The sequence below is a fragment of the Nerophis ophidion genome, linkage group LG12 (genome assembly GCF_033978795.1).
Source record: "Nerophis ophidion isolate RoL-2023_Sa linkage group LG12, RoL_Noph_v1.0, whole genome shotgun sequence".
NCBI classification, from domain to species: domain Eukaryota; kingdom Metazoa; phylum Chordata; class Actinopteri; order Syngnathiformes; family Syngnathidae; genus Nerophis; species Nerophis ophidion.
Genome location: NC_084622.1, coordinates 25,595,451 through 25,739,629, shown reverse-complemented (window position 1 = coordinate 25,739,629; position 144,179 = coordinate 25,595,451). Strand labels below are relative to the sequence as shown.

At 40.9% G+C, this 144,179-nt stretch overlaps 3 protein-coding genes and 1 long non-coding RNA gene across 6 annotated transcripts; 1 reads left to right on the top strand and 3 right to left on the bottom strand.

The window, feature by feature from the left end:
• Positions 1 to 52,169: 52,169 nt before the first annotated feature.
• On the top strand, positions 52,170 to 53,137 carry LOC133563178 (uncharacterized). Its single transcript, XR_009809010.1, has 2 exons — positions 52,170 to 52,939; positions 53,001 to 53,137. It is a non-coding gene; the product is annotated as an uncharacterized LOC133563178 (long non-coding RNA).
• Positions 53,138 to 53,569: 432 nt separating this feature from the next.
• On the bottom strand, positions 53,570 to 69,840 carry morf4l1 (mortality factor 4 like 1). 2 transcript variants are annotated; one of them, XM_061917149.1, is made up of 12 exons: positions 69,696 to 69,840; positions 65,898 to 65,944; positions 65,756 to 65,823; positions 65,585 to 65,677; positions 65,337 to 65,414; positions 65,230 to 65,255; positions 62,724 to 62,818; positions 62,522 to 62,623; positions 62,347 to 62,435; positions 57,994 to 58,166; positions 53,929 to 54,013; positions 53,570 to 53,862 (listed from the first exon to the last, which is right to left on the bottom strand). In XM_061917149.1, exons 1-12 carry the CDS (start codon positions 69,733 to 69,735, stop codon positions 53,778 to 53,780), a joined length of 981 nt encoding a protein of 326 aa, XP_061773133.1. In that variant the 5' UTR covers positions 69,736 to 69,840; the 3' UTR covers positions 53,570 to 53,777. The 2 variants fall into 2 exon arrangements, with proteins under 2 accessions (XP_061773133.1, XP_061773134.1); XM_061917150.1 differs by having other exon boundaries at positions 65,591 to 65,677.
• A 6,355-nt stretch (positions 69,841 to 76,195) lies between these two features.
• Positions 76,196 to 116,460, bottom strand: pias1b (protein inhibitor of activated STAT, 1b). The gene is made up of 14 exons (XM_061917148.1): positions 116,366 to 116,460; positions 94,743 to 95,175; positions 94,545 to 94,629; positions 94,391 to 94,438; positions 85,292 to 85,382; positions 85,068 to 85,202; positions 84,850 to 84,955; positions 81,480 to 81,553; positions 81,240 to 81,400; positions 81,028 to 81,161; positions 80,730 to 80,907; positions 80,516 to 80,655; positions 77,984 to 78,021; positions 76,196 to 77,910 (listed from the first exon to the last, which is right to left on the bottom strand). Exons 1-14 carry the CDS (start codon positions 116,387 to 116,389, stop codon positions 77,578 to 77,580), a joined length of 1,980 nt encoding a protein of 659 aa, XP_061773132.1. The 5' UTR covers positions 116,390 to 116,460; the 3' UTR covers positions 76,196 to 77,577.
• A 329-nt stretch (positions 116,461 to 116,789) lies between these two features.
• skor1b (SKI family transcriptional corepressor 1b) lies at positions 116,790 to 125,621 on the bottom strand. Of its 2 annotated transcripts, none has more exons than XM_061918073.1 (7): positions 123,784 to 125,621; positions 123,624 to 123,708; positions 123,415 to 123,525; positions 123,274 to 123,330; positions 122,730 to 122,804; positions 117,473 to 117,547; positions 116,790 to 117,308 (listed from the first exon to the last, which is right to left on the bottom strand). In XM_061918073.1, exons 1-7 carry the CDS (start codon positions 125,470 to 125,472, stop codon positions 117,211 to 117,213), a joined length of 2,190 nt encoding a protein of 729 aa, XP_061774057.1. In that variant the 5' UTR covers positions 125,473 to 125,621; the 3' UTR covers positions 116,790 to 117,210. The 2 variants fall into 2 exon arrangements, with proteins under 2 accessions (XP_061774057.1, XP_061774058.1); XM_061918074.1 differs by having other exon boundaries at positions 116,790 to 117,305.
• Between the last annotated feature and the right edge of the window lie 18,558 nt (positions 125,622 to 144,179).

Sequence of the window (144,179 nt, the reverse complement as noted above, 5' to 3'; positions counted from 1 at the left end):
ACTCTGGAATGCCCTCCCGGTAACAGTTCGAGATGCCACCTCAGTAGAAGCATTTAAGTCTCACATTAAAACTCATTTGTATACTCTAGCCTTTAAATAGACTCCCTTTTTAGACCAGTTGATCTGCCGTTTCTTTTCTTTTTCTTCTATGTCCCACTCTCCCTTGTGGAGGGGGTCCGGTCCGATCCGGTGGCCATGTACTGCTTGCCTGTGTATCGACTGGGGACATCTCTGCGCTGCCGATCCACCTTCGCTTGGGATGGTTTCCTGCTGGCTCCGCTGTGAACGGGACTCTCGCTGCTGTGTTGAATCCGCTTTGGACTGGACTCTCGCGACTGTGTTGGATCCATTATGGATTTAACTTTCACAGTATCATGTTAGACCCGCTCGACATCCATTGCTTTCCTCCTCTCCAAGGTTCTCATAGTCATCATTGTCACCGACGTCCCACTGGGTCATTATTGTCACTGATGTCCCACTGGGTGTGAGTTTTCCTTGCCCTTATGTGGGCCTACCGAGGATGTCGTAGTGGTTTGTGCAGCCCTTTGAGACACTAGTGATTTAGGGCTATATAAGTAAACATTGATTGATTGATTGATTGAAAATAGATTGCCACACAATATACTTTCATTAGCAGAATATCAAGTATTGTTCTGACATCTTTAGAGCCATATTTTTATTTGTTTAAATGTTTATACTCTTACATATTAATTTGTAAACGTTTTAGAGTGTTTTTCAATGATAAATACAATGCATCACTCCCTTTTTATGTGACGTCACGCGAGTTCACTTCCTGTAGTCATTACTCTCCCTCAAGTATAGATCAATCACTCTGTACTGAGACAGCACAACTTGTATGTCCGATGTACACAATTAAAAAATGTAATTGCTCAGACAGCAATGTGTGAATAGAAAATAATATTTGGGTACGTTTTTTTAAAGTCTCTCGTATACATGTTAGCATTTTAGCTAGCTAATGAGTTGGCGCTAGCATGCTTCCCTAGTAAATAAGCAGTATCACAGGTTTGTAAGTATGTTCAACGTGTTATCAATCCCGGTTTTTACGATTAGTTTGATTTAAAACATTGATAGTAATATTGTGGTTTATTATAATACCATTTATCATTACATCTCTACTCTGTTCAGCGGTCCTTGAAGGCACTGTAAAGAAACACCTTGGTCTTGTATTCCTGCGTATAGAACAATCCCTCTGTTGTAAAAGAGCACAGCGTGTGGGTTAGTTGATCAGACAGTAATGTGTTTATACAATTTTAGACTGGGAAATGTTGTTTCTTCATGTGGAAATACATGAATGTCTCTTGTTTCCATGTTAGCATTTAAGCTAGAATAGGCTGACCATATTCTGAAATCCCAAAAAGAGGACGCATATATGCGTGCCAAGGCGGGCAGCACACCAAGGCCGGGAGTAGGTGAAAATTTGCCTATGATACTCGAACTTGCTTTATAAATAATATATTTATTTAAATAATGCATTTTTTGTCCTATTTTGACTGCTGTGTTAGGACCCCATCAAGTCGTAAAAACGGGGTCCCACAGTAAATTTTTGGGGTTTTGTAAGCGTTTTGAAAACAAATGATAAACATATGCATTGTCCTGTTATATCTCACATTCTATATTGTGTTTTGGAAAAAGGTTGTCATAAACGTTACTTAATTCATTAAAAAATAATAATAAAAAAAGAAAACAAATTTGTATACATATGTAAATGTATTCAGTTATAAACATTCATTCACTTTCTTCTTTCCTTCATGGATCTAAACTTTACCGCTGCCGGTAGTTTTTTCTATGTTTTTATTTAATAAGTTGTAGGTCTATTTATTTCAGTATGAAAGAGTAAAAAGTGTTTTGCTTGGGTCATGAAATGATGATAATGGTGTGCCAGGGCATACATACATTTTATAGTTAACGCTGAAATGTCTGGAGTCTACATCAACTTCACATCCATCCCTCATTTCAAAATGTTTTAGTTTTTGTATGTTGTTTTTTTGTTTGTTTGTTTTCCGCCCTTTTTTGTCAAACAAAACTATGTTTTTAATGGCAAACACACAAAATATGCAAAATCTTCCACCAAAAATATTTTTGTTAGTGGAATATTTGATGTGAAGTAATGGGAACCTTGGATAGGTCAGTAATTCATAATAACATTGATTTTGATTCAATATTATGTTTTGAGCAATGACAGTTTGAAAGAAAAAAAAGCAGCTCTGTTTCATTTGTCAACATTGCAACTTTTTCTAAATTACATTTCACCTTTAAGCTTTTTTATTTAACTTTTGTTATGTTTTAGTTTATTTTAATAGTATTTTTAGAATGTGCCGTGGGCCTTCAAAACATTAGCTGTGGGCCCCTTTGGCACACTTTTGACACCCCTGCTGTAGACAATAAAAAATTAAATCTGATAAATCTATCGCGTTTATCACAACACACAGTCACCCTCTCTGCTTCAGTAAACAATGACGGTGATGCCGTCACTGTCAGCGATGCTAACTTGTCAGCCACTACTTCAAAAGACTCCCTTTGAACACTCCTCGCACATTAACACTTCAAAAGGTAAACAACTGTCCCGTTTTTTGACCTGCAAAGTATGTTTTTCAGGTGAAGAAGTCTGCTCGGGTGCTGGTTAGCATGAAGCCAACAGCTAGCCTGTCTCCATCCTCGAACGATGTGGATCCAACGGGAGATAAAAGTGAAGTTTCCATGGACTCACAAATACAAAAAAAACCTCATTTTCTGGAGTTAAAAATGTTGACTTTACACTCACCTTGGTGTTTACCAAGAAGTCTATTTTCTTTTCCCGGCAAAACTCGAACCAACACTTCCTGTCAATAGCGTCACTTCCCTAACTTCCCCGGAAGTCCCGCCCCCCAGCCAAAGCCATTGGCTAACACCCCGTAGCCAGCCGCTACAATATTTACAGCTAGAATTCACCAACTTGAGTATTTCAAATATATATATATAGATATAAATATATATAGTAACTTAACCCTGGACCTACATTGAAAATACACGCAAACCTAATTAAAAATGCATTTAAAAAACCCGCCTGGACACCCCGGACACTCCCGCAAGAGAGGACATGTCCGGGGAAAAGAGGACATATGGTCAGCCTAAGCTAGAAAGCTTCGGCAAGTCAGTCCGTGAGCATATCAAAGCACAATTAGCAATCATAGTTTTTCGATCATTTTAATTCAAAACGGTTTTACCGCGGTTATCGTTGTTACCTTTTATGGTTACATCCCTATTTAAGTTAGCAACTGTGAGCAATTACAACTTTATTTAGCGTGTTAGCTTCTCATAACGAGTACAACAGTATTATAGGGTATAGGTATAGTAGATCAAACTAATTGATGTATAACATGCAGAATTCAATCTGTAAATACCCCACCTCACCTCCTTGACAGTCCTTCCCAGTCTCCTTCTCTCTAGATATGCACAAAATCGTGCAAAAGACCTGCACCTGCACTCACATAGGTTGTTGACAGTCTGATGTTGCATTAAAGGATCCCCTAGTTTGTATTTTGTTGCAGACTATCAGTATCACACGTAACCATGCAAAAGGATACACAGAAAATATAGGATATTGGAACATTATATTACCTGTCTTGAAGAAAAATAGCCTCCTGCACACCCAAAGTTAGTCCAAGACTGGCCCGCAATGCCCTCCATCTCGGATACGCCGGACCAATATTCAATCCAGTCTTGGCTCTTCTTTGGGTATTTAGACATACAGCGTCTTTTCTTTTCTTCCTATGATTTCCTTTTTGTGGGGTTATTTAAGCATTAAATTCTGCGACGTTAAGCACAGGTGCTGCGATCTTTCCAGGTGGGTGTTCGGCAGCCGTGTTTTACTGAAAAAAAGTTTGCACCGTGCATGTACTTCACTATATATTGTGTCCGCCAATGAGGAGGCTACACTGCAAAAACAGGAATATAAGTAAGATTAATTATCTCAAATAAGGGTGATATTTGCTTATTTTCTGTACAATAAGATAATTCTTCTCACTAAGCAGATTTTATGTTAGTGTTTTACTTGTTTTAAAGGATTTGGTCCGAAATGATCTCTGTAAGATATTACAGCTTCTTGCTGAGATGTTATGACCTATATTGAGTAAAACATGCTTGAAACTAGAACTCCAACTGTTGCAAAGCTGTGTCATCAACACTCACAAGTATAAAACTACTTTTTTAAAGTAATCATTTCTTACTTCAAGCATAAAAAAAATAAATCATGATGCCGAGCGCATATTATTATGTCAAGATAATGGCACTAGCGTTTATCAATCAATCAATCAATCAATGTTTACTTATATAGCCCTAAATCACTAGTGTCTCAAAGGGCTGCACAGACCACCACGACATCCTCGGTAGGCCCACATAAGGGCAAGGAAAACTCACACCCAGTGGGACATTGGTGACAATAATGACCCAGTGGGACGTCGGTGACAATGATGACTATGAGAACCTTAGAGAGGAGGAAAGCAATGGATGTCGAGCGGGTCTAACATGATACTGTGAAAGTTAAATCCACAATGGATACAACACAGTCGCGAGAGTCCAGTCCAAAGAGGATCCAAGACACAGCAGCGAGAGTCCCGTTCACAGCGGAGCCAGCAGGAAACCATCCCAAGCGGAGGCGGACCAGCAGCGCAGAGATGTCCCCAGCCGATACACAGGCGAGCAGTACATGGCCACCGGATCGGACCGGACCCCTTCCACACGGGAGAGTGGGACATAGAAGAAAAAGAAAAGAAGCGGCAGATCAACTGGTCTAAAAAGGGAGTCTATTTAAAAGCTAGAGTATACAAATGAGTTTTAAGGTGAGACTTAAATGCTTCTACTGAGGTGGCATCGCGAACTGTTACCGGGAGGGTATTCCAGAGTACTGGAGCCCGAACGGAAAATGCTCTATAGCCCGCAGACTTTTTTTGGGCTTTGGGAATCACTAATAAGCCGGAGTCCTTTGAACGCAGATTTCTTGCCGGGACATATGGTACAATACAATCGGCAAGATAAGATGGAGCTAGACCGTGTAGTATTTTATACGTAAGTAGTAAAACCTTAAAGTCACATCTTAAGTGCACAGGAAGCCAGTGCAGGTGAGCCAGTACAGGCGTAATGTGATCAAACTTTCTTGTTCTTGTCAAAAGTCTAGCAGCCGCATTTTGTACCAACTGTAATCTTTTAATGCTAGACATGGGGAGACCCGAAAATAATACGTTACAGTAGTCGCATGGATAATGATCTCAGCGTCTTTAGTGGACAGAATGGAGCGAATTTTAGCGATGTTACGGAGATGAAAGAAGGCCGTTTTAGTAACGCTTTTAATGTGTGCCTCAAAGGAGAGAGTTGGGTCGAAGATAATACCCAGATTCTTTACTGTGTCGCCTTGTATAATTGTTTGGTTGTCAAATGTTAGAGTTGTATTATTAAATAGAGTTCGGTGTCTAGCAGGACCGATAATCAGCATTTCCGTTTTTTTGGCGTTGCGTTGCAAAAAGTTAGCGGACATCCATTGTTTAATTTCATTAAGACACGCCTCCAGCTGACTACAATCCGGCTTGTTGGTCAGCTTTAGGGGCATGTAGAGTTGGGTGTCATCAGCATAACAGTGAAAGCTAATACCGTATTTGCGTATGATGTCACCTAGCTTACACCTAGTTTACTTATTTTAAGAAAATTTTTTAACATATTGAGCAAAAAGGTCTCATTTTCTTTTCTACCAAGAAAAGTACACTTGTTATTAGTGAGAATATACTTATTTTAAGATATTATTGGGTTCATTGAGGTTAGCTAATTTTATTTGTTTTGGAAAGTCTTGACAAGTTGAATTTTTTTGTTCTATTGGCAGATAATTTTGCTTAGTTCAAATAAAACACTCCTAATTTTTGTATTTTTTTTTCTTCTTGTTTTTGAACACTCACTTTTTGCAGTGTACTTTGTGGGCTCTGCTCATCCTTCCTTTCTATAAATCCTGTGGTTTGGATCTGTAGGGGTGACCACCACGAAGAAGACAAACAATTTTGTCCTCCGGGGTTTTATTTACTAAAATACATGATTATAAGGCACAGGCAGCAGGCAGACGTAGAACTTTTTCAGAAATGATTACTGTTATGATATACTGTATGATGCTAAAATAATTTTTTTAGTTAAATAATACAACTTAACGATCCGTGTTGCTGTCAGCTGAAAGATTTGTTTTGATCATCATGCAACGCAGCGGCCCGTCCGTGCAACACAGGCTTGCATCCAAACACAAGAACATCCATCCATCCATCCATCCGGAGTGGCGGGGGGTCGCTGGAGCCTATCTTAGCTACACACGGGCGGAAGGCGGGGTAAACCCTGGACAAGTCGGCACATCATCGCAGGGCCAACATCCCCAGGTGCATGTCTTTGGAGTTGGGAGGAAGCCGGAGTACCCGGAGGGAACCCACACACTCACGGGGAGGACATGCAAACTCCCTACAGAAAAAGATCCAGAGCCCGGCATTGAACGCCGGACTGCTCAGGACCTTCGTATTGTGAGGCAGATGCACTAACCCCTCTGCCACAGTGATGCCATGAACAACATTTTCATTGTCATAAAGAATATTATCCAGCTTTCACCTACTCAAGTCCAAACTGAAACATTTAAAACATTACATTCGCTCTGCAAGTGTGCGAATGTGAGTGTGAATGTTGTCTGTCTATCTGTGTTGGCCCTGCGATGAGGTAGCGACTTGTCTGGGGTGTACTCCGACTTCCGCCCAGTTGAGATAAGCATTAAAAAATGGATGAATGTGCACAACAGCTGAGAAGTTTCTTTTTGAACAACTTAAAGCACTTGTGGGTGTACATTTGTAAATGCTTTTTAACCTGTTCAGCTTCATGCTATCAGATGCTAATAATACTCCGAGGTACAAATTTGATATGTTGAGCATTTAAAGCACATTCTGTCTGCTTGCTTTAATAGTAATTTACGTGCTGGAATGTGCGCTGCGTGTACGGAACCACAAAGCTCAGAGTTCAGGGTCACAACAAGAACTAGTAAGATGAATCCATCTCTGCCAGACTGAGATATTCATCATCACTTTTGTTTTACTGGGGTTCCTCTCCCAATATTAGTGGGGGTTTTTTCCCTTTCTTTGTCTGTTTGTATTTTTTCTTTGTCATCATTCTGCCCAAACTGATTGTGGCCCTCCTGTCAGTGTCACGACACGAAAGATGCTTGGTTCCCATCCCCACCCCGTCCTACTATCCTTTTCTTTGTAAGGATTATTATCATTCTTCATCTAAATGGGAACATATGAACATCCCAGCAGTCAGCATCCTGATGACGGCAGACCTTATACAGTAAGTGATGTTTTATTATGTTTTTGGCTCTTTGAAGTCTGTGTTGAGTAATAATCGTGATGAAGAAAAAAAAAAAGCAAACGTGATGTGTTTCTGAAATGAATGCTTTAAATGATCAAAATATGTCAACATTAAATGTTATTATGAATGTGCCTGTTACTAAATTACATGTAGTGTACACTTACATCATGTACAAAACCGTTGGCACGTTGTGTGATTCATAACTTGCACTGGCAGATGTAGCGACGGACGGTAGTTACTGACAGTAGTTTTCTAAAGTTTTCTTAAACCTATGTGGTAATATCCTTTACACACTGATGCATTACCGCCTGAGGGATCGAAGGTCACGGGCATGCAATGTTGGTTTTCAGCCTTACTGCATACGCGCAGTGATTTCTACAAATTCTCTGAACCTTTTGATGATATTATGGGCCCTAGATGGTGAAATCCCTAAATTCCTTGCAACTACTGGTGGAGAAACGTTGCTCTTAAAGGCCTACTGAAATGAGATATTCTTATTTAAACGGGGATAGCATGTCCATTCTATGTGTCATACTTGATCATTTCGCGATATTGCCATATTTTTGCTGAAAGGATTTAGTAGAGAACATCCACGATAAAGTTCGCAACTTTTGGTCTTGCTTTTACCGGAAGTCGCAGACGATGACATCACCCGTTGATGGCTCCTCACATCCTCACATTGTTTTTAATGGGAGCCTCCAACAAAAAGAGCTATCCGGACCGAGAAAACGACAATTTCCCCATTAATTTGAGCGAGGATAAAATATTTGTGTTTGAGGATATTGATAGCGACGGAGTAGGAAAAAAAATAAATAATTCAAGTTAAAAAAAAAAATTTAAAAAACGCGATTGCATTGGGACGGATTCAGATGTTTTGAGACACATTTACTAGGATATTTCTGGGAAATCCCTTATCTTTCTATTGTGTTGCTAGTGTTTTAGTGAGTTAAACAGTACCTGACAGTCGGAAGGGTGTATCCACGGGTGTGTTGACGCAGTGTCTGATGGAAGTCGACTGCAGCTGTATGGACGACACAAGCTCAGCTGATCTCCGGTAAGTGGCGACTTTTTACCACAATTTTTTCACCGAAAAATGCTGGTTGACAAGTGGTCGTGATCCATGTTTGCTTGACCGCTCTGATCCATAGTAAAGCTTCACCTCCGGGAATTTTAAACAAGGAATCAGCGTGTGTTTGCGTGGCTAAAGGCTAAAGCTTCCCAACTCCATCTTTCTACTTTGACTTCTCCATTATTAATTGAACAAATTGCATAAGATTCAGCAACACAGATGTCCAAAATACTGTGTAATTATGCGGTTAAAGCAGACGACTTTTAGCAGTGTGTGTGCGCAGTAGAGATGTGCGGTTTGCGGTCTCATCCGCGGAGTCCGCGGATAAACCGCGGGACGGGCGGTTGACATGACGAAAAAATTTATTTTAATTAGATTCGGACGGGTGGCAGTTGAACCATCCGGAAATATTTGACATACATGGTTCTGGGATCGGTATCCTTTGCCATTCAAAGAGCAATTTAAGACCAGTGTCACAAAGCGAAGAAGACAAAAGGATACGCTAATATTCTCCAGAATGACTGCCGGCAGTCACCCAGATATTAAGTATTACGAGGTGCTATGAAGCCATTGACTTTGTCACCTTCTACAGCATGTATGATCTGCTTGTCAGTCCAGCAACATGTTGTGTGTCGCTTCTGCGGTCCCTCGCACACGACTGCAGGGCATACTGGGTGACACAGAGTACACTAATGGTTGTGATATAAACAATTTTAACACTCTTACTAATATGCGCCATGCTGTGAAGCCACACCAATTAAAAACGACAAACACATTTCGGGAGAACATCCTCACAGTAACACAACATAAACGCAACACAACAAATACCCATAATCCTTTGTATCCGTGACACATCCTGACTATTTTATACACCCCGCTAGCAGCAAACCCCCCTGCGTCGGTATGGTGGGCGGGGTTGGGGGTGCGGGGGTGTAAAATATATTCAGGAATAGTCACGGATACAAAGGATTGTGGGTATTTGTTGTGTTGCGTTTATGTTGTGTTACTGTGAGGATGTTCTCCCGAAATGTGTTTGTCAATCTTGTATTGTGTGGCTTCACAGCGTGGCGCATATTAGTAAGTGTTAAAGTTGTTTATATCACAACCATCAGTGTACTCTGTATCACCCAGTATGCCTTTCAATCATGTACGTGTAATTGCGGAAGCTGCACACACCATGTTGCCGGATCAAAAATAGGTTCGTACATGTTGTTGAAGGTGTCTAAGGCGATGGCTTCACAGCACGCTCATATTCTTGTCATCAGGATGAACGCCAATCGGATAGTCGCGAGAACATTAGCGGTTTCAAATGTCTTCATTACTCTGTGAAACAGGTTTAAATAGCTCTGTGAGTGGTAAAGGCGGCCAACCTCTGATGTATTTCAGCGGGCGGTTGGCGGACGGGTACAGTCCTGATAAAATGTTGGTTCGGGTGGACGTCGGGTGGATGAGGACTTTGGTGACGTGGTTGCGGATGATATGATTGCCTATCCGCACATCTCTAGTGCGCAGCGCTAATATTTCCTAACAGTCCGTGACGTCACGCGTACACGTCATCATTACGCGACGTTTTTAACAGTACACTTTGCGGGATATTTAAAATTGCAATTTAGTAAACTAAAAAGGCCGTATTGGCATGTGTTGCAATGTTAATATTTCATCATTTATATTCCAAAGACATGCACCTGGGGATAGGTTGATTGGCAACACTAAATCGGCCCTAGTGTGTGAATGTGAGTGTGAATGTTGTCTGTCTATCTGTGTTGGCCCTGTGATGAGGTGGCGACTTGTCCAGGGTGTACCCCGCCTTCCGCCCAATTGTAGCTGAGATAGGCGCCAGCGCCCCCGCGACCCCAAAATGGAATAAGCGGTAGAAAATGGATGGATGGATATAAACTATCAGACTGCGTGGTAGGTAGTAGTGTGTTTCAGTAGGCCTTTAAACTGGGCCTTTAAACTGGACTAGGCTAAGACCGATTTTTTAATTCTATTTTAATCTTCTATTTTTTTTCTTCCCCCCCCCCACCCCTCTTGTTTACCTGTATGTCATCTTTTTTGTAAGGGGCGCTGGAAATCGGCAGACCCGTCAGCGATCCTGTTCTGTCTCCCTGTAATGTTTGTCTGATCTTGAATGCGATTGTGCTGAAAATTGTAATTTTCCTGAAGGAACTCTCCTGACGGAATAAATAAAGTATTATCTAATCTAATCTAATCTAAAACAATTTACAATTAAATAACATCCTTACATGCTGCCGCTAGGTGACATCATACGCAAATACGGTGTTAGCTTTCACTGTTATGCTGATGACACCCAACTCTACATGCCCCTAAAGCTGACCAACACGCCGGATTGTAGTCAGCTGGAGGCGTGTCTTAATGAAATTAAACAATGGATGTCCGCTAACTTTTTGCAACTCAACGCCAAAAAAACAGAAATGCTGATTATCGGTCCTGCTAGACACCGAACTCTATTTAATAATACAACTCTAACATTTGACAACCAAACAATTAAACAAGGCGACACGGTAAAGAATCTGGGTATTATCTTCGACCCAACTCTCTCCTTTGAGGCACACATTAAAAGCGTTACTAAAACGGCCTTCTTTCATCTCCGTAATATCGCTAAAATTCGCTCCATTCTGTCCACTAAAGACGCTGAGATCATTATCCATGCGTTTGTTACGTCTCGCCTCGACTACTGTAACGTATTATTTTCGGGTCTCCCCATGTCTAGCATTAAAAGATTACAGTTGGTACAAAATGCGGCTGCTAGACTTTTGACAAGAACAAGAAAGTTTGATCACATTACGCCTGTACTGGCTCACCTGCACTGGCTTCCTGTGCACTTAAGATGTGACTTTAAGGTTTTACTACTTACGTATAAAATACTACACGGTCTAGCTCCATCCTATCTTGCCGATTGTATTGTACCATATGTCCCGGCAAGAAATCTGCGTTCAAAGGACTCCGGCTTATTAGTGATTCCCAAAGCCCAAAAAAAGTCTGCGGGCTATAGAGCGTTTTCCGTTCGGGCTCCAGTACTCCGGAATGCCCTCCCGGTAACAGTTCGAGATGCCACCTCAGTAGAAGCATTTAAGTCTCACCTTAAAACTCATTTGTATACTCTAGCCTTTAAATAGACTCCCTTTTTAGACCAGTTGATCTGCTGTTTCTTTTCTTTTTCTTCTATGTCCCACTCTCCCCTGTGGAGGGGGTCCGGTCCGATCCGGTGGCCATGTACTGCTTGCCTGTGTATCGGCTGGGGACATCTCTGTGCTGCTGATCCGCCTCCGCTTGGGATGGTTTCCTGCTGGCTCCGCTGTGAACGGGACTCTCGCTGCTGTGTTGGATCCGCTTTGGACTGGACTCTCGCGACTGTGTTGGATCCATTGTGGATTGAACTTTCACAGTATCATGTTAGACCCGCTCGACATCCATTGCTTTCCTCCTCTCTAAGGTTCTCATAGTCATTATTGTCACCGACGTCCCACTGGGTCATTATTGTCACCGATGTCCCACTGGGTGTGAGTTTTCCTTGCCCTTATGTGGGCCTACCGAGGATGTCGTGGTGGTTTGTGCAGCCCTTTGAGACACTAGTGATTTAGGGCTATATAAGTAAACATTGATTGATTGATTGATTGATCCTTTGTCATGTCTTTCATAATGATTGTGAACGATAGTCAAAATTCCTAAAAAGTGCAGTTCGCCTTTAAGTCAAATGCTTATCATCTGGTCATCTTACCTCATGACGGAAACCTATCATGATAAAGGGAGATCAGCTTTCTGCTGACCTTGATGTCTATGTGCCGTGCAGCAGTGTTTCACACATATCAACAAGTCCTGCACACACATCCACGAGTGGTTCAGCAACGTGATATCTGTCACAGTTTCATGACAATACTGGACGTATTGGTTGGCCGCTTCATTTTAGGTCTTGTCAAAGTATTATTTTCATCCGTGGGTTAAAAGGGTGTGCAGAGGACCAAAAGACACAAGACCCACTGTTGGAGAGCAGCCTCGTGATGACAGACCCACCAAGAATGTTGCCCCTGACCGCCATCTGTAATAGAGCACCAAGGTTCTCTTATTAAAGGGTGAAATAATTTCCAGCAAAGTGGTTGGCCGTGCTGACAGCTCAGATGGATGCTCTCAGTACAAGAGCCAGGATAACAACTGCTCCTGCATGCACGGTGAAGGCTGAGGGAGGCATGCCAGCTCGACACATTCATGCATATTTGGCTCTGTGAACATCTGCCAGTGCAAATAATTGATGCCGTTCTCTCCACTGAGGGGCAATGAATCCCCTCTGAAAAGTTCCCCCCCCCCCAACGTCTGCATAACTAGCACAACTCTGCTCCTAACCAACAAGGTCCCTAAGTCCCGTCGGTGGTGAGAAGTGTTGCAGACGCAGGCCGCGACCACAGACCACGCTGGATGACGAGCAGGAAAGTCCCAGGCAGCACTTGAGTGGGGAAAGAGTCGACCATTTCCTGTCCCTCCTCGGGCCTTGAGGTTAAGCGTGCTGTCAAGGCCACAGAGCCACAACATCCTCCTGAGCCTCAGGCCCTGCTGGAGCAGTGCGGTGGATGGGTGGGATGGACCCGGCGCTCCTCTAGACATACAGCACTGCACTGAATATCCAATGAGCGTAGTTGGAGGAGGATCAAAACATTTGAGCTCGCTGACACAACAGCAAGTCCAACACTTCTGTTGTGTTCCAACACAACAACGCTATCAGGTGATTAAACATCCGAGGAGAGTCGCGCCGCTTGTCAAACGCCGCCGCCAGCAGATGGCGTATTAATCATTCATTGACTTGATGCCATTTTCTATTTCTACACACCAACATGAAAATGGGGTAGCATTTATCTCAGTGAAGCTATGAACAAAAGTCTTGGGCCCACTGATCAAAGTATAATTATGCAAAATGGACTTTCTAATGTTATAACAGTGATAAATAAATAAAACATCAGGAATATATGTACATAACGATTGGTTTCATAAACCGTTTGGTTCGATTCAGAATTGATGGTTGTCGATTCGATAAATAAAAATAGAATTCAATGATTTGCAAAGCCTTTTCAACTTTTATTCAATTGAACAGACAGCAAAGAAAATATATTCAATGTTTGAACAGAGAAACATATTTTTTGCAAATAATCATTAACTTAGAATTAAATGGCAGCAACACATTGCAAAAAAGTTATCACAGGGGCATTTTTACCACTGTGTTACATGGCCTTAACAACACTCAGTAAACATTTGGGAACCGAGGAGATCAATTTTTGAAGCTTTTCAGGTGGAATTCTTTCTCATTCTTGTTTGATGTACAGCTTAAGCTGTTCAACAGTCCGGGGTCTCCAGTGTGGTATTTTAGGCTTCATATTATGCCACACATTTTTAATGGGAGACAGGTCTGGACTACAAGAATGCCAGTCTCATACCCACACTCTTTTAATACCAAGATACGCTGTTGTAACACGTGCAGAATGTGGCTTGGCATTGTCTTGCTGAAATAAGCAGCGGCGTCAATGAAAAAGACGCTGCTTGGATGGCCACATATGTTGCTCCAAAACCTGTATGTACCTTCCAGCATTAATGGTGCCTTCACAGATGTGTAAGTTACCCATGCCACTGAAGTGCAGGGATTTTTCCAGATTTTCTGAACCTTTTGATGATATTACGGTCCGTAGATGGTGAAATCCCTAAATGCCTTGCAATAGCTCAATGAGAAATGTTGTTCTTGAACTATCCACGCATTTGCCCCCCATTATTTTTGCCCAACACTTCATGTAAAGGCAGCTAAAAAAAAAAAAAAGAACTAGACTTCGCTACACATCTTGAAATAAATCCTGTAGTTCTGCCAACTATGGAGTCAGCTTCAAACCGCTGTAAGTTTCCTCATTTAATTTTCTTCAGCAACCAGGCTAACCTAACATAATGTACAGTACACGTAGATGTTAATGGTGCGATAAGCAGTCTTTGTCCACAGCGGCACGCACACAAAACAGTCTCCTTAGTATGGCTCACTAAAAGCAGTTTGACACTCTTTACATTCCAGCACCAAGGTCACATTTTGGCCAACGCACTTCCATTTCACTATTGTGGGACCTCTGAGACGTATCGAGTATAACATTGGACATCAAGACATTTTGAAGAATCGAATGCTTAGTGGGTAATCCATAAAGGGTTGTTTGTATGAACTTGGTGTGAAGGATTTTTTAGAGCTGTGACCTCAACCCCATCAAAGATGTTTGAGATGAATTAGAACAGAAATGTTCTTGACGGTTGGACAAAAGATAACATATCATGTTCCATTTTCACATTTTGGAATGAGCACTTGTCCCAATACTTTTGTGTTAGGGAAAATGTTCCCCCTCTAGTTTGTCTTTCTTAGCGCTTATAATAACAACATTGCTAATACTTGGCTAATATGCAGGTCATAATATGTATATAGAGTAGCGTTGGCAGGTTTTGGATGGTTATTTAGAGGGTTTTGTGGGCAAAATAGAGAGCCCCCATTGACTAAATTGTTAGCGGATTTTTTTATGTATTAATTTATTTACCACTTTACGACTCACACTCTTTTAATATGAAGTCATACTCTTGTAACATGTGCCTTGGCATTGTTTTGCAGAAATAAGCAGGGGCGTCCCTGATTATGATCCTTGAATGGCCACATATGTTGCTCCAAAACCTGTATGTAGCTTTCAGCATTAATGGTGCCTTCACAGATGTGTAAGTTACCCATGCCTTGGGCACTAATTCACTCCCATACCATCACAGATGCTGGCTTTTGAACTTTGCACTGAGAACAATCCGGATGGTTCTTTTCCTCTTTGTTCCGAAGAACACAGCATCCACAGTTTCCAAAACAATTTGAAATGTGCACTCGTCAGACCACAGAACAGTTTTACGCTTTGCATCAGTCCATCTTAGAAGAGCTTGGCCCAGCGAAGCCGTCAGCGTTTATGGGTGTTGTTGATAAATGGCTCTAGCTTTGCATAGTAGAGTGTTAACTTGCACTTATAGATGTAGCGACAAACTGTAGTTACTAACAGTGGTCTTATGAAGTGTTCCTGAGCCCATGTGGTGATATCCTTTACACAATATCTCCCTGCTTGGCACTCAGTATCAAGAGTTGCAATTGGGGGTTAAATCACCAAAATAATTCCAGGGCGCGGCCACCGCTGCTGCCCACTGCTGCCATCACCTCCCAGGGGGTGATCAAGGGTGATGGGTCAAATGCAAATAATAGTTTTGACACACCTCGTATGTGTGTGACAATCATTGGTACTTTAACTTAACTTTTTAACAATAATGTCGCTTTTTATGCAGTAGCGCAGTGGTTCTCAACCTTTTTTCAGTGATGTACCCCCGTGAACATTTTTTTAATTCAAGTACCCCTTAATCAGAGCAAAGCATTTTTGGTTGAAAAAAGACATGAAGAAGTGAAATACAGCACTATGTCATCAGTTTTTGATTTATTAAATTGTATAACAGTGCAAAATATTGCTCATTTTTAGTGGTCTTTCTTGAATTATTTGGAAAAAAAGATATAAAAATAACTAAAACACTTGTTTGAAAATAAACAAGTGATTCAATTATAAATAAAGATTTCTACACACAGAAGTAATCATCAACTTAAAGTGCCCTTCTTTGGGGATTGTAATAGATTTACATCTGGATTCATGAACTTAATTCTAAACATTTCTTCACAAAAAAAGAAATATTTAACATCAATATTTATGGAACATGTCCACCAAAAATCTAGCTGTCAACACTGAATATTGCATTTCTTTTCACAGTTTATGAACTTACATTCATATTTTGTTGAAATATTATTTAATAAATATATTTATAAAGTATTTTTGAATTGTTGCTATTTTTAGAATATTTAAAAAAAAATCTCACGTACCCTATGGCATACCTTCAAGTACCCCCAGGGGTACGCGTACCCCCATTTGAGAACCACTGCGCCTGAGGGATCAAAGGTCTGTAATATCATCGCTTATGTGGATTGATTTCTCCAGATTTTCTGAACCTTTTGATGATGCCTACTCAGTGACTTAGCGGTTAGAGTGTCCGCCCTGAGATCGGTAGGTTGTGAGTTCAAACCCGGCCGAGTCATACCGAAGACTATCAAATGGAACCCATTGCCTCCCTGCTTGGCACTCAGCATCAAGCTGCTGCCCACTGCTCCCCTCACCTCCCAGGGGGTGAACAAGGGGATGCATCAAATACAGAGGACAGATTTCAGCACACCTAATGTGTGTGTAAAACGATCGTCAGTACTTTAACTTTAACTTAACTACATTATGGACCGTAGACGGTGAAATCCCTAAATCCTTTGCACTAGCTCGTTGATAAATGTTGTCTTAACCTGTTGGAGATTTTTGCTCAGGCATTTGTTCACAAAGTGGTGACCCTCGCCCCATCCTTGTTTGTGAATGCGCCCCATCCTTGTTTGTGAATGGCTGAGCATTTCATGGAAGCTGCTTTTACACCCAATCCTGGCACCCACCTGTTCCCAATTATCCTGTTCACCTGTGGGATGTTCCAAATAATTGTTTGATGAGCATTCCTAAACTTTATCAGTCTTTTTTGCCACTTGTGCCAGCTTTTTTTAAACATGTTGCAGGCATCAAATTCCAAATTAGCTCATATTTGCATAAAATAACAACGTTTATGAGTTGAAGCATTAAGTATTTTGTCTTTGCAGTCTATTCAATTGAATATAGGTCGAAAAAGATTTGCAAATCATTGTATTCTGTTTTTATTTACCATTTACACAACGTGCCGTCTTCCCTGGTTTTGGGTTTGGTAGAGTATCATTAATTATTTTTAATAATGAACAATTAAAGGCAAACTGAGCAAATGTGTTATTGTCAAAAGAGCGTATCAAACTGGGAGCCCTTCCCATGACTCAGTTCCCATGAAGTAGCTCTCAGTTTCAAAAAGGTTGCGGACCCCTGATGGTTTAATGGAGACAATGAAACACAAATAATCTTGTTTTTCCCCACTCCACTGGTGCTCAAGAGTAGCAATACACTGAACACTTACACATGCAGCAGAAAACAGGAGGAATAAAAGTGTGAAAAGTCCTTATACAAACACAAAAACACACACAAACACACACACACGTTAAGTCTGCCAAACGTGCACACAAGTGAGTGTCAGGCGAGGCAAAGAGCTGTCGAGAATCTTTACTCGTTACTCTCCCCTGCCGCTCCCTGCAGACTGGCAGGGGGTCAGCGAGGGGCGACTTCTGGCCGCCCCAGAAGGGAGCTGCTGTCAACAAGCAACCAGAATAGTTTGAACACTGAGGGCAGTAGTGCGGGTCCACCAGGTCTCTGCCAAAGCCATGAGGTGACCAAGAGCACAGCTGGACAACATGTCAGGATTCAGACATCTTAATGAGGTGTCGCACCCACCCTCAAATCGACTGTACTGTACTGTACTGTCATATTACGTCATTTTACCCATATAGCATGTTTGGAATTATCATCTCGGATTTCACAGTTGAACAAAACTGAATGCCGATTGTCATGTTTGGGAGACATTAGTTACGTGTAAATTGTAAATGGGTTATTCTTCTATAGAGCTTCTCTACCTTCAAGGTACTCAAAGCGCTTTGACACTATTTCCACATTCACCCATTCACACACACATTCACACACTGAAGGCGGGAGCTGCCATGCAAGGCCCTAACCACGACCCATCAGGAGCAAGGGTGAAGTGTCTTGTTCAAGGAAACAACAGACGTGACGAGGTTGGTAGAAGGTGGGGATTGAACCAGGAACCCTCAGGTTGCTGGCACGGCCACTCTCCCAACCACGCCACGCCGTTCCCAACAGGAGGAGGAGAACACGAGGAGGGACGTTGTTTAAACTATATATATATATATATATATATATATATATATATATATATATATATATATATATATATATACATAATAAATGGAGTGTGCGTATCAATCCAAAATGTGTATGGTCTGCGACTATGTGTAGGAATTAATTGAGTGTTACCGGGAGTATTGAGCGAGAGGTCCGGAAGTACAAGGGGGGGGCAAGACAAACTCAGAGGTCCGTGAGCGGGCAGGAAGTCGGGGGCTATAGCAAGGCGTCAAAGGCCCGTGTCCAGGCGGGAGGTCGAGATCCAAGAGTTGTGAGCGGGCAGGAAGTCGGGGGCTATAGCAAAGCGTCGAAGGTACGTGTCCAGGCGGGAGGTCGAGATCCAAGAGGCAGTCAGGGAAGCCGCGGGAACAAGGGGGATTGAACCAGGAACCCTCAGGTTGCTGACATGGCCCCTCTCCCAACCGCGCCAAGCCGTCCCCAACAGGAGGAGGAGAAGACGGCACGGACAGGAGGGACGTCGTTTAAACTCTATTTATTCATATATATGCACAATATATATACAGTGGGGCAAAAAAGTATTTAGTCAGCCACCAATTGTGCAAGTTCTCCCACTTAAAATGATGACAGAGGTCTGTAATTTTCACCATAGGTACACTTCAACTGTGAGAGACGGAATGTGAAAAAAAAAATCCAGGAATTCACATTGTAGGAATTTTAAATATTTTTTTTTTTAATTATGGTGGAAAATAATTATTTAGTCAACCATTCAAAGCTCTCACTGATGGAAGGAGGTTTTGGCTCAAAATCTCACGATACATGGCCCCATTCATTCTTTCCTTAACACGGATCAATCGTCCTGTCCCCTTAGCAGAAAAACAGCCCCAAAGCATGATGTTTCCACCCCCATGCTTCACAGTAGGGATGGTGTTCTTGGGATGCAACTCAGTATTCTTCTTCCTCCAAACACGACGAGTTGAGTTTATACCAAAAAGTTCTATTTTGGTTTCATCTGACCACATGACATTCTCCCAATCCTCTGCTGTATCATCCATGTATCCATTTTGGTATAAACTCAACTGGTTGTGTTTGGAGGAAGAATAATACTGAGTTGCATTCCAAGAACACCACACAAGCTCAGAGGTCCGTGAGCAGGCAGGAAGTCAGAGGCTATAACAGGGCTTCGAAGGTCTGTGTCCGGACGGGAGGTGGAGATCCAAGAGCAGAGGGAACAAGGGGAGACGAGACACACAGCTTGTCACGCGGGAATGGAGGTCTCCTGTCGGAACAACAAGGAAGACACGAGGCAACAAACACGATGGGGGAGAAAACACAGAGAGAGCAGGTTTGCATAGAGTACGGTATACGGCTTACTGTACAGGACAGGTAGCAGATTGTGCAGGCTTATGAAGGCAGGACCTCTGATCAGTGACAGGTGCGCTGATTGCTGGCGATTGATTGCAGCTGCTTGCAGTCATACGTGGACTCCGACTTAAACAAGTTGAAAAACTTATTTGGGTGTCACCATTTAGTGGTCAGTTGTACGGAATATGTACTGAACTGTGCAATCTCCTAATAAAAAAGTTTCAATCAATCAATCAATCAATCAATCAATCGGAGGTGAGCTCTGCGCTCGGTCCGTGACAAAATTTCCAATTTAAGGAAGACCGTTTTGTAAAAAGCTGGCTTTGCTACACATCCTAAAATAAAGCCTGGAGTTCTGCAAACTATCTGTCGGTCATCTACGGACGTAGCTGTGAGTTTATGTCATTTGTTTTCAGCAAATGAGCTAGCATATAGCATCATGTTGAAATGTGAATGTAATATTAGCATTGTAGCTCACATAGCTCTGTTAGTGTTGCTAACATTTGCGTCCTCTTACCCCACTCCTTTATGTTGCGTTGCTGTATGTGATAGATCAGGGGTGTCAGACTTGTTTTCATTGAGGGCCACATGGCAGTTATGGCTCCCTTCAGAGGGCCGGTTGCAACAGTGAATGACATATAAATAATGTATAAATTAGCCTCTGGATTTCCTTATTAATTATATTAATTGTTTTAAGTAGACTGTTGATTTTATAGTGAAAATGTTACATTGACTACATTTTACTGTAAAAATACCTTTTTTTTTATTTTTCTTTTGTTTTTTACAATATTTTACAGTAAATGGAAAACCAGTACCATTGTTTTTTGTGGGGTGGGTTTACAAAAAAAGCTGGCAGTTTAGTTGCCAGACTTTTTGTGTTAACTGTACATAGTATTTTAAAAAAGTATATTGTTCATGGAAAATCAAAACAAGTTTTATTTTTTATTCTGGCAACTTAGCTGTCAGCATAAAAATTCTAGAGGGAACTCTCATTCAACCCTTTTTCGATTATGCTTGCACTTCCAGGTACCCCAGCACCTCCAAAACCCTCAAATCTAGACTCCAAACATCCCAGATCAAGCTAGTCAGGTTACTTCTAGACCTCCACCCCAGATCACACCTCACTCTTACCCACTTATCTAAAGTGGGCTGGCTTAGGGTGGAGGACAGAGATTCAATTGGTTGAATACACAATACGCACCCTGAACTCCATTATAAAAATCTGTGTTTTTAAATTTGTTTTGTTTGTTCTATTTTATTTTATGCTTAAATATACTATGTTCACATTGGTTAGGTTAATAGTTGTGTAACATTGACTTTGGCTATGGTGCCATTTTGATAACTTGTGTTTATTTTACAATTGTAATATTTGAATAAATGATATATGAATGTGTTGTGGCAGTTGCGGATTTCACCAGGGCAGCGGTTTGAGGAAACACTTGATTGCTTTTCCAAACGTTTTTAATGGTGAACTCTTACCCATTTCTCTAAAGTGGGCTGGCTTAGGGTGGAGGACAGAGATTCAATTGGTTGAATACGCACCCTGAACTCCATTACAAAAGTCTGTGTTTTTACATTTGTTTTGTTTGTTCTATTTTATTTTATGCTTAAATATACTGTGTTTACATTGGTTAGGTTTGTAGTTATGTTACCCTGACTTCGGTTATGGTGTCATTTTGATAATTGTTGTGTTTATTTTACAATTGTAATATTTGAATAAATGATATATGAATGTGTTGTGGCAGTTGCGGATTTCACCAGGGTGGCGGTTTGAGGAAACACTTGATTGCTTTTCCAAACGTTTTTAATGGTGAACTCTTACCCATTTCTCTAAAGTCGGCTGGCTTAGGGTGGAGGAGAGAGATTCAATTGGTTGAATGCACAATACGCACCCTGAACTCCATTATTAAAATCTGTGTTTTTACATTTATTTTGTTTCTTCTATTTTATTTTATGCTTAAATATACTATGTTTACATTGGTTAGGTTTGTAGTTATGTTACCTTGACTTCGGCTATGGTGTCAATTTGATAATTGTTGTGTTTATTTTACAATTGTAATATTTGAATAAATGATATATGAATGTGTTTTGGCAGTTGCGGATTTCACCAGGGCCGCGGTTTGAGGAAACACTTGATTGCTTTTCCAATCGTTTTTAATGGTGAACTGCCAACATGAGAACGCCAAACAGGAAGTGCTTGAAGTTTATTGGCTTTGTAAAAACACTGAGACAAAGTCTAAGTTATTTGTGTCTCTTGTGGTGCTTTTGAAACTGCACCAATTTTTTTCTTCAGAACTTCAACTGACTTGAAATGTTTTGCCAAGAGAATTATTTGTGATATGTACATTTTCAGAATGTGGTCAAAGTAAGACAAAAGAAAACAATCTGAAATTGTCTTTATTTTTATGTTATTATGCCATGATTTTAACAGTACGTACGGCCCAGAGCCAAAGTTAGTTTTTTGTTTTTTTTAAAGGGCATGTCAAATGTTAAATTCGTACTGTTTTGGGGGTCAAGCACCAATAACATTGATTTAAATGCATTTGAATGGCAGACATTGATTTGGAATACAATGGTTTTAAGTTAAGAGCCCCCTCGCAGAACCAATTAAGCGTTTACATTGAAGGACTACTGTGCAGGTGCATGAAAAGTGGATAAAGGACACCACAGTGCTTCTTGAATTCACACACACCGAAAAATGGACAAACACGCCTGATTAGCATTAATACAACACACACACAAAGCAGTGTGTGTAGGTTTACTAAAATAAAATACAAAACGTTTTAACAGTATGACTTCCAGCAATAAGATATAGTACTGTGGGAACCCTGGGAATTAGAATATTACATTTTAGAATTGTTATGCTTTTTTGTATGCTTACTTATCATTTTGTTGAAGGTATTGTTTCAAACAAGTGATTATGTGTGTAGTTGTGTCACATTCATACTTGCTAACCCTCCCGGATTTTCCGGGAGACTCCCGAAATTCAGCGCCTCTCCCGAAAACCTCCCGGGACAAAATGTCTCCCGAAAATCTCCTGAAATTCAGGCGGAGCAGGAGGCCACGCCCCCTCCAGCTCCATGCGGACCTGAGTGAGGACAGCCTGTTTTCACGTCCGCTTTCCCACAATATTAACAGTGTGTCTGCCCAATGACGTTATAACTGCAGAATGATCGAGGGCGAGTTCTTGGTTTCTTATGTGGATTTATTGTTAGGCAGTTTCCTTAACGTCTTCCCAGCGCGGTAACAACACACAACAGCAGTCACGTTTTCGTCTACCGTAAAGCAGTTTGTCTGCCGTAAACAGCAATGTTGTGACACTCTTAAACAGGACAATACTGCCATCTACTGTACATATGCCACAACACTTCCAGGCAACTTCAACCCTTTACTAATACCCTCCTCCATTCACATCCCATCTCCCCGGATGGTAAATAATCAAATGTATTTCTAATGTGTATACTTGTTCTTATGCTATATGTACTTACTATGTTCTCTGCTCGCTGTACATATCCTACTAAGTAAGACCTACACTGTTTCAATGTCCATTTCTCTGTTGATGCAATTGTTGATGACTGAATTACTGAGATCAACCAAAGCTTCTCATCCCACCCCCCGGATTGTAAATAATGTAAATAATTCAATATACATACTATGATGATTAACTTGTGTGATGACTGTATTATGCTGATAGTATATATTTGTACCATGAATTGATTAACATGGACCCCGACTTAAACAAGTTAAAAAACTTATTTGGGTGTTACCATTTAGTGTTCAGTTGTACGGAATATGTACTGAACTGTGCAATCTACTAATAAAAGTTTCAATCAATCAATCATATGTGACAATAACATCTCTAGCTTTTAGAAAGTGCAGTGCACAACTAAGCAATAAACAGCTGTAAATATACTCCTCCCCTCTTAACCACGCCCCGCCCCAAATCACAAACGACCACGCCCCCCACCCCCGAAATCGGAGGTCTCAAGGTTGGCAAGTATGGTCACATTGAAAGAGGTTGAACCAGGTGAACACAATTTGCTCTTGAGTTTATTCCCTACCATAAGTCTGCCTCCTGCTGGTCAAAAGGCAAAGTGCATGCTAAAAAGACAGACAAATATCTACGTCTGCTTATATACACATACATGTATAATAATACTTTAATGATGTCATTATTCGACGGATGCAGTGTGTTTATTTTAGTGGTTATGGTTTGCAGTGGTGTAGAAGTGCACGCCAACCTACTGACAGCCGTTTGTAATAAATGGGACTCGAGCAAAACCACACAAGATGAGAGTGGAACAAGACAAGGATGTCATGTCAGGACTGCTAACTGGCAGGTATCAAAATAGCCTTGAGAAGAGTGTGAACCAATATGACCGCTGACCCCAGATATCGTAATATTGTATTTCAAGTCTTAAGCAAGTCTGCAAGGTTTGACAAAGAGGAACAGTCTTTCCAGGAGAAGACGGAACCTGTATTTAGCTACCTTAAGTCGAATGTGCGTTTTAAAAGCAGACCTCAGCTCCCTTCCCATCCTGCGTGACATACAAAACCCAAAACCAGTGAAGTTGGCATGTTGTGTAAATCCTACATAAAAACAGAATACAATGATTTGCAAATCCTTTTCTACGTATACTTAATTGAATAGACTGCAAAGATAAGATACGTAACATTCGAACTGGAAAATGTAGTTATTTTTTGCAAATATTAGCTCATTTAGAATTGGATGCCTGCAATATGTTTTATAAAAGCTGGCACAAGTGGCAAAATAGACTGAGAAAGTTAAGGAATGCTCATCAAACACTTATTTGGAACATCCCACAGGTGAACAGGCTAATTGGGAACATGTGGGTGCCGTGATTGGGTATGAAAGCAGCTTCCATGAAATGCTCAGTCATTCACAAACAAATGCACAGGCAAATTGTCAGAATGGTTTGAAAAAAAAAATTCTCAATTGGCTATTGCAAGGAATTTAGGGATTTCGCCATCTACGGTCCGTGATATCATCAAAAGGCTCAGAAAATCTGGAGAAACCACTGCAAGTAACATTGAATGCCTGTGACCTTGGATCCCTTAGGCGGTACTGCATCCAAAAGCGACATCAGTGTGTAAAGGATATCACCACATGAATTCAGGAACGCGCGTGTCAGGAACAGATGTCTGCATAAAAGTGATAATATATCATATTGTATATGTTCATTACACTTTGCATTCGTATTTTGCTATTTGTTACATTTTTTGTTGTGTTTTGCTTGATATTAAAAGATACACAACGACGGAGGAGCTTGTCTGAGAAGTAAAAGAGGAGCGATGTTCATCCATCCATCCAATCATTTTTTACCGGAGCCTATCTCAGCTGCATTTGGACGGAAGGCGGTGTACACCCTGGACAAGTTGCCACCTCATCACAGGGCCAACACAGATAGACAGACAACATTCACACTCACATTCACACACTAGGGCCAATTTAGTGTTGCCAATCAACCTATCCCCAGGTGCATGTCTTTGGAAGTGGGAGGAAGTCGGAGTACCAGGAGGGAACCCACGCATTCACGGGGAGGACATGCAAACTCCACACAGAAAGATACCGAGCCCAGGATTGAACCCAGGACCTTTGTATTGTGAGGCACACGCACTAACCCCTGAGCCACCATACCACCCAGCGACGTTCATATGTGGTTAATATTCAGTGTTTTATTTTTTATAGTTAATATTGTAAATCACACTTTCTTTACTTTAATGTATATTTTGGGTGTCCCATTTAGTTAAAAAATATATAATTCCATTCTGTTTTTTTGAGGTGATATGTAATATATTTTTTTAGAATTTTATAGGACATTGTATTAGTGTTCCTGGAAAAAAGGGACCAAACACACATACTATACAGCATATTTGTTCACCTAAATATGGATGTACCATTTATACACACATACACTTTGCTCCTCCCCACCCCCGACACATTTGTTCTCTCAATGTGGCCCCGGAGTCAAAATATTTGCCCCGCTCTGCTCTAGATCAAATTCAGAGCAATCCATCGATATACAGTTTTTTTATTTCTTTTTATGCTCTATGCCTTTTTCTGTCAAGGAAAATCTGCTTTTTTATGGCAAAAACACAAACTATGCAATACCTGATATTTTTGTAGCCACATTAACATGACTCCTATGTCAATACCAACTCACCAACATGGTTTATATTACATTTATATTATATGTGTGAATGTTGTCTGTCAGTGTTGTCCAGGGTGGACCACGCCCCCTTTCTATGGTACTCTGGCGTCACCCAGTGGTTGAAAGGTACAGTTACATCTCTGATAGGATTTGCACGTATTTCAAAGGAAAATGCATGCATTCATTTGGTTTTCACGGAAAAAAAGTGATATAAAACAACAGGTTTACAGTACATCTAAAATGCCCATCATGAAATGGAGTCAGTGGGGGATAAAAAGGCTGCGAAGAAACTCCAAAGTATACTCAATCAACAGCTTGTGCTAAAAAATAACTTTTTAATAAATAACATTTTAAGATGACATCTTTTACAACTTCTGTGCCCATATTTCATCTAGCTAACTTTTAAAATGAACACTCAGTTGCATGACGTCATCTTCAAAGGCAATAAAAAAAAAACCCACAAAAGTCAGGTCTTCTCCAAGGTTTAAAAGCCTACTGAAACCCACTACTACACACCACACAGTCTGATAGTTTATATATCAATGATGAAATATCAACATTGCAACACATGCCAATACGGCCTTTTTAGTTTACTAAATTACAATTTTTTTAAATTTCCCGGAAGTTTCGTCTTGAAAACGTTGTGTAATGATGACGTGTACGCAAGACGTCACGGGTTTTTAGGAAGTATGAGCGCTGCACACACACATAGTTAAAAGTCGTCTGCTTTAACCGCATAATTACACAGTATTTAGGAGATCTGTGTTGCTGAATCTTTTGTAATTTGTTCAATTGATATTGGAGAAGTCACAGTAGAAAGATGGAGTTGGGAAGCTTTAGCCTTTAGCCTTTAGCCACACAAACACACGGTGATTCCTTGTTTAAAATTCCTGGAGGAGAAAATTTACTATGGATCAGAGCGCGGTCAAGCGAACATGGATCCCGACCACATGTCAACCAGCAGGTTTCGGTGAGAAAATTGTGGTTAAAAAGTCAGTTCTTACCGGGGAAAAGCTGAGCTTGTGCCGTCCATAGCTGCCGTCGACTTTCCTGAGACTCTGCGCGTCAAGACACCCGTGGACACACCCTTCTGACTATCAGGTACTATTAAACTCACTAAAACACTAGCAACACAATAGAAAGATAAGGGATTTCCCAGAATTAACCTAGTAAATGTGTCTAAAAACATCGGAATTCGTCCCAATGCAATCTTGTTTTTTTTTGTTTTTTTTTAGTCCGTCGCTATCAATATCCTCAAACACGAATCTTTCATCCTCGCTCAAATTAATAGGGAAATTGTCGTTTTCTCGGTCCGTATAGCACTTTTTGTTGGAGGCTCCCATTAAAAACAATGTGAATATGTGAGGAGCCATCAACATGAGACGTCATCGTCTGCGACTTCCGGTAGAGGCAGGGCTTTTCTCTTAGCACCTAAAGTTGCAAACTTTATCGTGGATGTACTCTACTAAATCCTTTCAGCAAAAATATGGCAATATCGCGAAATGATCAAGTATGACACATAGAATGGACCTGCTATCCCCGTTTAAATAAGAAAATCTAATTTCAGTCGACCTTTAAAGTCTTATCTTTGTTTTTTATTTTTTTATTGGTTGTCTTATTGTAGTCCGGGGAAATTAGGTTAAGATAACAATTATTAGTCATTAACACTGATATCAGCAAATATTTTGTTATATTATCATCCTATAAAGAGGACACTTTTAAATAATATATATTAGAGTTGTAGGGTATACCGATACAAATGAAGTACCACGGTAATAATAAACCAAAAACGGTACTACACTGCCTCTAAAAAATACCGGTTGCATTGTCACGTCGTGTCATTGTTGGTTTTACGAGCAGAAGAGCATGTTCGGCAACGCACACGCACACTTAAAAGCCGACACAGTGTGTAGACAGAAAAGGTAGTACGGACGGATATCAGCTTAAAAACTAACAATATAGGTAAAGCTATAACACTTAAAGGGGAACATTATCACCAGACCTATGTAAGCGTCAATATATACCTTGATGTTGCAGAAAAAACCATATGTTTTTTTAACTGATTTCCAAACTCTAAAAGGGTGAATTTGGCGATTAAACGCCTTTCAATTGATAGCCTGTCGAGCGATGATCTTTCACTAGTGACGTCACAACATGAAGCAATCCGCCATTTTCTCAATCTTATTACACGCACCAAGTCAAATCCGCTCTGTTATTGTTCTGATATAATGGTTGGATATCCTGCGACACTCAAAGCAGATGCATTTCCAACGATAAAGTCAACGAAATTTGCAATATTGGAAAATAAACAACCACTAAATCTGGCCGAGTACAAACTATTCAGGGACGACGGCGGTCTTTACCGCAGAAGAGCGAGGTAAACCCCCTGGATAAGATTCATGCCACTTCTGTTGCTGTCTCATTTTGTCCACCAAACTTATAACGTTGTGCATGAATGCACAAAGGTGAGTTTTGTTGATGTTATTGACTTATGTGGAGTGTGCTAATCAGACATATTTGGTCACGGCATGACTGCAAGCTAATCGATGCTAGCATGCTATTTAGGCTAGCTGTATGTACATATTGCATCATTATGCCTCATTTGTAGCTATATTTGCATCCAGGCTTTCCCTCCACCCACATTAAATGCCAAACAAACACATACCAATCGTTGGTTAGAAGGCGATCGCCAAATTTGTCCTCGCTTCCTCCCGTGCCGCTGTCTGTTGTGATATGGCTCAATAGCTTCAGTTTCTTCTTCAATTTCGTTTTGGCTACCTGCCCCCAAACTCCAACCATCCGTTTCAATACATGCGTAATCTGTTGAATCGCTTACAGCGCTGAAATCCGAGTCTGAATCCGAGCTAATATCGCTATACCTTTCTGTGCTATCCGCCATGTTTGTTTCTGTGTGGTCACGCTGTGACGTCACAGAAACAGGTGGAAATAACGACGGTTAAAATCAGGCACTTTGAAGCCGTTTTTCGGGATAATGCGTGATGGGTAACATTTGGAGAAAAACTTCGAAAAATAAAATAAGCCACTCGGAACTCATTTGTATTGGTTTTAACCCTTCTGAAATTGTGATAATGTTCCCCTTTAAAAGCCCTCAGGAAGAGGTGCTTTAAAACATGGCTTGCTAGCTAGCGGCTATACGTCCATCCGCAGTTGGTAGTGTTTTAGCCAAAGATGGGCAGTAACAAGCGACATGTAGCTTAATTACATTTTTCAGTAGCTTGGCTACTTTTAGACATAAAATAATAATAATGATAATAATAATAATAATGGATTAGATTTATATCGCGCTTTTCTATTATTAGATATTCAAAGCGCTCACAGAAGTGGGAACCCATCATTCATTCACACCTGGTGGTGGTAAGCTACATCTGTAGCCACAGCTGCCCTGGGATAGACTGACGGAAGTGTGGCTGCCAGTTTGCGCCTACGGCCCCTCCGACCACCACCTATCATTCATTCATCATTCATTCACCGATGTGAGCGGCACAGGGGGCAAGGGTGAAGTGTCCTGCCCAAGGACACAACGGCAGCAATTAGGATGTCAATAGGCAGGGAGCGAACCTGCAACACTCAGGTTTCTGACATGGAAGCTCTACCCACTACGGCATGGCGTAGTGGGTAGAGCGAGGTAGCTTACATAAAAGCTAAAAAGACAGAAAATCGAACGCGAATCCGGGCCCAAAAAATATATGGAGAAAATACAATGACCTGGATGAAAGAACATCCATACATATGGAGAAAATATATGCTGATTGGTTAGTGTTCGTATGATTGGCTAAAGTTAGGGCGAATAAAAATTACGGACTGGCCATTCAGAGGCAAGATAAGGCGGGTCATCGAAGCTAGTAAGCAAAATCATAACAGACGTGCACTCGTGTCACATGACCACAAGGGAGTCCGAGACAGAGGGACGCTTCAAGCTGATGACTCAAAAAGAAGAAAAAACATACTTGAAAATGGCAGAGGAATTCTCTCCTGCATATTAGATTTTTCCTTAAGTGATGAAGACAACGTGCAGGAAACCCACAATAATGTGTGTCCTTGGGAATATTTAGACAAATGTATGTGTCTACAGAAAAGAATGCCCAAAACCTTACTTTTTAGTCATTTACTCTGTAACCAAAAATCATAACTGCGCTCTTCATCAAAGACGTGGAACATAAATGTAGGAACATTAATTTGAGTTCATAAAAATGTTACTGCACATAACCATAACCAACTGTTCCCAAACATCACAAATGTCACTGTTTTTTTGTTTGTTTGTTTTTATTGTTAAGATACACACAGATGCTATTTTTTTACTGTAGGTAGAGAAAATTAATAACATTTTAGAGGTGGGCCAAAAAAAGGCAAAGTAAAATAAATACATAAAGTGGGGTGCGGGAACCCCTAAATGTGTAAATACTAGTAGTAATAAAACAAGTAGCTTGCCTATCACCGACTGTAATGATACCAAGTACAAGAGTGTATCTAGTCAATACTACTATGATTACATCAATATTTTTATCATCACAAAATCATTTTTTTCCTTATTTATTTTTATTTATTTATACGTCCCTGGACAAATGAGAACTTAAATTATAACAATGTAAGATTTCGTAACTATTTGGTATCGGATCGATATCTAAATGTGTGTAATCATCCAAAACTAATGTAAAGTATCAAACAACAGAAGAGTAAGTGATTATTACATCTTAACAGAAGTGTAGATAGAATATTTAACAGAAAATAAGCAGATATTAACAATAAATGAACAAGTAGATTAATAATCAGTTTTCTACCGGTTGTCCTTAATAATGTTGACAAAATAATAAAATGATAAATGACAAAATGTTACTGCATATTTCAGCTGCCAAATTAGGAGTTTTTCTTTGCTTACTTACAAGACAAGTTGTCTCGTATGTTCACTATTTTATTTAAGGCAAAAAAAAATATTTAATTGCAATAAGAAACAGATGTTTAATGTACCGTTAGAGTTTTTGTTTGAATAAAGCCTATAATTTCATTTTTGTGGTCCCCTTGATTTAGAAAAGTATTGAAAAGTACCAAAATATTGATATCAGGGCAACCCTAATACATACAGTACGGGCCAAACGTTTGGACACAGCTTCTTATTCACAACACAACTGATGGTCCCAACCCCATTGATAAAGCAAGAAATTCCACGAATCAACCCTGATAAGGCACAACTGTGAAGTGAAAACCATTTCAGGTGACTTCCCCTTGAAGCTTGTTGAGCGAATGCCAAAAGTGTGCGAAAAAGTATTCAGAGCAAAGGGTGGCTATTTTGAAGAAACTAGAATATAAAACATGTTTTCAGTTATTTCACATTTTCTTGTTAAGTACATAACTCCACGTGTTCATTCATGGTTTTGATGCCTTCAGTGACGATCTACGATGTAAACAGTCAAGAAGCTAAATAAAACGCATTGAATGAGAAGGTGTGTCCAAATTTTTGGTCTGTGATATATATATATATATAGATAGATAGATAGATAGATAGATAGATAGATAGATAGATAGATAGATAGATAGATAGATAGATAGATAGATAGATAGATAGATAGATAGATAGATAGATAGATAGATAGATGGATAGATGGATAGATAGTCGAGGTTTCTGTGGTTTATCGGTTACACAGTGCTCAATACAGGGATAGAGCGGAAAATACGTTAGGTCAGAAAAAAACACAGAGGCTATTTCATCCTTACAAGGATATTTCCCTGCCGTTCATGGGATTTTCATGGGACAAATCCCATGAAGAGCAGGCAAATTCCCACTTGGGCCTGCAGTGATGCCTGACTTCAAAGATTACCTCTCAAAATAGCATCATTTATGTCACCACATGACCATTGCTGGAGAAATTTATGACCTACTGTGCATTGAACAACATCAACAGTGTATAAAATGGGTTATTTTCTGGAACATTTACTGTCAAAATTAAAACTGCAAAAAAACATTAAAAATCCCCTGAAGAGAAGGCAAACCTGCTTTACAGGCTTGTAGGGATGAAATAGTCTGTGTTTTTTTTTCCTATACATCTATCTATCCATCTTCTTCCGCTTATCCGAGGTTGGGTCGGGCAGCAGCCTTAGCAAGGAAGCCCAGACTTCCCTCTCCCCAGCCACTTCGTCCAGCTCCTCCCGAGGGATCCCGAGGCGTTCCTATGCCAGCCGGGACAACACAGTCTTCCCAACGTGTCCTGGATCTTCCCCGTGACCTCCTACCGGTCGGACTTGCCCAAAACACCTCCCTAAGGAGGCGTTCAGGTGGCATCCTGACCAGATTCCCGAACCACCACCATCCGGCGGAGGAAGCTCATTTCGGCTGCTTGTACCCGTGATCTTGTCCTTTCGGTCATAACCCAAAGCTCATGACCATAGGTGAGGATGGGAACGTAGATCGACCGGTAAATTGAGAGCTTTGCTTTCCGGCTCAGCTCCTTCTTCACCACAACGGATCGATACAGTGTCCGCATTACTGAAGACGCCGCGTAGAGCCGCCTGTCGACCTCACGATCCACTATTCCCTCCCTCGTGAACAAGACTCCGAGGTACTTCAAGTCCTTCAATTGGGGCAAGATCTCCTGCCCAACCCGGAGAAGGCACTCCACCCTTTTCCGGGCGAGAACCATGGACTCGGACTTGGAGGGGCCGATTCTCATCCTAGTCGCTTCACACTCGGCAGCGAACCGATCCAGTAAGAGCTGAAGATCCTGGCCAAATGAAGCCATCAGGACCACATGATCTGCAAAAAGCAGAGACCTAATCCTGCAGCCACCTCACCAGATCCCCTCAATGCCCTGACTGCGCCTAGTAATTCTGTCCATAAAAGTTATGAACAGAATCAGTAACAAAGGGCGGCCTTGGCGAAGTCCAACCCTCACTGGAAACGTGTCCGACTTACTGCCGGCAATGCGGAGCAAGCTCTGACACTGATCATACAGGGAGCGGACCGCCACAATCAGACAGTCCTTTGTCCCATACTCTCTGAGCACCCCCCACAGGACTTCCCGGGGTACACGGTCGATTGTCTTCTCCAAGTCCACAAAGCACAAGTAGACTGGTTGGGCAAACTGCTGAGGGATGTGCTAAAGAAGGTAACATTAGATCTGATGGCGTGCAAACGACAATCACAATAATATTATAGATGCAACATACTGTTAAACATCCGACAGCGTCAATCAAGCATGTGTGTTGGATATCATTAGTGTGAATACCCTTGTATATATTCTGACAACATTTCCATAACACGTGTTAACACATCTGTGGAAATAATATCTAGTTAGAGACAAGCAGCAGCCACGTACTCGTTAAACAGGAGATGTCAAAGCTAATTAAGAACAAGGCCCCAGCGTGTTCTGAAGCCTTTCATGAATTACCCTCCCACCGAGCCAGATCCTACGCTGCAAACCGCACAAGTTGCATTGAAACCAGATGGATTCAACAGCCCCCTTCCTTCTATTTGGACGGCTCTGTTGTTGGAAGGACTCGCGGCGAATGTTGCCAAAGCTGGCGGCTGCTCAGCAAAACAAATAGACACAGATGTACTTTTCCATTTTACAGGCTGTTTATGTTGTGCAAATTCCTTCCCCAAAAGAGTTGGATATGTTCTTTCATGTTTTAGTGGCTCCGGGTGACCGCGGCCCTTTTGTGGAGAGAGCACTTTTCCGATACTAATGACATGCAGTCACACAAAGCTCTGGCAGCCGTCCGCCACTTGGATTTGGTGCCCAATCTCTAATTAGTCTGCCGCTAACTCTTAGTCCGGGGAAACATTCGCCACCACATGAAAGGCTGACACTTTTTCACCTCAAATGTGCCAAGGCAGATGTATTTGCTGTTGAGGAACTATATTGTCAATCAATCATTTAATCAAAGTTTACTTGATATAGCCTTAAATCAAGAGTGTCTCAAAGGGCTGTACAAGCCACAACAACATCCTCGGCTCGGATCCCATATCAGGGCAAGAAAAAACCCAACCCAATGGGATGACAATGACAAATCTTGGAAGGGACGACAGATGTGGCGACCGGGGCAATGGATTTCGAGTGGATCTAGTTTATATTGTGAGAGTCCAGTCCATAGTGGATCTAACATAATAGTGTGAGAGTCCAGTCCATAGTGGATCTAACATAATATTGTGAGAGTCCCGTCCATAGTGGATCTAACATAATAGTGTGAGAGTCCGGTCCATAGTGGATCCAACATAATAGTGTGAGAATCCGGTCCTTGGTGGATCCAAAATAATAGTGTGAGAGTTCGGTCCATAATGGATCTAACATAATATTGTGAGAGTCCCGTCGATACTGGATCTGACATAATATTGTTACAATCCGGTCCATAGTAGATCTAACATAATAGTGTGAGAGTCCGGTCAATAGTGGATCCAACATAATAGTGTGAGAGTCCCGTCCATAGTGGACTAACATACTAGTGCGAGAGTCCGGTCCATAGTGGATCCAACATAATAGTGTGAGAATCCGGTCCTTGGTGGATCCAACATAATAGTGTGAGAGTCCGGTCCATAGTGGATCTAACATAATATTGTGAAAATCCGGTCCATAGTAGATCTAACACAATAGTGTGAGAATCCAGTCCATAGTGGATCTAATATAATAGTGTGAGAGTCCCGTCCAGAGTGGATCCAACATAATAGTGTGAGAGTCCGGTCCATAGTGGATCCAACATAATAGTGTTAGAGTCCGGTCCATAGTGGATCTAACATAATAGTGTGAGATTCCGGTCCATAATGGATCTAACATAATAGTGTGAAAGTTCGGTCAATTGTGGATCTCACATAATAGTGTGAGTCCCATCCATAGTGGACTAACATAATATTGTGAGAGTCCAGTCCATAGTGGATCTAACATAATAGTGTGAAAGTCCGGTCCATAGTGGATCTAACATAATAGTGTGAAAGTTCGGTCCATAGTGGATCTAACATAATAGTGTGAGAGTCCGGTCCATCGTGGATCTAACATAATAGTGTGAGAGTCCGGTCCATAGTGGATCTAACATAATAGTGTGAGAGTCCGGTCCATCGTGGATCACACATAATAGTGTGAGAGTCAGGTCCATAGTGGATCTAACATAATAGTGTGAGAGTCAGGTCCATAGTGGATCTAACATAATAGTGTGAGAGTCAGGTCCATAGTGGATCCAACATAATAGTGTGACAGTCCGGTCGTTTACAACGCAATTAGCTACCTGCTTCCACCTACTGATATGGAAGAGTATTACATGGTTACTCTGCCGAGCGCTACACAGCACCCACACTCAATAACGGCACATTATTCGCAGATTATAATTAACGGTTTGCATAAAATAGTTTAGACCTGTAGCATTACTCATTGCTGCAGCAGTCTAACGTTTTGACAGTCACCAATATGGTTGGCTAGCACTATATATTCACGGGAGGAAATAAACAAACCGCCATTCTTTCTTTGGTCCAGGAACTTACTGCACCGTTTATTCTGCGCATGCTCATAATACCATTTCAGTGCACGCAGGCACATGACGTCACTACGTAAGATATCCAACATGGCTTTGCCATTTATATTATTAAATGTGCTCAACACTCCCACTCAAAGACATGTTTATAGCTCTATATAATGGTAAACAAAAACGATATACATAACTCCAAAATAAAACATTTTGGCATACTGGCAGTGTTAAAACGTCAAACTTATTTTCATTTGCCAGTTCACATCACTCTCCAAACAAATACCCCTTGAACTTCTCAAACTTAGCATTTGTCACTGGCTTGGTAAAAACATCAGCTACCATGTTTGCAGTAGGGCAGTATTCTATAGAAATGTCCCCTTCTGTGTGTGCAGATCGTATAAAGTGGTACTTTATATCTACGTGTTTGCTCCTCTGTCTGCATTCTGGGTTCTTAGATAAAGCTATTGCCCCCTGGTTGTCTTCATATATCTTGATTGGTAGATGCTGGTGATTGCCATCTATTCCTTTAAGTAGTTGCACAAGGTACATACTCTCTTGAGTAGTGGCTGCTAATGCCATATACTCAGCTTCACAGGTGGAGAGTGCCACCGTTGGCTGTTTCCTGCTCTTCCATGATATAACTGGACCATTCTCAGTCAAGCTGAAACAATATCCAGTTGTGCTCCTCCTATCATTTGTATCAGCTGCCCAATCAGCATCACTATATCCCTCAAGCTTAAGTTCTTTTTCACATTTTTGGAAGTGTAGTTGTTGATCTATAGTACCCTTTAAGTACCTCAGTAGATGCTTTGCTGTAGCCCAATGCTGCTGCTTTTGTTCTGCTAGGTGTTGTGATAGTTTACTAACAACCCAGCTCAAGTCAGGTCTAGTACATGTCATAATGTAGATCAAACTACCTACTATTTCTCTATATCCAGTTGAATCAATAACTTCACCTTCATTGTCAAAGTTGAACTTTTGCTCGCATGGGGTGGATCTCGGCTTGCAGTCTGACATTTCAAATTTTGCTAACATCTTCTCTATGTGTTTCTTTTGAGTCATTTTGAGCTCTCCTTCACTCTGTCTGAAATCAATACCCAGGAAGTGTTTAAGTGCACCCATATCTTTCATCTTAAACCTTCTCTTCAGCATTTCCTTTACATCATTGAGTAAGGTGTTGTTACTTGCCGCTATGATTAAGTCATCCACCCATACTAACAGAATCACTTTCTCATTCTTAGATTGCCTGCTGTAGACACAATGATCAGCATCATTTTGGACAAAACCATTCTCTGTAAGGTGATAATACACGTTACATGTTCCAGTTACGCCCGGATTGTTTTAAACCATACAATGACTTATTGAGTTTACACACTAAGTGTTCTACTGTTTTTGATTTGACCTCAAAACCTTCCGGTTGTTCCATATATACCTCACAGTCCATCGAAGAATGTAAGTAAGCAGTCTTTACATCCATTTGGTGTAGGGTAAGGTCCTCCTGTACAGCCACCTGCGTCAATGCTCGGACAGATGTCATGTTGGCTGTTGGTGAAAAAGTCTCTTTATAGTCAATCCCTTCCACTTGACCATAAGCCTTTGCGACATATCTTGCTTTACAAGTCTGTATTCCATCTGGGCTCTCTTTCACTGCATATACCCAGCGACCTCCCACTGCTTGTTTGCCTCTTGGCAGTGGAGTCAGAGTGAAAGTTTCATTCTCTGTCAAAGAGTTCACCTCCTCTTTCATTGCATCAACCCACATTTTTGACTTCTTAGAGTCCATAACCTCTGTAAATGTTTTAGGTACATCATATGTCACTCTGTAGAAATAATCTACATTCTCACTTTCGTCATTATTACACTCAGCTTTACACTGGTACTCTTTTAAGTATTCTGGAGGCTTTCTCTCTCTTATAGAATACCTCCTTTCTCCCGGTTCTCTCTGAGTACCACCTATTTTAGGCATCTTGTCCTCAACAGTCTCCTCAAAACTAGACTCCTTACTCTGATCTTGTTTGACTACCTTTGTTCGTGCATCTTCATTATTTTCAATCTCACTCCCGATATCACAATATGTCTGAGTGTGGCTATCTACACTACCTTTGGTGATGAATTTTACCAGCCTATGTTTTAGGACTTTTTCAGTGTCAGGATAATACACGTTATATGCTGGACTATACTTAGACTATACTTATCGTAGCCTACAAAGATTCCCTTTTCGCACCTAGAATCCAGCTTCTTTTTATCCTGCTTGTATACGTAGCAATCGGATCCAAATATCTCCATGTTAGATATGTTAGGTGTTTTTCCTGTGAAAACTCGATAAGGTGTCTGCTCTAGACGCTTACTGTAACACCTGTTGCGGATTTGAGCTGCTGTCTGTACAGCATATGTCCATAATTGCTTTGGGAGGTTACTTTCCAATAGCATGCATCGTGCCATTTCAAATAAAGTTCTCCAGCCTCTTTCGGCGGTTCCATTCTGATGAGGTGAGTAGGGTGCACTCGTCTCATGCCTTATCCCATTACCCCTCAGTAATGATTGGAACTCCTGCCCGGTAAATTCTGCACCGTTATCAGACCTTATGCACTTTATCTTTCCATAAGGAACTACATCTGCTATGAATTTCTCTGTAGCTTTTGTTGTGTCACTCTTTGCCTTTATAAAGTATGGAAAAATCATCCCGCTGTAATCATCAGTAAATGCTATTGCATATCTGTATCCATCTTTATCTGCTGGCTCTATAGGACCGCATAAGTCTGTGTGTACTAGTTCTAGTACAGCTGTAGCTTTAGCGTTTGCTTGTCTGTTTCTACTTTGGGTAAACTTTCCCTGTGTGCATATTTCACAGTTTTGATTGGACTTGTCATGTTTCCCTTTAATCGACATCCCTATAACTACCTTTTCTAATCTTGCAACATCATCAAAGTTACAATGACCAAGTATCTTATGCCATGTTTGAATGTCATGACATCCATAAACTGCATCAACATTATCCTCTACTGTGATAAGGTAATACAGCCTACCATACACATCCATTTTGAATTTGGTACCATCCTTGTGGACCAGCCAGTTATCACTGTCCTTGAAGCGTAGCTCGGCTCCATTAGCCGTTGCTGATTTCACTGAAAAGATGTTTTGTGGAAACGATGGGATGTAAAGTGCTTGTTTGAGCCTTGTTTTGACTCGTCGTCCCTCGCTGTCCAGCAAGTAGACTTCCGCGTTGCCTCTCATCTTTGCCATCCCGCTCACCTTGGTTCCATCGGCGAGCTCAATCATGTGATCCTCAGACCTGAAGCTTTTGTCGACTGTCTTGAACTTTGTGGCGTCGTTGATCAGGTGGGTTGTGGTGCCACAGTCGACCATGAGACCTTTCTTGTTTCCTATTTGTGGAGGACAGTCACTCAATTTGAGGAAACAGAAAGATGTAGGTTCTGCCTCCCCATCAGCTTTCTTTATATGGTCACGGTCTCGTCCTCGACTGCGTCCCCTTCCCCGATGTGGTGTATCCCATTTTCGATACTCTCTTTTCGCCTGGGATTCGTCAGGGCATGTCCTGGCCATGTGTCCCTTTTTCCCACATGTGAAACACTCGACATCAGCTAGATCCATTTTCTTTCCTCTCCCTCTTCCGTGTGATCTTGTTGCCCCGCTAGCCTTCATCACATTATCTTCTTCTGCATTCACGTCGTTCTTCCCATATTTTTCTGTACTCTCATAACTTCGCAGTTTCGTTTTAAACTCGCCAAAAGTTACAGTGTCATTTGTTTGGGTAATGTGCACGACGAATGGCTTATATGAGTCAGGTAGCCCCTTTACTACCATGGCTATTTCAAACCCATCACTCATCTGTTCGTCTGCTCTTCTTAATGACGTGAAAATAGTCTCTGCTCTAATAATATAGTCAGTGATTGTTTCATTGCTAGCCTTGTGGAGCGAGGAAAGTTCACAATACAAACTCACAACACGGGGTTTGTCCTTTCCCGCGTAAAGCTGGCGAAGAATCTCCAGTGCTGCTCTTCCATCACGTTTCGCGTCCCTCATTATCAGCGAAAAACTCTTATTGTCTAGACACTGCACCTGCTCCGCATATGCCTCACCGTTCTTTGCTTTATCTTCCACGAGGTCTTCTTCGTCTTCCTCATTTATGTGCGAGTATTCCAGGATAACTCCTCCAAGACCACGTAACTCCATGTGCGCGAGGAACCTCGTTTTCCAGAGTTCATAATTTTTCTCGTCACCGTCGTATAAAAGTCTAAACCATCTTTGGCCTGAATGACTGGGCCCATAACCTGTAGCATTACTCATTGCTGCAGCAGTCTAACGTTTTGACAGTCACCAATATGGTTAGCTAGCACTTAATATTCAAGGGAGGAAATAAATAAACCGCCATTCTTTATTTGGTCCAGGAACTTTTTGCACCGTTTATTGTGCGCATGCTCACAATACCATTTCAGTGCACGCAGGCACATGACGTCACTACGTAAGATATCCAACATGACTTTGCTATTTATATTATTAAATGTGCTCAACAAGACCCAAATAGGTGAAATGACATAATCTCCCCCTGGCCCACCAGACCTTGGTTGAAAAACACGGCTCTAAGCATAATGGTCATGTTTAGAGTGAAATGCTGACATCTAGTGGCTGCTTTAAATCACAAAATCAACCCTCGCCACATCGCGCTTTAAATTTTGGATTGGAAATATTGGATTTTTTTTGCAAATATATTTAATTAAATTTTACGGTTAAAATCACATTTGCCAGTCATTCTTTGCTGGCGCAGACCCTTCATACATGCACACATCCACTCATACACACTCACATGCACACTTGAGGAGAGAAGCACCCATATATTGTTCATATCCATCCATCCTGCACTGATCAGGATCAACAGACGATCCAGACCATAGCAAGATGGATGAATATTCCTCAGCATCAAAGATCCTCAGGAAGTGATCACTAGATCACCTGCCGGAAACCTCTCCACCGTTCACACTTAAAAAATAAGAAGAAGATCACATGCAAAAAAGTAAAAATAAAAAGTCACAAAAAAAGCAAGTAAACCATGACAAACCATATCAAAAGTGACATGAAATGGTAATGTGGGAACAATACAAAAAATAATAGCAATGATAAAAAAGGAATAAAACTACAAAAAAGATACAACAATTATTTTTCTTTGTTTTTTTTCCTTGCTTCCCTCTTTTTTTTACCCTTCTTCTTTCTTTTATTCCCCTCCCTTACCAGAGAGGGGGGGGGGGGGGGAGTATACATTTTCATTCAATATATGTCAATAAAGGCTTCCAGGTTAGTTATTTCTTATTTATTCATATCTGTAGAGTTTATAAATCTTATTTTTTCCAAGAGTCGATACGTTCACAAGTTCAGTTAACCAGTACCTGAAATTTGGTGCAGATGGGCTTTTCCACTTGTTGAGAATGAGTCTTTTGGCCAAAATATTGAATTTTATAACGCATATTTTACAAAATGTTTTCCCTCAATTAGGTATTTCTAAGCATGAAAATGGCTTAATGACGTAAACATATCAATACTACAGTAGTATTGGCCACTAGATGAGACTATTAGTATTGTCAGTATTATATTGGACTAAAAGAGTGTAAAGGTGACTAAATGGTGTTATTTAGAATAGAATAGAATACAATAGAATAGAGTAGAGTAGAAATTACTTTATTGATCCCTGGGGGAAATTCAGCACCACAGTTCGCTCACAATAAACAATACACATTTGGGTATTTTTTGCATGTGAATAAAATTGTGGAGGGGGGCGTGGCCTGCCGCGCAGTAGAGTGTGTAAGGACCGGCCTTGAAGACAGCGGCAGGTGAGTAGATTGCCCATCTGGGATTGGTTATCTTATCAACTGAGTTGGAGCAGAGCGACACACGCACAGAGCCAGAGAGCAGAGACATACTGCTGAGAAGGAAACGAGACGTGTGTATGACAATAAAAGACCGGCTCAAACCTGTACACCGGGCTCACGAAAGATCCATCAGACTCAGGAAAACCCACCCACCATAAAAAGACTTCCATAAATATAAATACAGTCTATTCTACAGCAATATGAACATGTGAATAACATAATATAATTCATGTTTCAAGAGCTCTAAAAATATTGAAAAATGCAGTGCTTTTCCCACCTATCAATCAATCAATCAATGTTTATTTATATAGCCCCAAATCACAAATGTCTCAAAGGACTGCACAAATCATTACGACTACAACATCTTCGGAAGAACCCACAAAAGGGCAAAGAAAACTCACACCCAGTGGGCAGGGAGAATTCACATCCAGTGGGACGCCAGTGACAATGCTGACTATGAAAAACCTTGGAGAGGACCTCAGATGTGGGCAACCCCCCCCTCTAGGGGACCGAAAGCAATGGATGTCGAGCGGGTCTAACATGATACTGTGAAAGTTCAATCCATAGTGGCTCCAAGACAGCAGTGAGAGTCCCGTCCACAGGAAACCATCTCAAGCGGATCAGCAGCGTAGAGATGTCCCCAACCGATACAGGCGAGCGGTCCATCCTGGGTCCCGACGAGCGGTCCATCCTGGGTCTCGACTCTGGACAGTCAGTACTTCATCCATGGTCATCGGACCGGACCCCCTCCACAAGGGAGGGGGGGACATAGGAGAAAGAAAAGAAGCGGCAGATCAACTGGTCTAAAAAGGAGGTCTATTTAAAGGCTAGAGTATACAGATGAGTTTTAAGATGAGACTTAAATGCTTCTACTGAGGTAGCATCTCGAACTGTTACCGGGAGGGCATTCCAGAGTACTGGAGTCCGAACGGAAAACGCTCTATAGCCCGCAGACTTTTTTTGGGCTCTAGGAATCACTAATAAACCGGAGTCTTTTGAACGCAGATTTCTTGCCGGGACATATGGTACAATACAATCGGCAAGATAGGCTGGAGCTAGACCGTGTAGTATTTTATACGTAAGTAGTAAAACCTTAAAGTCACATCTTAAGTGTACAGGAAGCCAGTGCAGGTGAGCCAGTACAGGCGTAATGTGATCAAACTTTCTTGTTCTTGTCAAAAGTCTAGCAGCCGCATTTTGTACCAACTGTAATCTTTTAATGCTAGACATGGGGAGACCCGAAAATAATACGTAACAGTAATCGAGACGAGACGTAACATACGCATGGATAATGATCTCGGCGTCTTTAGTGGACAAAATGGAGCGAATTTTAGCGATATTACGGAGATGAAAGAAGGCCGTTTTAGTCACGCTTTTAATGTGTGACTCAAAGGAGAGAGTTGGGTCGAAAATAATACCCAGATTTTTTACCGAGTCACCTTGTTTTATTAGGCCTTCAGTTATGTCCCACTTCAATAATTACCTCTCAAAATAGCATCATTGATGGCACCACATGACCATTGCTGGAGAAATACTATACAGAAACACATTTAAGCCCTACTGGACTTTGACATTGGGCATGGACATCGGGTTATTTTCTAAATCAATTGAAACGCATCAGCAATTAAAACATGTTGTAGCGTCCCGGAAGAGTTGGTGCTGCAGAGAATTCTGGGAAGTTGTTCCGTTGTGTTTATTTTGTGTTGCTGTGCAAATGTGCCTTTGAAATGTGTTTGACCTTGTTTACTGTGGTTTCATTACATGGCATGGGTTTGGTAACTTGACTTGCTCTGGATCCTTGTAGTTTGCTGAGCGCCACACAAGGATCTGGGATCGACGGCAATGCAAAGTGCTTCAAGATATCAAAAAATAATGAACCAATCAGGATTTCATAGACGTGACATAGCGCCGAAGCGAGTCTTTGATTCAAACAACAATTTTGTGTGCTGACATTGATTCTGCTATTGCAACTACTTTGTCAAACCTAAATAATAAATGGGTTGTACTTGTGTAGCGCTTTTCTACCTTCAAAGTACTCAAAGCGCTTTGACACTACTTCCACATTCACCCATTCACACACACATTCACACACCTGATGGAGGGAGCTGCCATGCAAGGCGCTAACCAGTACCCATCAGGAGCAAGGGTGAAGTGTCTTGCTCAAGGACACAACGGACGTGAGGAGGTTGGTACTAGGTGGGGATTGAACCAGGGACCCTCGGGTTGCGCACGGTCATTCTTCCACTGCGCCACGCTGTCCAATCTATCGAATATTAATTCTTTAAGAGATGAACAGAGAACGGTTTGGAAGGCATTTATAAAATTTTCGCTCTGTCGTTATCCAATATGTCGGCTGTTTTGTTTTGGATTTCCCAGCGTCGCTCTCATCAGCGTCACGAGTTGATTTCCGTGTGAGTGGTTGAAGTAGCACCTCATTCAAGATAACGGACAAGTGTTATATCAATCACATGCAATTATTTTTTTTACAAGGCCCCACCTTCTGAAATACGTCTCCTATATAGAAGTCCCAGATCCTTGTGTGGAGCTCAGCGAACAACAAGGATCTGGCGAGAGTCAGGTTATGGGTTTATGAAAATTAGAGATGTCCGATAATTGCTTTTTTGTCGATATCCGATATTCCGATAATGTCCAACTCTTAATTACCAATACTGATATCAACTGATACCGATATATACAGTCGTGGTATTTACACATTATTATGCCTAATTTTGTTGTGATGCCTCTGGATGCATTAAACAATGTAACAAGGTTTTCCAAAATAAATCAACTCAAGTTATGGAAAAAATGCCAACATGGCACTGCCATATTTATTATTGAAGTCACCAAGTGCTTTTTTTTTTAACATGTCTCAAAACAGCAGCTTGGAATTTGGGACATGCTCTCCCTGAGGAGGTTGAGGTGGACGGGGTTGGGTGTATATATTGTAGCGTCCCAGAAGAGTTAGTGCTGCAAGGGTTTCTGGGTATTTTTTCTGTTGTGTTTATGTTGTGTTACGGAGTGGATGTTCTCCCAAAATGTGTTTGTCATTCTTGTTTGGTGTGGGTTCACAGTGTGGCGCATATTTGTAACAGTGTTAAAGTTGTTTATACGGCCACCCTTAGTGTGACCTATATGGCTGTTGATCAAGTGTGCATGCATTCACTTGTGTGTGTGAAAAGCCGTAGATATTATGTGATTCGGCCGGCCCGCAAAGGCAGTGCCTTTAAGGTTTATTGGCGCTCTGTACTTCTCCCTATGTCCGCGTACCACTCCGTACCGCGGCGTATTAAAAAGTCATACATTTTACTATTTGAAACTGACACCGATAATTTTCCGATATCATATTTTAAAGCATTTATTGGCCGATATTATCGGACATCTCTAATAACAATGTCGGAGTTGTTTATACAGCCAGTGTGTTATGTTGAGCACTTTTTTGTGTCCATCCATCAATCCATTTTCTACCGCTTGTCCCTTGCGGTCTCGTGGGGGGACGCTGAAGCCTATCTCAGCTTCATCCGAGCGGAAGGCGGTGTACACCCTGGACAAGTCGCCACCTCATCACAGGGCCAACCAGGTGCATGTCTTTGGAGGTGGGAGGAAGCCGGAGTACCCGGAGGGAACCCAGGCAGTCAAGGGGAGAACATGCAAACTCCACACAGAAAGATCCCGAGCCCGGGATTGAACCCAGGACTACTCGGGACCTTCCGATTGTAAGGCCCATGCACTAACCTCTCTCCCACCGTGCTGCATACTTATTTGTGTGTGACTTCGGAAAGTTAACAAACTCAATACACTTGGCTATAATCATGCAGATCAGTAACATTTCTTGAAATCATCAATAACCCGCTCAACGCTCCGATATCTTAAGTGGTACTGTCAAAATTTAAATTGCAAAAAACATGTTAAACGTGAAAAAAATGTAATATTTGAACTCACAATTTGTGGAACCCGTTTGACGCCGTATAAGCCAGTTGTACCCCGTGTCGTCGGCCTGGTCGTCGGTTGGTAGAGTGGCCGTGCCAGCAACTTGAGGGTTGCAGGTTCGATTCCCGCTTGTGCCATCCTAGTTACTGCCGTTGTGTCCTTGGGCAAGACACTTTACCCACCTGCTCCCAGTGCTACCCACACTTGTTTAAATGTAACTTAGATATTGGGTGTCACTATGTAAAGCGCTTTGGGTCACTTGAGAAAAGCGCTATATAAATATACTTCACTTCACTTCACTTCACTACCTACACTGGTTTAAATGTAACTTAGATATTTGGTTTCACTATGTAAAGTGCTTAGAGTCACTAGAGAAAAACCCTATATAAATATAAATCACCACTCACGATTCGAGTGGAAATGGCGAGCATTTTTTCATAATCCGTTATCCGGGTCATGGCATGATTTGGGTTTGTTAGTTTTTCTGTTTTAGTCTGTATCCTGGGTGCAACCTCTTTCCCTGTTTTTTGTTGGTTTTCATGGACACTGATTCTCCTCACCTGTCTTTGTTTTGCTATTAGTGTTCCCACCAAGTGTTTGGTTAACCACTCCCCTTTCTAGTTTCCTGTCACCCAGCATTTGTTGCTGGGTCAATGTTTGGGACAGGCAACATTTACGTTCTCCTGGTTTATCTCCTTGCTCTTGAGATTCTTCTATACACTAGCATTCTTCGTTTTTAACCGTCTGTGACATTTTGGTTTGTTTTAGGTCAGGGGTCTCAAACGCACTTTACCTGGGGGCCACTGGACGCAGAGTCTGGGTGAGGCTGGGCCGCAAGAATAGATTTCTTAAAAAAACTTTTGCATACTCCTCAGCATGTTTAGTTTTGTAATGACGTTTCAAATCGTATTCCTTGTGCACCGCAACTTTCTCTGTGCAAATAAGTCACGTCTGGGTGTTCCTGTGCTCAACAAAGAAATATTGCATCTCCCGCTTTTCCTGGAATTGTCTTTGCTCATCTTTCTCTTCACTGCAGGCTTTGAAAAAGACATGTTTGGGGTTGTTGAATATATTTGTATTTAGCCGACGCACGGAGAATAATGTTATTTCCACAATGTGTGTCGTTCCGCTTTTCCTCCCTACAGCAACACGGCAGTCGGCGGATAATAGTCGGGAAAGTACCGGGATAGCGAGCGCAGAAAAGTGACGGCTCCCGCAGTGTTATCTGGCGTCATATAGATGTCATATAGACGTCATCTATATGTAGTGTTCATTGTGTGAGGCAATACATATTAAATAATAAAAAAAACGAATAACGGTTTGAATTGGTCTAGGTTATCGGGGACTGTTATTACTGACGGACAGGTGTCGCAATGTGACTGCAGCCAGGCACGTAGAAAACCCTCGTCTCCATAGCAACGTATCTGTCACTTAAACTAATTTTCCGCTTTTCCACTAACGCAGGGGTAGGCAACCCAGAACGTTGAAAGAGCCATTTTGAACCCAAATAACACGACACTGTCAAGCGCCATTCATATAAAACTTGCGGGCCGCGCTAACATCAAAGGTGGGGGCCGACAAATAACGTGGGACGCGTGTCTGAGACTCCTGTTTTAGCTCCACGCTTGTTAGCATCCTTAGTTTTGTATTTTTGTCCTGCGTTTCATTTATCAAAGAAAGCTTAATCTTAGCTGCTTGTTTCCTGCGTTGGAGAGAACACGATAGTGATGGGTCCGGCAACACCGATGCATCGGCGCATGCGTCGAGCTAATAGAGCGGAACCCTGCGTGTACCGCTCTTAGAAAGTCACGTGATCAATAATGAGCTGTTTTGGTCACGTGACCGATACGAAAACTGTGTCGCACTAGCACCCGTGCGCCAACCTGTGTTTATAAGGAAGCGCCTCTGTCAACGAGATGCTGCTGCCAACAGAATCGCCGCACTTCTGTCGTTAGTCATTTGTCGTCGTCGGAGATCATTTCCACCGTGTGGGAATATTTTGATCATATATCGGAAAAAAATGTATTTGTGTTCATTTCCTTGTCGTTTCATGTTCTCTCAAAGTTTCTTGCATTGTCCCACCCACACAAACATCCTATTGAATACATAAAAAAGCAGTGACAAACAATCTCTTCGATTGCTCAGTTGGTAGAGTGGACGTCTACAGTTGATCATGCTGAGGTCCTTAGGACACTTTTTCAAATCCAGCTCGGACCCATTACCTTTTTACCATGAATTGATTAACGTGGACCCCGATTTAAACACGTTGAAAAACTTATTCGGGTGTTACCATTTAGTGGTCAATTGTACGGAATATGTACTGTGCTGTGCAATCTACTGATAAAAGTTTCAATCAATCAATCAATCAACAGTGCCTATTCAGAGCGCATGTAAAATAAAAAAATTAAAAATAAAAATTCCCAGTCCACAAGTATCCTCATTCACAACACGTTCTCTGCATCCCATTCAGTAGTCAATTGTACGGCATATGTACTGAACTGTGCAATCTACTAATAAAAGTGACAATCAATCAATCATGTTCACATTATTTATTGACTGTATCTAAAAAAGATAAAAATATATTTGTATTTAAATGAAGGTATGAAATAATCCTAAATGAAATACAATGATTTGGTTTGTATTATTGCATATAGTACTAGGTCATAAAATCAGTGTCAATTGAGTCGGTCCAAAGGTTGCCTGTAGGGATTTTTAATGTCCAGCAGATGTCAGTATTTAGTGACACAGTATTGACACAGTATCAATACAGCTTTGCAATGTGTCGAAACGATACGTGAAGCCTCATCAACCCATCACTAGAACACAACAATCGCAGCCATGCGACGAAGACGTAACGCATTTCCCAATTTCATCGCCAGGAGAGCTAAGCTAGCTTCCGGCCTTTTGGCCGACATGGTCTCACAAGATGTAGTTTCTCTTGAAATATCTTTCTTGAAAATGGCCTCGCAAATATATATCTGCCACCTAATCAACGTTTTGTTCTCCTTCTTTGTGGGTCAACACTTCCTGCTAAATTGCAACTTGTGATTGGATACTCACTTTGGAATGACAAGTGAGTATCCAATCACAGTCTCATTACCATCAGGCTACTAAGATAGGCTACTCAGTGGCCTAATGGTTAGAGCCGGGGTCTCAACTCAATTTACCTTGGGGCCACTGGATGCAGAGTCTGGGTGAGGCTGGGCCGCAAGGTAATATTTCTTAAAAAAATATTCCTAAATGTCTTTATTTTTATTTTCAACACAAAATAAAATCAGAATATAAATGAACAAAATGAGAATTAAGTAAATAAATCAATCATAATAAAAACAATAATTTGATTTCTCCAGTCAGCAACAATGTATACACATACTTACTATGGGAGAAGGGGAGTTTATAGTTACGGTAGCACAATTAGCCCCGAACAGGCTAACATCACGACTAACGTCCGATTCGCCCCGCAACTCTTTGTCGGAGTATCAGCGCTGGGGTCTGGTGCACCACAGTTTTGTATTGTCGCTCGGTCCTTCGGCGGAGTGCTTCGGAAGCTACCGGTACACTGGAGAGACGCTCGTCTCCCCGGCCCGGACTGTTTACAGGGGGGTGGGGGGGTGAGAGTCTAGTAGAAAAGCGGAAAAACATTTCTCTGCTTGCATTACACAAGTGACATCAATGTTTGGCCCTCGAGAGCCACATACCACACCGTGATTGGTAGATTCCTTCAGCTCTGCACACAATGCTGTCAAGCGGCATTCATATAAAACTCGCGGGCCGCACTGCCATTAAACTTTTATATTAAGGAGGGGGCCGCAAAATAACTTCTCGCGTACTGCAATTGGCCCCTGAGTTAGAGTATCCCACCTTAGTTCGGTAGGTTGTGAGTTCAAACCCAATACAAAGATTATAAAAATGTGACCCATTACCACCCTGCTTGGCACTCAGCCTCAAGGGTTGGAATTGGGAGTTCAATCACCAAAAATGATTCCCGAGCTCTTGTACTGCTGCTACTCACTGCTCCCCTCAACTCCCAGAGGGTGAACAAGGGGATGGGTCAAATGCAGAGGACAACTTTCACCACACCTAGTGTGTGTGTGACAATCAATGGTACTTTAACTTTAACGTTTAACTTTGACTTACTGTCAACAACTTGTGATCTTAATGGCTATCACAACTGTCTATCAACTGTATGTCCCCGATCGCCCGGATTGTTGATTCTGAAGGCTTCGGGCAGATTCGGTACAAAATGGCAAAATAAGTTAGCTGAATTCTGATTGGATACAAAATAAAACTAAAAAAAAAAAAAAAAAACACGGGAAGGAGCATTAAATGACATGAAGAGAATAGGCGCCAGCGCCCCCCGCGACCCTGAACGGGAATAAGCGGCAGAAAATGGATGGATGGATGGAGAATATGAGTACTTTTAGATATTTAGGGGTGCGAATTGAAAAATGATTTTATCTTTAGCTGTGATCATGATTTCTGGTTATGTTAGGCCAGCTCCCTAACGGCACACTACTGGAAAATTGTATTTCGAAGGTCATAAACAGTTTTTTATGCTCTTGCTATGAAAACATTTGATTGATATCGTGCTTTATTGCCGCCATGTCTGGAACCAAATAATAGCAATCAGCAAGAGATGACTGTACTTCCAAGTGTTGTCCAACCCATTCTGTATTATATCCATGATACATCCATCCATCCATTTTCTACCACTTATTCCCTTTGGGGTCGCTGGTGCCTATCTCAGCTACAATCGGGCGGAAGGCGTGGTACACCCTGGACAAGGCGCCACCTTATCGCAGATCCATGATACATTTAAGTTTAAAACAAGTATCCATAATATAATGAATAAGTATCCTGTAATTATATATTAAATACAATATTAAAGTTAAAGTACCAATGAATGTCACACACACACTAGGTGTGGCGAAATTATTCACTGCATTTGACCCTTTACCCTTGATCACCCCCTGGGAGGTGAGGGAAGCAGTGAGCAACCAGCAGTGGCTGCGCCCGGGAATAATTTTTGGTGATTTAACCCCCAATTCCAACCCTTGATGCTGAGTGCCAAGCGGGGAGGTAATGGGTCCCATTTTTATAGTCTTTGGTAGGACTCGGCCGGGGTTTGAACTCACAACCTATTGTTACATCAGGTCATTTGAATTACAGCATTTTATCTGAGTTATAGAGGAGGACATTATAACCTTTTGCTTCTTTCTTTTCCTCTTTCAGCACACACATGTATTATTTTCTTTCAATATTACAACCTTTTTTTCAAATTATATCGTATTAAAGATACTTTTTGTTTGAATTGCGAAGATGGAAAGTATTTCAGGTTGTGTTCAAAATAAATTGATATAAGACTGTGTTGATTAATACAATAATCTAATACATGTTGGATTGCTCCACTTGATGAACGTATGTTTAGGTTTATAAAAGTGAGGTACATACTGTAATATTGTTGGAATTTGTGAAAAAACACTGAATCATTTCAACATTTATTGAAAAAGTACAAACATTAATACATTATATTTTTGGTTACCAACATTAGGGACTTGTTTTATGACGTGACAGTCAACAGTACTAGTAAAGAAAGTAACCTCAAAGCTTAAAAGACAATATGTCCGATGGCCAATTTATTCACATTATAATGCATTTTCCCATAGGGCGGGGGTCTGCAACCAGCGGCTCTAGAGCCGCATGTTACTCTTTAGTGTCGCCCGAGTTGCTCCCTGGAACTTTTTCAAAAACGTATGAAAAAGGAAAACTATATTTATGTGTTGATACTGTTTCAGTAAGAGAACAAACATGACACAAACCTTAATAATTGTTAGAAACCTCACTGCTTATGTTAAACATGCTTCACTGAGGAGAGTATTTGGCGAGCAGCGTTTTATCCTACTAATTTTGGCGGACCCTTGATTTCACCGTAGTTTGTTTACAAGTACAACTTTCTCTGATGCTGCCACAGGAAGGCGTGTTTTATACCACTCCTTCGTCTTATTTAGTCCACCAAACTTTTTATACTGTGCGTGAATGCACAAAGGTGAGCTTTGTTGATGTTATTGACTTGGAGTGCTAATCAGGCATATTTGGGTCAGTGCATGACTGCAAGCTTATTGATGCTAACCTGCTATTTAGGCTAGCTTTATGTATATTTTGAAGTGAAGTGAATTATACTTATATAGCGCTTTTCCCCTAGTGACTCAAAGCGCTTTACATAGTGAAACCAATATCCAAGTTACATTTAAACCAGTGTGGGTGGCACTGGGAGCAGATGGGTAAAGTGTCTTGCCCATAGACACAACGGCAGTGACTAGGATGGCAGAAGCGGGGATCGAACCTGGAACCCTGAAGTTACTGGCACAGACACTACCAACCGAGCTATAGCGCCCCATTTTGCATCATTATGCCTCGTTTGTAGGTATATTTGAGCTCATTCAGTTTCCTTTACTTATGTCCTCTGTGTATTAAATTCATATTTGCCTCATGACACATTATCTGTATGTAATATTGGCTGCTAGGGGGGGTCTGGGGGCATGCCCTCCCAGAAAAGTTTTGAAATCTATGTTAGTTTAGGATGCATTTCCTGCTATTTTGAGTCAAAATCTAACAGTCTCCTGACCAACATTTCACATTTATTAGCAAATATTTTCATAAAAATGTATCATGTGATGAAATTTATGTATACAAGTTTACACATATCAAATTCTTGCACACTTTTGGATTATAGACAAAAATAGGCCTACAAATGGATTAACCAGAATTCTTCTCTGTAAACTCACTTTACTTAAGATGCCTTGCCGATTTCGCGTGTTAGAAGAGTGCCACCTTTCCCCGAGATCCATAGTTCACAATGTCCTTGCAATATAAGCACTGAGCACGTCCCGGTTCATCACACTTTGCAATAAAATCGCTGATCAGTTCGTCTACTTCTACGATATTAATATTCACCTTTAGTTTGATAGATATATCGAGCCATGCCCAGTCCCACTTGTTTCTCACGCCCTTATCGATTTATTTCGCTAATGAAGCATTCCTATCTTCAATAAGCTTAACCATGTCTGAAACTGTTAAGTCAATAAAGAAACGTGTTAATTGAGAGCTACTGTGTTTTCTTTCCAGATTAGTCGCCAATAAAAACAACCAATATAAACAGAGGACGAGTTCATAAACACTCACAATAATTGAGGATCGGGGACTAGATATTGTCGGCAAACGACGCGTGCAGACGCCTATAACGGGCAATGTCATTGGTTGATGTCGTCAGCTGATAGTAGAGCTAGCCATTCTGGTGCCTTCACACATTCTCATATTTTTTGCGGGAATTCTCTGCCTTGTACTGATAACTAGGTCAACGCATAGACAAAAACCACGAGTCCCTAACCTCCCCTATAATTGTCTCCCCAGATTTAAACGATTCACAGAAATGACCCTGGCGGCGCCAAAATCGGCGGAATTCCGCGGAAAATTCCCATCCCTGAATATAGACACTTATATCATGTGTTACCGTCATTACAACACTTATATAAGGCTTTTAACTTTTTGCGGCTCCAGATAGATTTTTTTTTTGTTGTATTTTTGGTCCAATATGGATCTTTCAACATTTCGGGTTGCCGACCCCTGCCCTAGGGAATAATGGACATGATCTGTTCCAGGGTCAAACAGTTGCCATCATAAAAACGTTATCTCTATGCTATGGAAACCGTGTTTGGCAGGCTTTTAGCAGACTGACCACAAAATGTGTGTATCTGTGTGTGTGGGGGGTGGCCTGAGGACCTGCAGCGAAGCGGGGTGTGCCAGGACCAGCTGCAAGATCAGCAAAAGGTGCGTAAAAGGCCCACCTGGGCCTGTTTGTCTAATCACCTGTTGTTTTGTTAAAAAGCAGCAGCCGAAGAGGAGAGGGTTGTTGGATTTGGAGCACAAGAGAGAGCGACAGCGAGATTGACAGACACTGAAGAAAATTGGGGAAAAGCACAACACAGACTATTCTGGTTAAATAAAACTGTTTAAAAACCCTGAAAAGGAGTGGTGATGTTGGTGATTGGTGGCCCAAGGAACCCGAGGGAAGGAGTCTTCCACCGTGTGTTAGTGCAGCAGAACTACAGGTGGACTTTGAAAGGGAGAATTGAATAAAAGGAATCCTGTGAGCTGGATCGTACTTGCCATAACAACTGCTGGCCATTCAGCTGACATAGACGAACACGTTAACTGTAAAATAACATTTATGTCAACATCTTCTGCATCATTTTTACTGTGCTGAGAAGCGAACAGGTCAGAATAAACACAAATATTAAATCTTCACACGGCCGTAGGATTCGCACTCCTCTGACATTTTACTTTTTAGGTAAACGTTCAGATCAGAGCAAGGTGTGACATTTTCCAGACCCAGCACTGAAGTGTCACGGCCAACAAGTTCAAGTCAGGAGAAGCTAGCGCCATAAAGCACAGCACAAGAACATGGAGAACTTTTATTAGAAAATGATGAACAAAAATGAATGTACTAAAAAGTAAAATATTGAACTTCCTTGTCAAAAGACCAATGATACAAACTAAAAAGGTGGCATTAAAAACATACCAATACAAGGACAGTGCACTTTCCAAATGAAAGAAACTTTTTCCGGTGTTAGTGTGACGACTCAAACTGGGACTTCCTTCATGATCCTCAAACGGCTTTGCGGTGATACTCGGGCGGGGCCACCTCGTAGTCGTTGGCGTTGAAGAGCGCGGTGGAGTTCTTGACCAGATACCTGCAAAAAAGTGACACGCGTCACGTGACTTCTACTTCCACAGGTGAAATGTGTGCGGATGCTCACTTGAGAAAGTCTTGCAGGTACGTGAGCAGCAGTGCCAGGCTCTTCTCATCCAAGGGAGTGTAAGCCAGCATGGCTCCGATTCGCACTTGGAAGACCAAAGAGGCAGACCTTTACTAGATAGTGGGATGTGACCTCTGACCCAATATACAACTCATTTTCTCTCTTCTGTACTTGATACTATACTGAACTACAAACCCCAAAACCAGTGGAGTTGGTACGTTGTGTAAATGGTAAATAAAAACAGAATACAATGATTTGCAAATCCTTTTCAACCAATATTCAAGTGAATAGACTGCAAAGAAAAGATACTTAACTTTGTTATTTTTTGCAAATATTAGCTCATTTGGAATTTGATGCAGGCAAAATGTTTCAAAAAAGCTGGCATAAGTGGCAAAAAAGACTGCGAAAGTTGAGGAATGCTGATCAAACACTTATTTGGAACATCCCACAGGTGAACAGGCTAATTGGGAACAGGTGGGGGCCATGATTGGGTGTAAAAGCCACTTCCATGAAATGCTCAGTCATTCACAAACAAGGATGGGGCGAGGGTCACCACTTTGTGAACAAATGTGTGAGCAAATTGTCGGAACAGTTTAAGAACAACATTTCTCAACGAGCTATTGCAATGAATTTAATGATTTCACCATTTACGGTCTGTAATAGTATCAAAATGTTCAGAGAATCTGGAGAAATCACTGCATAAAACCGATGATATTACGGACCTTCGATCCCTCAGGCGGTACTGCATCAAAAAGCGACAGTGTGTAAAGGACATCACCACATGGGCTCAGGAACACTTCAGAAAACCACTGTCAGTAACGGCAGTTGGTTGATACATATCTAAGTGCAAGTTAAAACTCTACTATGCAAAGCGAAAGCTATTTATCAACAACACCCAGAAACGCCGCTGGCTTCGCTGGGCCCGAGCTCATCTAAGATGAACTGATGCAAAGTGGAAAAGTGTTCTGTGGTCTGACGAGGTCACATTTCAAATTGTTTTTGGAAACTGTGGACGTTGTGTCCTCCGGAACAAAGAGGAAAAGAACCATCCGGATTGTTATAGGCGCAAAGTTCAAAAGCCAGCATTTGTAATGGTATGGCGGGTGGATTAGTACCCAAGGCATGGGTAACTTACACATCTGTGAAGGCACCATTAATGCTGAAAGGTACAAACAGGTTTTGAAGCAACATATGTTGCCATCCAAGCAACGTTATGATGGACGCCCCTACTTATTTCAGCAAGACAAAGCCAAGCCATGTGTTACAACAGTGTGGCTTCATAGTAAAAGAGTGCGGGTACTAGACTGGCCTGCCTGTAGTCCGGACCTGTCTGCCATTGAAAATGTGTGGTGCATTATGAAGCCTAAAATACCAGCAAGAATGGGAAAGAATTCGACCTGAAAAGCTTCAAAAATTGGTCTCCCTCAGTTCCCAAACGTTTACTGAGTGTTGTTAAAAGGAAAGGCCATGTAATACAGTGGAAAAAATGCCCCTGTGCCAACTCTTTTTCAATGTTTTGCTCCCATTAAATTCTATGTTAATGATTATTTGCTATCTTTTTAATATACTATTTTCAATAGTAAAAAAACTGCTCCTAAATGGCGGCCAACAATGCAGGTAATAGAGATTTGATCTATTCTGCTTTTAATGCACTCAGAAAACCATCCAACAACGTTGTATACACATGATGCAAGTATTTATGTAATGTAGTAATATTCATGATATCATGTGATATTTACAGTACTTTGGTAATTTCAAGCATTACCGTAACTGCTTTCCTGGGTGCATTGATTTCACAAAGTACCTAGCAACTGCAGCGTTTGTTGCAATGTGCTTTGTGAATTGACAACAACAACGGAGAGAGCACTTTCTGCGTTTGCTACCACTAATGGCAGACTGAGAGCTTCGGAGCGTTATCATGTAGCATTATTTATTAATGTTTCAAATTAAAACATATGCCGACTGATGGGATGTTGGGATGTTTCGTGAGATGGTGAATTCAGAATAATACTCACTGCTCCGGTAAAAAATGATTCCGAGCCATGTGTTCAATTTTCCCCCCCACAGTCTGAATGCTTCTGTATATATGCATATAGTATGATATTTAATATTTAACAACAGATTCTGAACATTCCCTTTCAGGACTGGACTGTGCACCTTACCTCCTTTTGCACCATATATTTTCTTTCCTTCCTATGTTTTGCATATTTATAGACTGTCGCACAGATAGTGGAGTTGCTTTTAATATAATTTTACCGGTGTATAGTGACAATAAAAGGCATTCTATTCTATTTCAATGGTCTTATGCTGCGTTCTATTTGTTGAGAGCCATATAACATCACGTTGGTAGCGTGTGGATTTTCTAAGTTGACCGACTTCCTAGCTTGGTGCCACAGCCTTCTAGTATACATGGGAGATGCATAAAATATAAACTAGCATTAGCGTTTACAAACTCAAAGGCAATAGCGCAGCAGAAAAAGCAGCTTGTGCTCTTCCATCTTTATTTAATGGTTGGTCGCAACCAACGTTATTAGATAGATTGTACTCTATTGATTCCTTCAGGAGAATTCCCTCAAGAAATTGTAAATTAGCAGCTCAGGCTAGTTAGTAGCTGGCTAATTTGCAGTGGTAGGAAGAGCAGTATGAGCAACATGATGTGTCACGGCGCAAGAAAAGTCGTTCCTCTGTGTTAACTCTTACAAAAACAATGTCGCTATACTTTGTTAATATGCATGTCACAGCATGTAAATGAAGCAGTGTTAGCGTTTTTTTTAAATGTTTTTTAGGGCGTTGTATACCGTATTTTTCGGATTATAAATCGCAGTTTTTTTCCATAGTTTGGCCGGGGGTGCGACTTTTACTCTGGAGCGACTTGTGTGAAATTGTTAGGTTTTTATTTATGCGTCATATAACGTACACTTATTCAGCCTGTTGTTCACTATTCTTTATGTATTTTAAATTGCCTTTCAAATGTCTATTCTTGGTGTTGGATTTTATCAAATAAATTTCCCCCAAAAATGTGACTTATACTCTAGCGCAGTGGTCCCCAACCTTTTTGTAGCTGCGGACCGGTCAACGCTTGATAATTTGTCCCGCGGCCCGGAACAATCTCTTTGTCATGAAAAAGGGAGGTTTTTGTCATGAAAAAGGGAGGTTTTATGGGTTGGTGCACTAATTGTAAGTGTATATTGTGTTTTTTATGTAAATTTAATAAAAAAATTTAAAAAATAAGAAATATATTAAAAATTCTTCTGCGGCCCGGTACCAATCGAGCCCGGTGGTTGGGGACCACTGCTCTAGTGTGACTTATATATGATTTTGCTTCTTTATTATGCATTTTCGGCCGGTGTGACTTATACTCCGGAGTGACTTACAATCCGAAAAATACAGTATGCAAAATACTTGAATGACTTTTTGATGCCCCGCGAAAACCCTGATACATAATCAAAATAATCAGTTGACTTATGTGATTAGTCACAAAAACATTATCGCATTACTGATGTACACACTTAGAATCCATCCATCCATTTCTACCGCTTATTCCCTTTGGGGTTGCGGGGGCGCTGGTGCCTAGCTCAGCTACAATTGGGCGGAAGGCGGGATACACCATGGACAAGTCGCCACCTGATCGCAGACACTTAGAATAATAATGCAATTTATTTTGACTATAAAAGCTCTTTTACTTTAACCGCTAACGGCCAGTGATCACATCACAGCCCACGTCAGTACAAAAATGAGTGAGGAGACTGACTGGTGTGCTCGCTGGCAAATTTCACTCCAAAATACACCCTCAAAGAACTTTAGAAAAAACGGTTATAAGGTTTTGTGCAAATAAATGACATGCATCCAAATGAAACGTTTAAAAATGTTCCTGGATGACATTCTAACAATAAAATTGCATTTTATTTCTGCAGGCGGTTAATCACCTGTGATTAATCAATAATAACCCAAATTCCAAAATGTGATTAATCTGATTAGAAAAATTCATCATTTGACAGCACTAATATACACATAGTGGCACACAAAAGGTTACAGTTAAGACAATCTTGTGCATGAGAGTTTTACCAAAGAGCCTTAGCAAATGGGGGGCACCGTAGATCTGTGACATGGATGTGTCTGGATGGTTGGCCAGGATGTCTGCGTACTGCGGCCTTTCAAATTTGTAGAGTAGTTGCGTCCCAAGCATTACGTTGAAATATTCCCGCACGCCAGCAACAACCTCGCTTACAGCAAACTCCCTGGGAAAAGAACATCAAAGAATTGTGAAAAAAAATCCCAACAGAACATGAGGAAAACAACAAAACAAAAAAATGTATATAAATATATATATATATCTTAATTAGATTATCCAGAAAATAGTGCACGATACCGTGGTAGAGCGCAATATATGTATGTGTTCCATGAGGGGTTCCCTCAATCATCAGGAGATAAAATCTCCTGATTGAGGGAACCCCTCTTTAATTTTTTCCCACACACACACACACACACACACACACACATACATACATACATATATATATATATATATACATACATATATATATATATATATATATATATATACATACATATATATATATATATATACACATACATATATATACATATATATATACACATACATACACACATATATATATACATACATACACGCATATATATATATACACATACATACACACATATACATATATATATATATATATATATATATATATATATACACATACATACATCTATATATATATATATATATATATATATATATATATATATATATATATATACATACATATATATATATATACATACATATATACATACATATATACATATATATATATATACATAAGATTGCATTACATCCGGAGATGCTTTCTTCTTCATTCACCTTAGGTGAATGGAGCCTTGGCCAGGAGAACTTGATATCTTCAGACGGTGTCCAGCGGTCATTGGGTGTTTCGACCCTGAACCGTAACACCCTACCGCTGGTGGGCCGGCAGTGGTGGCCAAGTCACTGCCTATCTCCTCCTCCTGGCTTCCAGCTCATCTCATCTCTCCTGCTCCATAACCAGCAAGAGGCTCTCTCCGCTGCCTCCCCCATCCTGCGAGCTGCTGTCTTTCTCTCCTTCCCTGTTATTCCCAAAGCTGTGAGTATTCTCCATACCGACTGGGCCGGGAATCCTCTGCAGCCGACCTCGACTGGGAACAGCCATGCCTGCCATCCTTTTCCCCTGCAGTCATTTAAAAGGTCCTGGTATTTAGCACTTTTCCTTTCAAAGGCTTGGCCGCAACCTTCTTCCCATGGGACTGTGAGTTCAATGAGAATTATCTTCTTTGCCTCTTCAGACCACAGCACCACATCCGATCTCAGGGTTGTTTGTACAACCTGGGGGAACTGCAGCCTTTGAGCAGAAATGTGTCGTATAGGAATTTTCTCACTGGCACACATCACTGGTGTTCCTCTCCCTAATCTCTCATGCTTGCTTCTTTGTCTTGCCTTAAATTTTTTGTTGCCTCTTTTTGCATTGCTCTCCAAATCTAAACATTGGAACTATTTAACTGGCCTCAAAAGAAATTGACAAGATCTTGGGTTTGGGGGAACCTGCTTGTCGTGACGGAGCGGTTGTTGCTGGACACACGACAGGCTCTTGGGAGGAGGAGTGCCACGTGCCTGGCGAACCTTTTTAGTAGAGGACGTGAAAATATTCCACCTATTAGGAATTACGACAACAGGACATCTGCTGATTGGAGTAAGCGTTGGTATGGTTTGTCAACAAATTAGAAGTTGCTGGCAGTCTTCAAAGTACCCCAAAGCTGCCACAACTGATTGGAGGATGGGGGAAGAACTGAGGACACTCTTGTGATTTTGGATCACATCGGACTGTCTGCTCTGCAAAATTTTGAGGACCATTCATTGATAAGTTAGAGTGAAAAGCACATTTTATTTTCAATCGCATACAAAACATTCTAACTTGGATTGTTTCCCTGGCTTGGGACAAACTCCCTTCTTGTCTCTCAAAAACAAATACCGGTTGTTGATGACTTTGGACTTATAGGCTGCACAACATCAAGGCCACGGAACAGAGACATACCGCAGGCTTACACGCACACACATATGCACCCACAAAAAAATATACGCCACTCACACATACACTCCCCCCCCATCAAACTCCTTGATGCAAATCCCATAAGGGAGATGGAAGGATGGGAAGCGTCTGAGAGCTGCGGTCTGCTACCATGCCCACCCTCCTCCCCTCTGTTGCTAGATATCTTGAGATGTACAAACCGTGTTTCCATATGAGTTGGGAAATTGTGTTAGATGTAAATATAAACGGAATACAATGATTTGCAAATCATTTTCAACCCATATTCAGTTGAATGCACCCCAAAGTCAAGATATTTGATGCTCAAACTCATAAACTTTATTTTTTTTTGTGCAAATAATAATTAACTTAGAATTTCATGTCTGCAACACGTGCCAAAGTAGTTGGGAACGGGCATGTTCACCACTGTGTTACATCACCTTTTCTTTTAACAACACTCAAACGTGTGGGAACTGGGGAAACTAATTGTTGAAGCTTTGAAAGTGGAATTCTTTCCCATTCTTGTTTTATGTAGAGCTTCAGTCATTCAACTGCCCGGGGTCTCCGCTGTTGTATTTTACGCTTCATAATGCGCCACACATTTTCGATGGGAGACAGGTCTGGACTGCAGCCAGGCCAGGAAAGTACCCTCACTCTTTTTTTACGAAGCCACCCTTGTAACACTTGTTGAATGTAGTTTGGCATTGTCTTGCTGAAATAAGCAGGGGCGTCCATGAAAAAGACGGCACCTAGATGGCAGCATTTGTTGTTCCAAAACCTGTATGTACCTTTCAGCATTAATGGTGCCTTCACAGATGTGTATGTTACCCATGCCTTGGGCACAAATGCACCCCCATACCATCACAGATGCTGGCTTTTGAACTTTGCGTCGATAACAATCTGGATGGTTCGCTTCCCCTTTGGTCCGGATGACACGATGTCGAATATTTCCAAAAACTATTTGAAATGTGGACTCGTCAGACTACAGAACACTTTTCCACTTTGCATCTGGGGCTCAAAGAAGCCAGCGGCGTTTCTGGATGTTGTTGATACCGGTAAATGGCTTTTGCTTTGCATAGTAGAGCTTTAACTTGCACTTACAGCTGTAGCGACAAACTGTATTTAGTGATAGTGGTTTTTTGAAGTGATCCTGAGCCCATGTGGTGATATCCTTTAGAGATTAATATCGGTTTTTGATACAGTGCCGTCTGAGGGATCGAAGGTCACAGTCATTCAATGTTGGTTTCCGCTTATGTGGAGTGATTTCTCCAGATTCTATGAACCTTTTGATGATATTATGGACCGTAGGTGTTGAAATCTCAAATTTTTTTGCAATTGCACTTTGAGAAACGTTGTTCTTAAACTGCTTGACTATTTGCTCACGCAGTTGTGGACAAAGTGGTGTACCTCGCCCCATCCTTTCTTGTGAAAGACAGAGCATTTTTTAGGAAGCTGTTTTTATACCCAATCATGGCACCCACCTGTTCCCAATTAGCCTGCACACCTGTGGGATGTTCCAAATAAGTGTTTGACGAGCATTCCTCAACTTTATCAGTATTTAAATTGCCACCTTTCCCAACTTCTTTGTCACGTGTTGCTGGCATCAAATTCTAAAGTTAATGATTTGCAAAAAAAAAAATGTTTATCAGTTTGAACATCAAATATGTTGTCTTTGTAGCATATTCAACTGAATATGGGTTGAAAGTGATTCGCAAATCATCGTATTCCGTTTATATTTACATCTAACACAATTTCCCAACTCATATGGAAATGGGGGTTGTATGTTGTAATATGTATATGTGCTTTGCTATGGAGTTTTTTTTTTCCCTCTCCAGACTGGGCTCCCATTGGGGCCCAGTCTAGATTGTATATTTTTACTCATCCTTCCCCAGCATCCCATTAATCAAACTAAAGACTTTATTAACAAGTTGTGGCAACGTTACCGAAACATTGCCTGCCGCATGGTAACTCTCAGTCCCAGTAGCTGACGGAAGGACGCTAGTTACACTTTCAAAATGAAACTGCAACATAAAACATGTTTCTCCTCCAATAGCGTTGCGCTTTTAAATGCACACTGAGACTCCACAGAAGTAGAATTGTGCGAAATTAAGTGAAACGAAGCGATCGGCTGAAATTTATAGATAAATGACGGTTTTCGATAATTAAAAATGTAAACAGTATTACTAACTGTTTGGAATCTTATCGCGGTTTTTCATTATACTGTTTACCGTTACATACCGTGGTTGTGTGTGTGTGTGTGTGTGTGTGTGTGTATGTATATACATTTTTTTTTTTTTACATTTCTGTGATTTTAAGAAAATGTGTATTTTACTTGCTGTCAGAGGTTCCTCTTGATTTCTTGTAGTTTGCATAATCGTCAAGAACAGTGTCGACATTCTTCTTGGCAGGCAGGTGAAAAAGCTGACATGGGAAAATAAACACTTTGGTGGTACTTGCATTGAAAGGTCGTGTTACATATTGACTTGAGTAAAATACACGGTACTGACTTGTTTTTGTCGTGTTATCAGATCCCAGTCATCAACAAGCCAAGGTTTCAGCTCTTCAGGGATTTTCACTTTAACTTCTACTCTGTTTATAAAAGTCTCCTCCTGCACAAACAATTACATTGCAACCGATGCCAAAACACTTGTGCATTACTTCAGTACTACATGCATACAGGAACGCACTATGGAACAATGGTGAACTTACACTTTCAACAGTTGGGTCAACACGAGCCCTCTTCTTCCGAGGAGGGTGGGTTGGGTCTACTCCTCCTGAGCTTGGTCCTTCTCCTGGACCAGGAGCTAGAACACAAGCAAACATTAGAACCTTTAAAGTCCAACTACGTTTAGGAAAAAAGTCAATTTTTAAGGTTGAAAAACCCAGGACCCAAACTGCCATTACCCAAGACTCCCTGTTGCGATGTAGCGATAAAAAAACGAAAGACGTTATAATCTATAATAAAAGAATGCAACCTCATCTGTGTTTACTCTTAATGGGAAGAGACAATAACCTCCCCAACTGTCATGTGTCACCAAAGTTAATGGCAAGTACACCATTTGTAGTTTATAACAGCTGTTAACATGTTGTTGTTTTGACACTTGTATACCAGTTTATGTTAAAGTTAGGGACATCCCAATCAGATATTTATCTCACAATAACAAAAAAAAGAGAGAATTATATTGGCTTGTATCTAAAATCTCCAATATGAGCGCTTCAATACAAGCAATCCTGCAGTGTTTACCTGTGCAAAGCTGGGAAGCAGGTTAACATCTAAATGTCCAATAGGAACACAAAGTTTTTCTCGTAAGTTAGTATATCCATCCATCCATCCAATTTCTACCGCTTATTCCCTTTTTGGGGTCGCGGGGGGCGCTGGCGCCTATCTCAGCTACAATCGGGCGGAAGGCGGGGTACACCCTGGACAAGTCGCCACCTCATCGCAGGGCCAACACAGATAGACAGACAACATTCACACTCACATTCACACACTAGGGCCAATTTAGTGTTGCCAATCAACCTATCCCCAGGTGCATGTCTTTGGAAGTGGGAGGAAGCCGGAGTACCCGGAGGGAACCCACGCATTCACGGGGAGAACATGCAAACTCCACACAGAAAGATCCTGAGCCTGGATTTGAACCTAGGACTGCAGGACCTTCGTATTGTGAGGCAGACGCACTGTAAGTTAGTATAGTCACTCACAAAACGTCAACATGGTAGGCGTTTGGCTACTAGAAATTAGCAGCCACACAACAGTTGAGCACAAGATAGCACACACGCTAGACATACATAAGAGACTTTGCTGTAGATTAAAACACCAGATACATCAATATTAACAAGTATGAAATAATACACAGTATTTGCATATTATTTACACATACAAAGTATCCAAGGCAGAGAGCCATAGTAAAAATCATCAACTACATCATTTAACTTACAGCCACATGAGCTAACGTAACACATTTTTGTAGTTACTAAGTGTCACCAGAGAACAAATTGCCACTCCACTTTGACTAAGTCCATTCCAAAATGTTTATTATAAATAAACTAGTGTTTTTTTTTTATATACCAACCATTGATCTTTGAGTAATTTCACTTTATTAACCATTTTCTAACATTCCACACTACAAAATATCAGAAGTATGTATGATTCGTGATAGCGATGTAGGCAACGTCCAGGAATGCCACAATGCGTCTACTTGGCCACAATTGGACAAATGTATGAGTCTGGATAAAACATTCATTTGAGTTGCTTACCATGTAAGCCCAAATCCAAACTGTTCTCAAGTTGCCAAGCCGGGCATATTTTGCACAATGAATGCTGCCAAAAATGTATGCCGAAGTGAGGAAGATCATGGATAATTTTATTTATGTTATGTAATTCTGAGCTACTTAAACAGTTTCTTTTCTGTGCTGTTAATACCCATATTGACTAACTGGTTAATAAAAGTGCCACTAACTCCTTACAGTACAGTTGTCATTTACTTCAATTTCACTACATCCATCCATCCATTTTCTACCGCTTTTCCATTTCGGGGCGGAAGGCAAAGTACACCCTGGATAAGTTGCCACCTCATCACAGGGCCAACACAGATAAACAGACAACATTCACACTTACATTTACACATTAGGGACAATTTAGTGTTGCCAATCAACCTATCCACAGGTGCATGTTTTTGGTGAATCTCACTCAAAAAGGAATATGTATACTCTCACCAGAAAATATAGAGATACATCAATATCGAGTTTAGGTAAAAATATAGATATACTTTTTCGTCCATATCGCCCAGCCCTAATGTGAATAAATGTTAGTCGGAGGAGCCTTTTGCACAAATTGGCAGCCACACTTCCGTCAGTCTACCCCAGGTCAGCTGTGTTTACAAATGTATCTTACTACCATCAAAGTGTGAATGTGGGGCGAGTGAATGATGGGTTCTCAGTTTTCTCTGTAAAGTGCTCTGACTGTCTAGAAAAGCGCTATAAAAATCTAATCTAATATTATTATATACAGCTAATAGATGCTGTATGACATTGACAGTTTGACTCTGGAACAGACTAAATAGAATTTGCAACAGTACATTTGAGGAAATTAAACTCAAAATTAACAGATCAGAAGCTGGAACGCGCCCTAGGACAGACAGATTGTGTTCGATGCTACTATTGTACAACAAGGACTTCAATGACTTACTGTTTAAATATCAAAGGCAGTACTCACTTTTTTGTTTGTTCTTTTTGGTTTTTCTGGAACAGAGCATCAATGAATGAACGTTATTTACAGCTGACGCAACTGTAGTCAGCAGGAACAGTGAATGTCGCACTCACATGTCGTTTTTCTGTGCAGTTGCAGGTATTTTCTTATTCGGCGCAGCCCCCCTCATTCTTCCTTCAACATAATGGTCTCTGGGATGAGAAACAGTAGCGTGAGCTAATACATGCCACTGCCATTAAATGACTGTCAATTGTATTTTATAATGTTGGTCGTCAAAATGTTGCAGTCCTGTGTGTCTCAATGTACATATATTTTTGTTTGTCAGTGATGTGGTGTTAACTGCGGAGGTTGAAACCCATACACATACTGGTTGGCCTTCTGAAGCTCTTTCTGTTTCTGCAGATTGCTGTCCACATACTTCAGCACTCTGCTCTCAGGAACCCATTCGTCCCAACTACAATAAAAAAAACATACAAAGAGAATCAGGTATTTGTGTTCATCCAAAGTATAAAGGTTAACATGACCCACTTACTTTTTATTCCACCCGCTATAATGAATGAAGTACTTGATTTGTTTCTCTTTGATGTTGATTTTAACACACTGCAGAGAGACAAGCCTGTTGTTTATAAAAACATCACCAACATAAAGCAAGGCTAGATAACTTGGTAGCTTACCTTAGCTTCGTAGAGCAATGGCCCATGAAAACACAGCACTCTTTCACCTGGACACAATGATCATGCAGTAAACATGAGTTGGACTTTATTTGAAACATGCAAACATACAACATGATACATCACAATTTCCAGTTTCTCTATTCAACATATTCGAAAAGGAGTATGAAGAAGCAAAGCTTATTTAAACCTACCCCTTTTACTTTACATAGCAGTTGTTAAAACTTTTGTTCACTTCCTGTTCTCAATGTATTCACAATATACTGCATAAGTAATAACAAAAAAAATAAATACATAAATAATAATTGAGTAATAACAAAAAAAATAAATACATAAATAATAATTGGTGAGGAGGGCTTCACGGTGGCAGAGGGGTTAGTGCGTCTGCCTCACAATACGAAGTTCCTGCAGTCCTGGGTTCAAATCCAGGCTCGGGATCTTTCTGTGTGGAGTTTGCATGTTCTCCCCGTGAATGCGTGGGTTCCCTCCGGGTACTCCGGCTTCCTCCCACTTCCAAAGACATGCACCTGGGGATAGGTTGATTGGCAACACTAAATTGGCCCTAGTGTGTGAATGTGAGTGTGAATGTTGTCTGTCTATCTGTGTTGGCCCTGCGATGAGGTGGCGACTTGTCCAGGGTGTACCCCGCCTTCCGCCCGATTGTAGCTGAGATAGGCGCCAGCGCCCCCCGCGACCCCGAAAGGGAATAAGCGGTAGAAAATGGATGGATGGATGGTGAGATGAGTAAGATTATCTTGAAAAAATGAATGGATGGATGAAATAAATGCAGAATGTTTATCATGGTTCTTCTTCTTTGTACTTTGTAAACACTTTAAGAACCAAACGTTCTTGAAGTGGATCATATTAGTACATTGTTTGATTGCTTTGCCTAATCCATTCCATAATTTAATTCCACATACTGAAGTCCTTAAGTGTTGTACGTGCGTACAAATGTTTTAAATTACTTTTTTCTCGAAAATGTTATGTGCACGAGAAACTATCTTGTGCGTACAAGATAGTTTCTCGTGCGCACGAGATATGTATCATGTGAGCACAAGATATGTATCACGTGCACACGAGAAAGCATTGGATGCGTGCGCGTGGTTTGAGGTGTGTGTTAAAATGGCAGTTCAGGAGTTAATTCGGCTGTATTTCCAACTCGGACTTCACGGTAAGGACATTGCTGCTTTGCTTGCAAGTCGTCATCGGTATATTGTGTCTGAAAGACATTTAAAACATTTATGAAGGCATGTAGTCTGTTTCGGCGCAAAAGATACACCTCTTTCAATCGCGTGGTAGATTTCAATAACCAGCAGTTACAAAGAAGTGGCCTGCTGTGTGGATATAGGTGGATGCACACTAAATGCAAGGAGGATGGATTACACATCAAGAAAAAAGAGGAACGCTGAATTCTTAAAAAACTTGACCCAAGGGATGTTGAACTCAGAGGAAGGAGACGACTCCATGAATTGATTTATGTGGACCCCGACTTAAACAAGTTGAAAAACTTATTGGGGTGATACCATTTAGTGGTCAATTGTACGGAATATGTACTGTACTGTGCAATCTACTAATAAAAGTTTTGATCAATCAATCCATCGTCGAAACTATTTTGCAAAAGTGTTGTGTCTTGACTAAGGTGAGGTGACGGCAAACAGACACCAGAGGAACGAGGCAGTCCATGGGGCAGGCAGGTGATCTGAGGTGAGAGAGAGGCGTCAGAGTCCCGGGGCGAGCGAGGAGTCGAGGAACGAGGGAGACAGTCGAGATCCAGGGCAACGGAAGGAAAACACTGCTGAAAAACGGGAGATTATGGGGGAACGTCTTAGTTGGAAATACAGCCGAATTAACTCCTAAATTTGCATTTTCACACACACCTCCAACCACGCGGATGCATCCAAAGCTTTCTCGTGCTCACGTGATACATATATCGTACGCAACAGATATGTTTCTCGTGCGCACAAGATATTCCCCCCCAAAAAATGTTTTCCCCATGTCCCTTTAGGGGCTCCGTAAGAAAGACAACTACAAATGAGCAATATTTTGCAGTGTTATACAATTTAATAAATCAGAAACTGATGACATTGTGCTACCACTTGTCCTTTTTGGGGTCCCAGGGGGTGCTGGAGCCTATTTCAGCAGTATTCGGTTGGAAGGCGGGGTACACCCTGGACAAGTCGCCACCTCATGGCAGGGCCAACACAGATAAACAGACAACATTCACACTCACATACACACACTAGGGCCAATTGTGTGTTGCCAATCAACCTATCCCTGTTGTAAGCATTTAAGTAATCCAGCGCACTTTGCAAATTATACGTCATTTCCATTGTGCGCAAGCAATTTGCAAATCGCAAGACGAGATTTAAGACGAGATTTTTTGGATGGTCTAGTCAGTAACCCTACATTATTATATTTTATAAATAGTAAACCAAGTTGTCAGTAGTTTAGTCGTGGATGTACACTGTATAGTGGTTAGGGTTGGACTGATTTGAGTCCAACCCTAATGCGGTTGCGCATTTTGCAAATTGCTCACATTGGGACGGCGTGGCGCAGTGGAAGAGTGGCCGTGCGCAACCCGAGGGTCCCTGGTTCAATCCCCACCTAGTACCAACCTCATCACCTCCGTTGTGTCCTGAGCAAGACGAGATTTAAGACGAGATTTTTTGGATCGTCTAGTCAGTAACCCTACATTATTATATTTTATAAATAGTAATCCAAGTTGTCAGTAGTTTAGTCGTGGATGTACACTGTATAGTGGTTAGGGTTGGACTGATTTGAGTCCAACCCCAATGCGGTTGCGCATTTTGCAAATTGCTCACATTGGGACGGCGTGGCGCAGTGGAAGAGTGGCCGTGCGCAACCCGAGGGTCCCTGGTTCAATCCCCACCTAGTACCAACCTCATCACCTCAGTTGTGTCCTGAGCAAGACACTTCACCCTTGCTCCTGATGGGTGCTGTTGTTGCATGTCTTGCATGGCAGCTCCCTCCATCAGTGTGTGAACGTGTGTGTGAATGGGTGAATGTGGAAGTAGTGTCAAAGCGCTTTAAGTACCTTGTATAGCGCTTTTCTACCTTTAATGTAGAAGGTAGCGCTTTTTCTACCTTGAAGGTAGAAAAGCGCTATACAAGTACAGTCATTTATTTATTATTGGTATTGTGCCTACAACATCCCCATGTGCATGTCTTTGGAGGTGGGAGGAACCTGGAGTACCCGGAGGGAACCCACGCAGCCACGGGGAGAACATGCAAACTCCACGATCCCGGGATTGAACTCAGGACTACTCAGGACCTTCGTTTTGTGAGGCACATGCAGTAACCCCTACTCCACCGTGCTGCCAGGACAACACCGAATACATAATTAAACTCTTTGAAAATAAAACTTCACGATGTATATACTGATTGATATTCGCAGGAAAACATTTACCTCCTCGTTTAACAAACAAACCATATAAACGCTATTCTTTTTAATATATTGTTGTGTACGCCTCAACCAAACTTGACAGTCCTGTATAGCCGAGCTAGGCTAAGTGTTAGCTTAGTAGGGGGCGGGCGCTGAGAAATTTCAAGAGAAAACATTTTAATGATTTTATCTTTGACATTACACTAATGCACATTTCCCCGTGAAACTAAATTAAAGGTAACCCAGTAAATTGGAAGCAAAAAGCCCCCACTCCGTGTTCACACCAACAACAATACATGCTAACAGCTTGCTAGCTAATATTTGAGCTCCATTCCATCGACTTTTGACGCTAAGCCGTCATCAAGCTGCTGTCGGAACACACGCACTCGTCTCAGTACCTTCTTGAAATTTAGGTTTCGGGTCCTGTTTCGGCGCCATTCACGGATTAAACGATCAAAATAGGGGAAAAATCGCCAGCTCCCATTCCAATCTGAAACGGTGCCGCTCACTTATAGACGTCATCACCGACCTGGTGACGTCATTACACGCGACCAAGCAGAAAGCGAGGAGGCTCTGGGATAAATACTGCATGGCGGCTGTGGAGGCTGTCAATCATCCTGTGAGAGTGTACATGTGTCTTGGGAGGAGATCAGAGATTGAATAAAAGAATAGAATAGAATGGACTTTATTGTCATTATATTTGCATATAACGAGATTAAAGACTCCAATTTAAGGTGACATAGTGGGAACAAATATGGGGTAAAATAAATAACACAAGGGCTTCACGGTGGAAGAGGGGTTAGTGCGTCTGCCTCACAATGCAGTCCTGGGTTCAAATCCAGGCTCGGGATCTATCTATGTGGAGTTTGCATGTCCTCCCCGTGAATGCGTGGGTTCCCTCCGGGTACTCCGGCTTCCTCCCACTTCCAAAGACATGCACCTGGGGATAGGTTGATTGGCAACACTAAATGTGAGTGTGAATGTTGTCTGTCTATCTGTGTTGGCCCTGCGATGAGGTGGCGACTTGTCCAGGGTGTACCCCGCCTTCCGCCCGATTGTAGCTGAGATAGGCGCTAGCGCTCCCCGCGACCCCAAAAGGGAATAAGCGGTAGAAAATTAATGGATGGATTGTAAATAACACAAGAGGTAAAGGAACAAAAACTAACAATTGAAATAAACAGACTACTATCCAATAAAAATAATAAGCAATCCTGTACAATATACAAAACACTATAGAAATACAAAATAATGTACAACAGGGGTCACCAACCTTTTTGAAACCAAGAGCTACTTCTTGGGTACTGATTATTGCGAAGGGCTACCAGTTTGATACACACTTAAATATATTGCCAGAAATAGCCAATTTGCTCAATTTACCTTTAATAAATACATCTGTATACGTATATATATATATATATATATATATATATATATATATATATATATATATAGTGGCGGATTGTCCAGGGTGTACCCCGCCTTCCGCCCGATTGTAGCTGAGATAGGCGCCAGCGCCCCCCGCGACCCCACAAGGGAATAAGCGGTAGAAAATGGATGGATGGATGGATATATATATATATATATATATATATATATATATAAATAAATAAAACATGTATTTCATTTGGTCATTCCGTCGTACATTTTTTTCCTTTTACGGAAGGTTTTTTGTGAAGTGTAGTGAAGTGAAGTGAATTATATTTATATAGCGCTTTTTCTCTAGTGACTCAAAGCGCTTTACATAGTGAAACCCAATATCTAATTTTTACATTCAAACCGGTGTGGGTGGCACTGGGAGCAGGTGGGTAAAGTGTCTTGCCCAAGGACACAACGGCAGTGACTAGGATGGCTGAGGCGGGGATCGAACCTCCAACCCTCAAGTTGCAGGCACGGACGCTCTACCAACTGAGCTATACCGCCCCAATATAACATACATCCATAAACGTGGATACATATGCAAAAGTGCAATATATTTATCTGTACTGTCTTCTATATCTGCATCTTATTTTTTATCCTGCACTACCATGAACTAATGCAACAAAATGTTGTTCTTATTTGTACTGTAACGTTCAAATTTGAATGACAATAAAATACTGGAAGTTTAAGTCTTTTAACCCCATCAGGAAACAATCAAAAGGAGTGAATTGTATTTATATACCGCTTTTTCTCTAGTGACTCAAAGCACTTTACATAGTGATACCCAATATCTAGTTACATTCAAACCAGCGTGGGTGGCACTGGAAGCAGGTGGGTAAAGTGTCTTGCCCAAGGACACAACGGAAGTGACTAGGATGGCGGAAGCGGGAATCGAACCTGCAACCCTCAAGTCTCTGGCATGGCCACTCTACCAACCGAGTTAAACCTAATAAATGATGAAAGCAACACTTATACGAAAGGTTTAAAAGAGGAGAAAACAGGAAAAAATTAAAATTAATTTTTGAAACATAATTTATCTTCAATTTCGACTCTTTAAAATTCAAAATTCAACCGAAAAAAAGAAGTGAAGTGAAGTGAATTATATTTATATAGCGCTTTTTCCTCAAGTGACTCAAAGCGCTTTACATAGTGAAACCCAATATCCAAGTTACAATTAAACCAGTGTGGGTGGCACTGGGAGCAGGTGGGTAAAGTGTCTTGCCTAAGGACACAACGGCATTGACTAGGAATGCGGAAGCGGGGATCGAACCTGCAACCCTCAAGTTGCTGGCACGGCCGCTCTACCAACCGAGCTATACCGCAAAGAGAAAAACTAGCTAATTCGAATCTTTTAGAAAAAAATAAAAAAATAATTTATGGAACATCATTAGTAATTTTTCCTGATTAAGATTAATTTTAGAATTTGATGACATGTTTTAAATAGGTTAAAATCCAATCTGCATTTTGTTAGAATATATAACAAATTGGACCAAGCTATATTTCTAACAAAAGACAAATCATTATTTCGTCTAGATTTTCCAGAACTAAAATTTTAAAAGGAATTCAAAAGACTTTGAAATAAGATTTAAATTTTATTCTAAAGACTTTCTAAATTTGCCAGAATATTTTTTTTTTTTAATCATAAAAAGTTTCAAGAAATATTTCACAAATATTCTTCGTCAAAAAACAGAAGCTAAAATGAAGAATTAAACTAAAATGTATTTATTGTTCTTTACAATAAAAAATTAAATTATTTGAACATTGATTTAAACTGTCAGGAAAAAAGAGGAAGGAATTTAAAAGTTAAAAAGTTATATGTGATTAAAATTCCTAAAATCATTTTTAAGGTTGTATTTTTCCCTAAAATTGTCTTTCTGAAAGTTATAAGAAGCAAAGTAAAAAAAGAAATGAATTTATTCAAACAAGTGAAGACCAAGTATTTAAAATATTTATTGGATTTTCAAATTCTAGCTTGCTAGTCAATAAATACAATTTAAAAAAATAGAGGCAGCTCACTGGTAAGTGCTGCTATTTGAGCTATTTTTAGAACAGGCCAGCGGGCTACTCATCTGGTCCTTACGGGCTACCTGGTGCCCGCGGGCACCGCGTTGGTGACCCCTGCAGTACAATATACAGAACAAGAAAAGAGTACCAAAGTAATAAATAACAATCAGTGTCGGACGTATTGCACTCAAAGGGTAGTATTGCACAGTAGGGTATTAGGACAGGATATTGTACAGGGGTGAATTATTATTATTATAAGTTAGACTTCCACATGGTGACAGCTTTGGGAAAGAAGCTGTCTCTGAGCCTGTTTGTTCTGGCTCTGATGCACCTGTAGCGCCTGCCTGATGGTAGCAAGTCCAACAGGTGGAAGCCAGGGTGTGTGCTGTCCTTGGTAATGTTTTTTGCTCTGTTGAGGCAACGGGAGTTGTGTAAATCCTTCATGGAGGGCAGGGGACAGCCGATGATTTTTTGTGCAGACTTTATGACCCTCTGAATCACCTGGCTGAGGAACAAGGGTGTGGAGATGTCCCCATTCTCTGGAGAACAGATCACATTTGGTATTTTTGTAAACGACTGTAACATAGAAATGTTTGTCAACATTATTATGCTCCAGGCAAAATGTTTTCTACATAAATGTCGTTTAATGCAAGTAAGGCCTACATTTTCTAATTGACTTAATGCAGGGGTTGGGAACCAATGGCTCTCGAGCTAGATGTGGCTCTTTTAAAGACTGCATCTGGCTCTCAGATAAATCTTAGCTGACGTTGGTTAACACGATAAGTAATGAATAATTCCGCTGGTAATCACAGTGTTAAAAATAACGTTCAAAATAGAAAACATTCTCATGCATTTGAATCCATCCATCCGTTTCTATCACACCTGTTCAAGAAGTCGCATTAATGGTCAAAAGTAATTTATTTATTATTGGTTAGCTTCAGAATAACAATGTTATTAAAAAAGAAGAAGAGATCCACACATTTTTTTTGTTGTAATCAGGGAAAGTCCAAATAAAAGAGGAGGCGTAGAATTCTCTTGTCAGAGCGTGGCACGACACTGTACAAGGGTACAGGTCTACGTGTTTCTCCTCATTGAGCTAAATTGAATCCAGTCTCGGTTTAATTCCTTGCTTCTTGTCTGTTTAATAGATGTCATCAGTGTTTGAACCTGACAGTTGTATTCAGTGTTAAAAATATTATATGGCTCTCACGGAAATACATTTTAAAATATTTGGCTGTCATGGCTCTCTCAGCGGGCAGCACGGTGGAAGAGTGGTTAGTGCGTCTACCTCACAATACGAAGGTCCTGAGTCGTCCTGGGTTCAATCCCAGGCTCGGGATCTATCTGTGTGGAGTTTGCATGTTCTCCCCGTGACTGCGTGGGTTTCCTCCGGGTACTCCGGCTTCCTCCCACCTCCAAAGACATGCAGCTGGGGATAGGTTGATTGGCAACACTAAATTGGCCCTAGTGTGTAAATGTGAGTGTGAATGTTGTCTGTCTATCTGTGTTGGCCCTGTGATGAGTTGGCAACTTGTACACCGCCTTCCGCCCGATTGTAGCTGAGATAGGCACCAGCGCCCCCTGCGACCCCAAAGGGAATAAGCGGTAGAAAATGTATGGTTGGATGGGGCTCTCTCAGCCAAAAAGGTTCCTGACCCCTGGCTTAATGGGTTCCAAGTATCAACCAAATCTTGGAAAATGATTAAAAGTACAAAAGCCCTTAGATTGATATCCTTGTTAAAAACATTTAAATACATAAGTTATTATTTATGTATTTATTTTCATATTTAAAAGTAAATATTTTTTATTATTATTATTAATACTCCATCTGTATTTGCTTTGGTTTTCTTTCCTTGACATGTTTTGCTGATGTTGAAAGTGCATTGACTTTTGTGTGCATTATTAATGTATGTTTGTTGTTGTTTACCATGAATTGATTAACGTGGACCCCGACTTAAACAAATTGAAAAACTTATTCGGGTTTTACCATTTAGTGGTCGATTGTACGGAATATGTACTGTACTGTGCAATCTACCAATAAAAGATTCAATCTATCAATAAAAAAAATGTGTTAAAAAAATACAAAAAAAAGCTTTCCAATAAATACTAAACACAAATGTAACATTATGGTTGACAATTGTTGTAACGTTAAAAACATAGAACATGTGGAAAAAGAATACGGCGACATGGAAATTAAATATATATGTGTAGGAAATAAAAAAAATGTACAGTAGATTCTTCAAAGTAAAACCTTATTCGTCGCACATATTAATTTTAAACTATTAGGCAAAACAAGAAAAGTGGAACGAGACAAGAATGCCCTCAGAGTTTTGGTCATTATTAATTAGCTTTGATTTAGTCCATCCCTTCTCCATTCATTTCTGCAATAGTCTCACTTCATTATTATTATTATTTTTTACCATTTGTCCCTTTTCGTGCTGGAGCCTATCCCAGCTGTACTATTGATTCCATTCCTGTCTGTATTTTTTTTATACTGGTAGATCAGCTGCTGAGCCACAAATATTGGAATTAATGAAAATTGACCTGTGCATCTCTAAATCATCAATACATTGATCCATTTTCTACCGGTTGTCCCTTTCAAATCACAGTTTTGTGAAATGACTTAAGATACAACTGAAGACTGCTGTGTAGGTTTACACTTGTATTTGAATCATAATACCCTGTATATTCACATTAAGGGAGATTTTAAAGAAAATATATACACACATGTATACAGTAATGCAGGGGTGTCAAACTCGTTTTACCTCGGGGGCCACACGGAGAAAGATCTACTCCCAAGGGGGCCGGACTGGTAAAAATCACGGCACGATAACTTAAAAATAAAGAGAACTTCAGATTGTTTTCTTTGTTTAGAAATAGAACAAGCACATTCTGAAAATGTACAAATCATGTTGTTGGGTTTTTGCAGTTAATATTTGATCTTTATTTGTATTTTCTGAATAACTTATGTGATGTTTATCAGTCAACTCATTGATGGTAATTCTCAATTTATCAAGAAAAGAGAATGATATCAAAATCTAATTACAGGATGTTATTTATGTAGTTTGATCATTTTCCTCGACTGATGTACACACAGTGTGGTTTATTTTGTACATATGTAGCATCATCTACAAATTGCTATTGCAACATCCAGTGGACACATTTAGAACAGCAGTTTCTTCATTCAAACATTTCAGGTACATTTTTATACTTAGCAAACTCATCCAGAGGGCTGGATAAAACCAGTTCGCAGGCCGGATCCAGCGCTCGGGCCGTACGTTTGACACCCCTGCACTAATGGCAATCACAATAAAAAACATTTTTTAATGTTGCAGATTTGTTAAACCCTCAAAACAAAAACAACTCGAAGAACCTATAGTCACTTTAAAAAATGCATATGCATTTTTAAACAACTTAGAAATGTGTTGAATACCTATCACTGTAATTGATGCCCCTAGAATTAATTCCATAACACCGACACATTTTACTGTTTAATTCTTATAAATATCAAACAGCACAGTAGATAGACCTTTTAGCAGTTCAAAATGCTCAAAGCCTCTATTGAGTTATTGACATCATCTGATAGGTAAAACGGACAGGAAAAACTGAAAATGTTACAATGCATGTCGAGCAACAGACATTTTTTTTTTAAATAGCATTATATAATTACAAAATAAGTATCACATACAATGACAGCAATGCATAACCACAAATCAAACAAATGCAGAAAACATGTATGATAATAAATAATAGTAATTGTGAGTTAAGTCAAAAAAATATATATAAAAAGGGTGTCCATGATGACTTCAATAGTTTTGACTTCTAGACTAAAATCCAGAATGCCACATTTGTCCCGTGGGCTGATGCAAAAACCCCATTTAACAAATAGGACGCACAAAGTGAACCCTTTGTTTGTGTGTATGGAAAAAGCAAGCGGCAAAATTAAATGTCCTAATGCGTCACATCTATTTAAGAGATTTCAATTACACCTGAAAGTTAACCACAAACTACCTTTTCCATCTTTGCTGACATCGACTTGATCCAAAATATAGCAAGACCTTAAAAAGGAGAAAATAAACAGTAGCTTGTCATGTGATGCTCACTGGACCAAACCATTTATTCACAGAGGAATAATCTCCCTACAATACTGATTATATATACTTAGCTTCAATTGTATGCTATTTAAGAAGAATTGATCCGACTTAAAATGGCAAGCAAGAGGAAAGTGATGACAATAGAAGGATCTGCTTTGCATTTCTAGTGGCAACAATTCAGAGGCATAGGGAATGCTTCTTTAAAAACAGTATACATCCAACATAAGTTACATCATAAATAAGTCCTTAAAAATGTGACCACAGCATGAATTTCTTAAGCGAAAACCCTACAGTGATGACAACAACGGCCAGACCTTTCTGCTGTCCAGACATCTTTTTACAGTTGTGCAATTCCGATTCCTCTTTTGCCTTGCGAACATCTATGACAATGCCCATGATGCTAAATATCATGTTCCTAAAGGTCTCGTGTCATGAGGGTTCTGTGCACATATAATTAACTAATGCCATTGACGTGAAATATTTCAAAACAAAAGAGTAAAAACCAAGTACAAAAGGTACAATATAATCAAAGGGCCACATGAAGAGGTGTGAAAAAACCTTCAGTATTCACAGAAAATATTAACTGAAGTAAGTCACCGGACAGGAAGCGTCCCAAGTTTATATACACACGATAAGTAAATTGAAAATAGATTTTCCTCTCTGTACATAGTACTGTATTCTTTCATCTCCTGCGTCCGTATTTACAAACATCTTCTCGTCTCCTCAACGTCTCCCTTGTGCATCAGTTTTTTTGGGGGGACAGAATCTAATCAAGAGAAATGACGTCAGATATGGAGCCGTAAATGGCCGCCGCAGCCTCCACCGAGGACCTCGACAGTCCCGAGATGGCGTTGCTGTCTCTGTCACGCTCTCTGTCTTTGTCCCGATCCCTCAGACTGCTGGAAGACACCAAACTGCTGGTGCTGCCGCTGTTGCTGCCTCCGTTGGTGGCTGCTAGCGTGCTGCTGCAGGGGGTGCCGGTGGCCTCCCGCAGCATGGGGGAGGAGCCATAGGGGAGGAAGCGGTTGAGCAGTAGGTCGGGGTCCTCCGAGGCTGAGGCTGATGCGGCCGCCGCGGCAGCCATTACCATGTTGTAATGCTAGCGGAGCCAAGTACATAAGACGACAAGTCATTGTGATGTTCAACTTACACACTGCTCATAATTCATGTACCTGATTGTCGCCTTGGAGGAAGGAGAAGAAATTTAGATCTGAAAAAAAGAAAGCATGTATAACGATTTTTAATAAATAATAAATATTTGCAACACTAATATGGCCCGAGTGTGTAAATGTGACTGTGAATAGTTGTCTGTCTGTCTATTTGTTTTGGTCCTGCGATTAGGGGTTGACTTCGTTTAGGTGTTAGTTTACTTTGAACATACATATATTTACTGTGTAATACATCACATATTCCAGTTTCTCATTACAACATGTCCGAAAAGGAGTAGGAGAAAGCAGAGTTTATCCAATGTTCCCTTTTCGTGTCATAGCAGTTTTTAACACATCTGTTTGACCTCAATTCGTAACACGTTCTGACTGTAAACAATAGCCAATTAAAAGTTTAGTCTGTAAATCATCACACTGTACCTCCAATCAAAATGATTAAAGAGGAACTAACTGCACTTAAGCCCTCTAAATAAACAACAAATTCTGAATTAGTTGATCAATATAAAATACCCAGAAGTTATTGTTTACATTGTATCTCTTTAAAAACATGCTGTAAAAATGCATATCCTCTAAAAGTATGACTTATAAAAGCCACAAACTGGTATACATTTTTAATCAGGATACAATAAAATAAATAAATAATTGGTTTTATGGTACAATAAATGAACATCATACTAGGAATGCAAATGATGCATGTGTTTGGAAATGGATGACTGATTGCAACATTTTAGGAAAAGACATGTCATGGAATGATATTTGGAAAAATTCCAATAAGGCCTTTAGATGCCATCCATCCATTTTTCTACCGCTTATTCCCTTTGGGGTCGCGGGGAGCGCTGGTGCCTATCCCAGCTACAATTGGGCGGAAGGCGGGGTACACCCAGGACAAGTCACCACATCATCGCAGGGCCAACAGAGATAGACAGACAACATTCACACTCACATTCACACACTAGGGCCAATTTAGTATTGCCAATCAACCTATCCCCAGGTGCATGGCTTTGGAGGTGGGAGGAAGCCGGAGTACCCGGAGGGAACCCACGCAGTCACGGGGAAGACATGCAAACTCTACACAGAAAGAGCCCGAGCCCGGGATTGAACCCAGGACCACTCAGGACCTTCGTATTGTGAGGCAGACGCACTAACCCCTCTGCCACAGTTGTTTAAAATGGGTACAGTATATAGCAAGTTTTGTATAAAGTGTCAGGTAGCTGAAGGAACTCTAATTCATTTACTTTGGGAATGTCAGAGAGTAAGAGTTGTGGTCTAAGTGAGAATTGCCTTGGTTGTCCATCCTAGGCCACCGTAGGTCATGTGAGGTGCCTGTATCATGAGAGGTGCTAATGTTAGCCACGTTAGCTCATTTGTGTTAAACTGGCGACTGAAATAAAGAATTTCTGCATGAAACCAGCTCGGCTTCCTCATTAACATGACAGTGTTAGAGTTAAGGTGTGAATGAATGATGGGTTCCCACTTCTCTGTGAGCGCTTTGAGTATATAACAATAGAAAAGCGCGATATAAATCTAATCCATCCATCCATCCATTTTCTACCGCTTATTCCCTTTTGGGGTCGCGGGGGGCGCTGATCCATTATTATTATTATTATTATACTATAGAATAGAATATAATATAATATAATAGAATAGAAAGTACTTTATTGATACCTGGGGGAAATTTAGCATCGGTGACCAAAGAATGGCAAAGTTTGGGCCCCTTAGCCCTTTAATTTACCGTCGAGCAGAGTCCACTATGTAGGCAGCGCTTTTCTCCTTTTCCGACATTACAAGACCTCTTGCGTCCAGTTTGAAAGCCCGAGATAAAGAAAAGAAACATACAGACGATTTATCAATGACCGCAATGTTCTTAAATTAATTTTCTTTTGATGAATAGATGTATTGACTACCCGCCATGTCCTACAATTGTATTACATTTTTAAAGCCTCTGGCCATCGTATTTAATACTTTTCAAGCCATTTAAGGCCTTAATTTTCTCAAAATCCATTTAGTGCGTTTTTTTTAAAGCCCTGCGGAAAACCAGTCCATAACTTATCTTTTTACACTTGAGTGACAGATAAGAATGTTAAGTAAAAAATATGTTAAGGTAATCTGCAACCTGACTTTTGAATTAACTAAGGCCTATGGCCTTTTAAGTTAAGGCAAAGGAGTGTTATTTTGTGTAATATTTACACCTGCCAACATGTATGAGGGTTAAGAATGTTCAAATGTTACTTAAAACATGGTCTGCACAGTTAATAGAGACTTTAAAATACAATGGTACTGCCGTTCAAGGAAAACATGTCACAAAACATCTCTATAAATTTTTTTGTGTTAACATTTTAGGGTGTTTGGAAAAAAAATAATAAGAATTTTATTGCTACAGCTTTAAACATTTTTTATTATATATATTATATTTATATTATACCACTGTATTGGATCCTATAATGGATTAAAAAAAAAAAAATCTGAACAAATTGAAGTCAAGTAGGGTGTTGGCAGAAAATAACTAGTGTGTAGCAAAGAAATTGGTGCAAGGCCTACCTGGCAGCTCACTAGTTGAGTGATAAAAGTGTCGGTAGTCCTGAATAAGTGGTGGTGGAGGGGGAATATAACTGGTCTCTATTGGGGGCATGCTGGGGGTTCTGGTCACCGGTGATGCCTGGTTGTGAAGGTTAAGTACTCTGTGGCAAAAATAAAAATAATTCCATCAAATTTGAAGGAGAAACTCAAGTGTTTTGTTGTGTTGCAGACTTACCCCTTGGTTGGAGGAGGAGAGATAGGTGACATTGACGGACATGACCTTTTAGGAGGAGGCTTATCGTACAGCTCATCATCGGAAGAGCTGTCCAGTGTCAGGTCAATCACATTCACTTTCTTACTGTTGTCATTGGACGACCCTCGTTTTTGCTCGTGGTTCTCCGTTTTAGGCACATCTGCGCATGAAGACAACAAAGTCACAAAGTGTCTACACAAAACAAAGGAGACCACACAGGATGGGAAAACTTTAAATGTGTGTGTGACAATCATTGGTAATTTAACTTTAAACTCTGTACCGCTGTCGACGCCGTAGTAGGAGGCCGACACCTCCTGCACCTCCTTTTTTGACCTCATGGGCGCCCAGCTTCCATCCTCTTTGAACTGGATTTCATCACAGTCAGTACAGCTGTTCAGGATTTCCATGAACAACCTGAAAAAATAGCAATACATTTTCACGGCACGCACTCTGACAATTTAAAAAAATCAACTGATGACAAATTGTGCTAACCCATCAATAATTAGGTGCTCATAGGGTGCCTTTTTGTCACATACTGGACACACCCATGTGGGCTTTTTCTCATTCATTTGGATATAAAGTGTAGCATCAAAGCACTGGAGGTGGGAGCACGTCAACGCTCGGCAAGCGATTGTCAGCCTCATTTTTCCAAGCTTTACAAAAAAAAAACAACAGGAAGTTAGGTACTTCTCCTTGATAGAGTATAATAGTAATTACTGTAGCAAAACCTACAGGACAAAGAAGAGACACGCGTAGACTGGTGGTGGCAATCTCGCTCTCTGGATCAGCTGTTAATTTTTCTTTGACTGCAAACAAAGACAGAGTATGATCAGAATTGTGGGCAAGACAAAGAGCATTTCCTGTTACATTTGCTGTTTATTTACACTACGACATAGGGTACCAGGCTTTTATTAAGGTAAAGGGTTTAAACTGAGGAGGCATTTTAAAACACTGCTTCGACAAATAACAGCAACAATAAACTTATTTTGGAAATTGATATTTGATATACTTGTTTTTCCCCCCCCAAATTTACCAAAAGGATAAAAAACACCACTCCCTTTATTTAGTAAAGACATCTATTCTAGTTAGGGCAGCACAAAAAAAATCTATTCCCAACCGAATCGCGACGCTTATTCATGCCGATCTAAATCGATACACAATTTTCAAAAATAGATTAAAAAAAAAGAAGAAAAAAACATTTTTTAATAAGTATACATTTTAGAAACAGTTTTTAGACCATCTGCATGCAACCAGCAGGAGCTTTGATAACGTGTTACTTGTTTTGAAAAAGTTTAATTATAACTATTATACAAAATAATACATACAAAATTTGTTTGAATTGAGAATCATGTTAAAACGAGAATCGCTTCTCAATCGAAAATTTATTCTTCACCCCAGCAATCCGAATTGAAACAAATCGATAGTGTGAATTTTTAGGCACCTGTCTATTATGATTGCAGCTGTTGCTCTTGTTTAACTATGGTGAAAAAGGCCTTATTTGAGGCGGGGTGTTTATTTGTTCAGGTGGAAGATTGAGACAAAAATAAATATTTGAGAAAAAGTTTTGCTACTTTTGTCATCATCTTAGATCAGTTCCTGTATGTGATTTTAAGATGTGCTCTGATTTCATCAATCTAGGAAATATGAAAAAGCCAATCAATATTTTTTTTCTTATACAAAATGTTATGTAATGCAGTATTGAAGTGAACTTTATTTATATAGAATTTTTTTTTTTTGATTGAACATTTTATTATTTGTACACGGCCAGATCACAACAAATAGAAGGAAAGGACACCTTGCATAAACAAGTTATATACATTTTTTTTTTGACCAAACTATGTAGCTTTGCATTAATTGTTAGATTATCACGGGGGTCTGCATCCCGTGGCTCTCGCGGCTCTTTAGTGCCGCCCTAATGGCTTCCTGGAGCTTTTTAAAAAATATATGAAAATAGAAAAAGGTGGGGGAAAATACTGTATATATATTTTTTTTAATAGAGTTTCTGTAGAAAAACAAACATGACACAAACCTCCCTAATTGTTAGAAATCCCACTGTTTATATTAAACATGCTTCACTGATGAGAGTATTTGGCGACTGCTGCGTTGTCTTACTCATTTTGGCAGTCCTTGAACTCACCGTCGTTTGTTTACATGTTTAACTTTTTTTGACGCTGCCACAGAAAGATGCCACTCCTTTGTCTCATTTTTTCCACCAAACGTTTTATGTTTTGCGTGAATACACAAAGGTGAGCTTTGTTGATGTTATTGCTTTGTGTGGAGTGCTAATCAGGCATATTTGACAGCAAGCTAATCGAAACTAACATGCTATTTAGGCTAGCTGTATGTTCATAGTGCATCATTATGCCTCGTTTGTAGGTATATTTGAGCCAATTTAGTTTCCTTTACTTATGTCCTCTGTGTAATTAATTTATATTGGCATGTCTCATGACACATTATCTGTAAGTGATTATTGGCTGCATTTCTGATAGTTGTTTGTGTGCCATGTGGTTCCAAACCACAACATATGTTAAACAGCTTGACCAGATTGAAATAAATCCATTAAAAGACAGCCTTCTGTTTCTCTTATCTTGGACACACAAACACCTATACCCCTGCCTGGCTAAGCCAGTAACTTCTAGGAGTTATTGCACCCTCTGAGAAGCCTCCATTTTGCTAATGTTTTCCAATGTTGAAAAAATGTGTAGAATAAATATTAAATTTCAACACTTGTGTCAACGAAAATTTGTGGCGGCCTGCGACACAGCCATTTTGATAGTAGGCTAATATAGACACTTACATAATGTATTGCCTTCATTTTAAAACTTTTATATGAGGCTTTTAATTTGTGCAACTCCAGACAATTATAATTTTGGTCCAATATGGGTCTCAACATTTTGGGTTGCCGAACGCTGGATTAGGCTATATATGGTTGAATGGTTATATCTGAATTGCTCTCTGCAGAGCGATCGCTTTAATTAAATACCACAGCTTTATTTTGGCTTTGAGTACTAATATTGCGTCTTTCTAGTGCTTTTTGAAAAGTCACTGGGGAGTTGTGATTGCAAGACAGTCGGACAGGCTGCGCACCACACCTTAGTATCGGCGTATTGATTATCAGTTCAATAATCCCTAAAGCACCCAAAGCATCTAAAGTATGAATGAAGAGTGACCACAAAGGCTGTTTAGAGTCTGAACCATGACCTGAAGAAGATGACGAATAATTAACAGGTAGTGTAAATAGTATGGTTTGGAGGCAAGGCAGTGTCTAACAGCCAGGAAAAAGTTGAGAGGAATATTTACATAGCTACTGACAAATATCACTCGCTAAAAGTTTTTTTTAGGACAACATTTTTTTAGAAGCTGCCGTGTGCAAGTGCTGGAATGATATGGGGACAGTCAGACAAACAGGGTTGTCAGCTGAATTTCTGTTTTGGGAAATGTGCATCAACACCAAGAAGTGTTGTCAAATGTGAATGAAGATTATAAAAATCCTCATTAGCTAAATCCATTTCTTCCCTATTTGCTATTTGACTATTTTTAAAATAGGGACAGTAAATATTGATGAACATACAAGTGTAAATGTAATTGTAGCCAGTGGCTAATTTCCATCTTTGGTCCCTGTGGCAATTAATGCCAAACATATAAGAACAGGACAGCACCAAACAACCGGACAACAAGGCCATATACAACAATAAAACAATAATAACATAAAGTAGAAAGTGTAAGAGTGCTTAAATGTTAAGCTATACAAGAAGAGAATTGCACATTGCCCGTTACAAAATGCTAATTCACAAGTTTGTAAAGTGCTGGTGTAAACTTAAACTGCACATTGCCCTATTGCACTTAACTTGCACACACATATGTGTGTGTAATGGTATTATTGCACAACATATATATAGTTGTGATTATATACACACTATTGCACAACTTTGCAAACATAATGAAATGTATGTAAGCAGACAGGGTCACAAGACGGGTTTATCGCGAGCAACATCCCCATCAAAAAACAAACCATACATTAAAAATACAGTGATTAATAATATCATGTGGTAATAAAACACATCCAGTGAATTTCAAGATTATTTACAACAACTAAACTTACTCAGCGCTCTTGAGTGGTCTGGATTCCTGATTCCTCTGGCTCGTAGCCTTTGTAACAACACCGCAGAGGACTGTTGCATGACTAAATAAACAGCCATGGAAAAACTCTGACAAAAGAGACATGAACAAAATGTCATGCTGAGGTGACTCAAAGCATCTGCTTCCTTAGGTTGTTTTAAAAAGGTATTTTCATCCTTTTGTTCAATTCTTTCTTCTTACCCTTCCAATTTCTGAAGTCCATGACACAATAATTGTGTTGGGGACTGTAGTGGACAGTCGCACAAGGGAGGTTATGTTTATGGGGCGACTTGGTCTTTTTGGTTCAACTCCATTTTTGGTGGGAGGAAGATAGCCCTACAAGGGGAAAAAACTGTTTTAACTCCGCGACGGGCGAGACACTCAAATACAAAACACAGTTTGTTGATGGACATGTTTGAACTCACAGGGAGATTGCAGGGCTTTCCATTCACCTTCACACTCAGATTTGGAGGGAAATGGTCCTCCTGTGGACAGCTAGTCTCTGATAAACAAAACCTAAAAGGGTGGTAGAGATGTTACAGAATTAAGCTATTGAAATACTATAAATGCACATGAAGAAATAAAGTGCAAAGTAAAACAACCTGGACACTAGACACTGGACAATGTGTCTTACAGTTTCAAACAAACTGATGGACTTCTGCAATCCGATTGGTACATAAACAAATCAGGTTTGACTATAAACAGCTTAGTTATTGACTTAACTAGAATTAGCAAACATGAGACACACTGAACTGATCTTGTTTTAGCATGTATGTAGTTGGCATGCATGTCTGACAGAATCATGTCTTTTACTGCATTAAAGCAAATAATTATACTTCAATATCCTCTTAAAGTTTGCTTAGCTATTTGCTAATGCTCTATAGTAAAATGAGCTGTCCATATAATTACTTAATTAATCCAAGAATACCAATTTTGCTTCACATTGTGTGCAGAACAGTGTATAGAGAGTATGGACAACTCGGTTTAAGAGTTGGTCCCAAACACAGTCGGCAAGTCAGATACGTATCTTTGGGACAAGGATTGGCTTTAAGAGCTAGGGCTGTCGGTATGGGAAGCGAACAGAGGCTGCGCGCAGGTGGTGGCTCCTTCCGCCAACGGCGTCCCACACAATTTCTCTCCTTGAAAAACAATACCGTCCTCTTAATGTTTGCAGTTTGTAGATCGCTATCTGCTGGTATATTTTGGATATATAAGTACATCCGCATCGCAGTCATAATGCCTGTGCTCCAGACAACCGCGCGTGTCTTGCTTACGTCATCACAACACCCTGTTTCAGCAGTGCTGTTTTGGGAACCAAAGTCTTTCATTGGCCGTATTTTTGGTGCATTATTTGTCAATAGTGTGAAAATCATAGGCTATATATAATATATATATATATATATATATATATATATATATATATATATAGATTCTAGAGCAGAAACGATTCCTATATATATATATATATATATATATATATATATATATATATATATATATATATATATATATATAGATTCTAGAGCTGAAACGATTCCTATATATATATATATATATATATATATATATATATAAATATAGATTCTAGAGCTGAAAACGATTCCTTGAAAAACTTGAGTAATTCGATTACAAAATGTATTCGAGGAATATATGTTTGTTTATTTTTTTTTACGGCGTTTTGCCTCGTTTAATAAACAGTAGTCAAAGCTCACGTTTCGCACGGACTGTTTAGGTGTTGCACAGCGTGTTTACGTCACAGATCATACGACCCCTGCACTGCACAACACCAGTCTTTTAAATACGCTTGAGTTTAGAAAACGTTTTCGCCGACATAACTCACAACGGTAAACGCCGCAGAAAGCAGTGCCATAGCAAAGAGCCATAGCAAAACGAGGGAATTAACGCGCGAAAAAAGTTGTCAAAGGTGTGGGAACACTTCAAGTAGTAGTCAGACATTGCAAAGTCGAGCTGGCATATCACAATAGCACAAGTTTGATGCTGCAGCAACTGTCAGGAACAGCATTAGATTGAGGAACGTTTTCGTATTATCGAACATAAACGCAAAAGTTGTGTTAGTAAAATACATGTTATTCATTATGATAACCAGGGTGTGTTCTCCTTGTCCCGAAAAGTCATCAATTACCGCCAAAAGGTGCTGAAAACGAACAACTTTATCCGAGCTGTCGTGTTCAATTAGCCTTTCATCTTAACCACGCGAAAGCAGTGGTGCAAAGTTATTCAGGTTATTTAAGTCATGCAACCACATGCTACTTGGATAACTTTCATTTGCAACCATTATAGTCTCTGTAAAATGTAAGAGTTCCAATTCCTTGTTCACAGTGGTAGCACTTGTGTGCTAAGTTCCTGTTAAGCATATTGGTTTTGAATATGAGGTTGCACATTTCAAATGCAGTCTTAAAGGCACAACTTAATCCACTTGTTGTGTATAATATAATGAAAACTGTTCTTATAGTTTTATTTTTGATACTAAGAATATATTTTTATTTTAACTTTCTCCGAGAATATTAATTTTAAACAAATTATATATATATATATACAGTGCCCTCCATAATTATTGGCACCCCTGGTTGAGATGTGTTTTTTAGCTTCCAATTATTTTATTTTTTTTCTAAATAATATGGGACCTTAATGGAAAAAAAGAGAAAAATCCAACCTTCAATACAAGTGCATTTATTCAGTGGGGAAAAAATCTCACATAAAGAAATAATTATTTGACATCAAATAATGTGTGTCACAATTATTAGCACCCCTGGTGTTAATATTTTGTACAACCCCCTTTTGCCAACAAAACAGCACCTAATCTTCTCCTATAATGTTTCACAAGATGGGCAAAGACAGAAAGAGGGATTTTCAGCCATTCCTCTTTGCAGAATCTCTCTAAATCATCCAGAGACCTGGGTCCTCTCCTCTGTACTCTCCTTTTCAGCTCACCCCACAGGTTCTCAATGGGGTTGAGGTCAGGGGACTGAGATGGCCATGGGAGGAGCTTGATTTTGTGTCTGGTGAACCATTTCTGTGTAGATTTGGCCATATGTTTAGGGTCATTGTCTTGCTGAAAGACCCAGTGACGACCCAGCTTCAGCTTTCGGGCAGAGGGCAACAGATTTTGATTTAAAATGTCCTGGTATTTCAAAGCATTCATGATGCCATGCACCCTAACAAGGTTCCCAGGGCCTTTGGAAGTGAAACAGCCCCACAGCATCACTGACCCACCCCCATACTTCACAGTGGGTATGAGGTGCTTTTCAGCATGCGCATCTTTCGTGGTACGCCAGACCCACTTAGAGTGTTTGTTGCCAAAAAGCTCAATCTTGGTCTCATCTGACCAAAGCACACGGTCCCAGTTGAAGCCCCAATACCGTTTGGCGAACTCCAGACGCTTGCGTTTATGATTGTGAGTGAGGAAAGGTTTTCTCCGTGCATGCCTCCCAAACAGCTTGTTGGCGTGTAGACAGCGCCTGATGGTTGATTTGGAGACTTTGTGACCCCAGGATGCTACCATTTGTTGTAATTCTGTAACAGTGAGCTTTGGAGATCTTTTGATTTCTCTTACCATCCTCCTCACTGTGCGTGGTGGCAAAATAAACTTGGGTCCTCGTCCAGGCTTATTTACCACTGTTCCAGTTGTTTTGAACTTCTTAATTATTCCTCTCACAGTGGATATGGGCAGCTGCAGTTGAGTGGCAATCTTCTTGTAGCCTCTGCCTGACCTGTGAAGGTCGACGCACATCTGCCTCACTTGTATGCTGTGTTCCTTTGTCTTTCCCATGTTTAAGAGTGGATAAGAGAAATGGCCTCGGTGTCACGTCATATTTATACCCCAGGGAAACAGGAAGTGATGAATTACTAATTAAATGTTCCTACGTACTCTGGTAAACTTTGTAAACTACTGTAGAAATGACAGAAATGCTTCAATTATATTTATTTCCTGGGAATTGTTAAGGGTGCCAATAATTGTGGAACAGGTGATTTAATGAAAAATAATTATTTTTTAGTCAGGGATTTTTTTATTTTCTTACAATTCATTTGAGTTGAAGGCTACATTTTCCTACAATTTTCAGTGTGACAGTATTCTTCTGCAATAAACACTGAATTTATTTTAAGGCTTTTAACACATCTCAACCAGGGGTGCCAATAATTATGGAGGGCACTGTATATATATATATATATATATATATATATATATATATATATATATATGTCTTGATTGGATTATCCAGAGAATAGTGCTCGATACCGTGGTAGAGCGCAATATGTAGGCGTGGGAAAAATCACAAGACTACTTCATCTCTACAGAACTGTTTCATGAGGGGTTCCCTCAATCATCAGGATTGATGGAGAGGAAGTACGAGCAGACATTCCATGCTGTGTAGACTGACATAAAAGCCACCCGGAGCAAAATTGCTCTCACTGCTGATGTGTGGACAAGTGTAGCCTACTTTGGCAATACATGCCACTACATTGGAGACGAATGGAACATGAAGTCAATCTGCCTTACGGCCATGCCAGGAGAGGAAAGACATTCAGCATCCAACATTGCAGGATGGTTGGAATAGGTAATAGCCAGGTTTGAAATTCCCCTAAGCAAAATTATTGCTATTGTGCAGGACAATGGTGCACTTTATAAAAAAAATATCATTTTTGTAACACTTGCCTTATTTTATTTGGCAAGTCGAAAGGACATGGTGCCAGTATGCTGTTTTATAAATAAAGTATTGGAAAGGATAGAAATATAGTTTGTCTCTTTTATCAGATTATTAATCGAAGTAATAATCAACAGATTAATCGATTATCAAATTAATTGTTAGTTGCAGCCCTAATTATATATATATATATATATATATATATATATATATATATATATATATATACATACATACATACAGTGGGGCAAAAATGTATTTAGTCAGCCACCGATTGTGCAAGTACTCCCACTTAAAATGATGACAGAGGTCTGTAATTTTCATCATAGGTACACTTCAACTGTGAGAGACGGAATGTGAAAAAAAAAATCCAGGAATTCACATTGTAGGAATTTCAAAGAATTTATTTGTAAATTAAGGTGGAAAATAAGTATTTGGTCAATAACAAAAATTCAACTCAATACTTTGTAAAATAACCTTTGTTGGCAATAACAGAGGTCAAACGATTACTATAGGTCTTTCCCAGGTTTGCACACATAGTAGCTGGTATTTTGACCCATTCCTCTATGCAGATCTTCTCGAGAGCAGTGATGTTTTGGGCCTGTCGCCGAGCAACACAGACTTTCAACTCCCTCCACAGATTTTCTATGGGGTTGAGGTCTGGAGACTGGCTAGGCCACTCCAGGACTTTCAAATGCTTCTTACGGAGCCACTCCTTTGTTGCCCAGGCGGTGTGTTTGGGATCATTGTCATGCTGGAAGACCCAGCCACGTTTTGTCTTCAAAGCTCTCACTGATGGAAGGAGGTTTTGGCTCAAAATCTCACGATACATGGCCCCATTTATTCTTTCCATAACACGGATCAGTCGTCCTGTCCCCTTGGCAGAAAAACAGCCCCATAGCATGATGTTACCACCCCCATGCTTCACAGTAGGTTTGGTGTTCTTGGAATGCAACTCAGTATTCTTCTTCCTCCAAACATGACGAGTTGAGTTTATACCAAAAAGTTCTATTTTGGTTTCATCTGACCACATGACATTCTACCAATCTTTTGCTGTATCGTCTATGTGCTCTCTGGCAAACTTCAGACGGGCCTGGACATGCACTGGCTTAAGGAAGGGGACACACTTGGCACTGCAGGATTTGATTCCCTGTCGGCGTAGTGTGTTACTGATGGTAACCTTTGTTACTTTGGTCCCAGCTCTCTGCAGGTCATTCACCAGGTCCCCCTGTGTGGTTCCGGGATTTTTGCTCACCGTTCTCATGATCATTTTGACTCCACGGGATGAGATCTTGCGTGGAGCCCCAGATCGAGGGAGATTATCAGTGGTCTTGCATGTCTTCCATTTTCTGATAATTGCTCCCACAGTTGATTTTTTCACACCAAGCGGCTTGCCTATTGTAGATTCACTCTTCCCAGTCTGGTGCAGGTCTACAATTCTTTTCCAGGTGTCCTTTGACAGCTCTTTGGTCTTGGCCATAGTGGGGTTTGGAGTCTGACTGTTTGAGGCTGTGGACAGGTTCCATTAATACAGCTAACGAGTGGAGGACAGAAGAGCTTCTTCAAGTTACACGTCTGTGAAAGCCAGAGATCTTCCTTGTTTGAAGTGACCAAATACTTATTTTCCACCATAATTTACCAATAACTTCTTTAAAATTCCTACAATGTGAATTCCTGTTTTTTTTTTTCACATTCTGTCTCTCACAGTTGAAGTGTACCTATGATGAAAATTACAGACCTCTGACATCATTTTAAGTGGGAGAACTTGCACAATCGGTGGCTGACTAAATACTTTTTTGCCCCACTGTATGTGTATATATATACTGCTTGTCCCATTTTGGGGTTGCGGGGGTGCTGGAGCCTATCCCAGCTGCATTCGGGCGAAAGGCAGGGTACATCCTGGACAAGTCGCAGTCGCCACCTCATCGCAAGGCCAACACAGACAGACAGACACACACAAACACAATATATATATATATATATATATATATATATATATATATATATATATATATATATATATATATATATATATATATATACTGTATACACAGTGAAGTAAATAAATATTTGAACACCCTGCTATTTTGTAAGTTCTCCCACTTAGAAATCATGGAGGGGTCTGAAATTTTCACAGTAGGTGCATGTCCACTGTATGAGACATAACCTAAAAAGAAAAATCCAGAAATCACAATCTATGATTTTTAAAAAATGTATTTGTGTGATAAAGCTGAAAATAAGTATTTGAATACCAACATTAATATTTGGTAGAGTAGCCTTTGTTTGCAATTACAGAGGTCAAACGTTTCCTATAGTTCTTCACAAGGTTTGCACAGACTGCAGGAGGGATTTTGGCCCACTCCTCCACCCAGATCTTCTCTAGATCAGTCAGGTTTCTGGGCTGTCGCTGAGTAACACAGACTTTCAGCTCCATCCAAAGATTTTCAATTGGATTTAGGTCTGGAGACTGGCTAGGCCACTCCGGAACCTTGATATGGTTCTTACGAAGCCACTTCTTGGTTTTCCTGGCTGTGTGCGTTGGGTCATTGTCATGTTGGAAGATCAAGCCACGACTCATCTTCAATGATCTGACTGAGGGGAGGAGGTTTTTGGCCAAAATCTCACAATACATGGCTGCAGTCATCCTCTCCTTAATACAGTACAGTCGTCCTGTCCCATGAGCAGAAAAACACCCCCAAAGCATGATGTTACCACCCCCATGCTTCACAGTAGGGATGGTGTTCTTGGGATGGTACGCATCATTTTTCTTCCTCCAAACACGCATAGTGGAATTGTGACCAAAAAGTTAAATTTTGGTCTCATCTGTCCACAAAACTTTATCCCATGACTCCTCTGGATCATCCAAATGGTCATTGGCAAACTTAAGCCGGGCCTTAACATGTGCTGGTTTAAGCAGGGGAACCTTCGTGCCATGCATGATTTCAAACCATGACATCTTAGTGTATTACCAACAGTGACCATGGAAACAGTGGTCCCAGCTCTTTTCAGGTCATTGACCAAGTCCAGCCGTGTAGTCCTGGGCTGATTCCTCACCTTTCTTAGCATCATTGAGACCCCACGAGGTGATATCGTACATGGGGCTCCACTCCGATTGAGATTGATTGTCATGTTTAGCTTCTTCCATTTTCTAATGATTGCTCCAACAGTGGACCTTTTTTCACTAAGCTTCTTGGCAATTTCTCCAGAGCCCTTTCCATCCTTTTGGAGTTGTACAATTGTGTCTCTGGTGTCTTTGGACAGCTCTTTGCTCTTAGCCATGCTGGATGTTTGGGTCTTACTAATTGTATGGGGTGGACAGGGGTCTTTATGCAGCTAACGACCTCACACAGGTGCATCTGATTCAGGATAATACAATGGAGTGGAGGAGGACTTTTAAAGGCGGACTAACAGGTCTTTGAGGGTCAGAATTCTAGCGGATAGACAGGTGTTCAAATACTTTTTTCAGCTGTATCACACAAATAAATTGTTAAAAAATCATAGATTGTGATTTCTGGATTTTTCTTTTTAGGTTATGTCTCATACAGTGGACATGCAACTACCGTGAACATTTCAGACCCCTCCATGATTTCTAAGTGAGAGAACTTGCAAAATAGCAGGGTTCAAATACTTATTTTCTTGACTGTATATACACACACACACACACACACACACACACACACACACACACACACACACAACAGGCCAAAAGTTTGGACACACATTTACCTCATTCAATGTGTTTTCTTTATTTTCATGACTATTTACATTACTGAATACTTCTTTGCACACTCTTGGCATTCTCTCGATGGGTTTCAAACACACCTGTGAAGTGAAAACCATTACAGGTTCCATTGAAAGAATGCCAAGAGTGTGCAAAGAATTAACCAGAGTAAAGGGTGGCTATTTTGAAGAAACTAGAATATAAAACATGTTTAGTTATTTCACCTTTTTTTGTTAAGTACATAACACCAAATGTGTTCATTCATAGTTTTGATGCCCTCAGTGATAATCCGCAATGTAAATAGTCATGAAAATAAAGAAAAAGCATTGAATGAGAAGGTGTGTCCAAACTTTTGGCCTGTACTGTACATGTGTTTTCATCTCAAACATGTTATGTTGGCAAAATGAACATTGATTAATAATTTGCATGCAATGAATGCGATGAGCTGCATTGATTTCTTAAAATGTAAAACTGTTGTTGTCATTAATAAGTGGTTCGTCTTTTTATATTGTTCATGTACTGTTGGCAGAATGAAAACAGCTCAGTGTATTTGCATAGAGAAACCAACATTTAAACAGCACCGTATAATAATCATCAAAAACGCACGAGAGACAAGAACGTTGTTTATGTAATCACACCACATAGCACAAAGGGCTTTGAGCGCAACTGTTTATATTAGCACACAAAAACTGGCACAATAAACCACGGATGCATTTCAGCTGTGCATGTCAGCCTTTAATAATGAAAATCAAAAAGAAGCGTTTAGGAAAGAAAAGACATTTAGGCCAAACGCAATAATTCAGGGCACATCCTAGCACATAATTAAAACTTAATTAAGCAAAAATATGATTTTTTTCGGTTACTTGATCGGGATATTCGGTAGAATACTCGATTACTAAAATAATCAATAGCTGCAGCTCTGAGTTATTCACATTAGTATAATTTGTTTTTATGTAAAATACACTCATTTTTAAGGTGTGGTGGCTTTTATTTTGCCGTGACGGTACGCCACAATCAAATCCTGTAAATGAAAACCCTGAATGCCATTAGAATGTCATGATGCTACAGTATACATACAAAAGAGTCAAATTTTAATTCCTTTCCTTCCTTTAAACACACAAAGAAGGGTTTGATTGTACCTTAATTGGACTTGAACCGCAAAGTCACACTTGGTCCCAGATATGTCCCTAATAGAAAGGAAGGAGAGAATGTTAGATTGAGTTTCCTGCTATTACAATTTCCTTCTTTCTTGTTGACGATTTACAACATTGACAAGAGAGTTGTCTCACTTACATAGAGCTGCTGATCTGTTGAACTTGTAGTGGCGTTAATGCAAAGGCGTAACAAGCTTCCTGGAACCGCTGACTGTTGTCGGAGGCTACAATAAACAAAGAAGACAACACTAACAGCACTGAAAACCTACTGATGTATCTTAGCTCAAATCTGTGTTCAGTCATAATAAAAAAAAGAAGTGGGAGGTGGTGGACTCACTCAGACTGGTGGGTTTAATGAGCTCATCGAGCACGTCGTAGAATGGCAATCTCTGTAGTTTGACGTCGGGGTGAACGGGGTGCAGGGATGAGGGCAGGTGAGGCAGACTAAGCTCATGCTTGGGCCCGAGCAGCGAAACAGGCAACAGAGGTGAGGGCGACCCATGGCTGTCAAAGCCAAGCTGTGCGAGGCCTGCGGGGAGGCTGGAGGCAGAATGGACGCCGGGCAATGCGAGGTCCACCGGCGAAACCATTTTGGTGGGGAATCGGCGTCTGTAGAGCTCTTTAATCTTCATCTGCATGGCCGGACTGCAACCAGCCTTTACGAGGTGGAGAGCTTTTGTCAAAAGTTCATGTTTGCGCCCATGCTTGTTGCGTCCGGCGAACCCCAGCAAGACTTGGAGCTCCGAAACACGAAGGCTCATTACCATTTGCTGGTGAAAAATTAAGAGGTCAAGAGGTTAACACCGTGTCACACATGATCCTATCTTTCGGCAAGAAACCTATCAAACCTTTCACCGACAATAAATTAGTAACTCTGGATTTCCACTAAATGCGTAACGGCTGCTGAACGGCACCGCCACAAAATATTTCCCTTGTCCGCTTCTGATGTAGATTGCTGCGGCTGCACTGTGCAGCCAGGTAGTTCGGGCTTTAATGAGATCTTGGTAATCAGAGTGTAATCACGTGATGGGGGAGTTTTGGTAAAGTGAACCACAAACAAGTTTATTCTGTCCATCCAGAGGAACAACAGCAAACAAACTCGGTCCTGCCTTTTGAGGTTTGGAACAACTAGCTGAACTGCAACTGTGTCTATCAACACCCACAGGCAGGCGTCTGTGGCGGCACTGACTTGACTATTGACTTGTGGAAAATAAAAAACAAAAGTTTACCTTGCAGAACGACAACTTATTTTTCTATTTGTAGCAAACAACAACACAATACAATTATAATCCCTGGCGAGCGTTGCACGCACGCAAGCACACACAATGATTAAACTCCTGCTACCTTCTCTGTTTCTTCCCCGTCCCCATATCAGCTGGTATTTGACACAGGACCTCAAATAGCTGTCCAGCAAGTGCCTGTAATATGATTATTTTGATTTGTGACCTCCAGAACACGCATGTCTTCATTACATTACATATAAATTACAAATCTGAGTTTTGGCTAGGGCTGCACAATTAATCAAATTTTAATGCTGATCACATTTTGGCTGCCACGATTAAATGAGGGTGATTGTCGTCGAGATCAACATTTAAAAAGCAGGCGCCGCTGCATATCAAACCAAGCTATTTCAAAACCGCTGGGGCAGAGAATAGGCCCTAGAAGCAGGCGTATTTTTCGGACTATAAGTCGAAGTTTTTTTTCATAGTTTGGCCAGGGGTGCGACTTATATTCAGGAGCGACTTATGTGTGAAATTAATAACACATTACCGTAAAATATCAAATAATATTATTTAGCTCGTTCACGTAAGAGACTAGACGTATAAGATTTAATGGGATTTAGCTATTAGAAGTAACAGATTGTTTGGCAAATCCACACAGAAGCCGTTGTGTATAAGCACCAAACTACATCAACATTGCAAACTGAGACAATAATATTATTATTTTTAACTTTAACATTACCTAACGTTTCCCGGGGTTGCCGCAGCCGATGGCTTTGTTTCCCTTCACTTCACTTGCTTCACTTCCGTGGCCTGGCGTGCGTTCAGGACCGCAATGCTCTTATTAGATGGCGAGAGGTGTGGACAATATTGGAGACCAACGTATTTGTCCCACCCAAAAAGTATACCGGATAGGAGAAAAATATTTAGTTTTGCTTTTATTTTGTACAAACCCCGTTTCCATATGAGTTGGGAAATTGTGTTAGATGTAAATATAAACGGAATACAATGATTTGCAAATCATTTTCAACCCATATTCAGTTGAATGCACTACAAAGACAATATATTCAATGTTCAAACTCATAAACTTATTTTTTTTTGTGCAAATAATAAACTTAAAATTTCATGGCTGCAACACGTGCCAAAGGCATGTTCACCACTGTGTTACATCACCTTTTCTTTCAACAACACTCAAAAAACGTTTGGGAACTGAGGAAACGTATTGTTGAAGCTTTGAAAGATGAATGATTTCCTATTCTTGTTTTATATAGAGCTTCAGTCGTTCAACAGTCCGGGGTCTTTGCTGTCGTATTTTACGCTTCATAATGCGCCACACATTTGCGATGGGAGACATGTCTGGACTGCAGGTGGGCCAGGAAAGTACCTGCACTCTTTTACTACGAAACCACGCTGCTGTAAAATGGCTTGGCATTGTCTTGCTGAAATAATCAGGGGCGTCCATGATAACGTTGCTTGGATGACAACATATGTTGCTCCAAAACCTGTATGTACCTTTCAGCATTAATGGTGCCTTCACAGATGTGTAAGTTACCCATGCCTTGGGCACTAATGTACCCCCATACCATCACACATGGTGGCTTTTGAACTTTGCGCCTATAACAATCCGGATGGTTATTTTCCTCTTTGTTCTGGAGGACACCACGTCCACAGTTTCCAAATATAATTGGAAATGTGGACTCGTCAGACCACAGGACCCTTTTCCACTTTGCATCAGTCCATCTTAGATGAGCTCAGGCCCAACGAAGCGGGCGGCGTTGCTGGGTGCTGTTGATAAATGGGTTTGGCTTTGCATAGTAGAGTTAACTTGCACTTACAGATGTAGCGACCAACTGTAGTTACTGACAGTGGTTTTATGAAGTGTTCCTGAGCCCATGTGGTGATATCTTTTACACACTAATGTTGGTTTTTGATGCAGTACCGCCTGAGGGATCAAAGGTCCGTAATATCATCGCTTACGTGCAGTGATTTCTCCAGATTCTCTGAACCGTTTGATGATTTTACGGACCGTAAATGGTAAAATCCTTAAATTCTTTGCAATAGCTCATTGAGAAATGTTGCTCTAAAACTGTTCGACAATTTGCTTACAAAGTGGTGACCCTCGCCCCATCCTTGTTTGTGAATTACTGAGCATTTCATGGAAGCTGCTTTCATACCCAATCGTTGCACCCACCTGTTCCCAATTAGCCTGCACACCTGTGGGATGTTCCAAATAAGTGTTTGATGAGCATTCCTCAACTTTATCAGTATATATTGCCACCTTTCCCAACTCCTTTGTCACGTGTTGCTGGCATCAAATTCTAATGATTATTTGCAACAAAAAAAAAATGTTTATCAGTTTGAACATTAAATATGTTGTGTTTGTAGCATATTCAACTGAATATGGGTTGAAAAAGATTTGCAAATCATTGTATTCCGTTTATATTTACATCTAACACAATTTCCCAACTCATATGGAAACAGGGTTTGTAAGGGTAACACAGTGTAGGGCCAATGGTCCCTCCACCACTCACCTGCTTTAATTCTGAGTGTTAAGGATGCGAGGAAACATGTAGCTTATGTTGCAACGCCTTGTTTCCAACATCTCATCAGATGATCCTCGTCGATTACTTAATTGTTGCTAACTTTGTCAGTGTTTCCAATGACAAACTAAACTCTAGCTAAAATGTTCAGTCATCTAATTGACTTGACCACATGTAAAGTGACAGTTGTCAGTAAGGCACATAGCTTGTGTATTAGATAAGTGGTAACGCTCCAATTTATTTTTGTTGGCCAAACACTGAGCCGCATGGTGTTGATGGAGAAGAACACATCTTGTTTATTAGACTGTATCTTCATTGGCCAAACTCTTCGTGTTTTAAATTGACATTACAAAGTAAACACAATATTTTGTTTTATTATTTTACTTTATTTGTAGAGGTTTTTCATGTCAGAAAGTTAATAATTGAAAAAACAGTTAATGCAACCTAGCGTTTTGTGAATGTTTTGCAGTGTATAGTTAATTCCTAAACGACATATTTCTGCTCAAGCTTTCCAGTTACTAATACAGTATGTCTTTCACACTACAAACGATCAAATGTATGATTAGGTCAAGCATAATTATGACACACGCACACTTTCATATTCACTTAGGTGCAGCTGCAACGCATTTAAAAAAAACAAGTTGGAACTGATAACTAACTTGGAATAATCAAAAACAAAGAAGCAAAAACACACAAAAGTTTGTAAGACAACAAAACTATGTGTGTGATTGTCACACACACTTTGCATTTTCGGCAGGTGCGACTTATACTCCAGAGCGAATTATACTCCGGAAAATATGATATATATATATATATATATATATATATATATATATATATATATATATATATATATATATATATATATATATATATATATATATCTTGATTGGATTATCCAGAGAATAGTGCTCGATACCGTGGTAGAGCGCAATATGTAAGTGTGGGAAAAATCACAAGACTACTTCATCTCTACAGAACTGTTTCATGAGGAGTTCCCTCAATTGTCAATCTCCTGACGAGGGAACCCCTCATGAAACAGTTCTGTAGAGATGAAGTAGTCTTGTGATTTTTCCCACACGTACATATACATATACATATATATATATATATATATATATATATATATATATATATATCTCATCTATCCATTTTCTATAGCTTACATATATATATATATATATATATATATATATATATATAATATAAATCATCATATTATATAAGCAAGATGGCATCCATACGAACCGACTAACCTGCTAATTGCATGTATTGATTCATATTATGTTTGATATATCTTGTAAAAAGGTCTGTGCTCTGCACATGAATGCCATACATAATATTACTTCCAGCTGAGTGTAATTGTAAATAATAAAAAGACAATGATGGATATGTTTGGTCTTTACAAGGTGAGGACAAAACAACTGCATTTCACCTTGCACTGCAAATATAGTTGACTTGTTCAAGATGTAAAAAGCAGATATTGATAAAAGACTTACCTGCTGTGAGATGTTACATTATGTTATGGTGCACAACCTCTTGTGTTAATAAAAATGGTAATAAAAAATTCCAACAAAATACATTCCTAGTGCCCACCTATTAGGACATTTCAAAGTGTGAAATGTGATCCGCTTTGAACACGGAGTATATTATTTTGAAACTAAATTCTCTTCTTGTATTTAGCACAGGGTCCAGTCTTCTAGCACATTGACTGGAATGGAAACGTAAAGTCTGGCGCCGTGGCAGTGCTGTTCTGCAACCGTTACACATCCTGTGGAAATCCAGGGCATGAGATAAAAAAACAACAACATTTGTAGCTCCTCTGGAGCAGTGTAATGAGTAGAAGCAACTTCCCCTGCATGCTTTTAATTGTTTGAATACACCCACGACTAGAGACAGATGTTATCTTGACGATAAATCCACTTGTTCCTCATGCTGTAGCCCAGTGTTTTTCAACCACTGTGCCATGGCACAGTGTGCCGTGAAATACAGTCTGGCATGCCCTGGGAGATTATGTAATTTCACCTAGCTGAGTTAAAAATATTTTTTGATAAACTGTAGTTATAATCTGCAAATGTGCCGTTATTGAGTGTCTGTGCTGTGTAAAGCTCGACAGAGTAACCATGTAATACTCAGGTGGCAGGTAGCTAATTGCTTTGTAGATTTTGGGAACAACGACGATGGTTTGTCATGATCAAAATATGCAGACGACATTGGGAGGCAGCATGCAGGTAGGGCTGGGCGATATGGCTTTTTTTAAATTTCTCAATATTTTTAGGCCAGATCCCGATATACGACATATATTACGATATTTTGCCTTGGCCTTGAATGAACACTTGATGCATATGATCACAGCAGTATGATGATTCTATGTGTGTACATTAAAACATTCTTCTTCATACTGCATTCATATATGCTACTTTTAAACTTTCATGCAGCGAGGGAAATCACAACTAAGTCAATTGACCAAAAGTGTATTCATTAAAGTTATTAAGCAGTGGCACAAACATTCATGTCATTTCCAAAACAGAAAGTGCAAGATTGCCAGAGACATTTTAAGTGTCACATAAAAATGAGCTGCATTATAGGAAGTCAAATAGTATTCGTCCTTCACTATGTGGTAGGTTACTCCGGATGTAATGAAATTCTCTTCATTCTCTAGCGAGTGACTTTTCAAACGATGCTACATATTAGCAGTAATGCTACTTTTTATAGCAACGCTTTTGCCCCACACTTGACAAATTAAAGTTGTCTGTTCGACATATTCCCACTTGAAGCCGAACCACTGCCAGACAATGGACCCCCTGCTGTTTTATTGGAAATTAAGTCTTCCTTCATTTGTTACCAGATCCGAACATTCTTTCTCTCGTATTAGCTCTTGTACGGCTACGTTAGCATCACAGCTAACGTTACCCAGTCTGCTAATTCTGCTGGGCGAGGGCGTATACGTATGTGACGTATGACCTGACAGTATGTGACGTGTGTAAGTTTGTGCGCCTGCTTGTCTGTGAGAAGGAGAGACAGGAAAGAGTGAGAAGAGCCTGTATTGTAATGCCCGCAGCTAAAAGCAACTGCGTGAGAACTTATACTCGAATATTACGATATAGTCCTTTTCTATATCGCACAGAGACAAACCCCCGATATATCGTGTATATCGATATATCGCCCAGCCCTACATGCAGGTAAAGCAAAATTAAACAAAGGCGAGTGCCGCTAAGAAAAGGCATTAAAGCTTAGTAAAGGCTATGCAAAACAAAACTAAAAACTGTACTGGCTGCAAAGTAAACAAAAACAGAATGCTGGACGACAGCAAAGACTTGCAGTGTTTGTAGCAGACACGCACAACTTGTAAATTCTTGATTGCTAAAACAAAGCAGGTGTGGAAAATAGCGCTCAAGGAAGACATGAAACTGCTACAGGAAAATACCAACAAAACAAGAAAAAGCCACTAAAATTGGAGTGCAAGACAAGAACTAAAAAACTGCACGGGAAAACACCAAAAAAACTCAAAATAAGTCACAGTGTGATGTGACAGGTCATGACAGCACACCTACTTTGAGACAAAAGCTAGTGTTGCATGGTGTTATAGTTTGAATTCTATCCAACAATTGCAAGAACAACTTTTTACTGTCAGTATCGACTGCTGAGTTTAATTTCTGAATGTTTTCTGCTAGTAGTGTGCCTCCAGATTTTTTCAATGAACAAATTGTGCCTTGGCTCAAAAAAAGGTTGAAAAACACTGCCTTAGCCATTAGGCACAGCTGCATGCAGTAAGTTATATCACACCCTTTTGAACAATTGCAAGAGTCCACTGTACACGAGCCAAAAACAATATTGTTTTGAGGCATACAAGGTAAAATCCCACACATCTGAGTAAACAAACCATAAAGCAGTGAACATAACTCTGCCTAAAAAATATTTGGCAAAACATAAAGAAATCAAAATCCTATTAAAATATAAACATGGAATGCATTACCTTCCCTTGTTATACGCAGGTACATTAAATCTTACTATTTAAAATCCAAAAGCACAATTCTAATGCCTGCTGAGTGTCCTTGTGGTTAGAGTGTCCCCCCTGAGATCGGTAGGTCGTGAGTTCAAATCCCGGCCGAGTCATACCAAAGACTATAAAAATGGGACCCAAGTCAGCATCAAGGGTTGGAATTGGGCGTTAAATCACCAAAATGATTCCCAAGTGCGGTCACAGCTGCTCCACACTGCTCCCCTCACCTCCCAGGGGGTGGAACAAGGGGATGGGCCAAATTCAGAGGGTCATTTCACCACACCTAATGTGTGTGAGACAATCATTGGTACTTTGGCCTAAACTTTAGATCAAATAACCTCTTAATGTTAATCAGAGAGCCCAATTCGCAATCTAATGAAGTCTGTTGACACCAGGGGGAGCTCCACAAACCATGTTTAACCCAGATTCTGATCCAACAAAGGTCTTAACTTCTATGCCACATCAATATGGAATGCACTCCCAACAGGTGTAAAAGAAAGTGCATCTCTATCCTCCTTCAAAACCAAACTGAAAGAACACCTCCAGGCAACTACAACCCGAGACTAACACCCTCCCCCCACCACAATCCACCTCCCCGGATTGTAAATTATAAAATGTAAAATAATCAAATGTATATACTTCTTGTGCTTTCTGAGCTCACTATGTTCACTGCTCGCTGTAAAGTTAAAGTACCAATGATTGTCACACACACACTAGATGTGGCGAAATTTGTCCTCTGCATTTGACCCATCACCCTTGATCACCCCCTGGGAGGTGAGGGGAGCAGTGAGCAGGAGCGGTGCCGCGCACGGGAATCATTTATGGTGATTTAACCCCCAAATCCAGCCCTTAATGCTGAGTGCCAACTAGGGAGGTAATGGGTCCCATTCTTATAGTCTTTGGTATGACTCAGCCGGGGTTTGAACTCACGACCTACCGATATCAGGGCGGTATGGCATCACATTAGTGCCAAAAATCCAAGCGCATAAAAACTGTTATCGTGCGCTGATTCTCCACTTCATGAGTGCGCGCGATACCCTTTTGCGCGCGTGTGGTGCCTTTGTGCGCGCGCGGAGCGCCTTTTTGTGTGCACGAGGTGCTAATGTGCGCGCTCGTCGTCTTCGTTTTGGCACTTTGTGGGCGGGTATGCTTAGACCGCCCCTCCTTTCTGATTGGTCAGGCGAAAATAGCTGAGGGCCAATCAGAAGTATAGTAGGGCGGGTCATCGTCAATATGTATCAAGACAATACAGCTCGTGTCGACAAACAAATTCTAAAAAGTCCAAACTTAGTGGAGTTGTGGAAAATGCCAATTGCATTTTATCTAAAAGTCTTTGAAGAAGGTAACGTCTCCTCTGTTGAGAGAACATCACATAGTTAATGAAGTGTCAAGATCAATCTCTTTTCATACAACCAGTCCACAGATGTCAGTCAATGATGGAAATTATACTTTCAAATATGTTTTCTTTCCTCACTTGTCTGTTTTAAAAAATATTTTTATTTATTTAATATTTGTATATGTAGATATTGAATGTATGCCACAAAGTGGGACTATTAATTTTCTTTCCTCCTTTCGATTTGTTATAAATGTCAGAGTATTGTATATGTGTATATTTAAATAGTACATGTTCCATGGACATCAATAAAATGATAGGGACCAGCTGTCCGAGGTAAGATGGCTGCTACGGTGGAGAAACATGGAGTGTTTATTCATATCTATGATGAAAGGTCCATGGCAGTTCCCTGGGATTAAAAAGAAAGGAAATCACGTTTTCATGGGGCTATCATGGCCGAACAAGTAAGTCTTATACTATTATCTCTCAGATTTAAATTTGCCTAATGTATGGACGACCTAGCTTTTTTTGTTGTTTTTTTAAATACATATTTTTAACTCTGTCATCTACTGATCTGGGCTGATATCTCATTTTCCATAGTTTGAGTTGTTTGCAGAAACATAAATACTTTTTATAGTAATATTTAAACCATATTCATTAATTGTAGTGTTAACCTGTCATTCATTATTCTACTAAAATAGTAATTGCAATCATAACATCAATAATTAGGCCCATATGCTAATCATGTGGTCCTGATATGAAGTACGCATAGATAAATGGGTCCGGGTAGACTCTGGTGTAAACTTCAAGTAGATAGAGGTAAGAAAATTAATAGTCCTACATTGTGGCATACATTAAATATTTACATATACAAATATTAAATAAATAATATTTTTTTAAAACAGATAAGTGAGGAAAGAAAACATATTTGAAAATATAATTTCCATCATTGACTGACATCTGTGGACTGGTTGTATGTGTATGAAAAGAGAGATATTGATCTTAAAACTTTATTAACTATGTGATGTTCTCTCAATAGATGAGACATTACCTTCTTCAAAGACTTTGATCAAATTCAATTGGCATTTTCCACAACTCCACTAAATTTGGACTTTTTACAATTTGTTTGTCGACAGGAGCTGTATTATCTTGAAACATATTGACGATGACCCGCCCTGCTATACTTCTGTTTGGCCCTGAGCTATTTTTGCCTGACCAATCAGAAAGGAGGGGCCGTGTAAGAATAACCGCCCACAAAGTGCCAAAACGAAGACGGCGCGTGCGCACATAGGCACTTCCCGCATGCAAAAAGGCGCCGCGCACGCAAAAGGGTGTCGCGCGCTCGCACTAAGTTGAGAATCAGCACGCGATAACAGTTTTTATGCGCTTGGATTTTTGGCACTAATGTGACGCCATAGGGTGGGCACTTTAACCACTAGGCAAGTAAGTACATATCCTACCAAGTCAGACCTACACTGTTTCAATGTCCATTTCTCAGGTGATATAATTGTAGATGATTGAAGTGCTGGTATCAACCAAACCTAATACCCCCACCCCAACCCCCTCCACATCCCACCCCCTGGATTGTAAATAATGTAAATAATTCAATGTATATACTCTGATGATGATTAACTTGTGTGATGACTATTATGCTGATGGTATATTTTCGTACCATGAATTGACTAACGTGGACCCCGACTTAAACAAGTTCCTCCATCGATCCATCCATCCATCCTTTTTGTACCGCTTGTCCTTCAAGTTGAAAAACTTATTCGGGTGCTACCATTTAGTGGTCAATTTTATGGAATATGAATAGTCCTGTGCAATCTACTAATAAAAGTTTCAATCAATCAATCAATCAATCAATCAAAGTAGGGCTGGGCGATATATCGATATACTCGATATATCGCGGGTTTGTCTCTGTGCGATATAGAAAATGACTATATTGTGATATTCCAGTAAACCTTCTCACAGTTGCTTTTAGCTGCTGGCAATACACTACAGGCTCTCCTTGCTGTTTCTTGTCTCTCCTTCTCACAGACAGCAAGCGCACCATACATACGTCACATACTGTCACGTCATACGTCACATACGTATACGCCCTCGCGGAGCAGAGAAGTAGCAGCATGGGTAACGGTAGCTGTGAAGCTAGCTGAGCCGTGCAAGTGGTAATACGAGAGAAAGAAGGTGAGAATCTGGTAACAAATGAAGAATTAATTCCCAAGAAAAACTGCAGGGGGTCCATCATCTGGTGGTGGTTTGGCTTTAAGTGGGAATATGTCGAACAGACAACCGTAATTTGTCAAGTGTGGGGAAAAAGCGTTGCAATAAAAAGTAGCATTACTGCTAATACGTAGCATCATTTGAAAAGTCACCTGCTAAAGAATGAAGAGTGCTTACTGCGCATGTCAACATCTCCAATTGGTGCAACACGCCCACACCATCATAATGGTGAGGCAAACATTTCCACATCATCACTGTATGAAAAAAAGTGATTTTTTTTTAGTTGTGATTTCCTTCTCTGCATGAAAGTTTAAAATGAGCATATATTAATGCAGTATGATCAAGAATGTTTTAATTTAAACACATAGAATCATCATAATGCTGTGATTATATGCACAGCCATCCTTCCATCTTCTTCCGCTTATCCGAGGTTGGGTCGCGGGGGCAGGAGCCTAAGCAGGGAAGCCCAGATTTCTCTCTCCCCAGCCACTTTGTCCAGCTCTTCCCGGGTGATCATGAGGCGTTCCCAGGCCAGCCGGAAGACAGTCTTCCCAACGTGTCCTGGGTCTTCCCCGTGGTCTCCTACCGGTTGGACATGCCATAAACAACTACCTCGGGAGGTGTTCGGGTGGTATCCTGACCAGATGCCCGAACCACCTCATCTGGCTCCTCTCGATGTGGAGGAGAAGCGGCTTTACTTTGAGCTCCTCCTGGATGGCAGAGCTTCTCACCCTATCTCTAAGGGAGAGCCCCGCCACCCGGCGGAGGAAACTCATTTCGGCCTCTTGTACCCGTGATCTTGTCCTTTCGGTCCTAACCCAAAGCTCATGACTATAGGTGAGGATGGGAACGTAGATCGACCAGTAAATTGAGAGCTTTGCCTTCCTGCTCAGCTCCTTCTTCACCACTACAGATCAATACATCGTCCGCATTACTGGCCTTAAAAATATCGCAATGTTAAAAAAGGCCAAATCGCCCAGCCCTAAATCAAAGACTAGCATGTTGAATGCATGTAATAACAGGACAACTGCGGTCCCAGCCATACTCACAACAGCAGACAGAAGAAAATTGCACTGGAAACGAGCGCTATGTCAACATATTAGACCAGGCCTCGGCAATAATTTTGACTCGGAGGCCAAATTTAGAGAAAACAATGTCTCTGTGGACCGGTATATCTATTTTTAGGAACACTGATACAAAACCTCACAATAATGTCATTTCGAATGCTAAAAACGTTATGACAGACCGCCTTCAAAAACGGAATGCAATTTTACATGTTTTTACTGAATGAGACACCCAGAATGTACATGAAAATAAAGAATGTGGGATTTAAAATATTAACTGTGGTGGATATAACACTAAATATTGACAACATAGAACTTTGAACATGTCACGAGGGAGGTGCTGGACATTGAGTCCGAGTGGACCATGTTCCGCACCTCTATTGTCGAGGCGGCAGATCGGAGCTGTGGCCGCAAGGTAGTTGGTGCCTGTCGGGGCGGCAATCCTAAAACCCCTTGGTGGACACCAGCGGTGAGGGATGCCGTCAAGCTGAAGAAGGAGTCCTATCGGGTCCTTTTGGCTCATAGGACTCCGGAGGCAGTGGACAGGTACCGACAAGCCAAGCGGTGTGCAGCTTCAGCGGTCGCGGAGGCAAAAACTCGGACATGGGAAGAGTTCGGGGAAGCCATGGAAAACGACTTCCGGACGGCTTCGAAGCGATTCTGGACCACCGTCCGCCGCCTCAGGAAGGGGAAGCAGTGCACTATCAACACCGTGTATGGTGCGGATGGTGTTCTGCTGACCTCGACTGCGGATGTTGTGGATAGGTGGAAGGAATACTTCGAAGACCTCCTCAATCCCACCAACACGTCTTCCTATGAGGAAGCAGTGCCTGGGGAATCTGTGGTGGACTCTCCTATTTCTGGGGCTGAGGTCGCTGAGGTAGTTAAAAAGCTCCTCGGTGGCAAGGCCCCAGGGGTGGATGAGATCCGCCCGGAGTTCTTTAAGGCTCTGGATGCTGTGGGGCTGTCTTGGTTGACAAGACTTTGCAGCATCGCGTGGACATCGGGGGCGGTACGTCTGGATTGGCAGACCGGGGTGGTGGTTCCTCTCTTTAAGAAGGGGGACCGGAGGGTGTGTTCCAACTATCGTGGGATCACACTCCTCAGCCTTCCCGGTATGGTTTATTCAGGTGTACTGGAGAGGAGGCTACGTCGGATAGTCGAACCTCGGATTCAGGAGGAACAGTGTGGTTTTCGTCCTGGTCGTGGAACTGTGGACCAGCTCTATACTCTCGGCAGGGTTCTTGAGGGTGCAAGGGAGTTTGCCCAACCAGTCTACATGTGCTTTGTGGACTTGGAGAAGGCATTCGACCGTGTCCCTCGGGAAGTCCTGTGGGGAGTGCTCAGAGTATGGGGTATCGGACTGTCTTACTGTGGCGGTCCGTTCCCTGTACGATCAGTGCCAGAGCTTGGTTCGCATTGCCGGCAGTAAGTCGAACACATTACCAGTGAGGGTTGGACTCCGCCAAGGCTGTCCTTTGTCACCCATTCTGTTCATAACTTTTATGGACAGAATTTCCAGGCGCAGTCAAGGCGTTGAGGGGTTCCGGTTTGGTAACAGCAGGATTAGGTCTCTGCTTTTTGCAGATGATGTGGTCCTGATGGCTTCATCTGACCGGGATCTTCAGCTCTCGCTGGATCGGTTCGCAGCCGAGTGTGAAGCGACCGGAATGAGAATCAGCACCTCCAAGTCCGAGTCCATGGTTCTCGCCCGGAAAAGGGTGGAGTGCCATCTCCGGGTTGGGGAGGAGACCCTTCCCCAAGTGGAGGAGTTCAAGTACCTAGGAGTCTTGTTCACGAGTGAGGGAATAGTGGATCGTGAGATCGACAGGCGGATCGGTGCGGCGTCTTCAGTAATGCGGACGTTGTACCGATCCGTTGTGGTGAAGAAGGAGCTGAGCCGGAAGGCAAAGCTCTCAATTTACCGGTCGATCCACGTTCCCATCCTCACTTATGGTCATGAGCTTTGGGTCACGACCGAAAGGATACGATCACGGGTACAAGCGGCCGAAATGAGTTTCCTCCGCCGTGTGGCGGGGCTCTCCCTTAGAGATAGGGTGAGAAGCTCTGCCATCCGGGAGGGACTCAAAGTAAAGCCGCTGCTCCTTCACATCGAGAGGAGCCAGATGAGGTGGTTCGGGCATCTGGTCAGGATGCCACCCGAACGCCTCCCTAGGGAGGTGTTTAGGGCATGTCCAACCGGTAGGAGGCCACGGGGAAGCCCCAGGACACGTTGGGAAGACTATGTCTCCCGGCTGGCCTGGGAACGCCTCGGGATCCCCCGGGAAGAGCTAGACGAAGTGGCTGGGGAGAGGGAAGTCTGGGTTTCCCTGCTTAGGCTGTTGCCCCCGCGACCCGACCTCGGATAAGCGGAAAATGATGGATGGATGGATGGATATTGACAACATATGAACGTCACCCCCCCTCTCCATCCACATATTTTACAATCAAGCGAACACAACAAAAAACACAAAAGAGCGAAATATGAACGCGAATGGTTAAAAACAAAACACCTAAAATCTGATATATATGAATATATTGTAAAAATCTCCTTCCGCGTCTGTCCCTGACACCCACATTTCAGACTCTGGAAACACTCTGTGGAAACTCTCCCCACCCACACTGCTTGGTGCCTCATCTGAGCTGCTGTGACTTAGATCAGTGGTTCTCAAATGGGGGTATACGTACCCTTGGGGGTACTGGAAGGTATGCCAAGGGGTATGTGATATTTTTAAAAAGTATTCTAAAAATAGCAACAATTCAAAAATCCTTTATAAATATGTTTATTGAATAATACTTCAACAAAATATGAATGTAAGTTCATAAACTGTAAAAAGAAATGCAACAATGCAATATTCAGTGTTGACAGCTAGATTTTTTTGTGGACATGTTCCATAAATATTGATGTTAAAGTAGGGCTGGGCGATATATCGATATATACGATATATCGCGGGTTTGTCTCTGTGCGATATGGAAAATGACTATATCGTGATATTTGAGTATACGTTCTCACGCAGTTGCTTTTAGATGTGGGCATTACACTTCAGTCGCTTCTCACTCCATCCTGTCTCTCCTCACAGACAAGCAGGCGCACATTCTTACATAAGTCACATACTGTCACGTCATACGTCACATACGTATATGCCCTCGCCCAACAGAGAGGTAGCAGACTGGGCTACGTTAGCTGCTAACGTAGCCGTACGAGTGGGAATACGAGAGAAAGAAGGTGCGGATCTGGTAACAAATGAAAGAATACTTGATTCCCAATAAAAACAGCAAGGGATTCATCGTCTGGCGGTGGTTCGGCTTCAAGTTGGAATATGTCGAACAGACAACCGCAATTCGTCAAGTGTGGGGAAAAGCGTTGCTATAAAAAGTAGCATTACTGGTAATATGTAGCATTACTGGTAATATGTAGCATCGTTTGAAAAGTCACTTGCTAGAGAATGAAGAAAATTTCATAACGTCCGGAGTAACCTACCACATAGTGAAGGACGAATACTATTTGATTTCCTATTATGCAGCTCATTTTTATTTGACACTTAAAATGACTCTGACAATCTTTCACTTTCTGTTTTGGAAATGACATTAATGTTTGTGCCACAGCTTAATAACTTTAATAAATACACTTTTGGTCAATTGACTTAGTTATGATTTCCCTCTCTGCATGAAAGTTTAAAAGTATCATATATGAATGCAGCATGAAGAAGAATGTTTTAATGTAGACACATAATCATACTGCTGTGATTATATGCATTAAGTGTTCATTCAAGGCCAAGGCAAAATATCCTAATATATATCGTATATCGCGATATGGCCTAAAAATATTGCGATATTAAAAAAAGGTCATATCGTTCAGCCCTATGTTAAAGATTTCTTTTTTTGTGAAGAAATGTTTTGAATTAAGTTCATGAATCCAGATGGATCTCTTTTACAATCCCCAAAGAGTGCACTTTAAGTTGATGATTACTTCTATGTGTAGAAATCTTTATTTATAATTGAATCACTTGTTTACTTTTCAATAAGGTTTTAGCTATTTTTATATATTTTATTCCAAATAGTTCAAGAAAGACCACTACAAATTAGCAATATTTTGCAGTGTTATACAATTTAATAAATCAGAAACTGATGACATTGTGCTGTATTTTACTTCTTTATCTCTTTTTTTCAACCAAAAATGATTTGCTCTGATTAGGGGGTACTTGATTTGAAAAAAAAATTCACAGGGGGTACATCACTGAAAAAAGGTTGAGAACCACTGACTTTAATTGACCAAAGTAATTAAATAGATTACCATAGTAACTAATTAGATTACCATAGTAACTAGTATATCATGCAAAAGCGCAGATTTCAACCATTGAAAAACGTAGTATAGTTCAAGACTTACAATCATTAGAAAAAATTAAAGCACATCATAATGGCAGCTACACTTTCCATCTAGGGCTGGGCGATATATTGATATACACGATATGTTGTGGGTTTGTCTCTGTGCAGTATAGAAAATGACTATATCATGATGTTCGAGTATACGTTGTCACGCAGTTGATTTTAGCTGCGGGCATTACACTACAGGCTCTCCTCGCTCTTTCCTGTCTCTCCTCCTCACAGACAACAAGCGCACATTCTTACACACGTCCCATACTGTCACGTCATACGTCACATACGTTTACGCTAGGGGTGTAACGGTACGTGAATTTGTATTGAACCGTTTCGGTACGGGGGTTTCGGTTCGGTTCGGAGGCGTATCGAACGAGTTCCACACGGACATATTAAGTAGCGCACTGCACGTTGTGTAAACAATGCACACCGAGGCACCATGAATTGATTTACGTGGACCCCGACTTAAACAAGTTGAAAAACTTATTCGGGTGTTACCATTTAGTGGTCAATTGTACGGAATATGTACTGTGCAACCTACTAATAAAAGTTTCAATCAATCAAAAAAAAAAACAACATACGGCATGCTAGTAGCGACCGAGCTAGGATAGACTGACCATACCTCCACTTTTCACCGGATATGTCCTCTTTTGCGTAGTTGTCCGAGTGGAATTTCTTAAATGCCTCAAATGTAATGTTAAGTTAGTGTTGCGTGTATTTTCAATGTACGTTCAGGGTTAAGAAAGGGTTAAAAACGCGACAAATTGTGCGCAGCAACACTCGTGAGGGAGGGCAGAGACAGAGAGAGCGAGAGAGTTATGAAAAAACGCGCATGCGCCGCCAGGCTCTGCTTTTTACCCATAGATTTATCAGATTAAATTTTTATTATCTATAGCAGGGGTGTCAAAAGTGTGCCCTGGAAGCCATTTGCGGCCCACAGCTAATGTTTTAAAGGCCCACAGCCCATTCTAAAAATACTATTAAACAAAAACACAATACAAAGGTCCTGCAGTCCTGGGTTCAAATCCAGGCTCGGGATCTTTCTGTGTGGAGTTTGCGTGTTCTCCCCGTGAATGCGTGGGTTCCCTCCGGGCACTCCGGCTTCCTCCCACTTCCAAAGACATGCACCTGGGGATAGGTTGATTGGCAACACTAAATTGGCCCTAGTGTGTGAATGTGAGTGTGAATGTTGTCTGTCTATCTGTGTTGGCCCTGCGATGAGGTGGCGACTTGTCCAGGGTGTACCCTGCCTTCCGCCCGATTGTAGCTGAGATAGGCGCCAGCGCCCCCCGTGACCCCGAAAGGGAATAAGCGGTAGAAAATGGATGAATGGATAAACAAAAGTGAAATAAAAAAGCTTAAAGGCTAAATGTAATTTAGAAAAAGTTGCAACATTGACTAATAAAACAAAGCTGTTTTTTTTTTTATTTCAAACTGTCATTGCTCAAAACATAATATTGAATCAAACTCAATGTTATTATGAATTATTGACCTATCCAAGTTTCCGATTACTTCCCATCAAATATTCCACTAAGAAAAATATTTTTGGTGGAAGATTTTGCAAATTTGGTAACTAAATAACCAACACATTTATATTTTGTTTTTTTCTTACTGTACCGAAAATGAACCGAACCGTGACCTGTAAAATGTGGTACGTACCGATCCAAAATTTTTGTGTACCGTTACACCCCTAGTATACGCCCTCACGGAGCATAAAGGTAGCAGCATGGGTAATGTTAGCTGTGATGCTAGCAGAGCCATGCGAGTGGTAACACGAGAGAAAGAAGGTGCAAATGAAGGAATGATTAATTCCCAAGAAAAACAGCAGGGGGGTCCATCGTCTGGTGGTGGTTTGGCTTCAAGTGGGAATATGTCTAACAGACAACCGTAATTTGTCAAGCGTGGTGCACAAGCGTTGATACAAAAAGTAGCGTTACTGCTAATATGAAAATGAATGAAGAGTGATTACTCCGCATATCAACATACCTGATCGGTGCCACCTATTAATTAATTTATTAATTAATGCAGCATGAACAAAGAGTGTTTTAATGTAGACACATAGAATCATCATACTGCTGTGATTATATGCATAAAGTGTTCATTCAAGGCCAAGGCAAAATATCGATATATATATCGTGTATCGCGATATGGCCTAAAAATATCGAGATATTAAAAAAAGCCCATATCGCCCAGCCCTATACAGCTGTGATCATATGTATCAAGTGTTAATTCAAGGCTAAGGAAACATATTGAAATACATATCGTGTATCGCGATATGGCCTTAAAAAATATTGCAATATTAAAATATGGCCTTATCACCCAGCCCTAAATCAAAGACTAGCATGTTGAATGCATGTAATAATGTTGTAAGCATTTCACCAATCTCGCACACTTTGCAAATTTGGACGCGATCTAACAGCAAAACAGTCTCCCAACACTGCGTAGATGGCATCAAGGCCTATATATCCAAGCGTGAGGGTTGGGAAACGAAGGTGTTTGGCGAGGGAAGTGTGGATTCAGGCCGGGTGGCCTATTTCAAGTTCCAGGTAACCCTAGATTATTATATTTTATAAATAGTAAACCAAGTTGTGGTAGTAGTTTAATCAGAACTTTAGTCGTGGATGTACACTGTATAGTGATGAATCCAATAAACATTTGATTTGATTTTGATTTGACATTAGTTTTGCAAAATGCGGTTGCACATTTTGCAAATTGCGCCCTTTGGTATTGTGCTTACAACAATAAGACAACTGCTGCAACGGCCATACTCACAAGAGCATGCAGAAAAAAATTGCATGGGAAACGAGCGCTATGTCAACATATTAGACACATCTTAACCAGGGACTGCGTTCTAGAAACATCAGTAAAGTGACAAGGGACGACGAAAATTGGACACTAAGCTAAGCTAGCAGTAGCTGACTGATGGCGGGCTAATCAGAAGGCGCAAAGCGTTTCGAGACTGCATGAAATCATCATCATACTGCTGTGATTATATGTATCAAGTGTTAATTCAAGGCTAAGGAAACATATTGAAATACATTTCTTGTATCGCGATATGGCCTTAAAAAATATCGCAATCTTTAAAAAAGGCCTTATCCCCCAGCCCTAAATCAAAGACTAGCATGTTGAATGCATGTAATAATGTTGTAAGAATTTCACCAATCTCGTGCACCTTGCAAATTATACGTCATTTCCATTGTGTGCAAGACGAGATTTTGTGGATGGTTTAGTCAGTAACCCTACATTATTATATTTTATAAATAGTAAACCAAGTTGTGGTAGCATATTAGTCGTGGGTGTACACTGTATAGTGGTTAGCTTTAGGGTTGGACTGATTTGAGGGCAAAACTCAGTTATATTGTCCCGACTACAAATGAATAGATTTAGATAAGTATTTAATAAATTATTTTGATTTGCAAAATGTGCACCACACATTACTCAAATATATAGCTGGAAGCAATTTGCAAAAAGATTGCCTATTATACAAATTTGCACAATGCGGTTGTGCATTTTGCTCACATTGGTATTGTGCTTACAACAACAACAAAACTGCTGCAACGGCCATACTCACAAGAGCATTCAGAAAGAACTTGCATGGGAAACGAGCGCTATGTCAACATATTAGACACATCTTAACCGGGGACTGCCTTCTAGAAACATCAGCAAAGTGATAAGGGACGACGAAAATTGGACGCTAAGCTAGCAGTAGCCGACTGATGGCGGGCTAATCTGAAAGCGTTTCGATACTACATGAAATCATCATCATACTGCTGTGATTATATGCATCAAGTGTTCATTCAAGGCTAAGGCAAAATATCGATATATATATTGTGTATCGCGATATGGCCTAAAAGTATCGAGATATTAAAAAAAGGCTATTACGCCCAGCCCTATACTGCTGTGATTATATGTATCAAGTGTTAATTCAACGCTAAGGAAACATATTGAAATACATATTGTGTATCGCAATATGGCCTTAAAAAATATCGCAATATTTAAAAAAGGCCTTATCGCCCAGCCCTAAATCAAAGACTGGCATGTTGAATGCATGTAATAATGTTGTTAGCATTTCGCCAATCTCGCTCACTTTGCAAATTATACGTCATTTCCATTGTGCGCAAACAATTTGCATATCGCAAGACGAGATTTAAGACAAGATTTTGTGGATGGTTTAGTCAGTAACCCTACATTATTATATTTTATAAATAGTAGACCAAGTTGTGGTAGTAGTTTAGTCGTGGGTGTACACTGTATAGTGGTTAGGTTTAGGGTTGGACTGATTTGAGGGCAATACTCAGTTTTATTGTCCCGACTACAAATGAATAGATTTAGATAAGTATTTAATAAATTATTTTGATTTGCAAAATTTGCACCACACATTATTCAAATATATAGCTGGAAGCAATTTGAAAAAGATTGCCTATTACACAAATTTGCAAATTGCTCACATTGGTATTGTGCTTACAACAACAACAAGACAACTGCTGCAAATGCCATACTCACAAGAGCATGCAGACAAAAATTGCATGGGAAACGAGCGCTATGTCAACATATTAGACACATCTTAACCGGGGACTGCGTTCTAGAAACATCAGCAAAGTGACAAGGGACGACGAAAATTGGACACTAAGCTAAGCTAGCAGTAGCCGACTGATGGCGGGCTAATCAGAAGGCGCAAAGCGTTTCGATACTGCATGAAATGACGTGCAAACTGCGTGACCGTGCAACGGAGTGTGGACGTGGATCATTTCCCGTCGTGGATTTAGATGAATGAGGAAAACATTACGATAATAACAGCCCAGCTTTCCAGGGAGTAGACAGAGCCCATGTATGTCAGCTACAGCACTCCTGGCGGGGTTGTCAGGTGGCACAGAGCGACGTGGGCCCCGGGGCGAGGATGTTCGCATGCCTGGGATCTCAGCTCCAAATTGGGGGCGACATTAGCGTGTGGTCGCGGGAGAGCAACACAGCACAAGCTGACTAACGGCTCGTCGGCAACAATAACAAAGCTAATGCTAGCAGGCTAGCCAGCCAGCTAACAGTTTGTCAGGTGTCTGCCACTTTACTGCTAGTACCGTGTGACATAAGGAAATGACCGTTCGGCGCTCGAGTGTCCGGAGACATTATATCCATTATCCCGAATTCAAACCTGACAGTGACAAGCGCCTATTTGTCAACCAAGTGGAGGGGCTCGCTTTACCTTCAGTTCCGTACTGTCCGCCATCTTGTGACATTGTATGCGCAGGCGCAACAGCCGTCCTCAGGGGACAAGGGGGGCCTCCGTGGATGCGCTTGCTGACAAGTGACAGCAGGGGGCGTCCGTGCTACGTTTATAGTGACGTAATGCACAAAGCGAACGGAAGGTGACGTATTCACTTTCATTACGATTTGTTGACGCGTAAAAAAAAGCTTTGCACGGTGCAGTATCACACATTACGACGTAGAAGATGCAGACACATCCTGTAGTCAATAATACGTTGGAGTTGTGTGTTTTAAAGGTGCCCGTAGAAAGTTATTTCAATACATAAATCTGCACACTTTTTTTCATCCCAGTTCAAAAATGGATTGTTTTTCATCTCTAATTAGCCAAGCTTTTTTGATAAAAATGTTTTATTTATGGGGAAATGCAACCAAATATCACATTAACAATTGTAATAAAATTTGTGCTAAAAAAAAAAAAAGCTGACCATGTCCTCCAAAAACACAATGTCTGCAACAAACAATTACATCAAATACTTATTTGTGTGTTTTTACGAATTTAAAGTGCATGACGTTCCAAATGAAGGTAAAATCACAGAGTGAAATAAATAACCGCGAATAACTGTTACAATACATTGCAATTGCACGTTGCCACAAATAATAAATATAAATGGTCTCGAACGAAATGCTGAATATTGCAATACATCCATCCATCCGTTTTCCTACCGCTTGTCTCTCATTCTAATAATAAATACAACAAATTACACGAGGAGCGATGAGTCTGTTTCTCGCACGTTGTGGTGGAAAAGTTTTTTGTTTTTTCCCCCCCCACAGTAAAGAGAGAGTTCACGGTGGAAGCAGAGGGGACTTGAAGGTGCACGACCCCGTGCAGTGACGTGGGGTTAACATCTTGCAGGAGAAATGGTGCAACGCGTCGTGAGCTTCTGAGGAAAAGCAAAACAAGCCATCAACCATGCCCATGCAAAATATCACGGATGAATAATATCATGCTTTTTGTTCATGAATTAAATCAAGCAAACATGCAAACACTTGTTTCCATATTGCTCAAAAACATTATTATTGTACTCAATTGTTTTATTTTTCTCACCTCTAACGATGTGCAACTGCTGGACCATCTCCTCCCTGTAGGAGAGTTCTCTTTTCATCTGATCCTGAAAGTTATCTAAAGAAAGACGTTAGAATTAAATTAAAAATCAGCCCCAAAAAAAAAAAATCACCGATAAAATAAATCAATGTAAAATATTGATTGTTGTTTGATAATTCCCAAATTGGCATCACTGCGGTACATCCTGGCACTCTGCTGGGACAGCCAACAAATGCAAAAGTATCAACCAGATTTACTGAAATTAAGCTCATATTGATTGGCAACACTAAATTGGCCCTAGGGTGTGAATGTGAGTGTGAATGTTGTCTGTCTATCTGTGTTGGCCCTGTGATGAGTTGGCGACTTGTCCGGGGTGTACACCGCCTTCCGTCCGATTGTAGCTGAGATAGGTTCCAGCGCCCCCCGCAACCGCAAAGGGAATAAGCGGTAGAAAATGGATGGATGGATAGATTTTTGTTTTTTCCCCGAAATATAAGCACATTAAGTTGATACCAATGTGTGAGTGTAAGCCGCATATTTAGGTTGATGCACTTGCAAGGCAAAATGTTTTTGAGCTGATAGACAAAAATGTAAATAAATACAACCCAAAATAGTAAGTCTCACAAAGTCTCGCTTTAGCGCCTCCTTAGAGCACTGAAAAAAATAACTCATAAGATTTACTTGAAAAAATTATTGTAAGTATTTGCACGCAAATGATTTAAGTAAAATTTAAAGCTGCAATATCAAGTAACACTCACTTGCCAGTATCAAGGAAATTCTACTTACCATATAACGACAGTTGTGAAGATATTAAGTAACAGTTACTTAATTACATCCAAGTTTTAAGTTATATTTATTTAAACAAATTAAGTAAAGTCTACTTGTTTTTCATCGGCAGGAACATCATTTTACTCAAAATTTTAAGTAATTTTTATATACCATATTTCCTTGAATAGCCGAAGGGGCGCTATTTAACTTAAAACATCTTCTCACTCCTGCACTTATCAATGGCATGCAGTGAAAAATTGAGTGAGATAAAAAAATTAAAAAAAATAAACATTCTGTGGCCGTGACCCGGTGGGTGGAACCCACTGCTCTACAACATGTTATCGCACCCACTTTTACACCATGCATTCTGCGTGCCGGAAGGACGCATGCATTTCGCTGCTTCTCCTACGAGATTGCAATGCATACTTGGTCAACAGCCATACCTTTTACACTGACGGTTGTAATATAAACAACTTTAACATTCTTACTAATATGCGCCACACTCTGTGAACCCACACCAAACACATTTCTGGAGAACATCGACTCTGTAACACATTATAAACGCAAGATAAGAATGACCCATAATGCCACCTTGCAGTGCTCTGTGAAGTGATCCTAACGGCCGGAGCAGAGCCATTCAGCCAGAGCCTGTTGTGCTGTGCGCATGTGCCGTCGTGCATGCGTTTCAAAACACTAGATTTTCGGAGTAAAGTTTATGTAATATTTTTAGGTTTATGTACGTACAACTATTAAACATTTGAATAGTATGAGGAAACATAAGTAAAACTTACTCTTCCCCTATAATTCATTTTAATAAAATGTTTAATTTTACTTAAGAAACTCTAGTTCTTACTGAATGTTAAAAATACTAGGTATAAATTATGACAGTTACTCTAATAGAGTTTACGGCACCAAAAAGTCACTTTTTTCAGTGTGGCTCCCTCAAGATTTTTAAAAAATTTATAAAATGGACAAGATGTTTGAAAAACTATAATGTTTTAATATATTTTCTGTAAAAGACAACACCTGACACAAAGCTTCCTTATTGCTAGAAATTCCACTGTTTATATTAAAATGCTTTACTGATGAGAGGATTTGGCAAGCGCTGTTTTGTCCTAATTTCGGCGGTCCTTGAACACACCGTAGTTTGTTTACAAGTATAACTTTCTCGACACTGCCACAGAAAGACATGATTTATACCACTCCTTCTTTGTCTCATTTTGTCCAACAAACGTTTTATGCTGTGTGTGAATGCACAAAGGTGAACTTTGTTGATGTTATTGACTTGTGTAGAGTGCTAATCAGGCATATTTGGTCAGTGCATGACTGCAAGCTAATCAATGCTAACATGTTGTATGTACATATTGCATCATTATGCCTCAGTTGTAGGTATATTTGAATTCATTTAATTTTGTTAGGTCCTCGGTGTATTTAATTTGTATTTGCATGTCTCATGACACATTATCTGTATTTATTATTGGCTGTATTTCTGATAGTTGTTTGTGTGACATGTCGTTATAGACCAGAGCTAACGTTACCCAGATTGCAAAGATTGTAACAAAACTATTAGAAGACAGCCTGCTGTTTCCTTTAACTTTGAGACACACATCTATACCATTGGCCATTTTAAGCCAGTAATTTCCAGGAGTTATCTCACCCTCCGACTAGCCTCCGTTTTACTAATGTGTTCCAATGTTACAAACATTTTCAGAATAAATATTACATTTCAACATTTTTGTCAATGAAGATTTGTGTCAGCCTGCAAAACATAGTCATTTTAATAGTTGAAATCTTACATAATATGTTGCCTTCATTATAACACTTATAAAAGGCTTTTAATGTTTTGCAGCTCGAGAAGGATTTTTTTTTTTTTTGTATTTTTGGTCCAATATGGCTCTTTACAGGCTCAAACATGTTTAGGGCCTTAAAGGCCTACTGAAACCCACTATTACCCACCACGCAGTCTGATAGTTTATATATCAATGATGAAATATTAACATTGCAACACATGCCAATACGGCCGTTTTAGTTTATTAAATTGCAATTTTAAATTTCCCGGGAGTTTCGTCCAGGAAACGCCGTGTAATGATGACGTGTACGCAAGACGTCACGGGTTTTTAGGAAGTATGAGCGCTGCACACACACACAGCTAAATGTTGTCTGCTTTAACGACTTAATTACACAGTATTTTGGAGATCTGTGTTGCTGAATCTTTTGCAATTTGTTCAATTAATATTGGAGAAGTCACAGTAGAAAGATGGAGTTGGGAAGCTTTAGCCTTTAGCCACACAAACACACGGTGATTCCTTGTTTAAAATTCCTGGAGGTGAAACTTAACTATGGATCAGAGCGCGTTCAAGAGGACATGGATCAAGACGGAATCTCAACCAGCAGGTTTCGGTGAGAAAATTGTGGTTAAAAAGTCGCTTCTTACCGGAGAAAAGCTGAGCTTGTGTCGTCCATAGCTGCTGTCGACTCCCCTGAGACACTGCGCGTCAGGACACCCGTGGAGACACCCTTCCGACTATCAGGTACTATTTAACTCACTAAAACACTAGCAACACAATAGAAAGATAAGGGATTTCCCAGAATTATCCTATTAAATCGGAATCCGTCCCAATCGCGTTTTGTTTGTTTTTTTTACTTTTTTTTTTTTCTAGTCCGTCGCTATCAATATCCTCAAACACGAATCTTTCATCCTCGCTCAAATTAATGGGGAAATTGTCGTTTTCTCGGTCCGAATAGCACTTTTTGTTGGAGGCTCCCATTATAATCCATCCATCCATTTTCTACCGCTTATTCCCTTTTGGGGTTGCGGGGGACGCTGGCGCCTATCTCAGTTACAGTCGGGCGGAAGGCAGGGTACACCCTGGACAAGTTGCCAGCTCATCGCAGGGCCAACACAGATAGACAGACAACATTGACACTCACATTCACACACTAGGGCCAATTTAGTGTTGCCAATCAACCTATCCCCAGGTGCATGTCTTTGGAAGTGGGAGGAAGCCGGAGTACCCGGAGGGAACCGACGCATTCACGGGGAGAACATGCAAACTCCACACAGAAAGATCCCGAGCCTGGATTTGAACCCAGGACTGCAGGACCTTCGTATTGTGAGGCAGACGCACTAACCCCTCTCCCACCGTGAAGTCATTATAAACAATGTGAATATGTGAGGAGCCCTCAACATGTAATGTAATCGTCTGCAACTTCCAGTAGAGACAGGGCATTTGTCTTAGCACCGAAAATTGCGAACTTTATCGTGGATGTTCTCTACTAAATCCTTTCAGCAAAAATATGGCAATATCGCAAAATGATCAAGTATGACACATAGAATGGACCTGCTATTCCCGTTTAAATAAGAAAATCTCATTTCAGTAGGCCTTTAAAGGTGTTTTGTCATTGGTACAATTTGATGCCGAACTAATATGCGATCCACTAAAAAAAAATGGTGCAAGGCTGTCCAATCTATAATATTATTTACCTATAGGTGACAATCTTGCAATATATATTTCTAAAATTTGATTTCTTTGTAGCAGGCCATGTTTATCGCCCAAAAAAGGCATGTGGTATGCAATAAATGGCCCCCAGGCCACACTTTGAACACACTCGTCTAAATGAGTTTAATGGTGAAAGTAAAAAAACATCACTTTTTTTTAACCAGGCAAATACCCTCCGCCCTCACTTTAAAAATGAATCAATGTTCCCTGCAGCTGCACAAAAGGTGAAATATTTAAAAGCCAACAGGTGCTGCATGGTAAAAAAAAACAAAAACATTATTGACCACTCAGAAGCTGGATGACATGCACTAGAGAGAGGCCTTAAGGGTCTAGAGTTTTCGAACTCTCCACCACTTGCCATATTGACCCACAGGGTACTTCTTTATTCATCCACTTTGCATTGAGAAGTGATAATGATAGTGATATCCTTAAGATAATAATGCTCTTTCGATGAAAACAAGAATCCATTTTATTTTGACACTGCCTACATGCTTTGTATGAAGTACACCTGCACACAATAATTTCCGTGTAAGAAGTGCAGCACACCAATGTTGAGTTTAGATCGATGGGTGTAGAAATGTAGTTCTGCATCGTATATAAGTATTTGTGATGACTTTCATAAAGTAACCAGAATTCTAACTCAGTGTGATACAGTGCAGCACCAGCATATTTTAACTATCTGCAAAATTAAAAGTGAAAATCATTGGCCTATACAGCCTTTGTAAAGGCGCTCAACATGCATTTGTAATATGTCAACAATTTATCACCAGATCAGCACATAATATGAAACTCATATTTTTCTATTGTTAGAAAGCAGGCACATACATTCCTATTACAGTAATATAGTTTTCCCTAATGTGCATGTTTGTCACTGCTGATCCACCAGGCTGTTGTTGGAGCTTGAATTACAAACATGTAAAAGGGGGTTTCTTAAAGCAATAAATCTATCAAATATTACAGTGTTGGAGTGAATGCCAGATTTTGGGGCTCACCTTTTAAATGTTGAAATTCACGTTCCAGCTTTTTCCTCAGCTCAACCTGCTCTAAGAGTTGCTTCTGTAGCTCCTCTAAAAACACACAAAAAATAGATAAGGATATTTTTTTTACATCTTTTTTTTGGCTTTTTTTTTTAAATAAAATAAAACAACTGTAATTTATAGTGTAGTTAATGTTAGGCTGTAGTTCATAATCTTCTATAATATTATAGGCTTCCAGTGTATTTTTTAAATTTCACATCCCTCAAAAAAACATATAATCCCATCAAAAAAAAACTTAAACTTGTCAGATTTTTGGATGTACATAATTTGACTTGAAATTGAGCATTTTAAAAACAATAATCAAAACATATTTTGTTTGCTGGAACTACATTTCAAACGCCGGTTATATAGGCCTGCTGGTGAAATAATTTGGGTAATGTTTAAAAACAAGTCATGAGAAGAAATATAAATCTAATCAATGCAAATATAATTCATACATTATGAAAAATACATAAATTGATGAGGCGAAAAATAATAATAATTAAAAAATCGACAATACCTTTTGCGAGAGTCTGAATATTTCGTTTTGCTTGCAGAGGTCTTGTCGCGTCTTCATCTGAACACAAAAATAAACCCACAAAAATTAAAATATAATCATGTGGAAAATAACATTAATTAATTCTCGCTGGTGAATTATTACCGTCGTCGTTCGGCTCCCGTTGGTTTTCTTCGCTGCTGCTTTGTTCACTAAAAGACTTGCTTTCCACCTCCTCCACGGTGGAGGACGGCTCCTCTTTACTCGCAACATCATCTTGCAAGAAAAAAAACGCACAGTTAAATTTTATTGCAAAACATTTTATTATTATTATTATTTTATTTTTATTTTTACAATGAAATGTTATGTCTGACCATGAGTGGTAATAATCCCCAAAGGCTGGTAGCTTGCAGCTCTAAAATGGTACGGACTGCTCCTTTGTTGCAGCTCGCTTCCCTCCTGCGTGGACGCATAAACACGCACATTACAAATATTATTTCATCAAATGTATTCTTTTTGGAGTTTGACACTCACGTGGATAAAAGGTGCGGCGGCGACGTGGCTCTCCGCTAACTGTTTGCTCTGCACTTCTCGGTCACGTGACGGGGGCTCCACGCGTGGGCCCTGCGTGAGTTTGTGGGACTCGTGAAAAGTCGTCTTGCCGTCGGACTCGATGGAGGGAGGAGACCGGGGACACAGCAAGGACCGCGGCCTGCAGTTGTCCTCGTCCTCCGGCGTTTTGTTGCTCTCCACGTCCACGTCCGCGTCACCGTCGCTGTCCACGCACGGGGACATTGATCTGTAGCTGGAGCTCTCGCTTAAAAAGTCCGGCGATAAGTAGCGCGTAAACGGGCCTCGGTTACCGTATAGTTTAGCGATGCAGTCCGCGTCTTTCACCACGGGCCGGAAGGCGGACACGTAGCTGAGCTTCCGCGCGACGTGGGGCGGCAACGCGCCGCCTTCGTCCCCGGACTTGTCGTCCTCGTTCCGGGCGGACTGCGTGCTGGAGCAGCGCTCGCTCTCCACCATGCTGTCTTTGGACGTGTCGGTGCTGCGGTCGGAAATGTCCACGTCCGCGTGTCTGTGGAGGGGCAAGAGCTCGGGTGGGGGTTTGTACGGAGGCATCGGTAAGGACCCGGCGGCGGCAGCGGCGGGCCAGAAGACGGGGAAAGACGGGTAGGCGCTGTCCTTGGTGCCGGGCCACAGGAGGCCGGCCTTGCTCTGCTCGCCCAGGATGCTGTCGTCCTTCTTCGGGCACAGGCCGAAGGCCGGGAAGCCGTACGGGTGCGGGAAGAGCGGCGGCGGGATCTTCTGGAGCATACCGAAGCCCTTACTCGGTACCGGGATGACCGGGTAGCTGCGCGGGCCCATGCTCATGCTGCTGACCCGGTTCTCCTCAGAGCCGAGGATCTTCGCCGGTACCTCCGGGGACTCCCGGTGCAGACTCGGACCGTGGTGGGACTTCAGCGGGGAGCAGGACCCCGACCCCCCGCCCGGCATCGTCCTCTTGCGGCTGCCGCCGTTAAACATGGCCTTGACGTCCTCCCACGCGTGTAAAACGTCAGTCTGGCTGCTCTTGTCGGACAGCTTCAGGTGTCGCCTCCACGAGTTGAAGTTCGCCGCGTCCGGCTGCGTGTATTTGGACTCGGGGGTGCGGTGGGAGTGGAATATGAACTTATTGGGGGAGAAGTACATGTTGCAGTAGGCGCATTTGATGCACTTGGCTCGGGAGCTGTTGTAGCGGGCCGGGATGAAGCTGCCGCGGCTCCCCCACGCGCACTCATGGGTGACGTCGAAGGCGAAATTCTCCGGTAATTTCGGAGGCGAGTGCGCGCCCAGGAACGACTTGCAGAGTCTCTCGGCCTCGCGTTTGGTGATCATGCCGCACCGCCGGGAGGAGATGGGCATGGCGCCCGCCCGGCGGAGGATCTCCAGCTGCACGGGGGTGCACTGCACGCAGGTGATGCCCAGCGCCACGCGGCGGTTGTGGATCTCGTTGTAGCTGTAGTTCTTCAGCAAGGTGTTGGAGATCTGCGCCAGGCACAGCCGCTCCTGGCCGTCGATCACCAGGGAGACGATGGGTATTCCGTACAGCACCGTCTCGCCCACCTGGTTGGGCTTCAGGTTGTTGGAGGTCGGGTAGGAAAGTTCTTGCTTGGACGCCGGAGAGGAGCTGGAGTCTCGGCCCGCGGGGATGGAATCCATGTCGTCTGCGCAAAACATGCAAGTGGAATCAAAGCGCGTCACATTCAAAGTTGATTATACCAAACCATGCTTTATAGAATAGTCACCTTCAGTGTTGGTGCAGCTCCCCTCCGTCGTGGGGCCGTGATGGAGGACAGGAGGAGTGTGTGGAGGCTGCTGGGATGTTTGCTTTAGTGACGGGACGCCGCCTCCCCCCCTCCTTCCCTCCCTCCCTGCGCGCATGGTGGGTGCGCACGCCCGGTTTGTGTTGCACCGCTCCTCACATCCCTTTAAAAACAGGCGTGCGCGCCAAAACCTGCATTCACCTGCACTCACCTGTAGCCTCAGGTGATCGGCAGTGCAGAAGCACACTAAAAAATAAAAATTGCACTATAAAAAACAAGTGCATGGACTAAATTAATGCGCGCATAAATTAATTCCACAAACAGCGTGGGCTCATTGTGGGGTGCATACAGGCCCTCAGTCATGTGTTGCGTTCCCACGTCCTCACACACACACACACCCACACACACACACACACACACACACACACACACACACACACACACACACACACACACACACACACACACACACACACACACACACACACACGCACACACACACACACTTTGACAGCAAGCAGCTGCTCCTATGATCACTTTACTACACAGATGAAAGAAAACACACACACACACACACACACACACACACACACACTCACACACACACACACACTATAAAGGCTACAGACATGAGGAACAGGCGTGTGCGTGCGTGCTTGCGTGCGTGCGCGCACCAACAACATCCGTTTAACCGTGTAAGTCAGTAAAGCTGCGAGTTAATTATTCACAATATTTTGGAGCGCGCCACGCCGGCCACCACAGTGCAATATTGATGAAGCAGGTAACGCAAGACGCTGCTGTGGATGCACCGCAGGTCCTCTTCGGGTCAGAGCTGTGCAGCAAGGATGGCGAAAATGTCTCCAATAATAACAACAAGCAGCATGCAAATATATTACATTTGAATGACAAAATAGGAAGAAATTGAGACATTGTCCTATTTTAAATATTCAATATTGGAATTCAGCAACGCATAATTAGAATAAGCAATGTGAAAACAATTACCAGGATTTCACAGCATTTAACAGTATCTTTTTTAACAGGAAAATACTGTAATCCAAATGTACTGTACATTGCATTAAATACATGTAAACAATACCACATCCTTATTTTCCCACATTAATTAAATTGTATTTCACAGTGAATACCGTCATTGTAGTCCCCTGTATTATCACATCAAATGACTATAAATTCTATCATGTACACTAAAACAAATTATAAACTGATTTGTTGTGCAGGAAGTGGTGGTTTACTGTGCACAGGAGAGAGTTCACAATAAAATTGCAATGGTGAAGTTACAGCATGTGGTTGTAATTTTATTGGAATGAATGATAAAATCACGCATTTAGATGTAACTCTATTGTATTTAACTGTTACATTCCTGAGCTCTGCAGTTACAGTATAATGCGGTGAAAAATGTTTCACATGAAAAAAATGCAATTATTAGTCATTAATTACAGTGTGTGCATCACATTAAATATTTTGATTATCTCAATATTAGATTTATACAGTATAAAATGCAAAATGCATAAATAAATGCACCTTGATCCATTTAAAAAGTATACTAAACAAATTTAAATGATCAAAATTTAAGTTTTTTTGAATGGCTAGGTGTTGATCAAAATGTAATTTAAAATTTAAAAATGTCTCCCTTCTGAGTTATTGATCAGAAAATGGGTCAAATTAACCAACTTTTTGAAATGTAATTTCTACAATAAGACACATTAAAGGTCCTACTGACATTGATGAAAGTATCCTATAATCTCTGTGCAGGTTTTTGTTTTTTTATTTTATTCCTCCTTATACATCTGCAAAAAAAAAAAAAAAAAAAAGGATAGTAGTTCACAGTGTGGGAGCGTATAAGATGAGCTAGGTCAAGAAGGTCATTATAGGTCTTTTTCTATACACCTTTGTTGTGCAAGAGAGAGACAGGCTCATTTAAAGTGTGTCCACATTAATCACAGCGTTGCATCAAGTATGATAATCACCTGAACACTCTATTAAAATAAAAGTGGCAGCCCAGGGGAAATCTTACCTTACTCTTTAATTGTTTTGAGGCTTTGATGGGCTTTTTTAATCTACGATTAATTTATGCATCCTTAAATAACTTTACATATGATTAATAAGCTTGAGACCGGATGAAGCAATTATAACAAGTGGTTGGTCACCACCTCATTAGACGGAAAGATGCGGTTTGTGAGTCTTTCGCCTAAAATGGGCGGCTCGGAAACGAAGAGCGCCGACGACAATTACAGCAAAAAGGTCTGCTGGCTAATAATTGGAATGAGTGACGGTTGACTTATTGCTGTTGACCTTCTGTCGGTTGTTGCAGCTAGGATTCAAATGAAGACCATTCGGTGTGAGGAGCAACAGAAGATCACCGGAGACAAGACGCCGCTAAATGTTTGCCGTTATCTAAACAAGACGTCACTCTTTGGCTGCGCCCATGTCTCCTATAGCCGGCCCACGGGGCCTGACCCTACGGTACCTTCCACACCCTCTGCTGCTAAACGGAATGTTTCTCTGAACAAGAGGGTGTGAGAAGTGTGTGTGACGGTGGGCGAGCGGGTAGGGGGGGGGGGGATTTCATCACTGCATCAAATGAGGTTGAGCGCAGGGCCCCTTTTGTCACCGGGCGGGACTCATCTGCCAATGGTGGGCTGTGGGGTCCTGAGGGAGAGACGGGAACAAAGGTGCTAAAAGGCTGCCTGACAATGAGGAGAACCTTCAAGTGTGGGACACAGGCTGAACGGGACAAGCTGTGCCAATCACTCTGCAATTACTGTTTTTCTTTTTTTTTTTTTTTTGTGCACAGCAGACGCCTCACTTTGATGGCGAGGTGCAAGGACGCAGGCGGCCACGCGCTGAGTCCATGTAGCTCCGAGCCTGGCCTGTTGTATGCAGGCTGACCCGGACCTGAGAGTGTCATATAGATGCATAAATCACCCGTTCTGCTGTTGATTACATTGTCAAACAACTTTGAATAATAATGATACTATTAAAAAAAGCTTTTAGCTGTGAACCCTGTACACAATGAGCCAGGATGGGAGTTTTAGTAGGAATTAGAACTGAATTTTTAGGGGTTAGATCAGACCAGACCTGGGGAAATTAAGGCCCCGGGGACTTTTCAATCTGGCCCGCCATTATGTGCAGTGATGTTTTCAAAACACCATAAGTCTTGAATTGTACAAAGTATTTCAATGGTTGGAATCTGCTATTTTGCATTGCATACTAGTTACCTCAGCCTTCCCGGCAAGGTCTATTCAGGTGTACTAGAGAGGAGGCTATGCCGGATAGTCGAACCTTGGATTCAGGAAGAACAGTGTTGTTTTCGTCCTAGTCGTTGAACTGTGGACCAGCTCTATACTCTGAGCAGGGTCTTGAGGGTGCATGGGAGTTTGCCCAACCAGTCTACATGTGCTTTGTGGACTTGGAGAAGGCATTGGACCGTGTACCCTGGGAAGTCCTGTGGGAAGTGTTCAGAGAGTATGGGGTATCGGACTGTCTGATTGTGGCGGTTCGCTCCCTGTACGATCAGTGTCAGAGCTTGGTCTGCATTGCCGGCAGTAAGTCGGACACGTTTCCAGTGAGGGTTTAGTTTAGTTTATTAAGGCTCCTCATTAGTCTGCACCGCAGTGGAGACTATTCTTCCTGGGATCCAGGCAGAAAACAGCACACAATCACAAAACAAAAGATTACAATGCAGTACAACATGATCAATAATCAAATGTTTTAATACAAAAATAGCAACAACAAAAAAAACGATAACTTCAATTTTACATAATAATGTTCATACCAAAGATAAAAAGGGCAATACAAAAAAAGATATATATTTTTGCAAAAATAAAACAAAAAAACAATGCATATAATATACACATTAGTGTACCAAAGACAAGCAATAAGTGACAAAATAGTACCGTCCATCCATTTTCTACTGCTTGTCCCATAATCAATAAAATAGTGAATAATCAATCAATCTATGGTTGGACTCAGCCAAGGTTGCCCTTTGTCACCGATTCTGTTCATAACTTTTATGGACAGAATTGGGTTGAGGGGATTTGTTTCGGTGGCTGCAGGATTAAGTCTCTGCTTTTTGCAGATGACGTGGTCTTGATGGCTTCATCTGGCCAGGATCTTCAGATCTCACTGGATTGATTTGCAGCTGAGTGTGAAGCGACCGGGATGAGAATCAGCACCTCCAAGTCCGAGTCCATGGTTCACGCCCGGAAAAGGGTGGAGTGCCGTCTCCGGGTTGGGGAGGAGACCCTGCCCCAAGTGGAGGAGTTCAAGTACCTCGGAGTCTTGTTCACAAGTGAGGGAAGAGTGGATGGTGAGATCGACAGTGCAGCGTCTTCAGTAATGCGGACGATGTATCGATCCGTTGTGAAGAAGGAGCTGAGCCTTGTTTTATTTTATTTCATTTTTAATTTGTGAAGAAGGAGCTGAGCCTTGTTTTATTTTATTTTATTTTTAATTTTTCTTGTCCATGGTCTGTGCTTATGGTATGCTTGTAATGTTTATTGTCTTGTGATTTATGTATTCTTTTGTATCATGACCTGTTGAATGTGTACTATATTAACCTGCCTTAGGACAACGGATGAAAAATTAGCTATTGTGCTAACTATGGCATATTTACATTGTTGCTTTTTGTTGATAAGTATGCATTGTCTTAATTCAAATAAATAAATAAATAAAGAATATAGCCATGACATTTAATTGGCCCCAGTGTGTGAATGTGAGTGTGAATGTTGTCTGTCTAACTGTGTTGGCCCTGCGATGAGGTGGCGACTTGTCCAGGGTGTACCCAGCCTTCTGCCCGATTGTAGCTAAGATAGGCACCAGCGCCCCCCGTGTCTTCAAAGGGAATAAGCGGTAGAAAAAATGGATGGATAGATGGATAGAAGTAAAAACAATAAGGTTGTTTGAATCAAATGAAGAATGTCTGGGACACACCATGACCAAAAATATCAAATGCATCGTTCCACAAATTACTGGCTTCGAACATTTCACTCAACACAGACGTCGTTATGTCCTCAAAGGTCACTTTTAAGCAGCGCCAGCATTTTGGAACAAGGAGAAGTGATAGAAGAAAGCTAAACATGATGCATCTATTAGTGGCCGCATGGAAAAAGTTATAAACAAGTTTCACTTTTGCATCTCATTGCCTGTAAGTGTGGTGGGTTTAAAGACCCTTGATTAAAGATAGAAACAGAGGTGTCCTTCTGGATACCCCAGAAGATGCACTAATAATGATATAATCATAGTAATAATATATTTTTATAATTTCTTATTATCCACTAATAATAATCCTGTATGTGTATGTAGCTAATTTCTACTTTACACGTTGAAGTAAAATAAAATGTAATGGGTAATGTACATGTTTAAGTGAATAATGATCTGTCGGTCCTTTTTTTTTTAAAAAAAAAATTTTTTTTTTTAAACAAAAACAAATTATTTAAAATCTACATCTGTATTTCTTAACTTGTGAATGCTAGCTTCCCCAGCCATTCCCTTTTTACTTTTATATTTTGAACAAAAGACAGCTACCATGACCACCCCCGAACTGTGAACCATCACTGTAGACACTTTTCAAATTAGATCACTAAAGACACTTTTTAAAACTGCTGCTGTGACCCAATGTCACCTCAATATTTATACTGTTGACTGTCAATCAGAATGTGCAATAATGTTGTTACTCACTGTGCCTTGTATATATTTTTTATTTTTATATTAATTTTAATTTATATTATTTTTATTCTATTTTATTTTAGCTTAGTACTGTGTGACTTGTTGAAGGGTGGACTAGCAAAGTAAGATTTTCATTGTACAGCAAACTGTTTAACTGTGCATATGACAAAAAAAAAAAAATGAATATTGAATCTTGAATTTTGAATATGTTCTAGATATGTTAATCCCATATTTAAAAAGCTGGTTTCCACCAAATCCATGCAACAATTAGTTTTTTATTGCATGTCAACATATCAATTGTGTGTGTATGGTGAAGGAGAGGTGATAGAAAAAAGGTAAACATGAAGCATCTATTTGTGGCTGCAAGGAGAAAGTTATAAACAAGTTTCACTTTTGCATCTCATTGCCTGTAAGTGTAGTAGTTTTAAGGACCCTTAATTAAAGATAGAAACAGATGCGTCACTAGTTTTTACGGTGGGATAACCCAGGAGATGCACTAATAATGATATAATCATAATAATAATATTGATGTCATTTTATGATTCCTATTATCCACTGATAATAATCTTATATGTGTATGCAGCTAATTTATACTTTACACTTTGAAGTAAAATAAAGTGAGTAATGATCTATTGGCTCTTAAAATAAAAAAACAAACATTTTACATTTTTTCAAACAAAAACAAATAATTTAAAATCTATATATGTTCCTGATATGTTAATCCCATATTTAAAAAGCTGGTTTCCACCAAATCCATGCAACGATTAGTTTTTTACTGCATGTCAACATATCAATTGAGTGTGTATGGTGAAGGAGAAGGGATAGAAAAAAGGTAAATATTATGCATGTATTTGTGGCTGGAAGGAGAAAGTTATAAACAAGTTTCACTTTTGCATCTCATTGCCTGTAAGTGTAGTGGTTTTAAGGCCCCTTAATTAAAGATAGAAACAGAGGCGTCACTATTTTTTTATGGTGCGATATCCCAGAAGATGCACTAATAATGATATAATCATAATAATAATAATAATGATGTCTTTTTATGATTCGTATTATCCACTGATTATAATCCTATATGTGTATGCAGCTAATTTCTACTTTACACCTTGAAGTAAAATAAAGTGAAGTATCGGCTGGGGACATCTCTGCGCTGCTGATCCGCCTCCGCTTGGGATGGTTTCCTGCTGGCTCCGCTGTGAACGGGACTCTCGCTGCTGTGTTGGTTCCGCTTTGGACTGGACTCTCGCGACTGTGTTGGATCCAATATGGATTTAACTTTCACAGTATCATGTTAGACCCGCTCGACATCCATTGCTTTCGTCCTCTCCAAGGTTCTCATATTCATCATTGTCACCGACGTCCCACTGGGTGTGAGTTTTCCTTGCCCTTATGTGGGCCTACCGAGGATGTGGTAGTGGTTTGTGTTGTGGTTTGTGCAGCCCTTTGAGACACTAGTGATTTAGGGCTATATAAGTAAACATTGATTGATTGATTGATTGATATTGGCTCTTAAAATAAAAAAACAAACATTTTAAATTTTTTTAAACAAAAACAAAAAAATCTATATATGTTCCTGATGTGTTAGTCCCATATTTAAAAACTGTTTTCCACCAAATCCATGCAATGATTAGTTTTTTATTGCATGTCAACATATCAATTGTGTGTGTATGGCAAAGGGACGTTGGGTTGAGGGTGAGATGAGGGGCCCTTCAGGAGTCTTGAATTTGATGCAATTCCCCTATTATATTTAACATGTGTAGAATTAAAAGAAAATAGATAAAAAAAACATATGTTTCTGAGCTTTATCTAACTCGAGTTGGAACGTACACTATTTGGAAAAAAGGTAACTATACTGCTACGTGTAGCAGTATATTTCAAACCATTTCATGTCATTTTATGTAAGTTAAAAGGTCATCGACATACTGACACATATTGCTAATGTTGCGGTTTTTTTCAGGGTTTTGTGTATGGCTTTGACGCAGGATGAGTGAATAAAAGAACGACAAATGAATTTGTCTATATCTATCCTTGAGCGGTTTGGGCACTGTAATGAGGAGTCAAGTGAGAATGGGAATTATCGTAATGATAACAAAAGGTCTATGCGCCGTATAGCCCAGGGCTGTATCGTCGGGCATTACCATAAAGATGTGATGTGCTTGTATTGCAGGGGTTTTGAGAGGGAGCAGGCCAAAAGAGATAATAACTATTAGTCGACGACAGTGCTTTGTGGGATTCCAGCTGTGGAGCCCAAATTTCCATACAGATAGAATGGCTCTGTGTTGATGGTATGCATACACGGGGTGGGGGGCGGGGGGGTTGGGTGCCTCGTCTCTTACAGCTCCAACATTTAGACAGGGGTCTGCAAGTGGCAAGTTTCAATGAGTTACCCTTCTGCTTTGAACACCCTGAAGTGGAACTCTCCGGAGTACTGAACTACAGTGGCTGCTGACAAGCTCCTCAAACAGGAAGTGCAAATATGGCCAAGTGACTAAATAGAGGACCACATTGCAGGTGAGAATGGGCATCTTTTTGACAGCGAGCGCTTAGGGGAAACCTGCATGTACAGTAAGATGTGTCACGCACACTCAAGGTCTAAACATGCCCAATCTACTCCTGCATTGTAAAGATGTGCTGCACATGTTGAGGCTGCTAGCTGCTGAGTGGATCTAATCAAAGCAACCATCTTCGAAATAAATCATGTTTAAAATCATTATTTTCCTACATGTGGAATATTACCTTAAGGGGTCCAATTTAACTTAATCATACATAAATCGTGGTACTTCGACTTAAGAGTGCCCCAATTTAAATAAATAATGATAAATGGGTTGTACTTGTATAGCGCTTTTCTTCCTTCAAGATACTCAAAGCGCTTTGACACTACTTCCACATTCACCCATTCACACACACATTCACACACTGATGGAGGGAGCTGCCATGCAAGGCGCTAACCAGCACCCATCAGGAGCAAGGGTGAAGTGTCTTGCTCAGGACACAACGGATGTGACGTGGTTGGTACTAGTTGGGGATTGACCCAGGGACCCTAGGGTTGCACACGGCCACTCCGCCACTGCCCCACGCCGCCCCATTTAAGAGAGTTTTGAGAAAAAAGCTGTCTTTCGACACATTGTTGTAATTCAAAACAGTGGTCCCGAACCACCGGGCCGCGGCCCGATTGGTACCGGGCCGCAGAATAATTTTTTATTCATTTTTATGAAAAAACCCCCAAAAAACACAAATATATATGTATATTTTTATTTTTATTAAATCAACATAAAAAAACACAATATACACTTACAATTAGTGCACCAACCACAAAAACCTCCCTTTTTCATGACAAAAACGTCCCTTAAAACTGTCATGGCCTCGGCGAACGATAGTGTCCATATACGTGTGCACTGCGCTGGGTGCAACCCCAGGAGCGTGCCAGGCTCATGCTAGTCCTGCTGCACCCAGCAGCAGCAACCAATCATCTGCAATCAACACACCTGTCGCTGATGAGAAACCCTGCCTTCATAAACCAGCACAACCTGCTATCCCGCGCCAGAACGTAGTTTCCTATTTTGTACAGTGAGGACGTGTTTCTTCCCCCGCCGTGTTTTACCTATCTCGTGTCCTCCTTGTCGCCTTCCAACAGCAAACCTCCATTTCCATGTCGCGAACTGTGTGTCTCTTCTCACTGTGTTCCCTCTGCTTCCCTGACTGCCTCTTGGATCTCAACCACCTGCCTGAACACAGACTTTTGATGCGTCGCTATTGCCCCTTTTTTTACAATAATTGTTATTTAAAAGTTAGTTGTATTTTTAAAAAGGGGGGGTTAGCACCTATACATTTATTTTATATCATTTTGATGGGCAATGTTGGTATAAGATACAAGTGTTTCGAGTTACAGAACCAATTGAGCTCGTAAGTGGAGGTACTACCATACTCAGTGTGTCAACATGACCCAGAAAGGGCACAATAAGACATTCATGGCGGGAAGGGAAGGTGTGCAGAGTTATCTATGAGAGAAGTTCAACAAATTATTGCATGGGGGGAGAAATCTACTCAATTTAGAAAACAATGCCACAAACACATCGGGCTGCTAAGTACTTTGGTGTACAGGGATCAAAAAAGTTAAGAGAATCCAAGCATTTGTTTGCACAAAATCCAGGTTTGCATCTACTGTATGTAGTGCAAGGTGTGAAGCTACCAGTGAGGAGACAAAGATAGTGAGGGCAGGGAGCGTGAGGCCACCAATCACCCTGTAATTATCCCCCCGGTGTGCAAACTGCCCAACTCTCCGTCCTTGATGGATCCTCCTGACCCATTAACACAACACGGACCCCAGCAGGCTGGAGGCGGGACGGAGAAGGAAGACTACACGACTGATCAGACGGAGCAAGACCAAACATCTGGGGGCTGCGGTGGAATTAAAGAAGTGAGAAAGCCAACCAATCCTGTTCCAGCTCTCCATTAATAGCCCGAGAGTTGCACGAGTGAGGTAATGCACGATTCAATTCCATTTGGCATTAAAGAAACACCCCTTGGCATCTCACCCCCTGCCTCCCGCTCTTGCACAACCCTCTTTTCTGTTTTTCACAACATTCTTTTAACTCAGAGTGATGTATTAAGCCATTTGAATTAACAACGGAATGACTTATTCTAATATACCAGCGCTGCCTTTCTTCAGATGCTTGTTGGACTGCGATGTGAGCCTAACCTGAGGCTGGGCAGCGAGGCATGCAGGGATCGCCTAAATAACATGGCCGTCTAAAAGCAGGCATTCATATAAAGGGTCATTACTAACTGCAGAGGGGTAAATAACATGGCCCAGTTGGTCATTAGTGGATGGAAACCAATACAACACAGGCAGACATCCATAAATGATTGAACTGTGCTGGTGCACATATGTGACATGTCGTGACAAGAACTTACTTTCGTGGACGCCTGGTACTCTCTGGGTTTGAGTAAATAAACACTCATGGCCACAATTTGAGGTATTTTAAAGGTTGGCACTCTGAGCATCATCTAATACAGGGGCCCCCAAACTTTTTGACTCAGGGGCCGCAATGGGTTGAAAAAAGCTGGCCAGGGGCCAGGCTGTGTATATGTATACACATACACGTATATATATATATATATATATATATATATATATATATGACTTGTCCAGGGTGTACCCCGCCTTCCGCCCGATTGTAGCTGAGATAGGCGCCAGCGCCCCCCGCGACCCCGAAAGGGAATAAGCGGTAGAATATGGATGGATATATATATATATATATATATATATATATATATATATATATATATTTACACATATATACATATATTTATATATACATAAATATATATATACATATATTTATATACATGTACATACATGTATATATATATATATATATACATACTTATACATATACGTATATTTACATATACATACATACATGTATATACATATACATACATATACATATACATACATATATATATATATATATATATATATATATATATATATACATACATATATATATATATATATATATATATATATATATATATATATGCATATATATATATATATATATGCATATATGGGAACACTCGAGGGAGTACTGGAGAGTGCTCCCCCGGGTGATTCCCTTGTCCTACTGGGTGACTTCAACGCTCACGTTGGCAACGACAGTGAAACCTGGAGAGGCGTGATTGGGAAGAATGGCCGCCCGGATCTGAACCCGAGTGGTGTTTTGTTATTGGACTTTTGTGCTCGTCACAGTGTGTCCATAACAAACCCCATGTTCAAACATAAGTTTGTCCATATGTGCACTTGGCACCAGGACACCCTAGGCCGCAGTTCCATGATCGACTCTGTAGTTGTGTCATCGGATTTGCGGCCTCATGTTTTGGACACTCGGGTGAAGAGAGGGGCGGAGCTTTCTACCGATCACCACCTGGTGGTGAGTTGGCTGCGATGGTGGGGGAGGATGCCGGACAGACCTGGGAGGCCCAAACGCATTGTGAGGGTCTGCTGGGAATGTCTGGCAGAGTCTCCTGTCAGACAAAGTTTCAATTCCCACCTCCGGAAGAACTTTGAACATGTCACGAGGGAGGTGCTGGACATTGAGTCCGAGTGGACCATGTTCCGCACCTCTATTGTCGAGGCGGCAGATCGGAGCTGTGGCCGCAAGGTAGTTGGTGCCTGTCGGGGCGGCAATCCTAAAACCCCTTGGTGGACACCAGCGGTGAGGGATGCCGTCAAGCTGAAGAAGGAGTCCTATCGGGTCCTTTTGGCTCATAGGACTCCGGAGGCAGTGGACAGGTACCGACAGGCCAAGCGGTGTGCAGCTTCAGCCGTCGCGGAGGCAAAAACTCGGACATGGGAAGAGTTCGGGGAAGCCATGGAAAACGACTTCCGGACGGCTTCGAAGCGATTCTGGACCACCGTCCGCCGCCTCAGGAAGGGGAAGCAGTGCACTATCAACACCGTGTATGGTGCGGATGGTGTTCTGCTGACCTCGACTGCGGATGTTGTGGATAGGTGGAAGGAATACTTCGAAGACCTCCTCAATCCCACCAACACGTTTTCCTATGAGGAAGCTGTGCCTGGGGAATCTGTGGTGGACTCTCCTATTTCTGGGGCTGAGGTCGCTGATGTAGTTAAAAAGCTCCTCGGTGGCAAGGCCCCAGGGGTGGACAAGATCCGCCCGGAGTTCCTTAAGGCTCTGGATGCTGTGGGGCTGTCTTGGTTGACAAGACTTTGCAGCATCGCGTGGACATCGGGGGCGGTACCTCTGGATTCGCAGACCGGGGTGGTGGTTCCTCTCTTTAAGAAGGGGGACCGGAGGGTGTGTTCCAACTATCGTGGGATCACACTCCTCAGCCTTCCCGGTAAGGTTTATTCAGGTGTACTGGAGAGGAGGCTACGTCGGATAGTCGAACCTCGGATTCAGGAGGAACAGTGTGGTTTTCGTCCTGGTCGTGGAACTGTGGACCAGCTCTATACTCTCGGCAGGGTTCTTGAGGGTGCATGGGAGTTTGCCCAACCAGTCTACATGTGCTTTGTGGACTTGGAGAAGGCATTCGACTGTGTCCCTCGGGAAGTCCTGTGGGGAGTGCTCTGAGAGTATGGGGTATCGGACTGTCTTATTGTGGCGGTCCGTTCCCTGTACGATCAGTGCCAGAGCTTGGTCCGCATTGCCGGCAGTAAGTCGAAGACATTTCCAGTGAGGGTTGGACTCCGCCAAGGCTGTCCTTTTTCACCGATTCTGTTCATAACTTTTATGGACAGAATTTCTAGGCGCAGTCAAGGCGTTGAGGGGTTCCAGTTTGGTAACCGCAGGATTAGGTCTCTGCTTTTTGCAGATGATGTGGTCCTGATGGCTTCATCTGACCGGGATCTTCAGCTCTCGCTGGATCGGTTCGCAGCCGAGTGTGAAGCGACCGGAATGAGAATCAGCACCTCCAAGTCCGAGTCCATGGTTCTCGCCCGGAAAAGGGTGGAGTGCCATCTCCGGGTTGGGGAGGAGACCCTGCCCCAAGTGGAGGAGTTCAAGTACCTAGGAGTCTTGTTCACGAGTGAGGGAAGAGTGGATCGTGAGATCGACAGGCGGATCGGTGGGCGTCTTCAGTAATGCGGGCGTTGTACCGATCCGTTGTGGTGAAGAAGGAGCTGAGCCGGAAGGCAAAGCTCTCAATTTACCGGTCGATCTACGTTCCCATCCTCACCTATGGTCATGAGCTTTGGGTCATGACCGAAAGGATAAGATCACGGGTACAAGCGGCCGAAATGAGTTTCATCCGCCGTGTGGCGGGGCTCTCCCTTAGAGATAGGGTGAGAAGCTCTGCCATCTGGGAGGGACTCAAAGTAAAGCCGCTGCTCCTTCACATCGAGAGGAGCCAGATGAGGTGGTTCGGGCATCTGGTCAGGATGCCACCCCGAACGCCTCCCTAGGGAGGTGTTTAGGGCACGTGCAACCGGTAGGAGGCCACGGGGAAGACCCAGGACACGTTGGGAAGACTATGCCTCCCGGCTGGCCTGGGAACGCCTCGGGATCCCCCGGGAAGAGCTAGACGAAGTGGCTGGGGAGAGGGAAGTCTGGGTTTCCCTGCTTAGGCTGTTGGCCCCGCGACCCGACCTCGGATAAGCGGAAGATGATGATGGATGGACTGCACTTATTTTATTGATTATCTATGTTTTATTAACACTGCTTTAGGGTTGTACGGTATACTGGTATTAGTATAGTTCCGCGATACTAACTAATCATATTCGGTACAATACCGCCTCTAAAAATTACCGGTCAGCCAGCCTCCTTCCCCTCCCCGTCGTCGTCACGTCATGAATTATTATGTTCGGCAGCGCACAATCACAGAGTACTTACAAGCAGACACAGTGTGTAGACAGAAAAGGGAGAATGGACGCATTTTGGCTCAAAAACTAAAGCTAAAGGTGAAGTTATAACACTGAAACACCCTCAAAAAGAGGTGCTTTAAGACATTGCTTGTTAGCTAGCGGCTAACGTCCATCCGCCGTCGACAGTGTTTTAGCTACTTCTAAATCACTAATCCTAGCCTTCATGGCGACAAAAAACGTACGTTTCTTCCAAGTATCATCCCTGCAGGACGAGGAATAGCTAAACATGCTTCACTACACACCGTACCTCTGCCCCGTCACAATGTAAACAAATGCCTTTGGTGGATCTACACCTAACAACCACTGTAATGATACCAAGTACAAGAGTGTATCTAGTTGATACTACTATGATTACATCGGGGGTTTTTTAGCGTTTTTCAAATGTATATTATGTTTATAAACTCAGTAAATATGTCCCTGGACACATAACGACTTCCAATATGACCAATGTATGATCCTGTAACTACCCACATTTGTGGTATCATCCAAAACTAACGTAAAGTATCAAACAACAGAAGAATAAGTGATTATTACATTTTAACAGAAGTGTAGATAAGACATGTTAAAAGAGAAAGTAAGCAGATATTAACAGTAAATGAACAAGTAGATTAATAATGAATTTTCCACCAATTGTCCTTAATAATGTTGACAAAATAATAGAATGATAGATGACAGAATATGTTACTGCATATGTCAGCAGACTAATTAGGAGCCTTTGTTTGCTTACTTACTTCAAACGTACTAAAAGACAAGTTGTTTTGTATGTTCACTATTTTATTTAAAGTTAAAGTATCACTGATAGTCACACACACACAAGGTGTAGTGAAATTATCCTCTGCATTTGACCCACCCCTATGTTTCCCCCATGGGAGGTGAGGGGAGCAGTGAGCAGCAGCGTGCACCGCACTCGGGAATCATTTGGTGAGTCAACCCCCGATTCTAACCCTTGATGCTGAGTGCCAAGCCGGGAGGTAATGCGTCCCATTTTTTTGTAGTCCTTGGTATGACTCGGTTGGAGTTTGAACTCACGACCTTAAAGTCTCAGCGTGGACACTCTAACCCCAAGGCCACTGAGCTGGTCAAACTAAGGACAAACTTGCAATAAGAAAAATATGTTTAATGTACCCTAAGATTGTTTGTTAAAATAAAGCCAATAATGCAATTTCTTGTGGTCCCCTTTGTTTAGAAAAGTATCGAAAATAATCAAAATACATTTTAGTACCGGTACCAAAATATTGGTATTGGGACAACACACACTGCTACTATTTATGACTATATCTGTTTGATTGCGTGAATGACACATCTATGCCGATTGTTTTCATGTGTGGCTAAGCATTTTACTGAAGCAAGGCTACAACTTTGTTGTATAGTTTTTGTATCTTTAGTATTTTTAAAGCAATGATAAAAAAAGTTATTATATTTTAAGTGCACATAAACATATCAAGTGTGTTTGTATGAGGCAGCGACTTTGGGGAGGCCCCTCAGGAGTCTTGTGTATCCACTGCAAAAACTGAAATCTAAGTAAGATTAAATATCTCAAATAAGGATGATATTTGCTTATTTTCTGTCTGATAAGATAATTCTTCTCACTAAGCAGATTTTATGCTAGTGTTTTACTTGTTTTAAGTGTTTTGGTCCTAAATGATCTCAGTAAGATATTACATCTTGTTGCTGGGATTTGATAACCTATATTGAGTAAAACATGCTTAAAACTAGAATAACAACTGTCGCAAAGCTGTGTCATCAAGTAGTAAAACTGCTTTTTCAAAGTAAGAATTTCTTATTTCAAGCATGAAATAAAAAAATCATTACTTTGACACAATTGTGTCTCATAATTAAAGCAGATGACAGTCAAATGGACTTTGCTGTTTTATTTTCAATGAAACAATAGAACATCCATCCATTTCTACCGCTTATTCCCTTTGGGGTCACTGGGGGCGCTAGTGCCTATCTCAGCTACAATCGGGTGGAAGGCGGGGTACACCCTGGACAAGTCGCCAGCTCATCGCAGGACACAATAGAACATACGTACTTATATAGTAGTACAGTTGGCACAGTACAGCAGACCGACAGTTAATATTTAAACATTTAACGTGTCATTTCAAACAATTTTGAACAGAAAATAGTTCATGCACATTCAGATAAATTCTTTAAAATTCCAACAAAAAAATGACATACCTTGCGCACTAATTGACTGAAAGTGCACGCCTTTGGCGCGATGATGTTATCGATGGGAAAATGCAAGAAATGTAATGCGGAGCGCAAATCATTATGTCAAGATAATGGCATTTACTTAAATTTACAAATATTTTTCCATATATTGAGAAAAAAGGTTTTATATTTGTTTTTTCTATCAAGAAAAGTGCAATGTTATTAATGACAAAATACTTATTTTAAGGTATTTTTGGGTTCATTGAGGTTAGCTAATTTTACTTGTTTCGGAAGGTATTGACAAGCCGAATTTTCTTGTTTTATTGGCAGATAATTTTGCTTAGTTCAGGTAAAATGCCCCTAACTTTTGTATTTCTTGTTTTTGAACACTGATGTTTTACAGTGTGGGGGCCAGTGTTTGGTGCTACGCCGCTACCGACCACAAATACGAACCCCGTTTCCAAATGAGTTGGGAAATTGTGTTGGATGTAAATATAAATGGAATACAATGATTTGCAAATCATTTTCAATCCATATTCAGTTGAATATGCTACAAAGACAACATATTTGATGTTCAAACTGATAAACATTTTTTTTTGTGTAAATAATCATTAACTTTCGAATTTGATGCCAGCAACACGTGACAAAGAAGTTGGGAAATGTGGCAATAAATGCTGATAAAGTTGAGGAATGCTCATCAAACACTTATTTTGAACATCCCACAGGTGTGCAGGCTAATTGGGAACAGGTGGGTGCCATGATTGGGTATAAAAACAGCTTCCCAAAAAATGCTTAGTCTTTCACAAGAAAGGATGGGGCGAGGTACACCCCTTTGTCCACAACTGCGAGAGCAAATAGTCACAGTTTAAGAACAACGTTTCTCAAAGTGCAATTGCAAGAAATTTAGGGATTTCAACATCTGCGGTCCACAATATCATCAAAAGGTTCAGAGAATCCGGAGTAATCACTCCACGTGAGCGGCATGGCCGGAAACCAACATTGAATGACCGTGACCTTGGATCCCTCAGACGGCACTCTATCAAAAACCGACATCAATCTCTAAAGGATATCACCACATGGGCTCAGGAACACCTCAGAAAACCACTGTCACTAAATACAGTTGGTCGCTACATCTGTAAGTGCAAGTTAAAGCTCTACTATGCAAAGCAAAAGCCATTTATCAACAACATCCAGAAACGCCGCCGGCTTCTCTGGGCCCGAGATCATCTAAGACTTAGACTTAGACTTCCATTTTAGTGTCATTCAAATTTGAACTTTACAGTACAAATAAGAACAACATTTCGTTGCATTAGCTCATGGTAGTGCAGGATAAAAAAAAAAGCAATAAGGTGCAGATATGAATACAAAACACCGTTTCCATATGAGTTGGAATATTGTGTTAGATGTAAATATAAACGGAATACAATGATTTGCAAATCATTTGCAGCTACTTCCTTCAGGCCATAAGACTCTTGAACGCATCATAATAATCCCCTCAATTCTCCCCAAAATTGATTAACTCGCTGGAATAAAAAGACAATATAACACACATCCATAAACCTGGATGCATATGCAAAACTGCAATATATTTATCTGTACAGTAATCTATATACAAACCCCGTTTCCATATGAGTTGGGAAATTGTGTTAGATGTAAATATAAATACAATGATTTGCAAATCATTTTCAACCCATATTCAGTTGAATATGCTACAAAGATAACATATTTGATGTTCAAACTAAAAATGTATTATTATTTTTTTGCAAGTAATCATTATCTTTAAAATTTGATGCCAGCGACATGTGACAAAGAAGTTGGGAAAGGTGGCAATAAATACTGATAAAGATGAGGAATGCTCATCAAACACTTATTTGGAACATCCTACAGGTGCGCAGGCTAACTGGCAACGGGTGGGTGCCATATTTGGGTATAAAAACAGCTTCCCAAAAAATGCTCAGTCTTTCACAAGAAAGGATGGGGCGAGGTACATCTCTTTGTCCACAATTGCGTGAGCAAATAGTTAAACAGTTTAAAAACATTGTTCTTAAACTGTTTTGTTAGATGTTTCAACATCTATGGTCCACCATATCATCAAAAGGTTCAGAGAATCTGGAGGAATCACTTCACGTAAGTGGCATGGCCGGAAACCAACATTGAATGACCGTGACCTTCTATCCCTCAGACGCCACTGTTTAAAAAACTTACATCAATCTCCATAGGATATCACCACATGGGCTCAGGAACACTTCAGAAAACCACTGTCACTAAATACAGTTGGTCGCTACATCTGTAAGTGCGAGTTAAGGCTCTACTATGCAAAGCGAAAGCCATTTATAAACAACATTCAGAAATGCCGCCGGCTTCCCTGGGCCCGAGATCATTTAAGATGGACTAATGCA

Bases quoted from the DNA above. Each gene is read 5' to 3' on its own strand.
- morf4l1 (XM_061917149.1), bottom strand. From the start codon at position 69,735: ATGGCGCCGAAACAGGACCCGAAACCTAAATTTCAAGAAG. The intron at 65,945-69,695 runs GTACTGAGACGA...CATTGTGTCCAG, and splicing joins GAAACCTAAATTTCAAGAAG to GTGAAAGAGTGCTGTGTTTT. The intron at 53,863-53,928 runs GTGAGCATCCGC...ACTTTTTTGCAG, and splicing joins TACCTGCAAGACTTTCTCAA to GTATCTGGTCAAGAACTCCA.
- pias1b (XM_061917148.1), bottom strand. From the start codon at position 116,389: ATGGCGGACAGTACGGAACTGAAG. The intron at 94,630-94,742 runs GTGAGTCCACCA...TGTTTATTGTAG, and splicing joins CATTAAACCCACCAGTCTGA to CCTCCGACAACAGTCAGCGG. The intron at 78,022-80,515 runs GTAGGCCTTGCA...TCTTTTTTTCAG, and splicing joins CTCAACTAGTGAGCTGCCAG to ATCTAAATTTCTTCTCCTTC.
- skor1b (XM_061918073.1), bottom strand. From the start codon at position 125,472: ATGTTTTGCGCAGACGACATGGATTCCATCCCCGCGGGCCGAGACTCC. The intron at 122,805-123,273 runs GTATTGTCGATT...GTGTGTTTTTAG, and splicing joins TATTCAGACTCTCGCAAAAG to AGGAGCTACAGAAGCAACTC. The intron at 117,548-122,729 runs GTGAGCCCCAAA...GTCTTTCTTTAG, and splicing joins TGAATTTCAACATTTAAAAG to ATAACTTTCAGGATCAGATG.